This window comes from Triticum aestivum, chromosome 7A, assembly GCF_018294505.1.
Source record: "Triticum aestivum cultivar Chinese Spring chromosome 7A, IWGSC CS RefSeq v2.1, whole genome shotgun sequence".
NCBI lineage: Eukaryota > Viridiplantae > Streptophyta > Magnoliopsida > Poales > Poaceae > Triticum > Triticum aestivum.
The window spans coordinates 3284952-3409892 of record NC_057812.1 but is presented as its reverse complement, the minus strand read 5'-3'; the positions used below and the strand labels follow the sequence as shown (position 1 = coordinate 3409892).

The 124941-nt window shown below is 46.0% G+C and overlaps 2 protein-coding genes and 1 pseudogene across 2 annotated transcripts; 1 reads left to right on the top strand and 2 right to left on the bottom strand.

Moving 5' to 3' along the window:
- Positions 1 to 9517: 9517 nt before the first annotated feature.
- LOC123150805 (disease resistance protein RGA4-like) lies at positions 9518 to 11623 on the bottom strand. Its single transcript, XM_044570630.1, has 2 exons — positions 10715 to 11623; positions 9518 to 9907 (listed from the first exon to the last, which is right to left on the bottom strand). Exons 1-2 carry the CDS (start codon positions 11536 to 11538, stop codon positions 9868 to 9870), a joined length of 864 nt encoding a protein of 287 aa, XP_044426565.1. The 5' UTR covers positions 11539 to 11623; the 3' UTR covers positions 9518 to 9867.
- Positions 11624 to 14554: 2931 nt separating this feature from the next.
- On the bottom strand, positions 14555 to 47096 carry LOC123150065 (disease resistance protein RGA5-like). Its single transcript, XM_044569853.1, has 5 exons — positions 46994 to 47096; positions 46154 to 46263; positions 16654 to 16784; positions 16348 to 16571; positions 14555 to 16179 (listed from the first exon to the last, which is right to left on the bottom strand). Exons 1-5 carry the CDS (start codon positions 47094 to 47096, stop codon positions 14555 to 14557), a joined length of 2193 nt encoding a protein of 730 aa, XP_044425788.1.
- A 22943-nt stretch (positions 47097 to 70039) lies between these two features.
- LOC123154318 (disease resistance protein RGA5-like) lies at positions 70040 to 80019 on the top strand (annotated as a pseudogene).
- The last annotated feature ends 44922 nt before the right edge of the window (positions 80020 to 124941 follow it).

Below are 124941 nucleotides of genomic sequence, written 5' to 3'. Positions count from 1 at the left end.
TTTGTCCCGTGCGTGGTTGGTTACGAACTTACCATTTGTTACTTTCAAGCGTTACTTTCAGGTTTTACGTTGTTTAAAAAGATTGTTCAAATTAAAAAAATATTACAAAACACCAAATATAATATTATTGTTTTTGCCCCACCTTGCCCTAATGGAGTAGTAGGGGTGTACATGTGGTGTGAATGACTTCTGAGTTCATTTGTCCATGTGATGGGTGCCCTGACTAGGGGCGACTAGGGGCGATGGCGACGATGGCACCGGGGTCTTTGACGCCGGCCCGCGCTGACGCCCCTGGTGATCGCCGGAGAGGGGGGGGGGGAGATTCTGGGCTCTAGCGGACGAAGACAGCGGAGATGATGAGGACGACGGCGGGCGATCCGGCGGCTCGACGGACTACTCGCCTACTCCCTCCGATATAATCTGTGAGGCTTTTTCTCGTGCCTACGATGAGGATGATGTGGCCGAGATCGTGGAGACGGTCGTCCCTCCCGAGGATCCGGCGAGGAACGGCTTGCGACCCAGAGAGAACCTGGAGCTGCTCCGGCGTGTCGTCCATCGAAGGACGGCGGCGAACGCATCTCGGCCATGGAAGGGTCCAATTCCCAAGGTACGTCTACCCAAACTTACGGTTTTCGATTTGGTTGCGCCGGAGGCGTGGACGGTTGTGGTAAGACGGAAGAAAGGTGGCCGTGTGGCGGCCGGCCAGCAGCAGGTGACGCCGGCGGTTTTGATCGGGATCGTGGCGGCGAGGGCCCTGCGTTTGAACTCCCTGATTGGCGCCTGTGGGCCATCGGTGGCTACCGGGCCTCCTTCGGCTGGGTATGTGGCCCAGTGCGAAGGGGCTGCAGTTGGGCCGGGTCCAATAATTCTGGAAAAGGATGGGATCGAGGATACATCGATCGTCGACGTGAATTACGCATGCATTGATCGATCGGGTTCATCCTCCTCCTGCTCGCGTCGTAGGGTTCTGCTGCGGCGTTCTCCACATCGGCGGGCGGTTCCTGCCGATCGTGCTCGTCGCATCCCCCCGCTAGGGTCCATGGCGGGTCGGGGTGCGGCCGGGAAGAAGCCGACCGAGCCTCCTGGGGCGGGCCACGTTGGGGCTGTGTCGGGCGGTGGCCGTGGTGTGCTGCCCTCGGCCGTGCCGCCGCCGGCTGCTGCCTCTGGCCGTGGTTCCTTGCTCCCTGGAGCTGGCTGGGCTTCTACTGGTGGGGGGCTGGCCGTGGCGATACTGCACCACCGCCTGTTGCGGCTGGTGGCCGGGCCGCTCTGCCCCGGCCGGTGAATGGCTCTGGTCCTAGGGGGTGCCGCCCGTGCCGTCGGGTCGGGGCACCGGAGCTCCTGGCGGTGCGGCTGCGGCCACGATGGGCCGAGGAATTGGCGCACCGACCGGGGTGAGGCCGCCCGTGCTCCCAAAGTCGATGGCCACCGCGGGCCGTGGTGCACCTCCGCCGAGGCCTCCCGTCACCTCCGTCATGGGGCGCGGAGCTGCGCTGCCAAGGCCGCCGGTGCATAATGGCCCTAGACCGGTTGGCCATGTCGATGGGGTTTGGCCGGTGGTTCAGGCAACCCATGTCGGCGTGCAGCCTCGAGCAGCGCCACCGCCTCATTACATCGCGAGGCCGACGCATAATCGCCCGGGTCCGACGCAGATGAGACATGACAACGTGACTGCCGAGTCATCGGATCCGCCCCGAGGACAGTGGGGAGATGATGGTTATGATGTGTATGGAAAAGGCCAACACCGTGGTTCGTCATCTACGGGAGGTGGACGCGGATACGCCTGGCAAAGTGATGGTTCGGATGAGAGACCTTTCCTTGGCCCGGCGGGTAGCTTCGTCGAAGGGACTTCGGGCCCGAACAGCCGGCAGAGAGGTGGTTTCCGTGGCCATCGTGGTGGCCGTGGTGGTGGACGCGGTGGTGGTCGTGGTCGGTTTCGCAAGCCGCCCCCAACACCGGTCGTGGTTGACCAGGCCTCTTCGGATATGGCTATTGATCCTGTGCAGTCGACTGAGTTGCCTAGCCAGGCGATGGAGGTGGTGACGGCCTTGGACAATGTGGAGGTCCCTATTACTGGTGGAGATGCCGAGGTAGGGGACATGGCTGAGTCTGAGAGGGCGTCTAAATGGGCACGTAAGAAAGAAAAGATGTTGTGCTATCGATGTGGTGAGAAAGGCCACTTTATTGCAGAATGTGTGGCGGAACTATGTAGCTTGTGTGGCAAGAATGCTCATGTTATGGGGGACTGCCCGGTTATGCGTGATCAGGCTCCTGCGCTCACGATGTATGGAGTATATTGTGCCGAACTCACTTTCTTTGAGTCCCCGGCGGCGAGGGACATTACTGTTGTGGCTCAGAGTATGACTACTGGCATTGTGAAAGCCACCCGAGAGGTGGTGTCTGAGGTTCAAATTGTGCGGAGTCTTCAGGAACTGGCTCCCGGTGACTTTCAGTGGGAGCTTGTTCGGATCGAGGACAATGTCTTTAGGGTTGATTTCCCAACGGTGGACGACTTGCAGAAGCTGTTGAGTTTCGGGTTATGCAGGGTGCCTGGTATTAAGTGTATCCTGGAGTTTCACGAGTGGAAAAAGGAGGAGCCTAAGGGCAAACCGCTCACACAGGTGTGGCTGCGGTTTTCAGGGGCCCCATCTGAGGCTTTAACCGATGCTTGAGTAGTGGCGAGTTTGGGTATGCTGGTGGGTAAGACTGAGGAAGTAGACATGGCTTTTACCCGCCCACATGGGGTGGCCCGGCTCTTAGTGGGCGTTCTGGACATTGATTTTATCCCGAACGTGGTTAACTGGTTTTATCGGGGAGAGGTGTTTCCTCTTGAGATAGAGTTTGAGGATGCCGAGTTGTTTGCCGATGTGGGTTCTGGGGCTGATATGGACATGCACGAGGGGGATGGTGATGCCGGTGCTCGTGAGGACCCGACCGATGAGGCAGGACGAGAGAGGGCCAATGGGCCTAGTACGGCTGCTCAGTTGCCCGGTGATGGTCCCCGACGGTACCGATGAGTACGTTGCGTTTTGGGTCCTTCGAGCCAGCTTCGGCTCCTCCTCGGCTTTGGAGTGACAGGGTTGAGTCTGATGATTGCTTTGAGTGTATGCTCCCTCCTTTGGAGCTTGATGTTGTGGCTAGTCCTGTGATGGTTACGGAGGTGGAGCCTCAAGTGGGTTCTCTTCCTCCTACCGTGGCTTCGAGTAGGGATATAATGACAGGTTCGGAGGTGCTCTTTGGGGAGGGGAGTCTAGGGCAGGTGGCCCCGGCCTCTCCCTCTCGTGGTCTGGCGCAGGTCACACCGGTGAGGCCGGTGTTGGTCGGCAGTGGGGGAGGTAGCCTAGCCTCCTCTCCCACTGCGACGCCGGTACCGGTCGGCTTGGCGAGTGCCGGGGTAGCGAGCCCGAGGCAGGAGGCCTCGGCTCCTGCTTCTTCGGTTGGGGCGGTGGCCCTCGCGCCGGCGGCTACGCTGGGGGAAGAGCTGGGGCAGGTGGCCGTGGCTCTCTCCTCCTCTCCGGCAGTCAGGCGGACTGCTTCTCCTTCGACAATGACGGTTTCCCCTGCACTGGCCCTAGACATCCCTTCCTCGTCTGCGGTCAGGAGGACCGCACTGTCGGCGACTTCGACGCTTCGCTCTGAGCCGGTGGGTGGGGCAGGAGGAGGGAGTGGGCAGGTGGCCCCAGTTGTCCCATCTCTTGTCCTACCCGCTGGGCACTTGTCCGAGGGCATTGGGAGCCCGCGGCCTCCTCATTCTCGAGAGGAGGTTATTGCCTTTGGCAGGATCCCAGACCCGGTCTCGACGGGGAGACGGATGAGTGCTCGCGTTCTGGACCTTCCGGAGGTGGAAGATATGCACAAGCGGTGCGCTATGAGGGCGGCCAAGCTTCAGGATGCTGCGATCTCTTCTGGTATGTCCGTTAACATATCTAATTCTTTATTGCATTTTGCTCCTGAGGAGATTATTAATAATGCAAACCAATTAGGAGTTTCACTAGGCGCTCCTGATAATGAAATTTCCAATTCGGTGAATGATATGTTAGATTTAGAGGCGGAGCGGGCCTTAGAGACTATTCGTAATCTTGCTGCGGTCAAACCCATGAACGATGAGGAAATTGATGCGTTAGGGGTTAGAGTGCTAAATAATCTATGTGCGGATCTAGCACCTTCTAATCAGGAGTCTGAGGGCGATGATGCGTCCTTAGATGATGTAGCTGTCGGTTCCGTTCAGCCCGGTTATGAGGACCGGGTGACGGAGCCCACTAAGCCAAAGCGTAAGTGGAAACGAAAGATTTATCCCGATTCTGCAGTTCGTAGGAGTGCTAGGATTCGGACTGCAAAAAAATTCCATGATGAACTATGAAAGGAATCTTTTGGAATAGCAGAGGTCTAAAGGACTTGGCTAAAAGAAGGTTTCTTGCTGAAGCTTCTCTGGAACATCGGTTAGATTTCATTGCTTTATCGGAAACCGGTAGAGAGAATTTTGCGCCGCGGTTTCTTTCCTCTCTTGTGGGTGGTATTGATTTCGACTGGCATTGTCTCCCGCCACGAGGTAGATCGGGAGGTATCTTACCGGGTGTGAGATGCGATTCCCTTGAAGTCCGGAGTGTAGTAATGGGTGACTTCGCGGTAAAGTTTCGAGTTAGGTCTAAAGTTGATGGGTTCAACTGGGCTTTGGTAGCGGTCTATGGTGCCGCACAACCCGAGCTTAAACCGGAGTTTCTGGCAGATCTTGTTCGGATCTATGGGTCCGAACAGCTTCCGATTTTGGTCGGGGGTGATTTCAATATCATTAGGAGGAGAGAGGAGAAAAATAATGATAACTTTGACGGCAGGTGGTCGTTTATGTTCAATACCATTATTGAAAGCTTAGATCTAAGGGAGATAGAGCTTTCTGGTAGAAAGTTTACCTGGGCTAATGCTCTGCCAAACCCGACGTATGAAAAGCTTGATCGGGTTCTCGCCAGCATGGAGTGGGAACAGAAGTTCCCTCTTGTTACGGTGCAAGCTCTCGCGCGGGGAATCTCCGATCACACACCATTGTTCGTTGACTCAGGGGAGCCGAACCATATGGGAAACAAAAACACCTTCTCATTTGAGATGGCCTGGTTCGGACGCGAGGGGTTCTTAGACTTCATAGCCAGGGAGTGGGCCAAGGGTGTTGGAGGAAGGACGGCGGTCGAGCGCTGGCAGAATAAAATTAGGCATTTGAGAAGTTTCTTACGGGGTTGGGCTAAGCACCTCAATGGGGTGTATAAGATTGAGAAGGATAGGCTCCTCTCTCTTGTACAGGCCTTGGACGTAAAAGCCGAATCCGCGATGTTGCTGCCCGCCGAGCTCCAGGTTAAAAATGAGGCGGAGAAGAGGCTGAAAGAACTTCTCCGCGAAGAAGAATTGAAGTGGGCTTTGCGTGCCAAGGTGCGCAAAGTAGTCCAAGGGGACGCGAATACTCAATTCTTTCACCTCATTGCTAATGGTAAGCATAGAAAGAAGCGGATCTTTCAGCTAGAGCAGGATGAGGGCCCTATTTTAGGTCAGGATAATCTCAAAACCTATATTACCGAATACTATAGACAGTTATTTGGACCGCCGGAGGACAATTGTGTGTCCCTCGATGAGTCCAGGATCGAGGACGTGCCTCAATTGTCTGCTGCTGATAATGATATCCTGGTTGCCCCGTTCTCAGAAAAGGAGGTGTTCGATGCTATTGCACAAATGAAAAATAATAAGGCTCCCGGTCCGGATGGGTTCCCGGCTGAGTTCTATAAAAAATGCTGGCACATTATTAAGGGGGATTTACTACCGATGTTTCAAGATTTATTCGCTGGACAGCTTCAATTATTTCACTTGAATTTTGGAACTATCACATTGCTCCCGAAGAAAACGGATGCTGTGAGGATTGAGCAGTTCAGACCGATCTGCCTCCTCAATGTTAGTTTCAAAATCTTCACCAAGGTCGGGACTAATAGGCTCACACAGATTGCGCAGTCTGTGGTGCAGCAATCCCAAACTGCTTTCATGCCGGACAGGAACATCCTTGAAGGGGTGGTTGTTCTTCATGAAACGCTCCATGAAATCCATTCCAAAAAATTAGATGGAGTAATTTTTAAGGTGGATTTCGAAAAAGCGTACGATAAGGTTAAGTGGTCATTCCTCCAACAGGCATTGCGTATGAAAGGTTTTGATGAAGCCTGGCGCCGACAGGTCGAATCATTTACGCAAAAAGGGAGTGTGGGAATTAAAGTGAATGACGACATAGGTCATGACTTCCAGACACATAAAGGCCTAAGACAAGGAGATCCGATGTCCCCTATCCTGTTTAACATTGTAGTGGATATGTTAGCAATTTTGATAGGAAGGGCTAAGCAGAATGGTCAAGTGGGTGGGTTGGTACCTCATCTTGTTGAGGGAGGTGTTTCCATCCTTCAGTACGCCGATGATACAATCATCTTTATGGAGCATGATTTGGCCAAGGTGAGAAATATGAAGCTAGTGTTATGCTTGTTTGAACAATTGACCAGGTTAAAGATTAACTTTCATAAGAGCGAGTTGTTCTGCTTTGGTAGAGCCAAAGACGACCAGGAGTCTTATAGGCAATTGTTTGGGTGCGAGTTGGGGAGTTTACCCTTCTCTTACCTTGGTATTCCGATTCACCATCGTAGGCTAACAAACAGAGAATGGAAGTGCATCGAGGATCGATTTGAGAAAAAATTGAGCTGTTGGAAGGGTAAGCTCATGTCATACGGAGGCCGTTTGATATTGATTAATTCGGTGCTCACGAGTATGCCTATGTTTCTCTTATCTTTCTTTGAGGTCCCAGTTGGTGTTAGGAAACGACTGGACTTCTATCGGTCGTGTTTCTTTTGGCAGGGTGATGAACATAAAAGAAAATACCGGCTTGCTAAATGGGACATCATCTGTAGACCGAAAGACCAAGGGGGTCTTGGTATTGAAAATCTTGAAGTTAAAAACAGATGCCTTCTTAGTAAGTGGTTGTGGAAGCTGTCTTCCGGGACTGAGGCCATGTGGGCGCAGATCCTCCGCAACAAGTACCTCCAGACTAAAACATTGTCCCAGGTCGCAGTCAGGCCGACTGATTCGCCTTTCTGGAAAGGACTAATGAAAGTCAAACAATCTATGTTCAATAGGACGAGATTTGTTATTGGAAACGGTACAAGTACACGTTTCTGTGAGGATACTTGGCTTGGTGAATCACCTTTAGCCATTCAATATCCGTCTTTATATCGGATTGCTCAACGACGTGAGGTGTTCGTGGCAACGGTATTCCAATCTGTCCCCCTTAATATTCAGTTTCGACAGTCGCTAGCGGGCAATCGTTGGGAAGAATGGCTCCATCTAGTTAGGAGACTGATGGAGGTTCAACTTTCTCACCAACCCGATATATTGCGCTGGAAGTTGACTAGCTCTGGAGTATTTACAGTTAAATCAATGTATATTGATGTTATTAATTCGAATGCTATTCCAACTTCCAAGTATGTTTGGGCTGTCAAAGTTCCTTTAAAAATTAAAGTGTTTATGTGGTTTGTCCATAAACAAGTTATTTTAACAAAGGACAACTTGATTAAACGCAATTGGACAGGACCTACTAGGTGTAGTTTCTGTGATCGGGATGAGACGATTAAGCATTTATTCTTTGATTGCCCGTTGGCCAAAGTTCTTTGGCGGACGGTCCATATTGCTTTTAATATTACTCCACCGACTTCGGTCAATGCTTTATTTGGGACATGGCTTAATGGGGTTGAGCCTGAATTAGCAAGACATATTCGGGTTGGAGTTTGCGCTTTGTTATGGACTATCTGGAATTGCAGAAATGATTTGGTTTTTAACAGAACATCACGGATTCATTTTTTGCAGGTTATTTTCCGAGCTACGGCACTGATCCGTTTGTGGTCGCTACTCACTTCGATGGAGGCCAGGGAGCATTTGGTTACTGGATCTATCCGTTGGGAGATGGTAGCTCGGGATATCTTCAACCGGTTTGGATGGCGGTCATGTAATAGGATAGGCAATTAGTTTCCCTATCTATTTTTAGCCAGCTGGTTGTGGCATCTTTTTCGGGCTAGTTTGTGTATCTAGCCGTCTGTCGCTCTGTGTGAGCTGCATTTATCCTTTGCTTTTTGTTTCGCTGGAGACTGTGGAACCTTGTTGGCATTTTTTGTTATTTGGTTAATAAGATGGCCGTATGCATCGTTCTGATGCAGAGGCCGGGGAGATCCCCCTTTTCGAAAAAATGTGTCCATTCAAGACATACTGTGTTTCCCTTCAATGCAAAGTGGAGTAAACTAACTGTACCCCAGCTGATTGTTTGGATCAATGAGCTGACGAGGCATGAAAGATACACCGGTTGATTAGTCCATCCAATGTAACATTGTCTATCTTGAATTGGCAGTCTGACACATTGTGCATATCGATACGGTGCCAAGCTCTGCTTACCAGCTTAAACAAATACAGTGTCAGCTGCTTTGGATCGACGAGCTAAGCAGAGAAAACAGGAGCTAAGTTTAACCATTAAGTCAGAGGGTGGCTTGTGGGGCACTACAGTTTGTATTTCCGCAGAATCAATGCAATTTCTCTCTACGTAACCATGAACTACGGAGGCATCTTATGAGGTTTCATTGAGATTGAGGAAACTTGCACTGCTTTGAAGTAGGTTAAGGTTAGTGCACCTTGACGTAGGCTAACACCAACATGTTAACGAGGACCTCATAGTGCATGGTGGGGCGACCAACCTACCTTGATTCTTTTGCCAAAATATATCACGCAAGCATATGCATGCATCATTGCATCGCTACTTTCAAAACTCCAGAACAATGCGAGATTTGAACTTTCTAAAAGTTCAACACTAACATTGCGTGTTTCGAGTCAATGCAAAGTGAAATTAAACTAGTGCACCACTAGCTGCTTGGATTGATGAGCTGACAAGCTATGCATGAAAGATTCGTGAGTTGATTAGTCGAACTAATGTAACACTGTCTGCCTTGAATTGGCCAGCGCTAAACTAATACAATGCTTGAATCCACCAACTTTTTTTGGACGTTGCATGGATCGATAAGCTAAGGGGGAAACGGGAGCTAAGTTTAACAACTCCGATAGCAGGTGGCAAGGTACCAGAGCATCACAATCCAAAAAGTTGTGAAAATGTAGTTTGGTAGGTGTAGTGTGAAAGACTTATGAGTCCGCTGGTCCATTCAACCTTAATACACTGTGTTTCGACTCAATGCAAAGTTGAAGTAAACCCATGAACCACTAGCTGCCAGGATTGATGAGCCGACATGCAAGGCGTGGAAGACTCATGAGCTGATTAGTCAATATATTGTAACACTGTCGTCTGTCTACAATTGGCAGTCTGGCAAGCAGTTCGATCAGATCGATCCCGTAGCAAGCTCTGCGTGCCAGGTTAAACTACTACAATGTCAGCTGCTTGGATCGGCGAGTTAGGCGGAGAAGCAGGAGCTAAGTTTGACAATTTGCAGAGGGAGTGGCGCGGCAGCAGTCGATAAACAATATAATCTCTCTCTGTTTAACCGTGAACTGCGGAGGCATTTGTGAAGTTACATGGAGATTGAGGAAGCTTGCAGTGCTTTAATACAAGTTAGTACTACACCCCAAAGCAATACCAGCAGCGTCTTGTGAATCCGATGCTATTTTGGCCCCTCCCAAGTTCGCATCTAAACCTTGGCTAACTGGCAGCTAGAACATTTTGTATCAAACAGGACAAGGAAAAGCTCCACATCTCCGTAAACTATATTACGTAAATCTCTCGGAATCTAGCATATATATAGACTTCCCCATCGAGTGTTCCCTTTATCTCTACTCCAAGTGTTCCCCCAATGGATGAAGAAACAACCGTTACAACACATGACTAATTTGTCTGTTTGCAATGAAGAACCTATGTACCAAATTAAACATGACAAGCTAATTAGCCAAGGATTACATCAGGAGATGAATAGGGATCTGAATGAATGAATGAGAAAAAAAGAAAACAGGACAAACGTGAATCGGAGAATTTTTATAGCAAAGACAACTAAAGCAAGATAAGCATGCATAGAAGCAGCTTAACTCCAGAGATACTGTGCATTGCACTACAACAGACGCAACATGTGGAGAATAAGAATACAAGATTTATATCAGAGCCATCAATATATAAATTCCCACAAAAGATGCTTTCATTTAAATATTGGTAATTTCTTTCCAGAATAACATTTGCGAGAAAAAGAAAACAATGGGCGTGCGCGAGTTCAAGTGAAGAAGCAAGATGATAGTATGAGCAACTATGATTTTCCATGACTTTTGTACAGTGGACAATGGACTAAGTGCCACTGAATAGTCATGAAGTACCACATATAGCGGTGTGGCTTTGACAACAATTTAATGTATCTAAAGTTTTAAACCAAAGTCTGTTACTTTTTTTTCCTGAGATGTATATATTTGCTTTAATATAAATTATAAGTTATGTATGAATGATAATACTTTGAAGCAGGCTAAATGAAATAACAATTGACCGTGGGAGCAAACAATCAGTGAGACTAATTAGTAGTAACCACAACACAGTACAGAAAATCGAGCACGCAATGCCTGGGTCACCTCACTAGTTAGAATGAAGAATGTACACACTAAATTAAACATGGCAGATTAATTGGACACGAATATATTGAAGGAGGAGTTTTATAAATCCAGTGATATATAGAAGAATTACCTCTTGGTCCCAATGCACTCTTTGATGCTTGCTTGAAGCTTGGTGAGACGGCCGTCGACGCACTGGCCAAGTTGTCGGAGTATCTCCTTGAGAACATCCGTGGCTGTTCCCTCTAGTTTTGCTGGAGGGACCCAAACCCGAGCTTCATATTGGCTCTCAACTGCCTTGTACACATGATTGGCGAGGAGAGTCTTGCCCATACCGTGGAACCCAACAATGGTGATCACCTTGAGCTGCTGCTGCTGCTGGATCATATCCAAAAGCTCGCTGAGGGGACCGCCCATACCCACGGGCACAGATCCGGATGCTGCTGAATGGTCGCCATCGCCGTCGTCTTCTTTGGTCGCTGCCGTCTCTGTCTGCTCAGACAACCTCGACCGCCCTGGTGAAGAGGTGCTGCTGCTACTGTATGTGACTTTCAGCTTGGACGCATCCTCTGATATCTTCTTGAGCTCCTGGATGGCCAACGCGAACTCGTTACGAGCCTTCACCGTCTTCACCCTGTGGACAGCGTGACGGAGCCACCCGGCGCCTGTCTCCGGCATCCTCACGCGGTGCATGAAGCGGTCGATGCAGTCTTCGATGGCGTGCGCTACCTCACGTACCATCTTGATCCACTCCTTATGCACCTCTTCGCCACCGTCATGGTGAACTTTTTGCTCATCCTGGATGACGGCAGAAATCATGGCAAACTCGTTCTTGATGAACTTGATGTCACGCTCCAGATTCTTCCGAAGCTCGTGATTTTTATCTAAGAAATCAAAGAGCTTCGGCACCATCCACTCCACGAAAGAGGTGGCCGCCACCGCCGCCACAGCCTCCATCTCTCTCTCTCTCTCTCTCTCTCTCTCTCTCTCTCTCTCTGTGTGTGTGTGTGTGTGTGTGTGTGTTCTCAGTTGCAAGACCACATCATGGAGTTAGCATTAAGGAAGGAACTGAAAGCACTGTGCACTGCGTAATGCTGTTCCTTGTTCTGGATACCAGAGAAACAAGCCGTGAGGAGCCAGCCAATTAGCCAAAGCTCAGATGCAACCTTGGGAAGGGAGAAAAATATAAAGGATCAGATGCAGCTTAGGGTTCACTAACCTATTACTAAAGCATTGCAAGCATCCTCAATCTCTATGTAAGTTCACAAGATGCCTCTGCATAGTACACGGTTACTGCATCTCAACAGCTGCCTCACATGTTTATAGGTTTTTTAACTTAGCTCCCATTTCTCGACCTCATCGGTCCAAGTAGTGTATTAATTAAACCTAGCATTTTGGCAGGCTGTCGAGATGCGCACTGCGTGCCCAAATTTGAAAAAAAAAGTTACACATTAGATGCACACTAATTAACTCATTCATCGTTAGCGCCTTGTCACCACCACCGAGGAGGAGAAACAACACGGAGCGGGACGGCAAAAGAATGAGGAGAAGGAAAAATGAGGGTGTCACTGGCGAGCTCAACAGCAACCAGCCAGCCACCACCACCGAGGGTTTACTGATACTATATAGACTTAAAGAGTGATGCCAATAATTTATCAAACATTAATATACTCTTATAATAGTTAAAAGATTATATCATTGTCCTAGTTATTGACCGCCCCTTCACCCTTGAGTCAGAGGTTACCTCTCAAGTTGCCAAGAGATTGATTAATGCAACTATCATACATTTTTACCTCAGAAAAAAATACATTGTATGTATAGTAGAGAATGCATCAAGATCTTACGGTTAGATGAGCCGATTGATCCTTATTTTGAGAAAAAAAATATTTGCACAAAATTAGTGACTACGATGAGAAAAGTTGTTCAAACAACTTATGTCATTAGGAAAACCTTCACTCGCAATGCATGAGCAGTCAACTTCTGTAGCAATGCACGAATATTTAGCTAGTTTCAACTCAGAATGTGTTGGATGTTTCTTCAGGCACTTTTCTTAAAGAGTTTTGTAAAATCCAACAGGAGAGCTGTTGATATTCATTGACAGAGGATAAAACACACAGTACAGAGCAGGTTACAGGGGCTAACAATGGGAGGCCATTGAAGTACTTCTGATAACTTTCTCCTCGATGCACATGAGGTCATTTTCATGATATACTAGTGTATGGATATGGAAGCTGCTAGAAATAAAAATGTATTGATAGCTTGAAATGAGCTGACAGCGTACACAGTATATGTGAAGCAAGAAATGTTGTTGCCTTCAAGAATAACTTTGCTTTGTTTTTCAAAGTGCCATAGTGCTTATCGTCTGGATTTGTTTAAAGAAACAAGGCCTTCAGAAGAAACAGCGCCTGCACGCAAGATTGTCGTCGCTGGTGGCCATTGGTGTCTTTCGCCAAAGAAGTCGACAATGGCGGTTGGTGCCTTGGCCGGGTTAATCTTGCTCGGCACAGAGATGAGCTGTGCATTGAATATCATCAGGTTGGGGTTTGGTGTTTTTAAGTAGCTGTACCTTCCGTTGCTTCGGCAGCTGGTCTGTCTTGTGTGGAGCCTTTGGACACTGCACTGTCAATTTCTGATGCGCTGAAGGTGGATTCTAAGGTGAACGACGTGCCAGACTCCTACGGCTACGGGGGCTCGTCTTCTGATGATGGTATAGGCACAGGATGTTGCATTTTACTCCCCAATCCTTTGTTTGGTTCTATATAACGGGGGATTATACATGTAAATTTGGGATGGGGGTTTCCTCCCCAAATACCTAGAGTAGAAAGGATTGTTTCAGTCAGAGGTGAAAACACAAAGTTACAGGATGTCCGCTGATAGAAAGCACTAGATATACCCAAATTTCCTCCAATTAATTTGGTTTGCTCCTCGACATGTCTCGTGCCCTAATTTTTGGAGCAATGGATACACAATACTACCCCTTATTTGACGCTCCATCAGAAAGAATCATCAGAAGGAAACCCTAGCGAGGTACAGACTATAGATCACTTACAAACAAATCAAGCCATCATCCATCCTCCATCCTCCTCTCGCGCGTCGTTTGATGGCCTCTGCCCTCTCGAGTCCTCTACTCAGGTCGTCGCCTAAGGTCGAAGCTGAGCACCAAGGTTACTCTTGTCTACTAGTACAAAAATAATATACTCACTCTGTAACTCATAAGATTTTTTTTAGATATTGTAAGTGTCAAAAAACATCTTATGTTAAGTTACGGAATGAGTAAAATACTAGATCTATGTCTTCTTTCTCTTCTATTATAAGGGCATCTTCAACACGGACCCTCAAACCACCCGCATCCGTCCGGACGAGTTTTGCCATCCAACACGGTCCTATATTCATCTGCGGTCTGGTCCGGAGATCCTTTTTCCCCGTATACTGTGAGTAAACTGGGGTCGTCCAACCATGATCCATCCAAAACCCTCTACCGCGCTTTCTCCCTTTCCCGTGTTCATAACTACATTTATTTGCAAAAAGCAGATAAGAAACATATGTTATCAAGAATGTAACAGTTCACACAAATGATAACAAGCAGGTGATAATGCTGTTCAGCTCCTCATTCTCCCAATTAGCGGTAGAGTGAGACACTAACACAAACACTGCAACAAGTTAGTGTATTAAGTCACAACGCGGAATATGTGTATTGTAATAACGTCGAGAAAAAACTTTCTTCTCAAGATACAGTTGTGAATTACAAGAATGCCAAGGCTGACGGGTTAACGACAATACGCCTTACAAGAAAAGATATTTCCCCCACTAGGGTACTTCACAAACTGATCTATGCATGGGTCTTACCATTTCCTCTATGCAAGCGAAAGCTAGGACACCAATTTATGCTCTGCCAGATTGATTATCAATTTATTTATAGCACCTGAATACGAAGGCTTAATCACCGACCTAGACTAGTATTCCCAGAACCAGACTAGTTTTCCTCCAAAATCTCATGTGTGCTTGTTATTTCAGTCTCGGTGCTTTCATCAACATAGGAACCAGAATCCACAAATTGCACGTCAATTATAGGATTGCTTGGATGATTACTAGCTACGCCAATCCTCGAGACATACTCCAGATCAGCAGCTGCACCCCCAAATTTCGTGAAGATCTCTCTAAGGCCTGGCATATAATTGATGCTGATTAATGCTGTACCATGTCCATATGTTCTCCACTGGGGATGGTCCATTGGGGGGATGGCCTTGAAAACTAGCTTGAGCTTCCAGAGATTACGCGTTGAATCCTCCTCAAATTTTACCCAAGCTATACCCCGCATGAACGTAAACTTGAAGTACTTAAGAACTGAGAACCCAGCCTTATCAAAGATGATATTGTCATCAGGCGGTGTCTCCACATACAGCGATAGAGCAGTCAGGGCAGGCAAACCTCTGAGAATATCAACAGAATTCATCATCAGTTCCCTCACTGCAATCTTCAAAATGCATAGGTTGCCAAGTTTTCGAACCCACGAAGGTACCTGTGAGAATATGCAGCTGATGTGCGGCGAGAATTCAAATCTCTGGAGAAGGGCGGGAGGTTCCATACAAGCCCATAAAATGTTTGTTTTTGAAGCTGCGGTATTTTTAACCGATGAGGCATGAGCTACTGCTATAGTTTTCAGGTTGCCATGACCTCCGAGTAAAGAACCCAGAGCTTCCATGTTTTTCGCCACATGATGGAAAGTAGACAGTGAAGAAATGGTAAGATGAAGCTCCTGCAGGTAGTTCAGCGTGCCAAGGCTCATTAAACTGGGAGTCCCTATTCTGTCTACCCAATCCAGCAGATCTCTCTCAACAGGAAGACTCAGGTGCAAGTGAAGCAACCGTGGAAAATTCACATCCCATGGAACAGGTGCAAATCTTGCATCTGTAATATCCAGTGTTGCCAGGTATTGTAGCACATGGTTTGGCAGTTTGATGCAGACATCACACGCGATCTTCAAATATCTCAGTTGAAACATTTCTGAAATCCCACTGAGGTCTGCTATATCATCACCACGGCAGCCTTGACCAGATAGTTGAAGGTTTAGGACACGCACAAGCTTGAACTCTGTAAGACAAGGCATAGACTCAAGTAATCCAGAAAATCTAACTGACCGAACTTGTGATTTTCTGATGTTTGCTTGTGTCTTAGCATATCTCGCATCGCCAAATATGAGCGAGAGTCGACGGGCTTTATGAGAAAGTGACACATTCTTTCGACAGCTATAGTCTATTGCCACGATGAAATTCTCTTCTTCAGACTTATGTGCAATAAGATCATGTACCAAGCCATGCACTTGACAGGACAACACCTCATTGTTGTAGTTGACACATATCGGCTGGATGAAGCTTCTACCAATAAGTTGATAGAGATAGCTTTCAGCAACTTTCTCAATGTCTTGCCCTTCTGCTGTATAGATCAGACCTTCAGCCACCCATTGCTTCACCAAATCATCTTTTAAGAACGTGTAGCCCTCTGGATACATAATAAGGTAGAGCAGGCATGTCTTCAAATAACGAGGAAGATTATTGTAGCTCAGATTCAGTGCTTGTCTAGTTCTTTCAGAAGTAGGCACCGCAGAGAAACAAGAGATTAACGACTGATGGATGTATGTGAAGAGATCATTTGACATGACAGCCTGGCTTAGTAGACGACTAGCTATGCTGATTGTGGCTAGCGGCAAACCATCACAAATTTCAGCAATTTCAACACAAACTTGTTTCAATTCTTCAGGACAATCACTTTCAGAGCCAAAGAGTCTGTTAAAAAATAGCTTTTTTGAGTGATCGTCATCCAGAGGTTTCATTTCAAAGACATGCTCTGACTGATAACAACAACATGCTATTGCAACGTCTTCGATCTGTGTAGTTGTTACTATTCTGCTGCCTTGACTACCCTTGGGAAAAGCTTGATTAATTATATCCCATACTGATGTTTCCCACAAATCATCAATAATAATCAGATACCTGCAACATGCCAAAATTGAGGGGGCAAATTAATTAACTAGGGTTTTATGGCGACATTTCGTTGTAGGAAAAACAGTAGTACCTTTTGTTTCGTAGATATGTCTTGATATTGTCAATGAGGTCAGTCTCCTTAAAATCCTGTGGGGGGTCCGGAAGCTGGAGTTGCGAGAGAATGTCACAGAAAATCCTCTTAATATGGGCATCCAGGTCCCGCTATTGGTTATTGACCGGAGACGTGTCTTGGTCATGTCTACATTGTTCTCGAACCCGTAGGGTCCGCACGCTTAAGGTTTCGATGATAGTTATATTATCAGTTTATGAGTTTTGATGTACCGAAGGAGTTCGGAGTCCCGGATGAGATCGGGGACATGACGAGGAGTCTCGAAATGGTCGAGACGTAAAGATCGATATATTGGACGACTATATTCGGACATCGGAAAGGTTCCGAGTGGTTCGAGTTTTCGGAGTACCGGAGAGTTACGGGAATTCGCCGGGAGAAGTATTGGGCCTTATTGGGCCATACGGGAAAGAGAGAGGGGCTGCCTAGGGCAGGCCGCGCCCCCCCAAGGCCTAGTCCGAATTGGACTAGGGGGAGGGGCTGCGCCCCTTCGTTGTTTTCTACTCCTACTACATGGAAGGACTCCTAGTTGGACTAGGAAAGGGGGAATCCTACTCCCGGTGGGAGTAGGACTCCCCTAGGGCGCGCCATAGAGAGGGCCGGCCCTCCCCTCCTCCACTCCTTTATATACGGGGGCAGGGGGCACCCCGTAGACACACAAGTTGATCCACGTGATCGTTTTCTTAGCCGTGTGCGGTGCCCCCTTCCACCATAATCCTTGATAATATTGTAGCGGTGCTTAGGCGAAGCCCTGCGACAGTAGTACATCAAGATCGTCACCACGCCGTCGTGCTGATGGAACTCTTTCCCGACACTTTGCTGGATCGGAGTCCGGGGATCGTCATCGAGCTGAACGTGTGCTAGAACTCGGAGGTGCCGTAGTTTCGGTGCTTGATCGGTCGGGCCGTGAAGACGTACGACTACATCAACCGCGTTGTCATAACGCTTCCGCTATCGGTCTACAAGGGTACGTAGACAACACTCTCCCCTCTCGTTGCTATGCATCACCATGATATTGCATGTGCGTAGGAATTTTTTTGAAATTACTACGTTCCCCAATAGTGGCATCCGAGCCTAGGTTTTATGTGTTGATGTTATATGCACGAGTAGAACACAAGTGAGTTGTGGGCAATATAAGTCATACTGCTTACCAGCATGTCACACTTTGGTTCGGCTGTATTGTTGGACGAAGCGGCCCGGACCGACATTACGCGTACGCTTACGCGAGACCGGTTCTCCCGACGTGCTTTGCACATAGGTGGCTTGCGGGTGACAGTTTCTCCAACTTTAGTTGAACCGAGTGTGGTTACACCCGGTCCTTGCGAAGGTTAAAACAGCACCAAGTTGACAAACTATCGTTGTGGTTTTGATGCGTAGGTAAGATTGGTTCTTGCTTAAGACCGTAGCAGCCACGTAAAACTTGCAACAACAAAGTAGAGGACGTCTAACTTGTTTTTGCAGGGCATGTTGTGATGTGACATGGTCAAGACATGATGCTAAATTTTATTGTATGAGATGATCATGTTTTGTAACCGAGTTATCGGCAACTGGCAGGAGCCATATGGTTGTCGCTTTATTGTATGCAATGCAATCGCGCTGTAATGCTTTGCTTTATCACTAAGCGGTAGCGATAGTCGTGGAAGCATAAGATTGGTGAGACGACAACGATGCTACGATGGAGATCAAGGTGTCGCGCCGGTGACGATGGTGATCACGACGGTGTTTCGGAGATGGAGATCACAAGCACAAGATGATGATGGCCATATCATATCACTTATATTGATTGCATGTGATGTTTATCTTTTATGCATCTTATCTTACTTTGATTGACGGTAGCATTATAAGATGATCTCTCACTAAATTATCAAGAAGTGTTCTCCCTGAGTATGCACCGTTGCGAAAGTTCTTTGTGCTGAGACACCGCGTGATGATCGGGTGTGATAGGCTCTACGTTCAAATACAATGGGTGCAAAACAGTTGCACACGCGGAATACTCAGGTTATACTTGACGAGCCAAGTATATACAGATATGGCCTCGGAACACGGAGACCGAAAGGTCGAGCGTGAATCATATAGTAGATATGATCAACATAGTGATGTTCACCAATGAAACTACTCCATCTCACGTGATGATCGGACATGGTTTAGTTGATTTGCATCACGTAATCACTTAGATGACTAGAGAGATGTCTGTCTAAGTGGGAGTTCTTAAGTAATATGATTAATTGAACTTAAATTTATCATGAACTTAGTCCTGGTAGTATTTTGCAAATCATGTTGTAGATCAATAGCTCGCGTTGTTGCTTCCCTATGTTTATTTTGATATGTTCCTAGAGAAAATTGTGTTGAAAGATGTTAGTAGCAATGATGCGGATTGGATCCGTGATCTGAGGTTTATCCTCATTGCTGCACAGAAGAATTATGTCCTTGATGCACCGCTAGGTAACGGACCTATTGCAGGAGCAGATGCAGACGTTATGAACGTTTGGCTAGCTCAATATGATGACTACTTGATAGTTTAGTGCACCATGCTTAATGGCTTAGAATCGGGACTTCAAAGACGTTTTGAACGTCATGGAACATATGAGATGTTCCAGGAGTTGAAGTTAATATTTCAAGCAAATACCCGAGTTGAGAGATATGAAGTCTCCAACAAGTTCTATAGCTAAAAGATGGAGGAGAATCGCTCAACTAGTGAGCATGTGCTCAGATTGTCTGGGTACTACAATCACTTGAATCAAGTGGGAGTTAATCTTCCAGATAAGATAGTGATTGACAAAATTCTCTAATCACCATCACCAAGTTAATAGAACTTCGTGATGAACTATAGTATGCAAGGGATGACGAAAACGACTCCCGAGCTTTTCATGATGATGAAATCGATGAAGGTAGAAATCAAGAAAGAGCATCAAGTGTTGATGGTTGACAAGATCACTAGTTTCAAGAAAAGGGCAAAAGGAAAAAGGGGAACTTCAAGAAAAACAACAAGCAAGTTGCTGCTCAAGTGAAGAAGCCCAAGTCTGGTCCTAAGCCTGAGACTAAGTGCTTCTACTGCAAAGGGACTGGTCACTGGAAGCGGAACCACCCCAAGTGATTGGCGGATAAGAAGGATGGCAAAGTGAACATAAGTATATTTGATATACATGTTATTTATGTGTTTACTAGTGTTTATAGCAACCCCTCGGTATTTGATGCTTGTTCAGTTGCTGATTAGTAACTTGAAACGGGAGTTGCAGAATAAACAGAGACTAGTTAAAGGTGAAGTGACAATGTGTGTTGGAAGTAGTTCCAAGATCATCATCGCACACTCCTATAATTTCGGGATTAGTGTTGAACCTAAATAAGTGTTATTTGGTTTTTGCGTTGAGCATGAATATGATTTGATCATGTTTATTGCAATACGGTTATTTATTTAAGTAAAAGAATAAATTGTTGTTCTGTTTACATGAATAAAACCTTATATGGTTACACACCCAATGAAAATAGTTCATTGGATCTCGATCGTAGTGATACACATATTCATAATATTGAAACCAAAAGATGCGAAGTTAATAATGATAGTGCAACTTATTTGTGGCACTGCTGTTTAGGTCATATTGGTGTAAAGCGCATGAAGAAACTCCATGTTGATGGAATTTTGGAATCACTTGATTGTGAATCACTTGATGCTTGCGAACCATGCCTCATGGGCAAGATGATTAAGACTCCGTTCTCCGAAACAATGGAGCGAGCAACAAACTTATTGAAAATTATACATACTGATGTATGCGGTCCGATGAGTATTAAGGCTCGCGGCAAGTATCATTATTTTCAGAACTTCATAGATGATTTGAGAAGATATGGGTATATCTACTTGATGAAACATAAGTTTGAAACATTTGAAAAGTTCAAAGAATTTCAGAGTGAAGTAGAAAATCATCGTAACAAGAAAATAAAGTTTCTACGATCTGATCGTGGAAGAGAATATTTGAGTTACGAGTTTGGCCTTCAATTAAAACAATGTGGAATAGTTTCACAAACTCATGCCACCTGGAACACCACAGCATAATGGTGTGACCGAACAACATAACCGTACTTTATTGGATATAGTACAATCTATGATGTTTCTTACCGATTTACCAATATCGTTTTGGGATCATGCATTAGAGACAACTGCATTCACATTAAAAAGGGGCACCATCTAAGTCCGTTGAGACGACACAACATGAGCTATGGTTTGGCAAGAAACCAAAGTTGTCGTTTCTTAAAGTTTGGAGTTGCGATGCTTATGTGAAAAAGTTTCATCTCGATAAGATCAAACTCAAATCGGAGAAATATGTCTTTATAGGATACCCAAAGGAAACTGTTGGGTACACCTTCTATCACAGATCCGAAGGCAAGACATTCGTTGCTAAGAATGGATCCTTTCTATAGAAGGAGTTTCTCTCGAAAGAAGTGAGTGCGAGGAAAGTAGAAAACTTGATAAGATAATTGTACCTTCTCCCTTATTGGAAAGTAGTTCATCGCAGAAATCTATTCTTGTGACTACTACACCAATTAGTGAGGAAGCTAATGATGATGATCATGTAACTTCAGATCAAGTTACTACCGTATCTCGTAGGTAAACCATAGTGAGATCCGCACCAGAGTGGTACGGTAATCCTGTTCTGGAGGTCATGTTACTTGACCATGACGAACCTACGAAGTATGAGGAAGCGATGATGAGCCCAGATTCCACGAAATGGTTTGAGGCCATGAAATCTGAGATATGATCCATATATGAGAACAAAGTATGGAATTTGATGGATTTGCCCGATGATGGGCAAGCCATAGAAAATAAATGGATCTTCAAGAGGAAGACATACGCTGATAGTAGTGTTACTATCTACAAAGCTAGAATTGTCGCAAAAAGGTTTTCGACAAGTTTAAGGTGTTGACTACGATGAGAGTTTCTCACTCGTATCTATGCTTAAGTCTGTCCGAATCATGTTAGCAATTGCCGCATTTTTATGAAATCTGACAAATGGATAAACAAAACTACATTCCTTAATGGATTTAAAGAAGAGTTGTATATGATGCAACCAGAAGGTTTTGTCAATCCTAAAGGTGCTAACAAAATATGCAAGCTCCAGCGATCCATCTATGGACTGGTGCAAGCATCTCGGAGTTGGAATATACGTTTTGATAAGTTGATCAAAACATATAGTGTTATACAGACTTGCGGTGAAGCCTGTATTTACAAGAAAGTGAGTGGGAGCACTACAGCATTTCTGATAAGTATATGTGTATCACATATTGTTGATCGGAAATAATGTAGAATTATTCTGCAAAGCATAAAGGAGTGTTTGAAAGGATTTTCCAAAGAAAGACCTCGGTGAAGCTGCTTACATATTGAGCATCAAGATCTATAGAGATAGATCAAAACGCTTGATAAGTTTTTTTCAATGAGTACATACCTTGACAAGATTTTGAAGTAGTTCAAAATGGAACAGTCAAAGAAAGAGTTCTTGCCTGTTTTACAATGTGTGAAATTGAGTAAGACTCAAAGCCCGACCACGGCAGAAGATAGAAAGAGAATGAAAGTCATTCCCTATGCGTCAGCTATAGATTCTATAAAGTATGCCATGCTGTGTACCAGATCTATTGTATACCCTGCACTGTGTTAAGCGAGGGAGTACAATAGTGATCTAGGAAGTAGATCACTGAACAACGGTCAAAATTATCCTTAGTGGAATAAGGATATGTTTCTCGATTATGGAGGTGACAAAAAGGTTCGCCGTTAAGGGTTACGTTGATGCAAGTTTTGACACTGATCTGGATGACTCTAAGTCTCAATCTAGATACATATTGAAAGTGGGAGCAATTAGTTAGAGTAGCTCCGTGCAGAGCATTGTTGACATAGAAATTTGCAAAATACTTACGGATCTGAATGTGACAGACCCGTTGACTAAAATTATCCCACAAGCAAAACATGATCACACCTTAGTACTCTTTGGGTATTAATGACATAGCGATGTGAACTAGATTACTGACTCTAGTAAACCCTTTGGGTGTTGATGACATATCGATGTGAACTATGGGTGTTAATCACATGGTGATGTGAACTATTGCTGTTAAATCACATGGAGATGTGAACTAGATTATTGACTCTAGTGCAAGTGGAGACTGAAGGAAATATGCCCTAGAGGCAATAATAAAGTTATTATTTATTTCCTTATTTCATGATAAATGTTTATTATTCATGCTAGAATTGTATTAACCAGAAACATAATACATGTGTGAATACATAGACAAACAGAGTGTCACTAGTATGCCTCTACTTGACTAGCTCGTTGATTAGAGACAAACAGAGTGTCACTAGTAGGCTATTAATTACTGCTAACTAGTGACAGTTGATTAGAGACAAACAGAGTGTCACTAGTAGGCTATTAATTACTGCTAACTAGTTGTCACGGTCACAACTTAAATTATTAGAGACACTGGATCTAAGGAAAACCAAGATAGAGATTCTGCCCACGCAAGTCATGGAGCCGCCATGATTAATTCACCTGTTTGGAAAATTCAAGCTCCAACAAAATGAAGGAAGCCGGAGAATGTGTAAGCTACAGAAGTGGACAACAAAAGTGGAAGTTACACACAGGTCATGGAGCATTTGAAGCACCTGACAAAGGAGAAAATATGGTGCGATTCCACCAACAATGATAGTTGCAACTCAACTCATCTCTCAAAATCAATCAAGGAGTTAATCAATAGAAGCACCGATCCAAACAAAGCTCATTCAGTCTCACTGAACATCAATGATAAACAGTCTCAAGACTTGCTGAATTTCTTCCAAGATAAGGATTACTCCTACTACCTTATGTCACCCAAGCCACAAGCGAACAAATGCCGGCAAATGCCTCAGTTTATTACCATGTTGTGTGGTCTCACTAAATTGTGCTTGTCATTCCGTGGTGATAACCAGAGTGGTGACATCCTTGCTGCCCTTAGCAAAGTGCACGAGCTCCGAGTACCTGAAGCTGATTGCAACTCAACTGGGCAGGCTCATCATGAGACACGATAAATTTTGAAGCCTTCGACACCTGTGCGTTGTGGTGGAAGGAAGTCTTAACTGAGCTGGAAATTCATGACGGATCTGTACCGCACCTCGAGTCACTCCGGCTCCTATGCAAGGATCTAAATGACTCTAGCGGCGCGACGATCTAGTACCTGGCATGTCTTAAAGAGGTCGGCATCCATGATGGAGTGACTGACGAAACAAAGAATGAGTGAAAAGGAGCAGCAAAGTTAGCCTAGTGTGTGGTGGCTTCATGTTTGAGTGGTTGAGTGTTAGAGTAGACGTTGTTGTCTGTTTGCAGCATGCTCCGGTAGTTTCTGTTTCAAAAATCTGTGTTGGGAGGTAGATCTCCTCCTGAGACTATTCTGGCTGTAGACTGTTCTCTGTTTGGGTGTTTCGGGTCTGTAAGATACTGCTATGATGTGGTTTCTTTCTATATGAAATGGAGCCGGGGGTGATCCCCTGTTTATCGAAAAAAAAAGAAGCAGCAAAGAACAAACCCCTATCACGAAAGAAATGGTTAATGATGTTTAAACTATATAGGACGTCCAGATCGGAGATTCCGGAGATTTTATTGGATTGTGGAAGTGTGAAGGTATGCAAATTAAAGAGGTCAAATGGTTGAAAGATCTTAGTGTATAAATTGTCCAGATAAGGTTTTCGTGTCACAGTTTGTCTACGCTGAACGCTGAACGACAGTTTTTCTTACATCAGCAACCCCTATCAAAGGAGCAGCAAAGAACGATGGCAGGGAAGGAAGGAATTGAAGTACTCTTTGCTACGTAATGCTTTTTCCTGTCCTGTCACTTCAGAAATGAACTCTAGCTGGATCAGCTTGCCATATAGCCAAGGCTGAGATGCCACATTGGGAGGGGGGGAAATAGCATTGGGCCGGGCCGGCTTGTCGGGGGTTCATAGTAGTACGAAAGCACTACGAGCATAGTAGTACTATGCTTGGATGCCTCTGTAGTTCTTGTCCACTGCTGCCGCGCGTGTCCATAGGCTTTTAAGCATCAGCAAACACACTGTGGTGCCCGGCCACCTGCTGCGTGAATTGTTAAGCTTATCTCCCATATCTCCACCACCTCGATCCAGTTAGCAGCTGACAGTGTATTAGTTTAATTAACCTGGCAGTTTGGCGCACTGTTGATCTGCCCCAAAAAATGTTGTCTTCTGTTAAGCTAAATGTTCATGTATTAAGAAGAAATTAAGTTTTTGTACTTTAATCAGGATGTGTACATATTTCGAAAAGACCATATTTACAAACAAAAAAATTCAGTATACAGTAAGATTTAGTTTTTCAAATAAAAAACTTCAGGCACGACTGATTTATATTCATACACTTTGTAGAAAAATTCACGTATTTCCCCCGGAAAATGAAAAACTAAACTAGCAAATGAAAAAGGAAAAAGGGGGGAAATAAAAAAACACAAAAAATGAAAATGAAAATGGGGAAATGGGAAGTGTGGTGGCTGCAAAAATCCATGTGGTGCCGGCTACTACTGATAATACAACGTTGTCAGTGAATTATGTCGCTTTTGCTAGTGCACAACAAGAATATGGTCCGATCACCAAGATTGAAGGTTTTAAAAGGAAGGTGGGACGGGTGGCGGTTTGAGAGGACCAACAGATGGAAGAAGGCAAAAGGTAATTTACACAAGCTAATAACTATCTAATTTCTTCCAATGCTCTCTTATTGGGGGTAACTAGTAGAACTGAGGTGAATAAATCTATTCAAGTGGCAAGTGATACGGAAGCTGGTAGACCAGGTTTTTTTTTGGCTAGCACGGAGAAGTCTGACAGTGTGCTACAGAAAATTTTGGTTATAAGGCAAATCAGGAGCTGCTCTGAGATGATAACGGGGACGTAGATAGTTGTGTTAAATGTTTAGCTTCCGCAAGTAGACCTACTTAGTTATGTTTCCCCTGGTGGAAGTAGACCCAAATCTATGTTTTGCTGTGCCTAAGAAACAGTGGACCACTTATTTCTTTAGCACTCTGTTTCTGAATATTTGTGCAGTGTGACAGAACATTCAGATTGTTTTCTGTTTCTTTCATTGATTTGTGTGGTTCAATTTCTGAAGTAAACTGGAGATGTTAGAAATTTGATGGTTGCTGTAGTTGCTTTAACTTGGACCGTCAGGAACCTGTTTTGATCCGTTTCTATTAATGAATTCGATCCTCAGCTGGTGCTGGGAGTACGGCTACGGCTATGGACTCTGTCTCGTGCGGATCCAATAAGTTCCTCCTCTATGTACTTTTGCTTCAGTACGTGAGTTGTTTGCTTTCATGCATGTCAATTCGGTGGGCTTTCCGTTTTAACAATGTATATTATATGGTCCCTGTCTACTTTGATGTGTCTGAATTTCACAAAACTTTTACCATGGCCCTTCATTCAGTTACAGGATCGTCTATTTGTATGCTCTTGACAATGCTATACGACTGTCGAAATGTTATATGGTCCTGCATTTTACAGATGGTTTTCATTTTCTTTTACATGTATGCCTGAACTAAGAATTGGATGTCTGTAAGAAAAATGAAATGCAGACTGCTCTGCTCCAGCGACTCCCTCCATCTTCCTCCTCTAGGCAGGGAGTGCTATGAGTACATCACGCTCATTAGTAGAAAAGGGGGCAAAGGTTCAGGCCGGGTAAGCCCATTAGTCCCGGTTCAGTCTAGAACCGGGACCAATGGGTGCATTGGATCCGGTTCGTGAGCCCAGGGGGCCGGCCGGGCCACGTGGGCCATTGGTCCCGGTTTGTGGGACGAACCGGGACCAATGGTCCTGACTCCTGGCCCACCATCATTGGCCCCGGTTGGAGGCATGAACCGGGACCAAAGGCCCCCCTTTAGTCCCGGTTCATGCCACCAACCGGGATCAATGATGGTGCCTATATATACCCCCTCGCGCAAGAGCAGAGCACACTGCTCTGTTTTTTCTGGCCGAGGGGGAGAGGGCTTGGTGGTGCTCTAGCTCACCTCCTATGCACACAAGGTGTTTGATGGAATGCCCGAGCCACACTACTTAAGTTTTCTCCTCTCCAAGCTCGACCTCCAAACTCCATTTTCCTCAATATTTGTCTAGGTTTAGCGGTCCGTCACGCCCCGCCCCCGTCTTCACCGCCGTCGATCACCCGCGCCGATCTCATCACCGGCACCACCGTGGTGAGCCTCTTGTTCTTATCTTCTTTCTGAAAGAAAAAATATTCTTACTTGTATGTTTAGATAGATACTTGTATCATTTTCTTACTTTTAGTATTGCATCTTATATAGTGCGATGGTTTTGGTATCCGCCCCCGTCGGCCCTCGTCATGTCTATGATTTGGATGTGGTATATATTATCTTTATAACTGTTGGTTCATTTATTGTTTATGAAAATTATGCCAACCAACGTGACATAGATTTTATTTATCTAGGAGGTATGTGAATCGGAAATTTCAACCGGCCCTATTGTTGAGAGGTTAAATTTAGTTGAAGAAAAAAACAATTTCTTCAAGGAAAAAATAAAAAAAATTGAGGAGGAGAAGATGTTATTGGAGTTGCATGTTGCGGATGTCGTCGATGATCACAAGATTAAGATGGATGCAATGCGCTTGAAGATTAGAAAGATTAGAAAATATGCCGTTCATACCGAGGCTTGGTATCATTATGCCGTTGGATCAATTGTTACCTTGGTTGCGATTATGATCGCGTTTGTTTTCGCATTGAAATGTTTTACATAGTTTCAATGTATGGTTTAATTAATTAGATGCTCTGAAGAGCTATATGTTGTTAGATGAGAACTATGTATGTACTTTGGTTCTAATGTGATGATGAACTTATATTAATTTGGTCACTTAATTATCTATTCATGATGTTCTGTAATGGTTTTTGACACACTTAATTATATATAACGCACGCAGATGAACCGACGATGGATGTACGATGACAGACACACCTCCGAGTACATTAAGGGCGTGCATGAATTTCTCGAAGCGGCTGAGGCAAACAAGCAGAATGGTTTTATGTGTTGTCCATGCCCTAATTGTGGGAATACGAAGTCTTACTCTGACCGGAAAATCCTTCACACCCACCTGCTTTACAAGGGTTTCATGCCACACTATAATGTTTGGACAAGGCACGGAGAAATAGGGGTTATGATGGAAGACGGCGAAGAAGAAGAGTACGATGACAACTATGTGCCCCCTGAATACGGTGATGCTGCAATAGTGGGAGCTGGTGAAGATCAAGAGGAACCAGACAATGTGCCCAATGATGCTGCAACGAGTGAAGCTGCTGAAGATCAAGAGGAACCAAACGATGTGCCCGGTGATGATGATCTCCGCCGGGTCATTGTCGATGCAAGGATGCAATGCGAAAGTTAAAAGGAAAAGCTGAAGTTCGATCACATGTTAGAGGATCACAAAAAAGGGTTGTACCCCAATTGCGAAGATGGCAACACAAAGCTCGGTACCGTACTAGAATTGCTGCAGTGGAAGGCAGAGAATGCTGTGCCTGACAAAGGATTTGAGAAGCTACTGAAAATATTGAAGAAGAAGCTTCCAAAGGACAATGAATAGCCCGACAGTACATACGCAGCAAAGAAGGTCATATGCCCTTTAGGATTGGAGGTGCAGAAGATACATGCATGCCGTAATGACTGCATCCTCTACCGCGGTGCATACAAGGATCTGAACGCATGCCCGGTATGCGGTGCATTACGTATAAGATCAGACAAGATGACCCTGGTGATGTTGACGGCGAGCCCCCCAAGAAGAGGGTTCCAGCGAAGGTGATGTGGTATGCTCCTATAATACCACGGTTGAAACGTCTGTTCAGAAACGGAGAGCATGCCAAGTTGATGCGATGGCACGGTGAGGACCGTAAGAAAGACGGGAAGTTGAGAGCACCCGCTGACGGTCGCAGTGGAGAAAAATTGAGAGAAAGTACTGGGATGAGTTTGCAAAGGACCCAAGGAACGTATGGTTTGCTTTAAGCGCGGATGGCATTAATCCTTTCAGGGGGCAGAGCAGCAATCACAGCACCTGGCCTGTGACTCTATGTATGTATAACCTTCCTCCTTAGATGTGCATGAAGCGGAAGTTCATTATGATGCCAGTTCTCATCCAAGGCCCTAAGCAACCCGGCAACGACATTGATGTGTACCTAAGGCCATTAGTTGAAGAACTTTTACAACTGTGGAATGGAAACGGTGTACGTACGTGGGATGAGCACAAACAAGAGGAATTTAACCTAAAGGCGTTGCTGTTCGTGACCATAAACGATTGGCCCGCTCTCGGTAACCTTTCAGTACAGACACACAAGGGATACCACGCATGCACGCACTGTTTGGATGACACCAAAAGTATATACCTGGACAGATGAAGGAAGAATGTGTACGTGGGCCATCATCGATTTCTCCCGACCAACCATCAATGTCGAAAGAAAGGCAAGCATTTCAAAGGCGAGGCAGATCACCGAAAGAAGCCCGCCATGCATACCGGTGATCACGTACTTGCTATGGTCAATGATTTACACGTAATATTTGGAAAGGGTTCCGGCGGACTAGCTGTTCCGAATGACGCTGAGGGACGCGCACCCATGTGGAAGAAGAAATCTATATTCTTCGACCTACCCTACTGGAAAGAGCTAGAGGTCCGCTCTTCAATCGACGTGATGCACGTGACGAAGAACCTTTGTGTGAACCTGTTAGGCTTCTTGGGCGTGTATGGGAAGACAAAAGATACACCTGAGGCACGGGAGGACCTGCAACGTTTGTACGAAAAAGATGGCATGCCTCCGAAGCAGTATGAAGGTCCTGCCAGCTACGCTCTTACGAAAGAAGAGAAATAATTTTTTTTTGAATGCCTGCTCAGTGTGAAGGTCCCAACTGGCTTCTCGTGGAATATAAAGGGAATAATAAATATGCCAGAGAAAAAGTTCCAGAACCTAAAGTCTCATGACTTCCACGTGATTATGACGCAACTGCTTCCGGTTGCATTGAGGGGGCTTCTACCGGAAAACGTCCGATTAGCCATTGTGAAGCTATGTGCATTCCTCAATGCAATCTCTCAGAAGGTGATCGATCCAGAAATCATACCAAGGCTAAGGAGTGATGTGGCGCAATGTCTTGTCAGTTTCGAGCTGGTGTTCCCACCATCCTTCTTGAATATCATGACGCATGTCCTAGGTCATCTAGTCGACGAGATTGTCATTCTAGGGCCCGTATTTCTACACAATATGTTCCCCTTTGAGAGGTTCATGGGAGTCCTAAAGAAATATGTCCGTAACCGCGATAGGCCAGAAGGAAGCATCTCCATGGGCCATCAAATAGAGGATGTCATCGGGTTTTGTGTTGACTTCACTCCTGGCCTTAAGAAGATAGGTCTCCCTAAATCGCGGTATGAGGGGAGACTGACTGGAAAAGGCACGCTTGGAAGGGACTCAATAATATGCAGGGATGGATATTCTTGGTCTCAAGCACACTACACAGTTCTACAGAACTCTACCTTGGTGACCCCGTATGTCGATGAACACAAGAACAGTCTGTGCTCCAAACACCCGGAGCAGTGTGGCGACTGGATTACATGTGAACACATCAGGAGTTTCAGCAGTTGGTTGGAAACACGTCTCAGAGGTGACAACACTGTTTGTGATGAGCTGTACTTGTTGTCCAGGGGACCATCTTTGACTGTATTGATTTACAAAGGATACGAGATAAATGGGAATACATTTTACACGATTGACCAAGATCAAAAGAGCACCAACCAAAACAGCGGTGTCCGCTTTGATGCAACAACCGAGAGGGGAAAGGGCACATATTATGGTTACATAGTGGACATATGGGAACTTGACTATGGACATGATTTTAAGGTCCCTTTGTTTAATTGCAAATGGGTCAATCTGTCAGGAGGCGGGGTACAGGTAGACCCACAGTACGGAATGACAACAGTGGATCTGAAAAATCTTGGGTACACTGATGAACCGTTCGTCCTAGCCAATGATGTGGCACAGGTTATCTATGTGAAGGACATGTCTACCAGACCTAGAAAAAGAAAAGATAAGGAAGCGAATACATCATACGATGAGCCAAAGCGTCACATAGTTATTTCAGGAAAAAGGGACATCGTGGGAGTGGAGGGCAAGACAGACATGTCCGAAGATTATGAAAAGTTTCATGAAATTCCTCCCTTCAAAGTCAAGGCTGACCCAAGCATCTGAAGGAAATATGCCCTAGAGGCAATAATAGAGTTATTATTTATTTCCTTATTTCATGATAAATGTTTATTATTCATGCTAGAATTGTATTAACCGGAAACATAATACATGTGTGAATACATAGACAAACAGAGTGTCACTAGTATGCCTCTACTTGACTAGCTCGTTGATCAAAGATGATTAAGTTTCCTAGCCATAGACATGAGTTGTCATTTGATTAACGGGATCACATCATTAGGAGAATGATGTGATTGACATGACCCATTCCATTAGCTTAGCACCCGATCGTTTAGTATGTTGCTATTGCTTTCTTCATGACTTATACATGTTCCTATGACTATGAGATTATGCAACTCCCGTTTGCCGGAGGAACACTTTGTGTGCTACCAAACGTCACAACGTAACTGGGTGATTATAAAGGAGCTCTACAGGTGTCTCTAAAGGTACATGTTGGGTTGGCGTATTTCGAGATTAGGATTTGTCACTCCGATTGTCGGAGAGGTATCTCTGGGCCCTCTCGGTAATGCACATCACTTAAGCCTTGCAAGCATTGCAGCTAATGAGTTAGTAGCGGGATGATGTATTACGGAACGAGTAAAGAGACTTGCCGGTAACGAGATTGAACTAGGTATTAAGATACCGATGATCGAATCTCGGGCAAGTAACATACCGATGACAAAGGGAACAACGTATGTTGTTATGCGGTCTGACCGATAAAGATCTTCGTAGAATATGTAGGAGCCAATATGGGCATCCAGGTCCCGCTATTGGTTATTGACCGGAGACGTGTCTTGGTCATGTCTACATTGTTCTCGAACCCGTAGGGTCCGCACGCTTAAGGTTTCGATGACAGTTATATTATGAGTTTATGAGTTTTGATGTATCGAAGGAGTTCGGAGTCCCGTATGAGATCGGGGACATGACGAGGAGTCTCGAAATGGTCGAGACGTAAAGATCGATATATTGGACGACTATATTCGGACATCGGAAAGGTTCCGAGTGGTTCGAGTATTTTTCGGAGTACCGGAGAGTTACGGGAATTCGCCGGGAGAAGTATTGGGCCTTATTGGGCCATACGGGAAAGAGAGAGGGGCTGCCTAGGGCAGGCCGCGCGTCCCCCAAGGCCTAGTCCGAATTGGACTAGGGGGAGGGGCTGCGCCCCTTCCTTGTTTCCTACTCCTACTACATGGAAGGACTCCTAGTTGGACTAGGAAAGGGGGAATCCTACTACCGGTGGGAGTAGGACTCCCCTAGGGCGCGCCATAGAGAGGGTCGGCCCTCCCCTCCTCCACTCCTTTATATACGGGGGCAGGGGGCACCCCATAGACACACAAGTTGATCCACGTGATCGTTTTCTTAGCCGTGTGCGGTGCCCCCTTCCACCATAATCCTTGATAATATTGTAGCGGTGCTTAGGTGTAGCCCTACGACAGTAGTACATCAAGATCGTCACCACGTCGTCGTGCTGACGGAACTCTTCCCCGACACTTTGCTGGATCGGAGTCCGGGGATCGTCATCGAGCTGAACGTGTGCTAGAACTCGGAGGTGCCGTAGTTTCGGTGCTTGATCGGTCGGGCCGTGAAGACGTACGACTACATCAACCGCGTTGTCATAACGCTTCCGCTATCGGTCTACAAGGGTACATAGACAACACTCTCCCCTCTCGTTGCTATGCATCACCATGATCTTGCGTGTGCGTAGGAAATTTTTTGAAATTACTACGTTCCCCAACAGTGGCATCCGAGCCTAGGTTTTATGTGTTGATGTTATATGCACGAGTAGAACACAAGTGAGTTGTGGGCGATATAAGTCATACTGCTTACCAGCATGTCACACTTTGGTTCGGCTGTATTGTTGGACGAAGCGGCCCGGACCGACATTACGCGTACGCTTACGCGAGACCGGTTCTCCCGACGTGCTTTGCACATAGGTGGCTTGCGGGTGACAGTTTCTCCAACTTTAGTTGAACCGAGTGTGGCTACACCCGGTCCTTGCGAAGGTTAAAACAGCACCAACTTGACAAACTATCGTTGTGGTTTTGATGCGTAGGTAACATTGATTCTTGCTTAAGACCGTAGCAGCCACGTAAAACTTGCAACAACAAAGTAGAGGACGTCTAACTTGTTTTTGCAGGGCATGTTGTGATGTGATATGGTCAAGACATGATGCTAAATTTTATTGTATGAGATGATCATGTTTTGTAACCGAGTTATCGGCAACTGGCAGGAGCCATATGGTTGTCGCTTTATTATATGCAATGTAATCGCGCTGTAATGCTTACTTTATCACTAAGCGGTAGCGATAGTCATGGAAGAATAAGATTGGCGAGACGACAACGATGCTACGATGGAGATCAAGGTGTCGCACCGGTGACGATGGTGATCACGACGGTGTTTCGGAGATGGAGATCACAAGCACAAGATGATGATGGCCATATCATATCACTTATATTGATTGCATGTGATGTTTATCTTTTATGCATCTTATCTTGCTTTGATTGACGGTAGCATTATAAGATGATCTCTCACTAAATTATCAAGAAGTGTTCTCCCTGAGTATGCACCGTTGTGAAAGTTCTTCGTGCTGAGACACCACGTGGTGATCGGGTGTGATAGGCTCTACGTTCAAATACAACGGGTGCAAAACAGTTGCACACGCGGAATACTCAGGTTATACTTGACGAGCCAAGCATATACAGATATGGCCTCGGAAGACGGAGACCGAAAGGTCGAGCGTGAATCATATAGTAGATATGATCAACATAGTGATGTTCACCAATGAAACTACTCCATCTCACATGATGATCGGACATGGTTTAGTTGATTTGGATCACGTAATCACTTAGATGACTAGAGAGATGTCTGTCTAAGTGGGAGTTCTTAAGTAATATGATTAATTGAACTTAAATTTATCATGAACTTAGTCCTGGTAGTATTTTGCAAATCATGTTGTAGATCAATAGCTCACGTTGTTGCTTCACTATGTTTATTTTGATATGTTCCTAGAGAAAATTGTGTTGAAAGATGTTAGTAGCAATGATGCGGATTGGATCCGTGATCTGAGGTTTATCCTCATTGCTGCACAGAAGAATTATGTCCTTGATGCACCGCTAGGTAACGGACCTATTGATGGAGCAGATGCAGACGTTATGAACGTTTGGCTAGCTCAATATGATGACTACTTGATAGTTTAGTGTACCATGCTTAATGGCTTAGAATCGGGACTTCAAAGACGTTTTGAACGTCATGGAACATATGAGATTTTCCAGGAGTTGAAGTTAATATTTCAAGCAAATACCCGAGTTGAGAGATATGAAGTCTCCAACAAGTTCTATAGCTAAAAGATGGAGGAGAATCGCTCAACTAGTGAGCATGTGCTCAGATTGTCTGGGTACTACAATCACTTGAATCAAGTGGGAGTTAATCTTCCAGATAAGATAGTGATTGACAGAATTCTCTAGTCACCATCACCAAGTTAATAGAACTTCGTGATGAACTATAGTATGCAAGGGATGACGAAAACGACTCCCGAGCTTTTCATGATGATGAAATCGATGAAGGTAGAAATCAAGAAAGAGCATCAAGTGTTGATGGTTGACAAGATCACTAGTTTCAAGAAAAGGGCAAAAGGAAAAAGGGGAACTTCAAGAAAAACAACAAGCAAGTTGCTGCTCAAGTGAAGAAGCCCAAGTCTGGTCCTAAGCTTGAGACTAAGTGCTTCTACTGCAAAGGGACTGGTCACTGGAAGCGGAACCACCCCAAGTGATTGGCGGATAAGAAGGATGGCAAAGTGAACATAAGTATATTTGATATACATGTTATTTATGTGTACTTTACTAGTGTTTATAGCAACCCCTCGGTATTTGATGCTTGTTCAATTGCTGATTAGTAACTTGAAACGGGAGTTGCAGAATAAACAGAGACTAGTTAAAGGTGAAGTAACGATGTGTGTTGGAAGTAGTTCCAAGATCAACATCGCACACTCCTATAATTTCGGGATTAGTGTTGAACCTAAATAAGTGTTATTTGGTTTTTGCGTTGAGCATGAATATGATTTGATCATGTTTATTGCAATACGGTTATTTATTTAAGTAAAAGAATAAATTGTTGTTCTGTTTACATGAATAAAACCTTATATGGTTACACACCCGATGAAAATAGTTCATTGGATCTCGATCGTAGTGATACACATATTCATAATATTGAAACCAAAAGATGCGAAGTTAATAATGATAGTGCAACTTATTTGTGGCACTGCCGTTTAGGTCATATTGGTGTAAAGCGCATGAAGAAACTCCATGTTGATGGAATTTTGGAATCACTTGATTGTGAATCACTTGATGCTTGCGAACCATGCCTCATGGGCAAGATGATTAAGACTCCGTTCTCCGAAACAATGGAGCGAGCAACAAACTTATTGGAAATTATACATACTGATGTATGCGGTCCGATGAGTATTAAGGCTCGCGGCAAGTATCATTATTTTCAGAACTTCATAGATGATTTGAGCAGATATGGGTATATCTACTTGATGAAACATAAGTCTGAAACATTTGAAAAGTTCAAAGAATTTCAGAGTGAAGTGGAAAATCATCGTAACAAGAAAATAAAGTTTCTACGATCTGATCATGGAAGAGAATATTTGAGTTACGAGTTTGGCCTTCAATTAAAACAATGTGGAATAGTTTCACAAACTCATGCCACCTGGAACACCACAGCATAATGGTGTGACCGAACATCATAACCGTACTTTATTGGATATAGTACAATCTATGATGTTTCTTACCGATTTACCAATATCGTTTTGGGATCATGCATTAGAGACAGCAGCATTCACATTAAAAAGGGGCACCGTCTAAGTCCCTTGAGACGACACAACATGAGCTATGGTTTGGCAAGAAACCAAAGTTGTCGTTTCTTAAAGTTTGGAGTTGCGATGCTTATGTGAAAAAGTTTCATCTCGATAAGATCAAACTCAAATCGGAGAAATATGTCTTCATAGGATACCCAAAGGAGACAGTTGGGTACACCTTCTATCACAGATGCGAAGGCAAGACATTCGTTGCTAAGAATGGATCCTTTCTAGAGAAGGAGTTTCTCTCGAAAGAAGTGAGTGCGAGGAAAGTAGAAAACTTGATAAGGTAATTGTACCTTCTCCCTTATTGGAAAGTAGTTCATCACAGAAATCTGTTCTTGTGACTACTACACCAATTAGTGAGGAAGCTAATGATGATGATCATGTAACTTCAGATCAAGTTACTACCAAATCTCGTAGGTAAACCAGAGTGATATCCGCACCAGAGTGGTACGGTAATCCTGTTCTGGAGGTCATGTTACTTGACCATGACGAACCTACGAAGTATGAGGAAGCGATGATGAGCCCAGATTCCACGAAATGGTTTGAGGCCATGAAATCTGAGATATGATCCATATATGAGAACAAAGTATGGACTTTGATGGATTTGCCCGATGATCGGCAAGCCATAGAAAATAAATGGATCTTCAAGAGGAAGATATATGCTGATAGTAGTGTTACTATCTACAAAGCTAGAATTGTCGCAAAAAGGTTTTCGACAAGTTTAAGGTGTTGACTACGATGAGAGTTTCTCACTCGTATCTATGCTTAAGTCTGTCCGAATCATGTTAGCAATTGCCGCATTTTTATGAAATCTGAAAAATGGATAAACAAAACTACATTCCTTAATGGATTTAAAGAAGAGTTGTATATGATGCAACCAGAAGGTTTTGTCAATCCTAAAGGTGCTAACAAAATATGCAAGCTCCAGCGATCCATCTATGGACTGGTGCAAGCATCTCGGAGTGGGAGCACTACTATCAGACTTGCGGTGAAGCCTGTATTTACAAGAAAGTGAGTGGGAGCACTACAGCATTTCTGATAAGTATATGTGTATGACATATTGTTGATCGGAAATAATGTAGAATTATTCTGCAAAGCATAAAGGAGTGTTTGAAAGGATTTTCCAAAGAAAGACCTCGGTGAAGCTGCTTACATATTGAGCATCAAGATCTATTGAGATAGATCAAAACGCTTGATAAGTTTTTTTCAATGAGTACATACCTTGACAAGATTTTGAAGTAGTTCAAAATGGAACAGTCAAAGAAAGAGTTCTTGTCTGTTTTGCAAGGTGTGAAATTGAGTAAGACTCAAAGCCCGACCACGGCAGAAGATAGAAAGAGAATGAAAGTCATTCCCTATGCCTCAGCCATAGATTCTATAAAGTATGCCATGCTGTGTACCAGATCTATTGTATACCTTGCACTGTGTTAAGCGAGGGAGTACAACAGTGATCTAGGAAGTAGATCACTGAACAGCGGTCAAAATTATCCTTAGTGGAATAAGGATATGTTTCTCGATTATGGAGGTGACAAAAAGGTTCGCCGTTAAGGGTTACGTTGATGCAAGTTTTGACACTGATCTGGATGACTCTAAGTCTCAATCTAGATACATATTGAAAGTGGGAACAATTAGTTAGAGTAGCTCCGTGCAGAGCATTGTTGACATAGAAATTTGCAAAATACTTACGGATCTGAATGTGACAGACCCGTTGACTAAAATTATCCCACAAGCGATGATCACACCTTAGTACTCTTTGGGTATTAATCACATAGCGATGTGAACTAGATTACTGACTCTAGTAAACCCTTTGGGTGTTGATGACATATCGATGTGAACTATGGGTGTTAATCACATGGTGATGTGAACTATTGCTGTTAAATCACATGGAGATGTGAACTAAATTATTGACTCTAGTGCAAGTGGGAGACTGAAGGAAATATGCCCTAGAGGCAATAATAAAGTTATTATTTATTTCCTTATTTCATGATAAATGTTTATTATTCATGCTAGAATTGTATTAACCGGAAACATAATACATGTGTGAATACATAGACAAACAGAGTGTCACTAGTATGCCTCTACTTGACTAGCTCGTTGATCAAAGATGGTTAAGTTTCCTAGCCATAGACATAAGATGTCATTTGATTAATGGGATCACATCATTAGGAGAATGATGTTATTGACATGACCCATTCCATTATCTTAGCACCCGATCGTTTAGTATGTTGCTATTGCTTTCTTCATGACTTATACATGTTCCTATGACTATGAGATTATGCAACTCCCGTTTGCCGGAGGAACACTTTGTGTGCTACCAAACGTCACAACGTAATTGGGTCATTATAAAGGAGCTCTACAGGTGTCTCCAAAGGTACATGTTGGGTTGGCGTATTTCGAGATTAGGATTTGTCACTCCAATTGTCGGAGAGGTATCTCTGGGCCCTCTCGGTAATGCACATCACTAAAGCCTTGCAAGCATTGCAGCTAATGAGTTAGTGTCGGGATGATGTATTACGGAACGAGTAGAGAGACTTGCCGGTAACGAGATTGAACTAGGTATTAAGATACCGACGATCGAATCTCGGACAAGTAACATACCGATGACAAAGGGAACAACGTATGTTGTTATGCGCTCTGACCGATAAAGATCTTCGTATAATATGTAGGAGCCAATATGGGCATCCAGGTCCCGCTATTGGTTATTGACCAGAGACGTGTCTCGGTCATGTCTACATTGTTCTCGAACCCGTAGGGTCCGCACGCTTAAGGTTTCGATGACAGTTATATTATGAGTTTATGAGTTTTGATGTACCGAAGGAGTTCGGAGTCCCGGATGAGATCGGGGACATGACGAGGAGTCTCGAAATGGTCGAGACGTAAAGATCGATATATTGGACGACTATATTCGGACATCGGAAAGGTTCCGAGTGGTTCGAGTATTTTTCGGAGTACCGGAGAGTTACGGGAATTCGCCGGGAGAAGTATTGGGCCTTATTGGGCCATACGGGAAAGAGAGAGGGGCTGCCTAGGGCAGGCCGCGCGCCCCCCCAAGGCCTAGTCTGAATTGGACTAGGGGGAGGGGCTGCGCCCCTTCCTTGTTTCCTACTCCTACTACATGGAAGGACTCCTAGTTGGACTAGGAAAGGGGGAATCCTACTCCCAGTGGGAGTAGGACTCCCTAGGGCGCGCCATAGAGAGTCTATCCACTCCTTTATATACGGGGGCAGGGGGCACCCCATAGACACACAAGTCTATCCACGTGATCGTTTTCTTAGCCGTGTGCGGTGCCCCCTTCCACCATAATCCTCGATAATATTGTAGCGGTGCTTAGGCGAAGCCCTGCGACAGTAGTACATCAAGATCGTCACCACGCCGTCGTGCTGACGGAACTCTTCCCCGACACTTTGCTGGATCGGAGTCCGGGGATCGTCATCGAGCTGAACGTGTGCTAGAACTCGGAGGTGCCGTAGTTTCGGTGCTTGATCGGTCGGGCCGTGAAGACGTACGACTACATCAACCGCGTTGTCATAACGCTTCCACTATCGGTCTACAAGGGTACGTAGACAACACTCTCCCCCCTCGTTGCTATGCATCACCATGATATTGCGTGTGTGTAGGAAATTTTTTGAAATTACTACGTTCCCCAACAGCATCCTGATAAACGATGAAGATTATCCATGGTTACGGCGAAATAAGCAAATGACACAAGCGAAGAAAAAGTGAAGACTTTCTCCCGCAACTATTATGATGATACCATGCCAACTTTGTAACAGACGAGTATGACACCATTCTCTGTTTTGTACATGCACATGCTATGCCAACTTTTTTAGAGTTCATTTCAAATGCTTTAATGTCTTATGGTTTGGCCCTCGTAATACCATTAATCCCGGTTCGCTCCTTGTCAACAAGGTTCTCACCAAGAACACTCTCAAGAGGGCAGCCACGTGGGCCATTGGTAAAGTTAATCACAAACTTGTGATTCACACAAATTTCAAACAATTCAAATTTTAACTATTCTAATTTGAAAACTAATGGCACTAATAGAAAGTTTATAATTTTTCTAAAACTAAAAGCAAAAAGAATTAAGAAATAAAACAAAAAACAAAAGAAAATAAATAATGCAGAAAACTAAACAAAAAACTGAAAAAAATAAAAATAGCAACAATAAGTATTTTGTTGTAAGTAGAAACAAAATAAAATAAATAAAGCAACAAAGAAAACAAAAAAAAACAAAAAAATGTTTTCAAATTTGAAAACTAATGGCATTAACAAAAAGTTTATAATTTTTCTAAAACTAAAAGCATAAAGAATTAAAAAATAATGCAAAAAATAGAAGAAAATAAAATAAATAAAGCAACAAAAAACAAAAAAAGTGCCACCTACTGGGCCCCCACGGCCTGAATACGACTAGAAACCCATCCATGAGCCAGGATTCAGGCCCGCAGGAGGCCTAGTAGGCCCACAGGCATAGTAGTGACAATTAGGCCCGTAAGCCTGCAATGGAGAGAAGCTCGAGAGGGGTGCGGCAATGGGGCTTATAAACCACGGCGCACCCCTCTCAACTAGCGAGGTGGGTCTAAACTTTCGACGCGGGCGCAGCAGCACAAGGCCTTTGGTCCCGGTTGGTGGCACCAACCGGGACTAAAGGTGGGCATTGGTCTCGGTTGGTGCCACGAACCGGTACCAATGATCCCCTTTAGTCCCGGTTGGTGCCACCAACCGGGACCAAAGGCCGCCGCTTCCCGCCCTTTGGGCTGCTGAAAAGTGGCCTTTGGTCCCGGTTGGTGGCACGAACCGGGATTAATACCCACCTTTAGTCCCGGTTGCTGCCACGAACCGGGACTAAAGGCTCTGCTATATAAGTCCACACTTAGGAAATTTTCACTCTCATCTTGCAGTTGCCGCCCCCGACGACGCCGACGCCGCCAGGCTGCCCCGACACCGCCCGCCCCGGCCCGCCCCCGTCGTCGCCGTCGCCCGCATCCCTGCCCCGACGCGCGCCGCCTCGGCCCGCCCCCGTCGTCGTCGCCCAAATCCCTGCCCGACGCGCGCCGCCCCGGCCCGCCCTCGCCGTCGCCCTCGCCCCCTACCCCGAGCGCGCGCCCATTGCCCCGTCGCCATCCTCGCCGCCAACCCCGCGGTCCTCCTGGTCCGGCCGGCGCCCTCCCTAGCTAGCATTTTTTTCATATATATATGCTTTTTTTCATATATATGCTTGTTATATATATATATATATATATATATATGTATGTATATATGTTCTCTTTGTATATATATGTTCATGTATATATGCAAAAGATAGTTTTTTAGAAAAATTAGGATTTTTTTTGTTCATAGATTTTTTTGGTGATATTAATTATTGTAAATATGCAAATGTTGTATATTCATATGAACAATGAATTAGGCAATACTACTTCATGTATTTTTAAGAAGGAAGAAGAAGAAAAAGAATGAGAGGAAAAAGGAAATAAGAAGAGGAAGAAAGGAGAAGAAGAGGGGAGAGGAAGAAGAGGAGAAATAAATAAGAAGAAGAAAAAGAAGAGGAGAAGAAGAAAGAAATAGTGGAGTTCTCTTCTTCTTCTCCTCTTTTTTTTCTTCTTTTTTTTCTTCGATCTTCTCTTCTAGCTATTCCTTTCTTCTTCTCCTCTTTTTATTTCTTCTTCGTTTTCTTATGTTTTATCGGCTCTGTCGTCGTCGATATACCCCTCCCGATAACTTCAACACGTGGGGGGGGGGGGGGGGGGGGGGGGGGGGGTCGATTTAACACCTCCCCGATAACATTATTTTCTCGTGTATGTATCTCATCGTTGTCGATATTACCCCCTCCCGGTAACTTCAACACGAGTGGGGGTCGATATACCCCCTCCCGATAACTTCAACACGTGGGGGGGGGGGGGTCGATATACCCCCTCCCCGATAATATTATTTTCCCATGTATGTATGTCGTCGTTGTCGATATATAAACCCCTCTCGATAACTTCAACACGTGGGGGGTCGATATACCCGCTCCCCGATAACATTCGATATTATCCCCTCCCCGTAACTTCAACACGAGGGGGGTTCGATATACCCCCTCCCGATAACTTCAACACGTGGGGGGGGGGGGGTCGATATACCCCCTCCCCGATAATATTATTTTCCCATGTACGTATGTCGTCGTTGTCGATATAAACCCCTCCCGATAACTTCAACACAGGGGGGGTCGATATACCCGCTCCCCGATAACATTATTTTCCCGTGTATGTATCTCATCGTTGTCGATATTACCCCCTCCCGGATAACTTCGATAGTGAAAACTCTCGAGGAGTACACCCAAACTAATATATCCACGTGCTGTCATGCTTGTGTACTAATTGCCATGTTGTAATATATATTTGCAGAAAGAATGGAGCACGGACGAGACGAGGAAGCAGAAGAGACGTTGCGGGACATAATCTTAGATGGAGGTGATGTCATGTCGAGTTTTCTTAACGACAATGATGGTCTGGAAGAACAGCAGGGTGAAGAAGCAGGTCCGGAAGAACAGCAGGGTGAAGAAGCAGGTCCGGAAGAACAGGGTGACCGCTCCGGTGACCGAACAGAGTCTGGCCAGGTAAATATATTAGTTAAGCCTGTGCTGAGACTAGCTAATTGATGCATTCATTGTTTTGGTATGTACACATATTAATTAACTCTCGTCTTTCTTCTTTTTTCTAGCCCTCCGGATCGAGCAGAACTTCGGTAAAGAGATGAGGCCCGAAGAAAAAGTTGCGCGAGGATGAAAGGTTTGAGATCATAGCAATCGCGCGCGACGGCCTACCTATTGAACCCATCCGGACGAAGGATGCATTTACTACTCAGTGCGGGGTTCTTGTTAGGGACAAGATCCCGATCAGCATCCACCAATGGTTTAAGCCGGCTAAAGAAGACCCTGAGGTGTCTTATGTGAATGATATGCAGAAAGATGATCTTTGGAATGAGCTGAAGGCAAATTTCACCCTACCGCGAGAGGAGGATCCGGAGAAGCCGGTTATAGAGCCATTAATTAAGTCTTCTGCTCTTAAGAAGATGGCAGAGCTATTCAGGAGGTGGAAGAATGAGCTGAAAAGGTTTGTCGACAAAAAAGAGACACCAGAATTCAAGGGCAAATATGAGAAGATCAGAGATCAATGGCCCGCATTTGTGGCCCACAAGACATCGGATAAGAGTAAGAAGATGTCGGAGACAAACAAGAAAAATGCTACGAAGAAGAAGCTTCACCATCGCATGGGGTCAGGTGGCTACCTCAAAGGCCGGCCTAAGTGGGCAAAGGCTGAGACTGATCTGCTTGATAAAGGGATCGAACTAGAGACAATGAACTGGCCAGACCGTTGCCAGACTTGGTTCTTCGGGGCTGGCGGATCCTTGGACCCTGTAACAGGGAAGTGCATTTGGACGGACAAGCAACTTGACATGCCCTTCAAGAACCTTCGGTACTATATCGATGCAGCGCAGAAAGGGATGTTCCTTCCAGATAGAGAGAACGACGAGCTCACAAAGGCCCTCGGAAATCCTGAGCACCCTGGACGGACACGAGGCACGCCAGGCTCCATTCCGTGGAAGGCTGGGTTTCCGGACGCAGGCGGTGACAAATGCCACGAGAGGAGGAAGAAAGTGCAGCAGACCGAACTGCAGGCGCCATCTCAGCAGAGAAGCAGCGTGGCTTCCACCGAGCTGCTTCAGCCGGAGCATGTCTTGACGGCTCCTACCAGCTATCCCGTGGATGTTATCACGGAGTCTCAAAATTGCCACCTTATGGCGCAATGGATTAATATGAAGGTCAAGGCGGCTGTTGGCTCTGTTTTTCCTAATGAACCAGGCGCAACTTTTCATTGCCGGCCGATTCCAGAAGGATATGCTAAGGTGATGGTGGATGAAATAATGGAGGGATTTGAGGACCTCCCACTTGACCACCCTACCGGAGAAGGGGAGACTCGGCTGGGTTCTTCTCTGAAGACTCCATGCCTATGACGGAAGGAGCTCATCAACCTTCCAAATTGGACGCCTCCGCCTCCTCCTCCTCCTCCGGCGAGTCATGGCACTCCACCTCCTCCACCGCCTCCTCCTCCGGCGAGTGGCGATCAGGGCACTCGGCCGGCTCCGTCTCTGGCGCGTGGCGGCACTCCGCCTCCTTCTCCACCTGCACCGGCGCGCCCGAGCAGCCAGCCTCCTCCTTCTCCGCCTCGTCAGCAAGGGTAGAAGAGACCCGCCGCCGCTCCGAGAGCTGCTCCGGCGCGTCATAGTCCTTCTCCTCCGCCTCGTAAGCAAGTAAAGAAGACAGCCGCTCCGTCTGCTCGGCTGGCATCTAGTAGTACAGCCAGAGGCGGGAGGACATACAGATTCGATCCTTCTCTGAAGACTCCAGAAAAGTTACCATACGAGAGGACCCCAGAGGAGAACGCGAAGATCGCGCGAACCAAAGTGGATGACTGGTTTCAAGGGTTGAAAGCAAAGAGACATCCACCTCCGGAGGAGAAGGTAGATCCGGTGAAAGTGAAGCGCACTCTGGCTGCCCTGGCAAAACCACCCAAGTCTCCGCCGAAAGGCAACTATGAGCACATTATTGGAAAGACATGGGCCGAAGCGGAGCGGTCGGGAAGTACAATCAGTGATCAAAGGATGAAAGAACGACGAGCAGCTGGGAAACAAATTGCCCAGCTCGGAGAACAAGGGAATCAATCGTGCCCCCCGCTCAAGGTGCCTAGCGACATCGTCGATCCGAGGATGGTGCCCGGTTATAGCAATCTTGGAGATTACCTGCCCAACGATGTACATTATGATTTCATGGACGTGCAGATACACAGATATGAGTACGAGAAGCCTCTCGTCAAAGATGAAAAATCTCTATCAACGATGATGCGAAGATTGCATGATTGGTACTTGAAAATCTGCAGAGTCTGGGGGGAGGAGTAATTTGTATGTGAGAGTTAAAAAGGAGCATGACCTCGTTGGAATTGATCTATTGCCTATTCCATTTGAGGAGTTCTATCAGTTTTTCAATCAATTGGCCCTCGATAAAGCAACGGTCACCTGCTACTGTCTGTAAGTACTACTACTTCTGTCATTAAGTCTCTCTATATAGCTCAGCTCTTTCATTGCATGTATTTATAATTATCCTCACTATATTATGCAGATTGAAGATCGCCGAATTGAAGAAAAGACAAGTCGGTTATATTGGGTTCATTAACACATATCTCATAGATGCAACTGAGGTTAAATTTCGTGCCGCAGATACCGAGGCCAACTTGCTACGATCATTCAAAATAAATGAACACAAAGGTATAATACTCTTTCCTTACAACTTCAAGTGAGTGTTACTGTCTTGTGCATATTCAGTTTCCCTTATATATTAGTCCAGGTTATAGTAATGTAATTGATGAGTTATGCATGCGTGCGCAGTTACCACTATATTCTCCTAGAGATTAGGCTTGAGCAGGGAGTAGTAACTGTCTTGGACTCTAAACGAAAAGATCCCCAGGAGTATGCGGACATTACTCAAATACTCCAGAAGTAAGTTAAATCGATCATTATCCACCATATCAGCAACTTTGTTCATTTCTGATATCAAGTAATTGTTTTCTTTGTCTGGCAGGGTTTGGAGAAAATTCACCAGAAAAGCTCCGGGACTGCCGAAGGAGCTGCAATTTAGACACCCGAAAGTAAGTACTATAGTAGCATGTTCCGCGCATCTCCTAGCTATTGATTCAAGCGCTAGTTTCATCAATACCATTTGGCATGAACATAAAAATACCCACCTTCCTCCACTCCTCGCGGTAGGCCAAGCTCGGCGCCAGTAGGATTGACAGGGGTTGATGGCTCTCCTTGCCTCCACCTCTCCCCTCCTCCACCTCTCTCCCACCCACTGCACCAACCATGGAGATCTCTAGCTCCTTCACCCATGGAGGGCTTGCTACATTGGGACTTTGCTCCGGGCATTGCCCTTGCAGACCAGGTGAGAAGAAGGTTTGGATCCACAGTTCATTTCTCACCATCTAGAGATGCCAAGGAGTTCTTTTTGGTGGTCTCTTTCTCTTCGGCCTCCTTCCCCCTCTCCGTGGATTCTGTTGGAATTGCTCTGCAATGTTGTATTGGTGGTGTTTGTACGGGTTTCAATGTGGTTCAAATCAACTCTCGCTCTTTTCGGTTTTCGGTGGCAAACAACAAAGTGGGACATTTCATTTACAAGCTCAAAGACCGAATTTGGCCGGACTTTGTTTGCCATTTCCACCTGTTTAACGGGAGATTTGCTAAAGCTCCACTTCTGGCCACTAGTTGGCATGCAGACACGGAATTGACTGATATTGCTGCTCGTAATCCCTTGGCTATCAAAACTGATTTGAGGTTTTTACATCATACCAGTGGCATTCGTCCAGCGTCCTCGAGCTGCATTATGAGTAGGTTGAAACCTATCTCCTCCATGGTTTTCTCAGATAACAATGCCCATGAGGCTTCTTCCTCCACCCAGACTGGGGAATTGATCGTGCATGATTCCACCAAGAATACTCAAATTCAATTTGGATGTTTTTCTCCTATGATTAGTGACGCATGCAACCATGATCCCTCTAATTCCGCCCCTGACAGTATTGGTCGTATTGCATTGATGGAGCTTTTTTTGTCTGAGGCAAAATTAGAGGAGCAACAGCCTTACAATTACATTAATTTGGGAGGATTTAAATGTCTGTTAAATGTGCCTTATCCGCCGCTGCCACAGACTTATCTGAAATCGGCCTTCCGGTATGCTCCCCCCCACTCAGCTTGGCCGCCTATGCTTACGGCCCGGCACAAAGCTGATTTGGCCCAGGCCCATTATTCTCTGGACGAGATTATCTCATTATCTGCTCATTGGGCCACTTTATGTTCTAGATGGTTACAATGGGGACATTACAAATCTACGTGCCAAGCCCGACTAATTTGCCTTAACTGTTTGGGGCCAGATCATAAGGCAACAAATTGCCCCCTTTTTGGCAACCAACAGCCCATTCCAATTGGTGTTCGCCCAAATCTCAGTCAAAAAAAATGGCCGGATCTTCTGCTCCTTCCATCCATGATCCTAGACAGAGGAAGACCACGGCCACCGTCCGATGCACCGTCTGTGCCTTCTATGGACACATGGCCAAATCTTGTCACAAGAGACGATACGCACAAAAGTGGAAATGGATTCCCAAGACATCTGGGCTTTCCTTTCCTACCCCTCACGCTCCGTCTCCCGCTCCAGTTCCCCAAAAGATGTCGCCCAGTCCTGTCTCATCGCCATTACAGCTCTCTGAGCAAACCACACCGCCTCGAGCACTCTAGCCATGGCGAACTATCCGCTGAATCCAGTGCCGTTCCTCCCGCTGGGGTTCGCCGTCGAGCCTGGACCTACTGACCGGCTGGTGTGCAGCGGCATGGTGGTTGGCCCAATCCCGCCACTCAACCATGACTTCTTGGCCATCGCGGAGACAAGCGCCTATGTTCCTCTTCATCGCCGAGCTGCTATCCGCAACACCATTGTAGGTCTGCTCCATGAATCTCAGCTCTTAACTACTGAAGTTAGCGATCATCCATTTGGCATTGGTATTTTTGGTTTTGTGGATTCATTCATGCGGGACACTGCTGTTGCCACCCCCATCGAGTTAGAGGATGAAGATCTGCTTATTTCTTTTGTCCCCCACAATGAGGCTCTGAATAGACGCACTACTTCCTTTGGACCTGAGGTGTGGCTTATGTTCTTTGGATTTCCGTATGACTATCAGACGGATTACTACCTCACAAAAGCTCTTGGTGGCTACGGCTCTCTCGTTTCCTGGTACAACCCACGACAAGACAGACGCTATATTCTGCTGAAAGCTCATGTCATCTGCCTAAAGTTGATCCCGAAGAGCTTTGTTGTCTGGCAATTGGGCGGAGCCAGGGACTGCTGGACAGTGCAGATTACCATTCTTAGAAGCAATGACTGGAACGGCCTTTTGCCTGAGGTTTTGCCTCCTGGTGAGGAACCACCACCACCGGACGGTAACCCACACCCCCTCTTTGGCCCGAACCTTACTGCTGAATAGCTATACCAACAGCAGGTCCACAATTGGCTAGTCCAGAACGCTGCACCCCCTGCTGGTTTTCATGGCAATGCTAACAATCCTGATGGTGATGGACCTGCTCAAGCTGCTTGGGATGACTGGCCTGCCCCCCTGCTGCTCAGTTACCTGTGCTCCCTCCGTATCTGGTCAACTATCAGGCTTGGTTAGCTGCTCAAGGTTTAATGGTTCAACACGGTTTGGTTCCTGAAGACAATATTTCTGACAGCCCCACACAAGCTTGGAATGACTCTTTCTCTGCAGCGGATGACAGCAGCTCTGAAAACACTAAAGTTCTTATTGTGCCCCCTCTGCCTGTGCACAACGCTGCAGCTCTTATTGTGCCACCCCTGCCTATGCAAAAGATGGATCCCCCAATGTCTAATGAGTCTCTGACAGTCTCAGTCACTATGGATAACCAAGGCCTACAGTTTGGATTGTCGGCTGATGGCAACGAGCTTTTATCTCTGCTGATATCTGATCCCATTCCCAGGCAGCGTTTAAACACGTTTATCTTTGAGGCCCTGAGACCTCAGATCTCCACTATTGGTCCCTGGTCCAGTGGGTATGGCTTAAGGAACAACACTGCAGAACTTTCTATTTTGGTGTCCTCTGACAGCACTGAATACATTTTGCACATCAGCCAACCTCCTCTGTGGTCATTGAGGAACTACAACCTGACATTGAAACACCTGCACCTCCAACAATGGCAGTAGCTCTGTTGGACTCACTTCCAAGCTCTCCGGCCGCCCCTGGGCTCACTACTTTAGACACTGCATCTGATATGAGCCTCTTTGCTGATACTCAGACTGACCAGCCTGCTCCTACCTCAGCTGCTACAAATTCAGAAAACTTATCAGGACATGCTACTGGCCTGCCTCAAGAGGGCCTGGGTCTGGCTGTAGTTGAGACCATATCTGCCTCTGCTGGCCCTCTGGTGATTCGGGGCCGTCGTCCCAAAGATGTTGCACCTATTATAACCACTGAAGTCAGGCGTAGCACAAGGAACAACAAGTACAATGGCTTTCGTGTAAATCACAACTCTAACAGGCGCACAACTTCCTCCAAGGTGCTTCCCAGGATCACTCCCTCCATGGGTTCATCCTCCGCTGTCAATCATTCAGGTACTAATGCTACTGCAATCCCTCCGCCTACACCCATCCATGTGCTGCAGGATATTGGCATAAATCAATGTGCGGTCCCACTGGCTGAATTATCTGAAGATGCTCTTCTGGCGGCACCACCTACTTCCAGTAATCCTTCTTCAGGCGCCCCTCAACAGGAGAACGAAGGAGTTGATACTTCTCCTCCTTTAGCTTAATGCCACCCGTCCTTAAATGACTCTTTTGCGTAGCTGGTATGTTCTCTCCTGGAACATACGAGGTCTGAACTCTGAACCAAACCAGTTAGCGCTTCATAATGCCGTACTCTCTAGTGGTTGCTCTACTATTTGCTTGCAAGAGACTAAGAAGACTGATTTCGATCTTGCGTTTATTAAGTCCTATTGTCCTCGACAATTTGATCGTTTTGCTTATGTTCCATTTCGTGCTGCCTCGGGGGGTCTCATTACCATCTGGAAAAGTTCCATGTTTACTGGCACTATTGTGTTCTCAGATGTTTATGCGCTCGTAGTGTTGGAAATATGCCCTAGAGGCAATAATAAATTGATTATTATTATATTTCCTTGTTCATGATAATCGTTTATTATCCATCCTATAATTGTATTGATAGGAAACTCAGATACATGTGTGGATACATAGACAACACCATGTCCCTATTGAGCCTCTAGTTGACTAGCTCGTTGATCAATAGATGGTTACAGTTTCCTGAACATGGACATTGGATGTCATTCATAACGGGATCACATCATTAGGAGAATGATGTGATGGACGAGACCCAATCCTAAGCCTAGCACAAAGATCGTGTAGTTCGTATGCTAAAGCTTTTCTAATGTCAAGTATCATTTCCTTAGACCATGAGATTGTGCAACTCCCGGATACCGTAGGAATGCTTTGGGTGTACCAAACGTCACAACGTAACTGGGTGACTATAAAGGTGCATTACAGGTATCTCCGAAAGTGTCTGTTGGGCTGGCACGAATCGAGACTGGGATTTGTCACTCCGTGTAAGCGGAGAGTTATCTCTGGGCCCACTCGGTAGGACATCATCATATGCGCAATGTGACCAAGGAGTTGATCATGGGATGATGTGTTACAAAACGAGTAAAGAGACTTGCCGGCAACGAGATTGAACAAGGTATCAGATACCGACGATCGAATCTCGGGCAAGTACAATACCGCTAGACAAAGGGAATTGTATACAGGATTGATTAAGTCCTTGACATCGTGGTTCATCCGATGAGATCATCGTGGAACATGTGGGAGCCAACATGGGTATCCAGATCCCGCTGTTGGTTATTGACCGGAGAACGTCTCGGTCATGTCTGCATGTCTCCCGAACCTGTAGGGTCTACACACTTAAGGTTCGATGACGCTAGGGTTGTAAAGGAAGCTTGTATGTGGTTACCGAATGTTGTTCGGAGTCCCAGATGAGATCCCGGACGTCACGAGGAGTTCCGGAATAGTCCGGAGGTAAAGATTTATATATGGGAAGTCCTGTTTTGGTCACCGGAAAATTTTCGGGGTTTATTGGTAACGTACCGGGACCACCGGGAGGGTCCCGGGGGTCCACCAAGTGGGGCCACCAGCCCCACTAAGGCCCATGCGCCTAGAAGGGGAGAGGGGGAAAACCCTAAGGGCAGATGGGCCCTAAGGCCCATATACCCTGCGCCTCCCTCTCCTCCCCCTGGTGGCCGCCACCCTTAGATGGGATTGGGGCTGCTGCCCCTCTAGGGGTGGGAACCCTAGAGGGGGCGCAGCCTCCTCCCCTTCCCCTATATATATGAGGCCTAGGGCTGCCCCAAAAGATAGGTGATTCAATCTCTCGTTGGTGCAGCCCTGCGTCTCTTCTTCCTCCTCTTCTGTGGTGCTTGGCGAAGCCCTGCAGGATAGCCACGCTCCTCCACCACCACCACGCCGTTGTGCTGCTGCTGGATGGAGTCTTCCTCAACCTCTCCCTCTCTCCTTGCTGGATCAAGGCTTGGGAGACATCACCGGGCTGTACGTGTGTTGAACGCGGAGGTGCCGTGCGTTCGGCACTTGGTCATCGGTGATTTGAATCACGACGAGTACGACCCCATCAACCCCATTCACTTGAACACTTCCGCTTAGCGATCTACAAGGGTATGTACATGCACTCTCCTTCCCCTCGTTGCTAGTCTCTCCATAGATAGATCTTGGTGACACGTAGGAAAATTTTGAATTTCTGCTACGTTCCCCAACACGTAGTTCACTTCTCCAGTACACAATCAGCATAGTCGTGGACCCTAGCTAATATTTATGGCCCTTGCACGGGGGACGATCGTATCACATACACTAACTGGTTATACGAGCTGGACATCCCACATAACCAAGATTGGCTGCTTTTGGGCGATTTTAACTACATTAGAGCACCCGACAATCGTAACAAACCGGGCGGTAGTACTCAGGATATGTTCACGTTCAATGACATCATCCGACACCAAAACCTTATTGAGTTACCTGTTAAAGGACGCACATACACATGGAGCAACATGCAACATGACCCGCTCTTAGAACAACTGGACTGGTTTTTTACGTCCATCCATTGGACAAATATTTACCCTAAAACTCTAGTCAAGCCGCATGGAAAACCAGTTTCGGACCACATCCCTTGCATTGTCTCGATCAAGACCAAGATTCCCCGTTGCAAACTATTCAGATTCGAGTCCTATTGGATTCAACACCCCGGCTTCATGGATACTGTCAAAAATACTTGGGACAAACCGGTGAGATCACAAAATGCTGCTACAATTCTTTGCCGCAAGTTCAAAGCCCTCAGGCATGCTCTCAAAACTTGGAGTAAATCAATCTCCCGCCTATTGGTTGCCATCAATAACTGCAATAGAGTCCTATCTGACATGGATGAACTAGAAAATAAAAGAACCCTTTCCACTCCTGAATTCAACTTCAGACGCATTCTCAAGAAGCACCTGCTCCGGCTTCTTAAATATCAGAAACAATACTAGAAAAAAGGTGTACAATTCGTTGGGTCAAATTTGGAGATGAAAACACGAAACTTTTCCAAGCAATTGCTACTGAACGTTATCGCAAGAACAACATTGCTTGCTTTCAAGACAGTGATGGCACCCAAGTTGATGATCACCCAAGCAAAGAAGCACTTTTGTTCCAAACTTATAAAACTCGTCTTGGGACAGTATCACCCACTGAAATGAAATTTGATCTGCCTGCCCTCATTCAACATGCTAACAATTTGGATCATCTAACGACACCTTTCACACACGAGGAGATTGATGCGGTAATAAAAGAGATGCCCTCTGACCGAGCGCCTAGCCCGGATGGCTTCAGTGGGGCTTTCCTTAAAGCTTGCTGGCCCATAATTAAGCATGATTTCTATGCCCTTTGCGACCAATTCCATGCTGGCGATCTAGATCTTACAAGCATCAACGATGGGCTTATCACACTCATCCCGAAGATCAACTCACCTGAAACTGTCAAGGATTATCGCCCAATCACCCTCCTTAACTGCCGTCTCAAGCTAATCACTAAGCTATTGGCCGATCGCCTCCAAAAGGTTATACAGCAACTCATCCACCGCAACCAATATGGTTTCATCAAGGGCCGGACCATCAAAGATTGCATGGCATGGACATATCAATACATACACCAATGCCACGCATCCCGGAAGCCAATAGTTCTTCTCAAGCTTGACTTTGCCAAAGCTTTCGACACAATTGGACACAGGCCTATGATTAACATAATGAGATGCATGGGCTTTAATGATAAATGGATCAACTGGATTGAATGCATATTCTCCTCGGGCCGCTCTTCAGTTCTACTTAACGGTGTTCCTGGTCGGCATTTTCTCTCTAAGTGTGGAGTCCGCCAGGGGGATCCCCTCTCCCTGCTACTTTTCGTCCTGGCAGCTGACCTACTCCAAGCGGCAATCAACGACGCCTTCCGCCGGGGCTTGATTGAACTGCCTTTCCCTTGCACTGGTCAAAGAGATTACCCCGTTATACAATACGCTGACGACACGATCTTGGCCTTGCCAGCATGTCCTAGACAAGCCGCTCTAATCAAACAAATCCTCGCTGATTACGCTACTTCCATTGGGCTTAAGATCAATTTCCACAAGTCCACCTTGATTCCCATCAATCTTGACCCTGCAATGACAACTGAACTGGCCCACATCTTTGGATGCAATGTCGGCTCTATGCCCTTTACGTACTTGGGTCTGCCCATGGGTACCTCCAAGCCCTCTGTTGATGACTTCATGCCTCTAGTCTGCAGTACTGAACGTCGCCTCACCGCCACCATCTCCATGATGTCGTATGGAGGCAAACTATCCTGGCTGAATGCTTTGGTCACCTCTTTGCTCATATATGCCCTATGTACACTCAAAGTGCACCCAAAGATATTGGAGATGATTGACAAAATCAGACGAAGATGTCTCTGGACGAAGAAAACTGAGCAAGGAGACAAGTGCAATTCTCTGGCATCCTGGGATTTGGTGTGCAGACCTAAAAAACATGGTGGTCTCAGAGTGATCAATCTCTCCATCAAAAATGAAGCCCTGCTCCTCAAGTTCTTACACAAATTCTACAACAAACAAGACGTCCCATGGGTACAGCTTCTCTGGAGCACCTACTACACTGATAAAATCCCACATGCAGCTGACGCAGTGGGGTCCTTTTGGTGGCGCGACGTTCTCAAGCTCACTCCTAAGTATCGAGGGGTGAGTCATGTGCAGGTGGTCGATGGCACGACAGCTCTCGCCTGGAAGGATTTATGGCCAGACGAGACACTAGAGACCTCACATCCCAGAGCATTCTCTTACGTTCTGCATGAAGACGCCTCTGTGAAAAACTTTTTGGGGAGTTCATCACTGCATGAAACCTTCCACCTTCCCCTCTCACCTGAAACCTTCGAGGAAGTGTGCGACATCCAAACGATCGCCAGACTGCAGCCCTCGGCAACCACCAATGACATCTGGCACTGCATTTGGGGGAAGCCTGACTTCAGAGCTGCGAATTACTATAAATTCTGCTTTCGGGAGTTGCAAGCCCACCCCCTATTCCGATTACTCTGGAGCTCAAAATGCACCATGAAGATCAAAGTGTTTGGATGGTTGCTTCTGCATGACAGGCTAAACACTCGAAACATGCTTAAACGAAGGCACTACAACATTGGAGATGATCTCAGCTGTCTACTTTGTGGGCAAAACATCGAAGAGACGATTGATCATATGATTTTTACCTGCCACTTTAGCCAAGCCTGCTGGAACAAACTTCATATTGACTGGCCAGCTCTTCCATCGCGTCTTGATGTGGTCCTCCGTGCCCGAGACATAACTCGTAGACCTTTCTTTCTTGAGATCTTCTTCACTGCCTCCTGGAGCCTTTGGAAAGAAAGGAATAACAACCATTTCAGGGGGGTTGCACCCTCCCAAGCAAGCTGGCTAAAGAGGTTCGTGGGAGACTTTGATCTCTTGCGTCATAGGGTACGTGAGGAGCAAGCTGGAAGTATTACCACCATTTGTAACAGCCTCATTTGAGGCCACGCTGCCTAAAGCCCACACCTTTGTAACTAGTTTTTCTTAACTAGGGCTTACCCCCACCCCCCACCCAACATGTTGTGTTGGGGGGGGGGGGTGCAAATGATGTAACATATGTAAACACCCTTGTGATATATATACAAAAACAGTAGGAGCCTCTCCTACTGTCCTTCCCCTCAAAAAAATACCATTTGGCATTCTTGCTTATATGTTTGATTGACCTCTATTTCTTGTAAAGTGGTTGTGGCAGGACCAAGGGAATGATATCTGTGGATACTACGTTTGCGAGTCCATCCGCCACACGACCTATGAGCGGGGCTACTATGCCGAACAATATGAAGTGAGTAAATAACAATATTCACAATTTTATTTTATTACCATCATTTGTGTTGAGTTTCATTCATTCATATATATATGTATTGACCCCCTTCTTCAAATTAGATGTTCCGGATGCGGGATGAACTCCTAGCACCAGATCGCATGCGAGCAATTCAAGAGGAATTGGCGGCATTCTTTCTTGACCACGTGATCGCTGAAGACGGAGAATACTATGTGGACCATGCGTCCGTAATTTAGGAGATTATATTTGTAAGAGATAATTATTGTATATATGTAGCCGGTAGTGTCGGATAGATAGTTCGACCAATCTCTCGGAGAAGGAGAGGTGGTCGATATCACTTCTCTCCATATGCATATATGTTCATGACAATCTTCTGTTTCCTTCGTTTGCTTACTAGCTAGCTAGCGTGTCTAGTCCTCTCTATACGTATGTATAGTACGTAGCGTCGACCAAGCACGGACATAAGAGAGGACACTTCTCTCTATTAATTAGCTAGCTAACACAATATATGAAATACCTAAATTAACCCCCCAAAACCCCCACCCCCCCTTCAAAAAAAAACAAAAACCCCAGCCACAGAAATGCTGACGCGTGGATGCTTATTGGTCCCGGTTGGTGCCACCAACCGGGACCAAAGGCCCTCCTGCCTGGGCTCAACGCACAGGCGACGTGGAGGCCCATCTGTCCCGGTTCTGGTTAAAACCAGGACTAAAGGGTCAGGGCATTAGTAACGACCCTTTAGTCCCGGTTCAGGAACCGGGACAAAAGGCCCTTACGAACCGGGACAATAGGCCCGTTTTCTACTAGTGGCTAAATCTGTCCTTGACTCATGTCAGGCTAATTCGTTGTGCTACCGATCTCAATTGCCGCCGGCGGTGCACTGCTCTTGAACTTGATCTTGAACTTGATCTGCAACACGAGGATGTCTGGGGCGCCGGCCCTAGGCTTGTTGGTGGTGGCCTTCTTCTTCGTGGGAGTTGGTCGGCCGGCTGGCTGTGCTCGCATGGTCATGCAGTGACTGGCGGCTTGGCCGGTCAGCGGCGGCGGAACTTGGCCGGTGGCAGCGGAAATTTTCTGTATGGATCCCGGGGCGGCGGCCCTGGAGGGTGGCGGCCGGTGAAGCTAGGGCTTCCCGCGGCGGCATGGCGTGGTGCAGTCCTTGTCCAAGGCGGATCTGTGACGGCGATCTACTATGGATTGGTTTCGATCAGAGACGGTGACAAGCGCGCGGGATCCTTCTCGGCGGCTCTCGCGGCTTGGCGAGGCGGGGTTGGAGCCCTCCTCCTAGCCTCCAGTGGTTGCACACTCAGGGAGTGGCCGGTGCGCCAGGGATCCCACGGTGGCACTGTTGCTGCGGTTGGTCGCCGGATCTAGGCGGCTGGATCTGGGGCTTTGAAGGCGGTCAAGATGCTGCACAGGTTGTTGGGTGGATTTCTTGGGACGGATCCGGGTGAAAACCTGGTCTTCGGTCGATGGCCGGAGCCGGTGATGACGATGCCCTTATCATCGTTTCCTTCATGAAGGCATCATCGAGGTGAAGCTCCCAACTCCACTCAATACCTCCGGGGGAAACCCTAGATCAGCTGATCAGATGTTGGCGGCAATCATGTGTCGTAACCCCCTTGGGGGCGGCATTCTTGGAGGTGCACTCGGCTTCGCGAGACCAGCGGACGGCTTCTTTGGTGGAGTGGTGCTTCATCCATACATTGATGGCGACGGATCTTAACGACATGGCGCAGTGTAGATTCGGAGTTCAATGTGGGAGGATGGACTCGCGCAGGAGGATGACGCTGTGGCGTCGATGGCAGAGAGAGCTGGCACGGTAGATGCAACAATACACCTCTAAAGATGGACTCGTGGCAGGTGGCTGCGGCGGCTTCATACCCGGCAGGCGTCCTGATTGAGGAGTGCGCCGGACTGGTAGATGCCCCATACCTGGCAGGCGTCCTGGTTGGGACCTCAGGTCTTAGATGTTTAGGTTTGGCTGTGATGTCTGTTTGGTATTAGGCCCAAGCTATCAGTGCCCCTTCATCAATTGGATAGGTGTAGCGACAATTGTTTCTTAGACGGTGGCTTCAGTCTTATTGTTATATGCCATTGTAAGGTACTGTGAAAATAATTAATAAAGTGGCCGCATGCATCGCTCAGATGCAGAGGTCAAAATCATCCTCCTTTTTTAACAAAGGCTAAAAATTAAATGCCTGACCCATCACGCTAATGGCGGATGGTATCCGCATCAGACTACCCCGACGTCGTACGTCGCCCCTTTTTTCTTTCGAAAAGTCTAACGCCCACACGTGTGGGCGTTTGGCAACTCGCCCACACGTATGGATCCTCGCCCAACCAATTCTGCACGAATCTTTGCGCGTTCTAGCAGTTTTTGTGTGCCACGTAGGACTAAGCTGGTGTGTGGGCATTTATCCGGTCGCCCACACGTCCTTTTCTCACCACACGGAGGGCTGGTGTGTGGGCGTTTAGCAATTCTCCCACACACTAGTTTCACGCACGCAGAGGGGGCTTGTGTGTGGGCGTTTATCACTTCGCCCACACGCCCGTCTCCTAGCCCATGCCCAAAGCTGATAGTTGCCATATGTTTCTGCAGGTATATGGCAACTACCCTAGCTTTGCTTGTAAGTAGATGGCAACTCTTTTGTACCCGAGTTGCCATGTGTTTTTGCATGGTACATGGCAACTGCCGTAGCGTGCACGTAAGCAGATGGCAACTCTTTCTTTTACATGGCAACTGCCCTAGCGTGCTTGTGAGCACATGGCAACTCTCTCTTTTACCCAAACAAGTTTTTTTGCCATGCTTTCTTGTAGTGCTACATGGCAACTGCCTAGTGTTTAGTGGGTGGCAACTCCTAAAGTTTTGAAATCTTGGCAACTGCAGTAGATCAGACCATACATGGCAACTGCAGTTGAGCAACCATGGCAACTGTAGTTTTCCGACATGGCAACCAAAGTTCACCGACATGGCAACTGCGATTAAACGAACATGGACGAGGGTCTGGACAATGGCAACTGCTGGACGTGCGGTGACTGTAACGCGGGTGTGCGGGACCACGAGGTACGAGGCCTGACGTACGGGGCATGTGGGCATTATCTATTTCGCCCACACGCATGCGTGTGAGAGGGATCGGGAGGGGAAAAAAGAGGTGTGTGGGCATTACTTTTTTTGCCCACACGTGCGTGTGTGGGCAGTTCCTCTTATACACCACACAAAATTGAAGGAAATATGCCCTAGAGGCAATAATAAAGTTATTATTTATTTCCTTATATCATGATAAATGTTTATTATTCATGCTAGAATTGTATTAACCGGAAACATAATACATGTGTGAATACATAGACAAACTTAGTGTGACTAGTATGCCTCTACTTGACTAGCTCGTTAATCAAAGATGGTTATATTTCCTAACCATGAACAAGGTGTTGTTATTTGATTAACGAGGTCACATCATTAGTTGAATGATCTGATTGACATGACCCATTTCATTAGCTTAGCACCCGATCGTTTAGTATGTTGCTATTGCTTTCTTCATGACTTATACATGTTCCTATGACTATGAGATTATGCAAATCCCGTTTATCGGAGGAACACTTTGTGTGCTACCAAACGTCACAACGTAACTGGGTGATTATAAAGGAGCTCTACAGGTGTCTCCAAAGGTAGATGTTGGGTTGGCGTATTTCGAGATTAGGATTTGTCACTCCAATTGTCGGAGAGGTATCTCTGGGCCCTCTCGGTAATGCACATCACATAAGCCTTGCAAGCATTGTGACTAATGTGTTAGTTGCGAGATGATGTATTACGGAACGAGTAAAGAGACTTGCCGGTAACGAGATTGAACTAGGTATTGGATACCGACGATCGAATCTCGGGCAAGTAACATACCGATGACAAAGGGAACAACGTATGTTGTTATGCGGTCTGACCGATAAAGATCTTCATAGAATATGTAGGAGCCAATATGGGCATCCAGGTCCCGCTATTGGTTATTGACCGGAGATGTGTCTCAGTCATGTCTACATTGTTCTCGAACCGTAGGGTCCGCACGCTTAACGTTACGATGATAGTTATTATGAGTTTATGCATTTTGATGTACCGAAGTTAGTTCGGAGTCCCGGATGTGATCACGGACATGACGAGGAGTCTCGAAATGGTCGAGACGTAAAGATTGATATATTGGAAGCCTGTATTTGGATATCGGAAGTGTTCCGGGTGAAATCGGGATTTTACCGGAGTACCGGGAGGTTACCGGAACCCCCCGGGAACCATATGGCCCTTAATGGGCTTTAGTGGAAAGGAGAAAGGGGCAGCCCAAAGTGGCCGCGCGCCTCCCCCCTGCCCTAGTCCTATTAGGACTAGGAGAGGTGGTCGGCCCTCCTCTCTCTCTTTCCCCCTTGGGAGTCCTAGTCCAACTAGGATTGGGGGGGCGGGGGGGGGGGGGGGGGGGGGGGGGGGGGAGTCCTACTCCCGGTAGGAGTAGGACTCCTCCTGCGCCCTCCTCCTGGCCGGCCGCACCCTCCCCCTTGGCTCCTTTATATACGGAGGCAGGGGCACCTCTAGACACAAGTTGATCATTGAGATCGTTCCTTAGCCGTGTGCGGTGCCCCCTGCCACCATATTCCACCTCGATCATATCGTTGTAGTGCTTAGGCGAAGCCCTGCGTCGGTAGAACATCAAGATCGTCACCACGCCGTCGTGCTGACGGAACTCCTCCCCGAAGCTTTGCTGGATCGGAGCCCGGGGATCGTCATCGAGCTGTACGTGTGCTAAGAACTCGGAGGTGCCGGAGTAACGGTGCTTGGATCGGTCGGATCGGGAAGAAGACATACGACTACTTCCTCTACGTTGTGTCAACGCTTCCGTTGCGATCTACAAGGGTACGTAGATCAGACTCTCCCCCTCGTTGCTATGCATCACCATGATCTTGCATGTGCGTAGGAAATTTTTTGAAATTACTACGTTCCCCAACAAAAATGTGTGGGCAGCCCCCCTAACGCCCACACGTGTGGCACTTATCGGTGTCCATTTCGAGAACACTAACGCCCACACGTGTGGGCGTTACCCAACTCGCCCGCACGCCTGGATCATCGTTCACTGTCTTTTGCACGAATCTTGACACGAAAAGATGGATTTGGTGTGTCACGTAGGACGGGGCTGGTGTGTGGGCGTTGGAAAGTTTGCCCACACGCCCACACCATGCTGTTTGCCAGCTGCGTTGTGTGGGCGAATTGCTTTTCGCTCACACAGCCACCACCTAGGTCATGCGCGTGTGGGCGAACTGCTTTTCGCCCACACGATACTCCTACCTTGTGGATGGCAACTGCAGTTACGCGAACGTGGCAACTCGGTACACACACATGGCAACTGTGATTCTTTGCTACATGGCAACTGCAGTTACACGAACGTGGCAACTCGGTACACACACATGGCAACTGTGATTCTTTGCTACACGTCAACTGCAGTTGCGCGTACGTGGCAACCAGATAAACACACATGAACACTGTGATTAATAATACATGGCAACTATAGTTGGACCACACGTGGCAACTAGGTAAACACACATGGCAACTATTGTTTTGACCATATGTGGCAAGTAGTTAATCACACACGGCAACTATGGTTTGATTACACGCGGCAACTACCATAAATTAGACATGGCAACTATAGTTAACCAAAACAGATAGAGTTGCCATGCTTTTACAACTACACTTGCCATCCCAGATAACTAAATCTGCCAACCAGGATGGCAACTAAATCGTCGTCCCGCGGGGCACCTAACGTAGCTGCATCAGGACGTGTGGCCATTTTTGCTTCATGCCACACGCACGGGGTGGAGATGAGTATTACTTGTTGGCGTGTGGCACGAAGTAGCCGCGTCCACACATGTGGACAATTCTAATGTCCGTCCACACACAGCCCGTGTGGGCTGCCTTCTGCTCACACCACACATGGTGTGTGGGCGTATGTCGTATATGTCACACATGTGACTCGAACCCAGCCCGCACAGAACAAGGCCACATGCACCAACCGGCTCACCTAGCGATGCATTGTTTTTTATAGATAAGGAACATACCATTTTATCTGGTTTAGATACGAAACCGGCCCAGGCATTTGTATTCCTATACTGGACCATCTCTTTTGGGCCGCAAGCCATATGCATTGGCTTAAGGAGTTAGCGAAAAATATTACGCTTCACTAAAGGATGGAACTCACAACCACTCTCCGTGTCCATAACTGAACAACGAAATCTATCAAGTCTTATTTCTGCTTAGAAACTTGATCGGGACAATGAAAAGCTGATATTGCCTGGACTATAGCCATGCTGCTCAGCCGTAGTTTGATTTCAGGTTTGTTGGTCTTGTTAGATGCAGAGCCTTGGAAGATTATGGTCTTCTCTCATTCTCATTTTTGGGTGTATATTCTCTTCTAAACAATATATACATTGCATATAGGCGAGGAGAAGTAGAGAAGTAGTGTACGGCTTGGAGAAAGATGTGAGCAATCAGCAGGCATGAATTTGACCAGGTTTACGTGCTTGTCTTCAAGATAAGGTATTCTTTCTACTGGGATTTGACTTACAGTTCTAAAAGTTTGTTGAGCAAAGTATCAATGGAGTATGTAGCTGCAACCTCAAAATTTTATGTCAACTGGACTTTAGATGAAAAACGGACACCTCTGCTTCTCGAGTGGTGCCTTCTTGTTGTATGCAAAATAAAATATTGTACTTTATAAAACCGAATCGTCTGTTCAATAATGGTTGTTGACTAGCAAATTTGCTCAAAGGCTTTCCATTTTTCCATCCATTGAACCATAATTGAGAAGATTATGTGAAATTATTTGAGTTGATTCATCCTGGCTAATTTTCTTACTGTCATATGAAGTACAAAATATCAAAGTTCTACATTTTTGCCATGGAGAGACGTGATGTGAGAGAGGAAAATTAGCAATTGCCCGCGATATACTTGGCGTCATTGCTCACTTTTGCTCCGTAGCGAAGCACAAACGTATAGGTTAGGAAGAAGGAGAGATGAGGTGAGTTCCTGAAATTCACCATCCATCCAAGCATCAGAAAAGGGGAGCATTACCATTCAACGGGCTAAAGAATTAACATGTTAATCTCTTTTTAAGTGGAATTAACCCGTTAGTATTTGATGAATAACTTTGAACTAGCTACTATTTCTAAAATGTAGTATCATGTTGAAATAGAGGACGTGTATCTGGGGTTTTGAGTCATGCTTATTTAGCTTAGACGTGTGATTTTTTTTTTCTCCAGTTGCAACACACGGACATATTTGCTAGTATAATACTTACAGATCAAGCCGCCATGAGGGTCCCCACTCGAGCTCAGGGACAGGATGCCGCCGGTGCCGGCTCCGTCTCTGGGCGACCTCGGTGGCACCAGCCGCCGGAAGAAACATTGGCTCGTCGCCTCTCCGACATCTTTCTCTCACGCCTCCTCTGCTCCGGAGAGACGCCTGCGGCCACAGATCAGACGGGCACCAAACGTCGGCTGCGATTTATTAACTTTTTTTTCCGGGACTCTCTTCCCATAATTCTTTTTCACAAACGCCCCTAAAATATCTTTTTTGGAAACACGCATTCACAGCATGATGGAGCTGCGTACGTCAACCGGCTCCACGTCCGTCAAATCTGTTTTTGGTCTGACAGCTCGTAACCATTTTCACACCTTTACAACTTGTCTCGTGTTGCAAAGTAAAGATCACATCATGACTATTGTTGCAAAAAATTTGATTCCGGTGCTCCATCAGGCACACTTCCACCACTACTTTCCTAGCATCCACGACCACATGTTCGAGCTCGGGGAGTTACCGCCCCTCTCTTCTCCTATTCTATTGTCGTAGGCCTTGCCATGCTCGAAACCAAGCTCGCGCCCGAGCGCCATGGGGGTCTGATGGCATGCGCCGCTGCCAAGTTTCCAGCCGCGCCTCGTGCTCCATGCACGCCCGCAGGGCCTGATGCATGCCCATGCGATGGTTCGGTGCCCTAACGCATGCTCCTCCAGCGAGCCGTTGTACACTCCGTTGCAACGATGGTGTTGCAAACGACGACAACTGCAACAAGGGAGAAGAGAGCTCAGATGATTTTTTTTGCCACAAGGACCCTATTGCAATTGCAAGAAGGCTATTGTCGCATGAGCCACGTAGCTTTTATTCAACAAGGCTCATGTTGCAGGATGTTTCTACAACAAGAGTCACATTGAAATCATCGTGTGTGCAGATCAGACAGCTCGCTAGCCGGCCGATCTTTCATGAAGATCAGCCGGCCAACATGTAGCACACCCAATTCTTTTTTAAGAGAACTTACCTCGTGGTCGGCCCTACGCGTTGGCCAGATGATATTTTGAAAAGATCCGTCACCTCTGCAACCGTTGGATGGAGCCACGAATAGATATCCGATCTTTGCAACATGAGCCTTGTTGCGCTCGGCCTTTCGCAATAGGAGCTTTGTTGCAACTTTCTTGCACAGTTTTTTCGATCTCAACGATAGGAGCCTTCTTGATATCGACTTTTTGCAACATAAGCCTTGTTGCAAATTTCCCATACCATTTTTTCCTTTGATATCCACAGTAGGAGTTTGGTTGCGCTCAGTCTTCTACAACAAGAGCCTTGTTCCAATCTTTCGTGAACCGTTTTTTTCTTCGACCTCTGCAATAGGAGCCTTGTTGTGCTCGGCCTTCTGCAACAAGAGCCTTGTTGCATTCTTTGACATTCTCTTCTTTGTCCTCCAGGCCTTCTCCGAGGGGACCCCTATCGCTCCCATGAGAGGGGTGGAGCCACTGCGACGGACTTGGCCATCATGGCGATCGGGCACAGAACAAGTTATATTCACCGTTGTAGCGCCTCACATGGAGAGACTTGTTAGGGTTACAAGAGAAGCTTGTGGTCCAGGAGGACCGAGCAGCTAGCATAGCCGGTGGTGGGTTGCATACGATCGATGATATGCCATGTATCCTACCTAGATCAGAGGGGGAAGTCTCGGGGGAGACACATAGAGCAGCTCACGGCGACCGCAGGCCGGATGTGCACCAAACTTCGGCCGCGGTTTGTTAACTCGTTTTTTTGGGTGACTGACTCTGCTCCCGTAATTCTTTTTCAGAAACACCCAAAAATTACCTTTATTGAAAATGTGCATTCACCCCATGAAGGAGTTGTGTGTGTCGACTGCCGTCACGTCCATCAGATCTATTTTTTTGATCAAATGGCTTGTAACCATTTCCGCATCTTTAGTCGAAATCTAACGCACCGTCCCATTTCGTCCGACCGGGTACGTTTGGGCCCGCGTGGACAGAAACGTGGTCCAACGCGCTGATGCACATGGACGAGGGTCTGTTTGGACCGAACTTTGGTCCAAATTTTGGCTGGATTTGCGTCTTCGCGGACACACGGGACATCCGTGGCATCCTCCCCTGGCCTTGGATGGCATGCTACTGGGTCTTCCTTTTGATGGACTCTATGGTGGCGGTGGTGGCTTCGCCTCTTGATGGTGTAGGTGTCAAGGGGTCTAGTGGCGGGTGTCCCTGGAACGTTCTCTTTCGAAGGAAGTGGTGGCGCCCATATCTGATACGAATGGGCTAGACTTCATCACGGTGGTGACCTAGGTGCTTTGTGAGATGCGGAAGGATTCTTAGCAAAAGCACATGCGAAGGCAATGCTTGCGAGTTCCCCTTTCTTCCTGAGGACATAGTCGGAGATCCCCTCCTTTTGCGTGGGCTCCGGGTGAAAACCCTTGTTTGTCTATCAGACTCGACATCGGCGATGCTTTGAGCTGTTAGCCTTCTAGGAGTGTTCTCGCGGAGGAGCTCAGGCGCTGCAGATTGGGCCGTGGTTGTGCGTTCAGACCATCCTATGCTCTTGTTGCGCAGCGTCTTCATGTCGTTGTTGTGCCTTTGTGCATCTTTTCGTGGTGCGACTTATGTTGTTTGATTTTTCTTTGATCTACTTTGTTTGAGGGCTTTCTCATTACCTTTTATCATTTGGCAGTGAACTGTGGTTGTTGCTTTATTTGGAAAATTAGGTGAAGGCCTAGTTCGAGAGAAACATCCAACACATTTTTAGTTTCTACGGTTATTTAGTTTTAATTAGCTAAGTATTCGTGCACTTCTATAGAAGTTGAATGCACAAGCATTGCTAGAGAGGTTGTCATTAATGACATGAGTTGTTTAAATGCTTTTGTCATCATAGTCACTAATTTTATGCAAATAATTTTTTTCTCAAAGTAAGGATCGATCTAGTCATCTAACACAAGATCTTGATGCATCTCACTAGCTAGCAACTACTCCCTCGTCCGAAAAAACTTGTCCCAAACTTGTCTCTCAAATGGATGTATCTAGCACTAACTTGGTGCTAGATACAACCATTTGAGAGAGAATCTTTTTCGGACGGAGGGAGTACATACAATGGTTTTTTCCTGTGGTAAAAATCAATGTTTTAAATAGCTATGTCATCATTTAGTGGTGGCTCAGTCAGAAGCTATGAAAAGCTATAGCGGAGCTATAGCAAAGCTAATCCCCATTTAGCATTTTCCTTAAATCATGAAAAGTTGAAAAAATAAATATACAATCAGGCATCATACATGATATATCACATATAGTTGACATATACACATGTTCATGCATCAAAATACGAGCACCAATCGATTCTAATTCAATAACCAAGTTTTGCATCAATGCATCATACATATCGGAAACAAGAACAAAGTATAATACAAAAGGATGGTTTGGTATACCAGCTTAGTGGGCTAAATGGCTCCAAATTTAGTGGGGAAATAGCAGGCTATTAGCATGATTTTCAATTTAGCGCTAAAAGTGAATAGCTGCGGGAGAGCTCACAAAGGTTAAAGCGGAGCTATATATAGCCAACTATTTAAAACTTCGGTAAAAAATGTATGATACTTGTGCAAATTAATTTCATGATATCAAGGGACAACCACTAACTCAGATATTTATATATTGTTCTAATTTGGAGTACATTAACTTTTCATATTTTTCACCATGTTTTGTTGATCGCCGGTCACTTTTTTTTTACAAGGATAACCTCCGGCCTCTACATCAAAAGGATGCATACAACAATATTATTAACGAAAGTATCCACCAACAAAAGTATCCACCAAGTACGATGTTTGAAAATTAAATATAGGAGAAGATGACTATACACCTATCAGATTGTTGGACCGTCATCCAAACCGGTTGTACATATTGATAGTTTTGAGCATATGTTCCTATATTTATTTATTTTCTTTCAAGATTGTTCAAATTATAAGAACACAAAGAGAATAACATAGATGCTCACACCACATACAAAGAGAATATCAGTAACTGACGCAAGGTGTGGTGCCTGCATGCTGAGGAGGCATCCCTCTTAATCCACATTGCCATGGCATAGGTAAAACCCTAGCGGGTAGCCAGTTGCCATTGTGCTTGTTGGCCACCAACTCATTTCCATTATCCCCATACTTTGTCCCTCCCCCCCCCCCCCCCCCCCCCCCCCCCACACACACCCGGTCCCCTTGTTGCTCATGCTGTACTACCGCTCTTGATTGGAAAAATTGTGAAAATATAACTACTTCGGTAGATGTGATGTGAAAGGCTTATGAGTTCATTAGTCTATTGAACGATAGCATTCTCTGTTTCAACTCAATGCAAATGCAAAGTTTATCCTCACTGCGTGCCAGACCGCCAAGTTGAAGTGAAGTACGAATGCCCCAACAGTGCTTGGATCGATGAGGCGGATGACCCGGAGAAAAGGCGACAAAGTTCCAGACTTGATTAGTGCATCTACTGTAACATTGTTCTTTTCACGTTGGCTGGCACGCAGGGCGCATCGATGGCGTGCCACACTGCCAGATTAAACTAATACACTGCTGGGATCGATGGGGTGGAGACATAGGAGATGAGTTAGAAAACCTATGAACACGTGATGTGGCAGTCGAAAAGTAATGTATTTTGTAGGTAACCGTGAACTACAGAGAGGCATCATGTGAACTTACTTGGGGACTCAGGATGCTTGCAGTGCTTTAGTAATAGGTTAGTGAACTCTAAGCTGCATCTGATCCTTTATATTTTTCTGCCCTCCCAAGGTTGCAACTGAGCTTTGGCTAATATGAAGGATCTGACAATGATGACAATATGGTGTGAGTCTAAGACGGAGCTCTACCGTGTAACACGGAGCCTCAAGTCGATCCGGCTGCTATGTAAAAATCTAGATGGCTTTTCTGGCACATCGGCGGTCAAGTACTTTAACCATCTCGCGAGGAGATAGCTCTTGATCGTGAAGTGGGTGGTGAACACAAAGCATAAGTGGAAAGAAGCAGCAAGGAAACACCCAAGGCGTCCCAAGATTTTTCTTTGTCTAGACTCTAGAAAGCGTCAACATCCTGATAATGAAGCGTGATTTACTTATAGTGGCATTACTCTGCTTCCTCCTCACCTCTTCCTGCTGATAGTGGCATTTTCTTATTGCGCACACAGTAAAAGTTGCGAGTTTCTAATGGCTCTGTAATAACTAGCTGCTAATTGGTTGATGGCCATTCATGGACAAGTGTGTCTCATCATCATGATCAAGTTTATGGAATAAGTTTGTCGTTTTGCTATCATGTCGATTTGGTGGCTTCGGCACCGTTCACACCTAGGCTTTATTTGTAACAGATCAAGTTAATGACCTGCTGAGTCGAGCAAAAGAGTATATTTTTCAGGATGTATGGTGACTTCCCCACCGTTTGAGCCGAGCAAAAGAGTATATAGACTATGGTGACTTCCCCGCCGTTTCACACCTAACTTTTACTTTGTTGTTGGCTATGTATTCCGTCCCAGTCAACTTAATTGGTCTATTATTTGTCACAAATTTAGCACTGCAATGTAATTGTTTGCGAGAATTCTGGAATCTTGATTTAATTAATATGACTATCAATAAGTACTACCAAGCAAGTCAGCAGGTGAGCTGCTCTTTGAATTACAAGAAGAAATACCTCAAAAAAATTGATACAAAATAAAAGAGAGGAAATAGAACAAGCCTTAAACATGACTTGCCGAGAAAATTCACTAGATATAAATTACTGTGCTTTTTTCAGCTCAAGTGCAACATATTAATATCAAGCTGATACACCCGGCCCTGAGTGGATGTGCCTCCTCTCTGGCCTCGAAAGCGAGTTGAATGGCCTGCGGCATGACTCCTTAGCTAGATTATTTATAGTGATGTTATCCTAAAAATAGCATTTGTAGACACATTAATTTGTTCTTTGCCCGGGCTTTGAATAGTTTTTGGGTCCAAAGTGCACCTGGCTTCTGTAATAGCAGGGTCAAGATCTAGGCAAGACATCGAACATGCACAAATTCAAGTTATTAATAAAAACAAAATAAAAGATATGACACCTAACAAGGGATCGGCAGAATGCCGCGACAATCAATAACACCAACCATCAAAAATAGTCGCGGGCAAATTAACTCCGAGCAATCTTTTCGCCAAGGTATCGCCTCTACTGCTGTGCCACAATACGAGAGAGAGAGAGAGAGAGAGAGAGAGAGAGAGAGAGAGGCATCACATGTCCCCGTCTCCATCTACTTCCCCTCTCATCTTGGGAGAACCCTAGTAGCCACACTCTTCTTCAGAAGAGGCCGCCGGACATAGGCGACCCTGGTGGTAGCTCATCGTCCTGGTTTAAAGTGCAACATGTCAATATCAACCTGATATGGATCTACCGCCTATCTGGACCTGGAAGCGACCCCATGACCTGCGGTGCGGTGACCTAGTCAGATTTTTTTATAGTGGTTTTATCTGAAAAAATAGCATTTTAGACGGCTTAGTTTGTGCTTTCTAATACAATGTAAGATCTAGCCAAGACATCAAGCGTGCACACCTTCCAATTATTAATAAGAATAAAAGAAATATATCACACCAAACAAGCAATAAGCAGAACGCTATAAGAATCAACAACATCAACCACCGCGACAGCACATGAACTGCAAGAGAGAGGTTCTTCAAAAGCAATTCCTAAATAAAGAGAACGACAGGGCAAACCACAAATGTCACAGGATCCAAAATTGAACACCAGATCATGGATTTCACCTCTAAGATTAATTTCAAGAAAGCTTTCCGCCAAGGTATTTGCCCAATTAAATAATAAGGTATTTCCGCGAGAGAGGGAGAGAGAAGTAGCACCGTGGCCCCATTATTTCCTCATGTGCATGCCACATGATGTGGTGAGAGAGAGCATACACATGAGAGTGCTTGTGCCATTTTGTCCTATACGCTCCATATGCATGCCCCTAGTGTGCGTGCGCCTGAGCCAGGACCCTGTCGACGTTCACTCGCAAGAGTCTACTCGAAAGTAATAATCAAAGGACGTACGCATATTTTAAGGTTCAATATAATACTTGAGAACTGAGACGAAATACAGCTCTTTCAAATCAAGAGCAGATAAGAATCCAATGAGCTTGGCCAATCAGATTCCAGTGTTTGAAACTATGCAGTGTGAGCGGGAGAGGCCAAGGTAATTAACAAGACAAAGCAGTGTGAGCACCTAGGCATAGCTAGTGTCCCAGGAATTAACAAGAGGCAGGCACGACAGTAGAGGCACAGCCAGTGCGATGCATGTGATGTGACAATGTAAGGAGAGAGAGAGAGAGACAGAGGCACCACTTCTCCCCGTCCCCATTTGCTTCCGCTCTCCTCTCGCCAGAACCCTAGTAGCCACACTCTCACTCTCTTCGGTGATGAGGCCACCGGACATGTATGACCCCGGCGGCAGCTCGCACGGCAAGCAGGAGCTGCAGCCGGAGGTGGTTCTCTACACGGCGTCGGCGTCGCGCTGCAGAGGGCGCACCTCCGCCGACCGCTACGCCTTGCGCGCCCTGCTGCGCGGCTACGGCCTGGCCGTGGACGAGCGTGACGTTCCTGCGGTGGCCGCGGTGTCAGTTAAAAGTTGTTGTCAAACATTCAGTTTCGTCAGGCGTAATTGTACTGTTAAAAGTTCAGCTTCGTCAGTTGGAATTTTCTTCAGTTTGTGACTTGGTCAGTTGGTCTTAGGTTGTTAGCGCAGCCCGTCGCTTTAATCGGATCTTAGGATGGCACGATACTAAAACGATCCTAGCGATGATGCAGGGTAGCGGGCAAGGAACGATGGGATGGCAGAAACAGCAAGGCCCGCACACAGAAAATTGTGGGTGTTTTCCTTTCCTTTTATTCCGTCTAACAGATAACAGAAACCGCAAAAGAAGCGAGGTTCGATCCGTTAATTAAGGCGTCATCCCACGACTATCTCCACGTCAAAATTGGTCCACTAATCACGGCAATGCCACCACACACGAAATCGTGGGCTCATGGACGCGCTAAAATACTTGCATGTAACGGAAAATCTGCAGCAACAAACATGAGCGGCTAACAGATGCGCCCTGGCCGGCGCCACCGCGTCTCGTCGTCGCCGATCTCGACCATGCAGTTGTCTTCATCGTGTCCAGGAGCTCGCCGGAGTCGTCTGTCGCCGCTGCCGTGGTCACCACGTCGCCGCCGCCGCCGCCGCCATGGGCGGTCCTCTCGGTCCGGCCCGAGCTTTACCTCCGCCGGTCCGGTGCAGGGAAAGGGGACCGCCGCGCTGCTCGGTCCGGTCCGGTTCGGTCCGCCGCCGGCCGGTCCAAACGGCGGCTCGGTCAGGGACCGGACCGGCCCGGACCGTGTCCACCCTGACCCAAGGCCGAGCCCCGCCTTCGTCTGCCAAGCCTGTAAGAGGGTCGGCTCCGAGGCCTGCCCAAAGTGTAGCGAGGCCCGCAACAAGATGCTGGATCATGGCGTTATTGAGGAGGAGGAGAAAGAGGAGAGGGTTGTCCTTTTTTATCCAACCCAAGGTGACACTTTCTTTCTCTCCTTCCTTCCTATCCCTCTACTAGTAGTAGCTCCTACAAAAAGAAAAGAAAAACCCCGAGACTGAACTTGCTTAAACCCTGCTACTGTTATTCTCTCCATTCAGTTAGTTAGTTAGTTAGCTGAATAAACGGCCACGACATGACTTGGTTGAGCTTATTTCTCCTGTTAGTTAGTTAGTTAGCTGAATAGGCGCAGCTGACATGACTTTTTTGGAGCTGATTTCTTCTGCTAGTTCGGTAGGTGAATAGGCGCAGCCTTGATATCCTTCTTCTTCCTCTAGCTGCATCTCACAGCTCACATACCAACAGAGGGACACAAGTGAATGCCGTGCACACACACTGCTCAAATAGCACACCCACACACATGGGCCAGCCGCCGCACACTCGGCCAATAATTGCATGGCCTCTTCCTACCAATGCCACTAACAACCCATGGTCTTACCTTCTCCTCTAATCTCTCTAGGGTCCTAAAGACGCCCATGCAGGTACAACCTAAACGTGACCAACAGCCTATGAGTAGTGCAGTCTCATACTAAAACAAACAAAGACTCTAAAAACAATTGCAAGTCTAGATTAGTGCTAACATTGGTCTGGTCACAGGATGGCATGACCTGGTGATCACCGCAAGTGTGGACACCCGGCGGAGCCAGAAAAATTAGTCATTGGGTTCACTCATTGACTAGTTGTGAAAACTTGGTATGAACTAAGTCCAATTTTACGCCATATTACAACAATATTATAACAATCAGAGAAACCACGATGAATAGGAATATGATACCCCTTATCACAAGTACTTGTTACATTAAAATTGAAGTGTGTGAGACATACCGATTAGACGAAATTACAAAATCACATGGGTAATACTGAAATAACTTCTTGTCTTCAAATGCAACTTCTCTTCTTCCTAAGAACATTAAAGAAAATAACAAATTAGTTCCTCGAAAAAGTGTTTCTCTCTACTTTATGTAAAAATCAAGAAATAATAAGTTAGTTTGACAAGTTTAAAATAAAAGTATCATCACATGCGAAAGAATCATGTAAACTCACTCACATTTCGGGACATCCCTTTTTCATCCTTCATTCAAACATATCACCGTTACTAATGGTAGAAGACATGACTTTTTTGCACATAGAAAATTAGACAATTACTCATGAACTGATCACCCATTTTATTATACATCTTTTCACTGACAACATTCAAAACTGAAAGCGTCTCTTCACGGATGTTGTGGCAACTAGCAATATATACTAATACTAGCTTTAGAATTGATAGACCAAAGGAAAAGTAACATGCTTATTTGTCTGGACCATTAACTTAGCAAGATCAGCAATCTCATCCAAATTGGCAAACCTTTCATTTGCTCGCTCATTATTAATGTAAGTACCTTCAATGTTCCTTTGTGGATAAACAAATTTAGATGGTGGCCTGTAGAATCCCCTTGTTAAAATATCCACTTGCTTCTTAGGATTGTGTGTGTACTCTCAAATTCTCTTCTGATCAGTCGCATCATAAGGCAATTCATCTAAATTAATTTCTCTCTGAATGGAAGACTTCAGAAGATTACTTTGTTGCGATAATTGATATATTTTACGTCTAACGGGTGACCTCGGCAAGCCCGCATCAAAATACCGTTCCATAGCCTAGATCTGTCAAGGTCCATAGAAAGAACAATTAGAAAACTAGGGCAAAAATTACCGTACTGGACTAGATAGAACATGCACAAGAGGGGAAGATGTGTCGATGTGATCTTACTACCTCGAAATTGAACTGCAGTTATGTGCTTGCCGTTGTACATCTCCAATTGAACACTTGCCGCCGGCGTTCAGGCGAACATAAGGCAGGATGAGACGAGCAGAGAGAGGGAGGCGAGTTGGGGAAGCAAAGAGGCGGGCGGCTGCCATCATCATACAGGTCTAGAGGGCAGGGATTGATCTACATTTAAAATAAATAACAAACCAATAATTGAAAAAATGCCTAGGATACGACCCAACCAGCCACCCGCCACCCGCCTTCCACATGTACAAATCGCTTGGATAAAACATTTAGTAGTTTTGTGGTGGTGGCTTGTGTTTTAAATACTCCATCCGTTCATGAATATAAAATGTTTTTGATATTTCTAATATAGACTACGTACAGACTGAAATGAGTCACAAACACACTATATCGTGTCAATGTATATCCTATTTAGAAAAAAGTTAGAACATCTTATATTTCTGAACGGAGGGAGTAGACATGCATAGCCGCCATAAGAAGGTGGTGACATGAAAACCAAAGTAGCTCTATTGACCCAAAACAGAGACCGCACAAGGAAAAAGGAAGACCAATAGTAATAACATATTAAATGGAGGAACAACTTCTATGATTTTGAACTGCATTTAAATTTCTAGCTCTGATGTTGTAATTTGAATGAATGTAGTGTATAAACGCTTGTAATTACCCTCCCTCCAGTATACGTAAACGATTGTAACTCCCGCCATGATCGAACGCATTGTCTCCCAAACGAAGAGTGAACTTCAAATTGTGCCTATGAAGACAACAAACACCCGAGAACAAATGATCTATATCGATTATATAAGAGGGCAAAATTAGCCAGTTATAAACATTGTACATAGATTTGTCGCTTGCCGACATTGCATTAAACTAACTAAATGTATAGATTTGTTCGAAAAGAAGGATTACCACTGGCCTGTGATATGGATACACTAGTTGTTGCGGGAGGTGCCTGTTCCATACTTGTCGGTGACGGTGGATGCCTTGGTGTTGTGAAAGGAAGCCCAGGTGTCGGCCTCCCATTCTAAATGACTAGAACAAACTCTCAAGCCATCCAGACGACCAACTCGTCGGCTATGTTTGTGCATTCACCCACCTTGTTGATGGCGGCTCCGTCGCCAACCACCCTGTGTTCTCTTCCAAGACTGGGCCGGGTGGGCCTCGTGGAGGGGATTCCAGTCTTGCCTAACAGTGAGGGTGCGGGGCTGCGCGGCCGTGGCATGTATTAGGCAGTGTCGCCGGGTAGCTTCTGCATGGTTAGGCATACAATGTCATCTGCGAGTATAGTACGCAGGTTCAACTGTGTGAAATTGTGTGAACTTTGTTCGACACAGTTTCGACAATAATTTTTCTGTGCGAAATGTAAAACATATTGCGCACAATTGAGCTCATAAAACCCTGTTCAAATTATCTCACACATGGTTTATTTATCAAACGTTGTGAGGTGCTTGCCAACATCACACAGATTCATCCATCTAATCTGTCGGCAAGTGGGGGGGCTTAACAGCACAATTGTGCACTAGTGCAAGCATAGGTTAGCAAAACCATAATAACACTAGATGAGACCCGACTGGACATCACAATGACATAGCAATTTGTGCAAGCTAATTAGGTAATCCCAAATTTGTTGGCCTTATATTACAGAGTAATTGTTGTTTCCGAAAAGGGGAGTAACCCGGCCTCTGGATCAGAAGATGCACACAACCAATTTTATTAAACATGAAAACAAGTTAAAGTCATCGAGTACCAACAAAACTAAAAATAAAAATAAAACATGACCACAAGGGGTTGGATACAAGATTACATACCTCATCCACATGTTCTACGAGTGGATCGTCAGCCAAACTGGTTGAATAAACAGGATTGACTTCCGTCTTTTATGAACTTTCTCTTTACATGTGTTCTTTGTGTGTGTGTTAGTGTTGGTTATGGGTGTCCTAGCCATGCAGACAACGGGTGTGTGCTCATTGTGCTTGAATCTTCGATGCTTCATTTTGAGTCAATAAAGTTTACTCTTTAACAAAAAAACTATAAGCAACTTGTTTGTTCCGCAATTTAAATGTGTTGGTGGATATGATGAGTGAAGTGTAAAGTACAAAATCGATATAATTTGGCTTTTCTGAATGTCAGATATGTGAATAGAAACAGATGTGAGTGTGACATGTACTGGTAGTTATGTATTACATGCAACATCCATTGTGTAAATTAAATTGTTTTTTCTTGTCTGTGTTTTTTTTCCAGATGTTTCAATAGGAGGTAGAGGCAGAGAGATGGATACCAGTAGCAGTGTTTCTCTGGGTGCCATGAGACCCCTTCTTAAGAAGCTTGACATGATGCTAGGTCTTAATGGATGCAAGCTGACCAAGGGGGTCAATGATAGGTCGCAGCTCCTCAAAGATGATCTTGAAGAAATAGGCGCATACCTTGAAGATCTGTTAGAGGTGGAGGACCCTCCCCTGGCGGCCAAGTGTTGGATGAAAGAAGCACGGGAGTTATCTTATGACATCCAAGATTGCATTGACAACTTTGTGCTCCCTGAGTCTCTTGGCTACAAATCTGACCACAAGATGACTCATGTTAAGATTCCCAAGAGACTCAAGTGGCAGAAACAGATTGAATATGTAGCTCCTGATGTGTCAGGACATGTTATCTCCAAAATCATTTGTGTTGATGTCATTCGTGCTCCCAGGAAGCTCAAGTGGTACCACCAGATGGTTGAAAAGGTATCAGAATTCAGGATCTATGCCCGGGAGGCGATCCGACGGTACGAGAGGTACCAGCTCCATTGTTGTAGCACCTCGGCGGCACGTAGATTTTCAGCCATTGGGCCTATAATGCCAATGCCGCCACTACCTTGTGAGAAAACTTGTTCCGGCCTAGTAATTGATGGTCGGATGAGCAAGTTTATTAACTCTCTGGCTAACGACGCAGATCAGCAGCTGAAGGTGGTGTCTATTCATGGATTTGGATGTCTTGGTAAAACAATGCTTGCCAAAGTGTTGTACAATAAATTGGGAGGAAATTCCATTGTCGGGCTTTCGTCTGGGTGTCCAAAAAGCCTGATATGAAGAGGCTTTTCCGCGACATGCTATCACAATTCCAGCGGAAGCAGCCCCAAGCAAGCCAAGACGCTTCTGATGAACTTCGCATTACTGCTGAAAATATCAACAATTGTCTACATGGCAAAAGGTACTCTATTTTCCACATCCAAATAGCATGAGTGTATCAGGAATTGTCTACAATATCAGGAATTGTCTATACCAGGAATCTCTGTATATTATATTATTTCCCTACAGGTTGCTCTTTTCGTTTTTCACAAAAATAAGTCAGTTTCTGAAAGGATGTTTTTCAGACTAGCTTTACGGTATTCTAGAAAACCTCGATTCAGTAAGCTAGAAAAGCTTCAGTGAGCCTGTCGATTCAATGGCCATTAGTTTAACTCTTCAAGTTAACTTCTGGTTGATACATAACTTCAGGTTGTTACTGTTAGCCTGACACATAAATGTGACATGCGTGCATTCTTGACATGCAGGTATCTAGTTGTTGTTGATGATTTGTGGGATACATCAGCATGGGATGTTATTAATCAGCTTTTGCCCAAGTGTAGTCAAGGAAGCAGAATAATAACAACTACACAGATTGAAGATGTCGCATTAGCATGTTGCTGCGATGACCCAGAACAAGTTTTTGAGATGAAACCTTTGGATGATGACCACTCAAGGAAGCTATTCTTTGGCAGGATTTTTGGTACTGAAAGTGATTGTCCTGAAGAATTCAAACAAGTTTCAGGCCAAATTGTAGAAATATGTGGTGGTCTGCCGCTAGCCACCATCAGCATAGCAAGTCTGCTAGCAAACCAGCCTTCTGTATCAGTGGATTTATTGACGCACATACAAGATTCGTTAGTGTCTTGTTTGTCATCAAACTCAACTTCAGAAAGAACGAGACAAGTACTGAACCTCAGCTACAACAGCCTTCCTCATTACCTCAAGACATGCCTTCTCCAACTTGGTATGTATCCAGAGGGCTCCATAATCTTCAAACGTGACCTGGTCTTGCAATGGGTGGCTGAAGGGTTTCTTGGTAAGTGAAGGGCAAAACATGGAGGAAGTTGCAGGAATGTATTTTGATGAACTTGTTGACAGAAGATTCATCCAACCTGTGTCTATCAACTTCAACAATGAGGTGGTGTCCTGCACAGTTCATGACGTGGTACATGATCTTATTGCACACCAGTGTGCTGAAGAGAATTACGTTGTGGTAGTAGATCACAATCGAAAGAATTTGGCACTTTCTCATAAGGTCCGTCGACTATCTCTTCAACTTGGTGATGCAAAATATGCCAAGATACCACCAAACATCATAAAGTCACAAGTACAGTCACTTGGATATTTTGGAGTATCAGAGTGCATGCCTTGCATTGCAGAGTTCAAGCTGGTTCGTGTTCTGAACCTTCTTCTATCTGGCCATCATAATGGCGACCAAGACCTGTCCCTAGACCTCTCTAGAGTATCAGAACTGTTCCATCTTAGATATCTGAAGATTGTATGTGATGTCTGTGTAAAACTTCCCAACCGTATGAGAGGGCTGCAATGTTTGGAAACACTGGACGTTATGGATACACCAAGAGGCACTTATGTTCCATGGGACATTATATATCTCACACGCTTGTTGCACCTCAGTCTTCCTCCTCATACAAATCTGCTGGATTGGTCTGTCGGTGACGATCTGAGCCTTTGCAAGCCAAACCACCTGCAGGATCTTTGCATTTCTACACCACCTTCTTCAGAATACGACCATCTGTACAGAAACATGGATGCTCTAGATTATTTAATGCATGAACATGACAGCCTGAAAACAGTAAAACTGGTGGCTCACGGATCCTCGGCTAGCTATGGTGACACTTCAAAAGCAAGAGTTTTGTGGATTTTGGATAAACAACCCCACCATCTCCAGAGATTTGAGGTCTCACCGCGCAGCCCCGTCATATTTTGCAAAATGTATAAGTGGGAGGAACAACTTGGCAACCTATGCATTCTGAAGATTGCAGTGGATGGACTGTCAGTAAATGATGTTGATATTCTTGGAGGGTTGCCTGCCCTCACTGCTCTGTCGTTGTATGTGGAGAAGTCACCTAATGTTAAGATAATCTTTGGCAAGGCTGCTGGATTCACAGCTCTCAAGTACTTGAAGCTGAGGTTCATGAGTGGAATAGCTTGGCTAAAATTTGAGGCGGGCGCAATGCCTAATCTCTGGAAGCTCAGGCTCGTTTTCAATTCCATCCCCCGAATGGACCAACGACTTGAACTTTTTTCAAAATCTGATCAGTGGAAACAATATCGGCATGGTACTGCATTAATCAGCATCGAGCATATGCCACGCCTTAGAGAGGTCTCCGCAAAATTTGGGGATGCAGCTGCTGATCTGGAGTATGTCTCAAGGATCGGTGTAGTTAGTAATCATCCGGGCAATCCTATAATTGACGTGCAACTAGTGGATTCTGGTTCCCATGGTGATAAAAGGTAGTGCCAGCGGCCGAACTCTTCAATTCTTCTACGTACTGAACTTAAATTAACTGTTCATGCTCTGACGAAGCTATCCAAATGGTTGTTGTAATCTGCAGGATATCATCAAGGTCACTGGAGTCCATTTCCTGCCCGCTGCATGCTCCAGGTATACTCTTCTAACAGAGACAATTTGCCATCAGGATCAGGTGATAAATTACCTGTCAATTAATTTGTTGACTTTTGTCAGGGGCGGGAGCTGGTGGAGAGGTGTCATGGAGCAATATGATTGGTGTGATAGGTCGTGACCTCTTCATGTATTGCCTCCACCGCCTCTCCAGGTGGGAATATGGCGCCATCGCCTCCCTCAACCGTGATTTCAATTCCGTGGTTCGCAACGGCGACATCTACCGCCTGCGTCGCAAGAATGGGGTGGCGGAGCACTGGCTCTACCTCTCTTGCGGTAATTATCCTCCGGAGTGGGATGCTTATGACCCGTCCACTGGGCGCTGGATCCAAGTGCCCAAGATGCCACCGGCTGAAAGCGAATTCATCTGGGAGTCGGTCGCTGTTGGAACCGAGCTGCTGGTGTTTGTGGACGGAAGGGCTGCCTTGAGATATAGCATCCTTACCAATTCATGGACATGGCTGGCTGATGCGATGAACACCCCGCGGTACTTGTTTGGGTCAGCAAGTGCCGGTGAGAAGGCGTATGTCGCGGGAGGCAAGGATTCTTCTCGTAATAATGTATTGAGGTCTGCAGAGATGTATGACTCGGAGACACATACTTGGACACCCCTTCCCAGCATGAATAGGGCTAGGTACAAATGCTCTGGCGCGTTCATGGATGGCAAGTTCTATGTGATCGGTGGTCTTAGCAGTAGCCACGAGGTATTGACGTGCGGTGAGGAGTATGACTTGGAGCGGAGGTCATGGAGGCTCATCGACAACATGTCTCAGGGGCTCAACCTTCAAGAATGGGGTGCTCCTCTGCTCCTTGCAGTTGTGAAGAATGAGCTTTATGGCGCTGATTACAGTGAGAATAATGAATTGAAGAAGTATGATAAGCTGGACAACAAGTGGGCCACTCTTGGAAAATTACCTGTACAGTCTAAGAACAATTTGGGCTCCGACATCCGTTTCCGAGCGTGTGGTGACCGGATGATTGTTATTGGGCCTCCAAACAAGTCTATTGATGAAGAGGTGGTTGAGCTTCATTCATGGACCCCGGATGGGCAACCGCCTGTGTGGAATTTGTTTGCCACGCGCCCATACGGGGGCTTAGGTATTCTATGCGCCGTGATGGGTTGCTGAGTCCATGGAACAAATACTGAATGCAGTGCGTATTTATGAGTGAATGAAGATTTCTGCCCAGTTTCAGACATGTCTTTTCACTGTTGATGATTCTTCTTTGGCTGAAACAAAGGCATGTCGTCTTTTCTATTATCAACAAGGTGCGTACCTCATATTTATTGGTAGTCTATTTCTGTTTATCCAGTTTGCTCCACGATATGCTTTTGTTCAGTTCTGTTATATCACCTTCTGAATTGTAACGATATGCCGTTTTGCTGGTTGTGAAGTTTTGCTGTTAATGATGTGCTAAGGGATTAACCTTCATACCTCGTATAATTTAGTCTTAGTTCTGAACTTGTGATGGTCAAGTTGTGTGTTTGTTTGACACTTTCACTTACATTGTGTTTCTGTTCATATTTCAAGCAGTGGCTGCAGGAAAGTCTGCCTGGGCCTTATTCTCAAGTCTAAATGTCGTCTGTCTCAGCACTGATGCTACAAAAGGAGGAGACATGAATGAGTTTGGAGGAAGTGCCAATTTGGATTTTCGAGTTGCTACCTGTGATTTCTTGTTTTAATTTGGACTCCAGATATGTTACTATCAGTTACGGTGTCCCAACTTTATCTGTACCGTAGCATGTTCCTATCAGTTATTTTTGAACATCAAGTTCATTTCTGTTCAAGATTTTTCAAACACTGAATAAAGAAAACAATTTGGAAGGTAGCACATCTGTCATTCCGTATAGACTCGGATGAATGTGATCAAATATCTTCTCGAAACGGCTGCATGCATTTCATCTTACACGGACCTTTGCGATGCGTCACAAGACTCACAATCATGCAATGCACCTAGCAAGTCTTGACAACAAATCTGTTTTGATATTACTAACCCAACTAAATAGTTCGAATTGCCTCCCATGTTCAGATATCCTGAAGCTAACAGAGAATTGGCGATGGAGAATAGACAGTTTCGCAGACGTAGATATCGCTACTGCTTTTGAGCAGGTTCACCGGTCCCGTAAGTCTTGACAGCAACACAGATTTTCTCAGGGTTGAATGGTACAGATTTTCATTATTCATTATTTGAACATCCGCCTGAGGGCCCTTCTGAAGTCTGAATCTCGTAACACGTTTCAATCATGTCTTCTGTATCGAGGAGAAAATAACCAAAGATATGGCAAGGTCTTTCTGTAGTGTTCAAATGCACCTGTCATGATGTATTTCTTTCCTGCTGCATTTACATGCTTTGCATTTTGGTTGCCATAAGAAAGTTTGGATTAGGTAATTAGCTGTTCCCTTAGTATTGCTCGACTTCTACAAAGATCTCAGACTAGGCCTGCCACTACCTGTCACCACTTTAGTAGGCCTATCTGTTCAGACTTCATTGCCAAGCTTCAGGATAGCTGTGATAGAGTCATTATCTGTTTTGTGGTCTGTACTCGGTTTGCGGCATTTCTTGTGAGGTGTGACACTTGACACATTGTGATTGTGTATAAGATGATATTCAGCCAACTGTTTTGAAAGGGTAGGTATTCATAGTTTGATCTATACTACATTAACGTGCACTATAATAGTCTAAAATGAATGTGTTTCTTTCCGTCTGTTCATTTTTCTTCAGAGTTTGTACAACTTTCAACCGAAAAAAGAAATGAAAGCAGTGTACCGTGTATTCCCCTTGCCAAAAAAAGGAGAGATAGGATAGATAGAAGCATCTCCGTCTGTCCGCAAGAAGAGTCGACCTGACGCCTGAAACCTGCAGCTACAGACAAGTATTCAGAGTTGAGAAAACAGAGCAAAAGCAGAGGAAAGCTAGCTACAGGCAAGCACAATTGCAGCCTGTGTCTATATGTATCAGTTCTGATTGTCCCTAGGTGCGTCACGGGTCCCTGATAACTGCAGGCTGGAGCACTGGGTTTGCAATTCAGGCCCTTTTCTGAAACGACAGACAAAATTAACAGCATTATCATCAAGGGATCTCCCGCAAGTAAAGCTTCACAACTCAATTACTTGAGAAGATGGCACACAGGTAATAACAAATTCCAGCTGTCTTAGATTCTTCCAGTGCTATCTTAGACGGGCCTGATCTTAGTGATGTAGCTAGTAGAGCTGAGGTGATGTTAGGAAGTAGTAACATTCTTGAGTTAATAAAGCTATTCGAGCGGGTGATAATAGGACGCCGATGGATATAGTGTTTTTTATAGCTAGAGGGGAAGTCTGGCGGTGTGCCTCCGGGTGGAGAGTCAAAGCTGGGAAATTTTGATTCTGAGACTATTGGGGGTGAATAGGGTGGTTTTAGAAATGAGGATGAAGATAGTTGTGCTACAAGTAGCTCCGAATGTAGTTTTGTAGAGCAGTAGACGTAATTATGTTTTCCTGGTACAACTGTACGTAGAAGTATACCCAAATGTAGTTTTGTAGTGCTACTGAAACTGTCACCACTTAGTCTTTTCGCACCCTGTTTTCTGAATATGTGTGGAATGTGGTTAAGTGCACACTGAATAGGTCGGCCCTGCTTTTTTTTTAATGATGTATGTAGTTCGGTTGTGGACTTTAATGAAGATGTTACAAATTTGATGGTTGTTGGAGTAGTTGCTCTTGTTTGGACTGTAAGGATTCTGTAATACAGTACATTTTGCTATTCAATTACTAAGGCTATGGACTCTGTCTTGTAAATATGATGATGAAGTTCGTCCTCTCTGTGCTTTGGCTTCCAGTACATGAATACTGTTTAAACGTATGTAGTCTGGCATGATATATATTGGCTCCTGGTGGACTTTGAAGCCTCTGAATTTCACAAAACTTTTACCATGGTCATTCATTCAGTTACAGGATCACCTATCTGTATGTAGCTGACAATATGTTATATGTTCCTAAATACAATTTTCAGAGTTTTTTTGTTTTTGTTCTTTTGCTTCCTTTTTTGGTTTCCCAGTGAATGAAACTACAAAATGCTACCGCGCAACCAACATGCGATCAAAAGTGACTGTGTGCACAGGGAGATAGGCAAGCCTTTGTCTGCATATGCCTTATTAAAAGTTAGTAGAGCAATTGGATATCACACACACACAAAAAAAATGCAGACTCCTCTGCTCCAGCGACTTCATATTCCTCCTCCTGAGCAGAGGACCAATGAAGACGCTGCCCCCTCACACTAATGGAGGAGTCCATCCATTCTTTTTTGGAGCAAAGAGTGCTCCGAAGTGGACTAAATATTGCGAGAACCAAGACGCCCCCAACTGAATCTCGAAGGCTCAGGAACCCTAGCTTCTAACTGTTAGATGTGTATAGTCCTTTTCGGTTTATTCCCATTGTATAAGGGATCTCTTGCGCTTTACCCTACACATGCATATGTGTTGGCCTTTGGCCCTCCTGTGAATGTAGTTGCTCACTTATCCAACATGGTATTAGTTGCCAGGTTCCTCTTCCTCTCCCGCACGCTGCAGCTCCGTGCCTAGCTTCCTCGTCGCCGGCCACCTCCTTCCCCGTCGCCGGCCACCTTCTCCGCGCCCGGCAGCCCTCCTACTGCTGCTCTGCCCGAGTCGCGTGCTCAGTCTACGCCGCGCCCCAGGCCGAGCCCAGGCCGCGCCCTCCTCGCCAGGCCGCGCCCCGGCAGCGCCTCTGGATGCACGGCTCCTTCCGCACGCCCAGGCCGCGCCCCAGCCGCGACCAGGACGTTCCCCAGCCGCGACCAGGCCGCGCCCTCCCCGCCCGACCGCGCCCCAGCCACACCTCTGGCTGCCGTGGCTCCTCCCGCGCGCGCCTAGGCCGCGCCCTCTCCGCCCGAGCGCCGCGCGCCCCGGTTGCGCCCTCGTCTTGCTCCGCGTCAGCTGGCCACCGCTGCTCCATCCGCTGCCGCAGGTGCAGCCCAGGGCCGGCCCTCCTCCTGGGCTCCCCCTTCCTCCCGATTCGGGGCTGCATCGGGCTAGCGTGAGGCTCTCAGCCCCGATCCAGTTCGGGGAGAGTTGACAAAAAAAATAAAAAAAAAGAAAAACAGAGTTTTCTCATGTCTTCTTCCGGCTATGTTGTTGTTCCGCGGTGCTCAGTGATCTTCGATGGCACCAACTACACTGAGTTTGTGGGGTTCATGCGCATCCATATGCGTGACCTTCTTCTGTGGGGTGTTCTTTCTGGCGAGGTCCCCTATCCGCCATGCCCTGTTGCGTCCGTGGCCCCAATCCCACCGGTGCTGCCGGTACTTGCTGTTGAGGCTTCTCAGGCTGACCGGGATGCAGCCAAGGCCCTTGATGCTGCTGGAGTTGATGCTTATGATCAGCAGATATCTGCTTATTCCGATGCTCTTTCGGTATACCGTGATGATCTCTCTGCTTATAGTCAGTGGTGCAATGACGATGCTCGTGCTGCTGTTGTTCTCACTGCGAGTGTCCTCCCTCAGTTTGCCTCGGAATTCATGGGACTTGGCACAGTTGTAGCGATGTGGTCTTATCTTTGTCAGCGCTATCATCCCTTTAGCGATGCTCTCTACCTATCTGTGGTGCGTCAGGAGCCCGCACTCCAGCAAGGTGACTCCTCTGTTGATGAGTTCTATTCACAGTGTTCTGCCATCTGGCGCCAGCTTGACTCTCTTCGGACAGTTGTTTGTGGCACATGTCATTGCTGTCAGACTACTCGGTCTGATCTAGAGTTTCAGCGGGTCCATGATTTCTTATCTCGTCTCCGCTCTGAGTTTGAGCCTAGACATGCTCACTTGCTTGCTCGTGGTCGTGTTCCTATCTCGGAGGTGCTTGCCGAGCTTCGTGCTGAGGAGACCCACCTTCGCTCTGCTAGTTTGCTGGTGGTCCCATCTGTGTTGGCCGCTCGGGCTCCTATGTCGTCTGCTCGGCTCACCGCTCCACCGCTTCTCCCCACACCTTCAGGGGGTGGGTCGCCCTGCTTATACTGAGAGGAGCTTGTCACGCCGTGACACCTTCTGTGGCTACTGCTCCCAGCTAGGTCACCCAGAGTCTGATTGTCGTGAGAAGAAGCGAGACCAGCGGCGCTCCTCTTCCAGCGAGACTCCTGGATCTTCCTCGACCCCGTCACTCACTGATCAGGACATTCTAAGGCTCAAACGTCTCTTGGCTTCCTCAGGCTCTTCGTCGACTGGTTCAGCTGTTGTTGTGATGGCATCCACTTCTCCATCACCGCAGGCATCTACACAGTCAGGTACATCTTTGTGGGTTCTGAATTCTGGAGCCTGCTTTCATATGTCTTTTGATTCTTCCGCGTTGTCTTCTATCCAACCTCTTGATTCGCCTGTTAATGTTTCTTACTGCCGATGGCACATCTCTTCCTGTTGCTAGTCTTGGTATTCTTTCCATTTCATATTTTTCGGTTTCGAGTGTTTCACATGTTCCTCGCCTTACCATGAATCTTTTTTCCGCTGCCCAACTTACTGATTCTGGTTGTCGTGTCATTCTTGATACCGACTCGTGCTCCATTCAGGATTGTCGCACCAAGGCTTTGGTTGGTGTTGGTGAAAGTGCAACTATCCCTGGGTGGTTTTGGTAATTCCTAACAACATATAGCTCATTGAGCTAACATTATTCCAAGATTAATATTTCAGGAAAAGCTCAATGAATGGCATGGCATGGATGAGGAAAGTGGATCCTCAAAATTCTAAGGACAAAAAGTTTGGCTCAAGCTTGAAGCTCAAGACTCTACATTTTATATTTTAGTGATCCAAGATCACATTGAGTCTATAGGAAAAGCCAATACTATCAAGGAGGGATGAGGTGTTGCTTAATGGCTTGCTTGCTCAAAATGCTCATTGATATGCTCCAAAATCCTTAACTACCTTCCCACATCCACATATGACCTATACCAAAAGTCAAACTCGGCCCCACCGATTCTTTCTATCCGGCGCCACCGAGTTCCAAATGTCATAGCCACTGCCACAAACCCTAGGCAAATCGGTCTCACCGATAGGGATCTCGGTCTCACCGAGATGGGATTGTAATCTCTCTGTTTCCCTTCGTAACGTTTCGGTCTTACCGAGATGAGCGATCGGTCCCACCGAGATTGCAATGTAAACTCTCTGTTTCCCTTTTGTAACATTTCGGTCTCACCGAGATGAGCGAATCGGTCCCACCGAGTTTACCTGACCAACTCTCTGGTTAGCTTATTACCAAAATCGGCCCCACCGAGTTTGTGTAATCGGTCACACCAAGATTACGTTATGCCCTAACCCTAACCATATCGGTCCTACCGAGTTGCATCTCAGTCCCACCGAAAATCCTAACGGTCACTAGGTTTGCTGAATCGGTCCGACCGAGTTTAACCATTCGGTCCCACCAAGTTTGGCAAATTGTGTGTAACGGTTAGATTTTGTGTGGAGGCTATATATACCCCTCCACCCACTCTTCATTTGTGGAGAGAGCCATCAGAACATACCTACACTTTCAATACACATTTTCTGAGAGAGAACCACCTACACTTGTGTTGAGCTCAAGATATTCCATTCCAACCATATGAATCTTGATCTCTAGCCTTCCCCAAGTTGCTTTCCACTCAAATCTTCTTTCCACCAAATCCAAATCCTGTGAGAGAGAGTTGAGTGTTGGGGAGACTATCATTTGAAGCACAAGAGCAAGGAGTTCATCATCAACACACCATTTATTACTTCTTAGAGAGTGGTGTCTCCTAGATTGGCTAGGTGTCACTTTGGAGCCTTCGACAAGATTGTGGAGTTGAACCAAGGAGTTTGTAAGGGCAAGGAGATCGCCTACTTCGTGAAGATCTACCGCTAGTGAGGCAAGTCCTTCGTGGGGGACGGCCGTGATGGAATAGACAAGGTTGCTTCTTCGTGGACCCTTCGTGGGTGGAGCCCTCCGTGGACTCGCGCAACTGTTACCCTCCGTGGGTTGAAGTCTCCATCAACGTGGATGTACGATAGCACCACCTATCGGAACCACGACAAAAACATCCGTGTCTCCAATTGCGTTTGAATCCTCCAAACCCTTCCCTTTACATTCTTGCAAGTTGCATGCTTTACTTTCCGCTGCTCATATACTCTTTTGCATGCTTGCTTGAATTGTGTGGAGATTGCTTGACTTGTGCTAACACTAGTGCAGAACCGGGCAATAGCACCGGTTCGTAAGGCCCTTTAGTGCCGGTTCCATAACCGGCACTAAAGTGTGATCACTAAAGGCCCCCCCCCCCTTTAGTACCGGTTCAGCACGAACCGGTGCTAAAGGGAAACCACGTGGCACGAGCCAGCTCCGGGGGCCGGGAGCCCTTTAGTACCGGTTGGTAACACCAACCGGTACTAAATGTTTGTGGGTTTTTGTTTTATTTTGTATTTTTCAATTAAATTTGTGTTATCAATTTAATTTAGGATTGTTTTACGTTATAATGAGTTGTAGTCGTCGTCATCATCATCATCATCATCATCATCATCATCATCATCATCGCATATTAATAAATAAATAAACTCTAGCTAGCTAAAAATCATCGTAGTCGTCTAATTACCACTATTTAATCATCATAGTTATTACCGCTAGCTATCTAATCATCACCAACACTGGCTAGCTTAAAGAGGAAACATTCACTTTCTAACAGAAGCAAAGATATCACCGAGTTCAACATAATCATCACCAACATCGAAGTTCAGGACACGGACATGAGACACTAATTAAGAGCATGAACTAGTGCTGCTCCCTCTCAGGTAGAATAGCATAGAACATGTATAGCTCTCCTGATTCATCATACTGGAGCATGCAGATGAATCTGTCTCCTAATCTTGGGTTGCGCTTCTCCTTGCTGCCCCCTAGTACTTCTCTGCGATCGTTAACAATTTTGCTCCAATCTTTTACTATTAAGCATTCTTCGCTTTTAGAAATACTGAATGCACTCATGTGCAATGTAGGATATCTTGGCCATAAGCTAACCATTGACATGTCACCTTTAGTCCCTGTTGAAGAACATCGTATAGTAATTAATATACTAAGCAATGAAATTTTAGCTTCAAAAATAATGTATGCAAAATATGCACTAATTAAGGACAAATAGTTAAAATCTTACCATCTTTCGATTATAGATGTGACCGTAGTTCAATACGATCACCATTGGTCGCACGTTTTGAGTACTAACATTTCTAAGTTCATGAAAAAAATTGTCTTGACAGTATTAAGATCCTCAAGCCATGAAACATAATGACTTATCTCCTCGCAGTTTAGTTGAGCCCCGGGGCAGTAGTAGGTCCTGTCTACCAAGCGTCGGACATGTTTGCTTGAACCGAAATAAGCTGACAATACAAATTAGTTGTCAACTATTTTTGAATAAACTATATCAAAGACATAAACATATGCATGCATGGTTGAGAAAAACTCACATAATGGTAGAACTGGAGGTGTTTGCACATCGACCCAGATGTCTATATTACCTTCAATATCATCTTCTGGACGAATATCAAAGGTGACAACCATACCAGGCTCAAATGCATAAGCCTTGCATAGTGCTTGCCAAGTTTTGCATTCAAAATGGGTGTATGTGTCTCCATTATATAATTTGACGTTGAAAGTATACCCATGCTCCGTCTTCAAGTAAACTCTCTTTACCTCCATATCATCTATAGCACTAAAACCTATCTTATCTAAGACAAAAATTCTTGCATGGCAGGGGATGCGCTAGTAGAATAGTGAAAATTTAAATTTATAAGTTGAAGCAAATGAAGCATAAGTTTTGCATTCAAATAATAATTGCCAAAGTGACTTACTGTATCAACTTTGAATGTCTCATCCAGCTTGATGCTGAAGCGCCTACCATCAACAAGGAAATTTCTGTCGCACAGGCCGCGCTGGTCTTCACAGTGTCCGCACATAATGAAATCTTTTTCGTCGTCAGATGACATTTCCTATGTTCATATAGGTGAAACATTAAACACCTATTACTATCTAACATTAATTAATATCTAGCCAAATATATATTCATCTAACATTTGACATTAATATATCTAACTATATTCATCTCTAACAATTGACATTATTATATATTTAACTTTTCTATCTAATTCATCTAACATTCGACATTAATCAAACATTTATATAAACTCAAAATATATAAAAAATTAAATAAACAGAAAAACTCATTAACAAATAATATTTTAATTAGATCATCAAATCTCAAATACCTAAATTTTCTTACTAAAAATAAACTAGTTATATTAATTATTGAACTAGTTCAAATCTCATATACCTAAATAAACTAGTTATATTAATTATTGAACTAGTTCAAATCTCATATACCTAAATAAACTAATTCGACAATTTTCTTAATAAAAATAAACTAGTTATATTAATTATTGAACTAGTTCAAATCTCATATACCTAAATAAACTAGTTCGATAATTTCTTACTAAAAATAAACTAGTTATATTAATTATTCAACTAGTTCAAATCTCTAGTTCGACAATTTTCTATCTAGCTAATTCATGTAACATTCGACATTAATAAAACATTCGATCATCTAATTAACTTTTCTAAAAAAACAGAAAATAAGTAAAAAAATGTGTGTGTGTGTGTATGTGTGTGTATGTATATATGTGTGTGTGTATGTGTGTGGCCCCGTACGTACGAGCGGGGGCGCCGGCGTACGGGGCGGGGGCGGCGGCGTACGTACGGGTGGGGGCGCCGCCATACGGGCCGGGTGCGACGACGACGGACGGCGGCGCGGCGGGTATACGCGAGAGCGAGAGACGTACGGGACCGCGGCGGGACGACGACGGACGGCGGCGCGCGGCGCTCGGGGTGGCGGCGCGAGACGGCGACGACGACGGGCGGTGGCGGGGACAGCGACGACGACGACGGACGACGGGTGACGGGCGACGAGGACGGGTTCGAGCGGCGCGCGAGAGGTTGGAGACGAAAGAAGTGGGGAGATCTAACTGAATTTTCGTAAGTGTTGTATATGTAGGAGATGCCTTTAGTACCGGTTGGAGCCACCAACCGGTACTAAAGGCCAACTTTGGGTAGGCCAAGAGGCAGGAAGAGCAGGCCTTTAGTACCGGTTGGTGGTTCCAACCGGTACCAAAGGGTGGTCTTTAGTACCGGTTGGAGCCACCAACCGGTACTAAAGGCCTCGCGCTGCCACCCCAAAGTTTAGTCCCACCTCGCCGGGCAAAGGGCAGCCGCACTGGTTTATAAACCCAGCCGCGGCTACCTCTTCGAACTCCTCTATATAGCAGGCTTCTGGGCCTAATTAATTAGGGCGCGCTGCCCTGTGAGTCTGCTGGCCCTTCTGGGCCTGCATTTGCACACCCTAGGTCTGGCAGGCCCACTGGGCAGCGCGCCAACAAATTTTTTATATAGTTTTTTCTTTTCTGCATTATTTATTTTCTTCTATTTATTTTTGAGTAGTTTTTTTATATAGTTTTTTCTTTTCTGCATTATTTATTTTCTTCTATTTATTTTTGAGTATTTTTTTGTATAGTTTTTTTTATTTTCTGCATTATTTCTTTTCTTCTATTTATTTGTTGGCGCGCTGCTATGCGGGTGACCCTCTCTACTCTTTCGCGCATGCTATGCAGGTGATATGATGATACCATGCCAAGTTTCAACATTTTCAGGATTCATTTTGTAGTGATTTTCAATTTCACGGTCATTTTGCTCTCTAAAAAATTAGGTAAATGACCGAAAAACAACAAATGATGTCAGAACATGTTGGAAATTGATGACGTCGCTTTGAATGCTGCATACTGAACACAAAAGAAGTCCGGAGTTCAAATAAGTTATTAAAAATAAAAAAAGAGGTGCAATGTTGGTTAATTTGCTTCAAGCCATTCGGAATAGTGTAGTTAGTACATGCATTAAATGACCGAAAAACAATAAATGATGTCAGAACATGTTGGAAATTGATGACGTCGCTTTGAATGCTGCATACTGAACACAAAAGAAGTCTGGAGTTCAAATAAGTTATTAAAAATAAAAAAGAGGTGCAATGCTGGTTAATTTGCTTCAAGCCATTCGGAATAGTGTAGACTGCACTGCACATAGCTCAGTGCAATCTATGCTATTCCGCAAGGCTTGAAGCTAATCAACATGTAGGTGAGCATTGCAACTCTTCGTCATTGTCTGTGCACTCACGGCTTATAAACCGCTCATACTGCCTCTCTCTTGGCGAGGTGGGACTAAAAATCAGCTTACAAAGAAACTCTAGTACCGGTTCATGGCATGAACCGGTACTAAAGGTCTTCGTGGGGGCCCCAGACCGACCATAGCCTGACACAGCCTCATTAGTACCGGTTCGTGGCATGAACCGGTACTAAAGGTTACCCACGAACCGGTACTAATGATGCCCGCCCGCCTAGCCGTTGGAACCGGCACTAATGGTCACATTAGTGCCGGCTCAAATTCAAACCGGCACTAATATGCTTCACATTTGACCCTTTTTCTACTAGTGTAAGATAGCTAAAATCTGCCAAGAACTAAAATTGGGAAAAGGCTAGATTTTTATTTGGTCAAGTAGTCTAATCACCCCCCCTCTAGACATACTTTCGATCCTACAAGTGGTATCAGAGCTTTGGTCTCCATTTGCTTTGATTTCCATAGCTTTTGGTGGTCATAGCCTTGGTTTCACAACCTAGGAGAGTATGGCGTCTAGCGAGGGAAATTATCACCGTAGAGGTCCTTACTTTGATGATACTAATTTTGCTAGCTGGAAGCATAACATGAAAATGCATATTCTTGAACATAACCCCGCCGTTTGGGCTATTGTGTGTATTGGCTTGCAAGGTGAATTCTTTGACGGGAAAGAACCGAACCGTGAAGCCACCGCGGAAGAGTTGAAAATGCTGCAATACAACGCTCAAGCTTGTGATATCCTCTTCAATGGATTGTGCCCCGAAGAATTCAACAAAATCAGCCGTGTTGAGAATGCAAAGGAAATTTGGGATACTTTGATTGATATGCACGAAGGTACCGACTCCGTCAAGGAATCCAAATTGGATGTGCTTCAAAGTCAACTTGACAAGTTCAAAATGAAGGATGGTGAAGGTGTCGCTGAAATGTACTCTAGGCTTGCTCTTATCACAAATGAGATTGTCGGCTTAGGGAGTGAAGAGATGAACGATAGATTCATCATCAAGAAGATCCTAAGAGCCTTGGATGGAAAATATGATACCGTGTGCACATTGATCCAAATGATGCCAAATTACAAAGATCTCAAGCCAACGGAAGTCATCGGAAGAATTGTTGCTCATGAGATGTCACTCAAGGATAAAGAGGAACTTCACAACAAATTAAGTGGTGCTTATAAAGCCTAATGTGAAGCCCCCACATCATCGAGTGAGAAACAAACCTTCAATGAAGAATTGAGCTTAATGGTGAAGAACTTCAACAAGTTCTACAAGAGTAGAAGCAAAGAGAGAAGCTCCAAGTCAAGGTCCTACAATGACAAAAGATCTTCTAGTCGAGAGCGAAACTGCTACAATTGTGGAAGGCCCGGACACATTCCAATGAGTGTACGACCCCCTACAAGAGAAGAGAAGATTCTCCCAAGAGAAGAAGTAGAAGAGAAGAATCACCATCTAGAGAAAGGAGTAGAGATGATCGTTATGAACGAAGACTGTCGGTGTCAAAACCGGCGGATCTCGGGTAGGGGGTCCCGAACTGTGCATCTAGGCCGGATGGTAACAGGAGACAAGGAACACGATGTTTTTACCCAGGTTCGGGCCCTCTCGATGGAGGTAATACCCTACTCCTGCTTGATTAATATTGATGATATGGGTAGTACAAGAGTAGATCTACCACGAGATCAAGGAGGCTAAACCCTAGAAGCTAGCCTATGGTATGATTGTTGTGTATGGAGTTGATGGCCTACGGACTACAACCCTCCGGTTTATATAGACACCGGATAGGGTTAGGGTTACACAGAGTCAGTTACAATGGTAGGAGATCTTGAATATCTGCATCGCCAAGCTTGCCTTCCACGCCAAGGAAAGTCCCATCCGGACACGGGACAAAGTCTTCAATCTTGTATCTTCATAGTCCAGGAGTCCGGCTGAAGGTATAGTCCGGCTACCCGAACAACCCCTAATCCAGGACTCCCTCAGTAGCCCCCGAACCAGGCTTCAATGACGACGAGTCCGGCGCGCAGATTGTTCGGCATTGCAAGGTGGGTTCTTCTCCAAATCATGTGTACCTGTAGGAATAATGTCCGATTTTTGTAATGTAGTGCTCCTCGGCTTCCACGCCCAATAATGGCCGTCTTCCATGTGTCAAACGAATGCGAAAAGCCGGGGCGTTTTTACATCCACACCCCTAGCCGTACAAACGAGCCGCCTATTTAACGGGATGGGGATTCATATCCAAACCACATCTTCTCCTCTCCGCGAGTTATCATCAGAGCGCTTCCAGCAAAGGTCCATTCCAACATGGCCAGCCGTCGCAGCTCCTCCCCTCGCCCCTCCGGTCCTAAACCCGGGGACTGGGAGAGTTGCACCATCCCGCATAGCGAGTTAGTGTCGCTTCAGGCCAAGGGATTTCTCCCTCAGGCATACATGGTCCCGGTCCGAGCCGGTCTCGCCACCTACAATGGTGGAAAACAAGCGGAGTGCACCCCCAATCCTTCTAAAGGAGAGCGGGTGTGCCTCGTCCCCTATCTAATAAGGGGACTGGGATTTCCAATTCATCCATTTCTCCGCGGGCTTCTGGAGTTCTATGGCCTCCAGCTACACAATCTCATGCCCGCCTCCGTATTACATATTGCGGGTTTCGTCGCCCTTTGCGAGCTATTTTTAGGCGTTGAGCCTCATTTCACGTTGTGGAAGAGGTTATTCTGCCTGGTGCCCCGTTCCCAAGAGGGGTCTATATATCAAGTGGGCGGAGCCGAAGTATGGCGCATCGCCGGGACCGGATACCTATCCGGAACCCCAAAGAAGGCGTCCGAGGACTGGCCTTCGGAATGGTTTTCCATAGATGACGTCCCGCTACAGGACCCTATCCGGGTCGGTCTCCCTGAGTTCAACAGTGCTCCATTGAAGAAACGCTTGAGCTGGCGTCCGTGGAGCTCTCAGAGAGAAAGCGACAGAGACGTCCTTTACCTGATGGGCCGGATAAGATTGTTGGCTCATTCCGGACTAACCATGATTAGAGTCATGGCCGCATGCATTATGCGGGGGGTGCAGCCGCTTCAATATAGAGGCCACCCCATGTGGGATTTCAACGGGGAGGATGACGCCACCAGTTACGGTTGTAAGGGGCCGGCCTCAGCCGCCGCCCTAGTAAAGATCTTATCCTCTTTATACAAGGGAGAAAAGGAGGAATTCCTCCGCGTCAACCCGCGGTCCGGATTTACTATGTACGATCCTCCAAGTTGGGTAAGTGAACAATTGCGCTTGCCCGTTTGTTTTATACTCCCACGGTTAGATATGTAGTCTAACGACTTCAATGCAGGAACTGCGACAGGAGGTAAAGGATATAAATAGCTGCCCTCCACAGCCCGAGGACCCAGAACGGTCCCTCGATCCAGACTCCGAAGAGGATCCGGACATATCGGTGGAGCTTATCGACGGGGTGTTCCATCAGCTAAGCAAGGGCAATACCTTGGTAGCCATTACGGCTGATTACCCCGGGTTAATCCCGGCCTCCCAGGTGACAGAAACTGGAGTCTCATTCCCTTGAGAGAGATTCCATTCTCACGTATTCCGGTGTTTCTGACGACAACCGTGTTTTGCAGGGGAGATTTCTGAGGCGGGAGGCCGAACCTGCGGCGGCTAGCCAACGAGGGGCCGCAGGGCCCCGCGGGGCAAAAAGGAATGTAGTCCGGACTGAGATGCCGGCGCAACCCTCTCTTTGCCTGGTGTTATTCTGTCAGGGCATATTAACGTTTGTGTTATCTTCAGAACGAAGAGACCTCGCCGGACTACATCCGGAGAGGTTGCCAATCGCGCCTCCACCAGCCAGGCTCCAACGTCTGGCCAGGAAGCGGAGGCGAGCACAAGGCGCGCACCGGACGCTCCTCCAACAGAGGATGCGGACAGGCTGTCTGCCACAAATTCTGAAGTGGAGAGTGCCATGAACCACAGGAGTCGCCGGACAGTTCTACGTGACGCTTGTTTCTCCCAAGAGGCTTTAGATGCCTTTAATTCGGGAGATGCGTACCTCCGTGCCGCTCAAAATGGTTTAGCCAGAGCCACGGAGCAGTATGTAAAAGACATACGGGTAAGAAAATTTTGGTCAAATATATATATACCAGTAGCCCCCGAGACTTGAAACAGTTAGAGTAACTGATTTAAGGATCATTTAATATGCAGGTTCTTACAGAGAAGAATACTGTACTGTCCTAGGAGCTGGAAAAGTGCAAGGCCCAACTAGAGGCCGCACTAGCCGCAGCAGGGGAGCCCAAAGAAACCCCCTCAGGTAAGATACACTTCGAAAGATTAGTATTGTGCGGTGTGGGTGCAAATCTGACAAATCATATTGCAGATGGCGCCGGACTCGATCCGGAAAAGCAACAACTCTTACGCCGGCTAAAGGCCGGTGAGAGTACGTTGACAAAGGTGAGGCGAGAGAAGAATGATCTTCAGGATGCCAACACCAAGCTGGACGTCGAACTTAAAGATGTTCGTGGCCAGCTGTCGGACTCCACGAAGGAGAATCAGCGGCTTCGACGCGGCATATTTAGTAAGTGCTTGAACGAACTTTGAAAAAAGAGTTCGGCGAGGAAGTCGACTAACAGAGTAATGTCTGTAGGTATGCTCACAGGTCGTCCTGCAGAGGAGATGCCTGGTTCTATGGGTGACCTTCTTCCCGAACTCTCGCAACTGCACGAGCGAATTCGGCAGGCGATGCGAGGCGTTGCCCAAGCCTTATGGCCTGCCCACTCCGTGCCCGAGGGCCTTGGAGAGCTTGCGGAGAAGCTGAAGGGAGCTCGGCGGCGCTTCCGGTTGTGGAAGATATCGGCCTGCCGACAAGGTGCTAGGGAGTCCTGGTCCATGGTGAAGACCCGTTTTAGGAAGTCTGACCCAAACCACATGGCCGAGGTCGGACCAGTGGGGCCTGACGGGAAGGAGATCCCTGTAAGCTTAGTATACGGCCAAGTAGAGTTGGCTGCGAAGTATTCCCAGCAGGACTGTAAATTAGACAGCCTGTTAGATGGTATAGAAGAGGAATACAATCAGTCAGAATGACTATGTAATTTTGAATTGACATGTGTAATTGTTGGATTTCGTAGTAATTTCAAAAAATTTCCTACGCACACGCAAGATCATGCTGATGCATAGCAACGAGGGGGAGAGTATGATCTATGTACCCTTGTAGATCGCAACGGAAGCGTTGACACAACGTAGAGGAAGTAGTCGTACGTCTTCTTCCCGATCCGACCGATCCAAGCACCGTTACTCCAGCACCTCCGAGTTCTTAGTACACGTACAGCTCGATGACGATCCCCGGGCTCTGATCCAGCAAAGCTTCGGGGAGGAGTTCCATCAGCACGACGGCGTGGTGACGATCTTGATGTTCTACCAACGCAGGGCTTCGCCTAAGCACTACAACGATATGATCGAGGTGGAATATGGTGGCAGGGGGCACCGCACACGGCTAAGGAACGATCTCAATGATCAACTTGTGTGTCCTAGGGTGCCCCCTGCCCCCGTATATAAAGGAGCAAGGGGGAGGCCGGCCGGCCCTATGTGGCACGCCAAGGGGAGGGGGAGTCCTCCTCCTAGTGGGAGTAGGACTCCCCTTTCCTAATCCAATTAGGAAACCTAAGGGGGAAGGAAAGAGAGGGAGAGGGAGAGGGAAAGAGGGGCCGCGCCCCCCCTCCCTAGTCCAATTCGGACTCCCCTTGGGGGGGCGCCGCCTCCTAGGCTGCAGCCCTCTCTCTCCCCTAAGGCCCAATAAGGCCCATTACTTCCCCGGGGGGTTCCGGTAACCCCTCCGGCACTCCAGTTTTCTCCGAAATCACCCGGAACACTTCCCGTGTCCGAATATAGCCGTCCAATATATCAATCTTTATGTCTCTCCATTTCGAGACTCCTCGTCATGTCCGTGATCACATCCGGGACTCCGAACTAACTTCGGTACGTCAAAATGCATAAACTCATAATAACTGTCATCGTAACGTTAAGTGTGCGGAACCTACGGATCGAGAACAATGTAGACATGACTGAGACAGATCTCCGGTCAATAACCAATAGCGGGACCTGGATGCCCATATTGATTCCTACATATTCTACGAAGATCTTTATCGGTCAGAGCGCATAACAACATACGTTGTTCCCTTTGTCATCGGTATGTTACTTGCCCGAGATTCGATCGTCGGTATCCAATACCTAGTTCAATCTCGTTACCGGCAAGTCTCTTTACTCATTCTGTAATACATCATCCCACGACTAACTCATTAGTTGCAATGCTTGCAAGGCTTATGTGATGTGCATTACCGAGAGGGCCCAGAGATACCTCTCCGACAATCGGAGTGACAAATCCTAATCTCGAAATACGCCAACCCAACATCTACCTTTGGAGACACCTGTAGAGCTCCTTTATAATCACCCAGTTATGTTGTGACGTTTGGTAGCACACAAAGTGTTCCTCCGGTAAACGGGAGTTGCATAATCTCATAGTCATAGGAACATGTATAAGTCATGAAGAAAGCAATAGCAACATACTAAACGATCGGGTGCTAAGCTAATGGAACGGGTCATGTCAATCAGATCACTCAACTAATGATGTGACCTCGTTAATCAAATAACAACACTTTGTTTATGGTTAGGAAACATAACCATCTTTGATTAATGAGCTAGTCAAGTAGAGGCATACTAGTGACACTAAGTTTGTCTATGTATTCACACATGTATTATGTTTCCGGTTAATACAATTCGAGCATGAATAATAAACATTTATCATGATATAAGGAAATAATTAATAACTATATTATTGCCTCTAGGGCATATTTCCTTCAGTCTCCCACTTGCACTAGAGTCAATAATCTAGATTACACAGTAATGATTCTAACACCCATGGAGCCTTGGTGCTGATCATGTTTTGCTCGTGGAAGAGGCTTAGTCAACGGGTCTGCAACATTCAGATCCGTATGTATCTTGCAAATCTCTATGTCTCCCACCTGGACTAGATCCCGGATGGAATTGAAGCGTCTCTTGATGTGCTTGGTCCTCTTGTGAAATCTGGATTCCTTTGCCAAGGCAATTGCACCAGTATTGTCACAAAAGATTTTCATTGGACCCGATGCACTAGGTATAACACCTAGATCGGATATGAACTCCTTCATCTAGACTCCTTCGTTCGCTGCTTCCGAAGCAACTATGTACTCCGCTTCACATGTAGATCCCGCTACGACGCTTTGTTTAGAACTGCACCAACTGACAGCTCCACCGTTTAATATAAACACGTATCCGGTTTGCGATTTAGAATCGTTCGGATCAGTGTCAAAGCTTGCATCAACGTAACCTCTTACGGTGAGCTCTTTGTCACCTCCATATACGAGAAACATATCCTTAGTCCTTTTCAGGTATTTCAGGATGTTCTTGACCGCTGTCCAGTGATCCACTCCTGGATTACTTTGGTACCTCCCTGCTAAACTTATAGCAAGGCACACATCAGGTCTGGTACACAGCATTGCATACATGATAGAGCCTATGGCTAAAGCATAGGGAACATCTTTCATTTTCTCTCTATCTTCTGCAGTGGTCGGGCATTGAGTCTGACTCAACTTCACACCTTGTAACACAGGCAAGAACCCTTTCTTTGCTTGATCCATTTTGAACTTCTTCAAAATCTTGTCAAGGTATGTGCTTTGTGAAAGTCCAATTAAGCGTCTTGATCTATCTCTATAGATCTTTATGCCTAATATGTAAGCAGCTTCACCGAGGTCTTTCATTGAAAAACTCTTATTCAAGTATCCCTTTATGCTATCCAGAAATTCTATGTCATTTCCAATCAGTAATATGTCATCCACATATAATATCAGAAATGCTACAGAGCTCCCACTCACTTTCTTGTAAATACAGGCTTCTCCGAAAGTCTGTATAAAACCAAATGCTTTAATCACACTATCAAAGCGTTTATTCCAACTCCGAGAGGCTTGCACCAGTCCATAAATGGATCGCTGGAGCTTGCACACTTTGTTAGCTCCCTTTGGATCGACAAAACCTTCCGGTTGCATCATATACAACTCTTCTTCCAGAAATCCATTCAGGAATGCAGTTTTGACATCCATTTGCCAAATTTCATAATCATAAAATGCGGCAATTGCTAACATGATTCGGACAGACTTAAGCATCGCTACGGGTGAGAAGGTCTCATCGTAGTCAACCCCCTGAACTTGTCGAAAACCTTTTGCGACAAGTCGAGCTTTGTAGACAGTAACATTACCGTCAGCGTCAGTCTTCTTCTTGAAGATCCATTTATTCTCAATTGCTTGCTGATCATTGGGAAAGTCAACCAAAGTCCATACTTTGTTCTCATACATGGATCCCATCTCAGATTTCATGGCTTCAAGCCACTTTGCGGAATCTGGGCTCACCATCGCTTCTTCATAGTTCGTAGGTTCATCATGATCTAGTAGCATGATCTCCAGAACTGGATTACCGTACCACTCTGGTGCGGATCTCACTTTGGTTGATCTATGAGGTTCAGTAGTATCTTGTCCTGAAGTTTCATGATCATCATCATTAGCTTCCTCACTAATTGGTATAGATGTCGCAGAAACAGTTTTCTGTGATGTACTATTTTCCAATAAGGGAGCAGGCACAGTTACCTCGTCAAGTTCTACTTTCCTCCCACTCACTTCTTTCGAGAGAAACTCCTTCTCTAGAAAGGATCCATTCTTAGCAACAAATATCTTGCCTTCGGATCTGTGATAGAAGGTGTACCCAACAGTCTCCTTTGGGTATCCTATGAAGACACATTTCTCCGATTTGGGTTCGAGCTTATCAGGTTGAAGCTTTTTCACATAAGCATCGCAGCCCCAAACTTTAAGAAACGACAACTTTGGTTTCTTGCCAAACCACAGTTCATAAGGCGTCGTCTCAACGGATTTTGATGGTGCCCTATTTAACGTGAATGCGGCCGTCTCTAAAGCATAACCCCAAAACGATAGCGGTAAATCAGTAAGAGACATCATAGATCGCACCATATCTAGTAAAGTACGATTACAACGTTCGGACACACCATTACGCTGTGGTGTTCCGGGTGGCGTGAGTTGCGAAACTATTCCACAATTTTTCAAATGTACACCAAACTCGTAACTCAAATATTCTCCTCCACGATCAGATCGTAGAAACTTTATTTTCTTGTTACGATGATTTTCAACTTCACTCTGAAATTCTTTGAACTTTTCAAATGTTTCAGACTTATGTTTCATTAAGTAGATATACCCATATCTGCTTAAGTCATCTGTGAAGGTGAGAAAATAACGATATCCGCCACGAGCCTCAATATTCATTGGTCCACATACATCGGTATGTATGATTTCCAACAAATCTATTGCTCTCTCCATAGTATCGGAGAATGGCGTTTTAGTCATCATGCCCATGAGGCACGGTTCGCAAGTACCAAGTGATTCATAATCAAGTGGTTCCAAAAGTCCATTAGTATGGAGTTTCTTCATGCGCTTTATACCGATATGACCTAAACGGCAGTGCCACAAATAAGTTGCACTATCATTATCAACTCTGCATCTTTTGGCTTCAACATTATGAATATGTGTGTTACTACTATCGAGATTCATCAAAAATAGACCACTTCTCAAAGGTGCATGACCATAAAAGATATTACTCATATAAATAGAACAACCATTATTCTCTGATTTAAATGAATAACCGTCTCGCATCAAACAAGATCCAGATATAATGTTCATGCTCAACGTTGGCACCAAATAACAATTATTTAGTTCTAATATTAATCCCGAAGGTAGATGTAGAGGTAGCGTGCCGACCGCGATCACATCGACTTTGGAACCGTTTCCCACGCGCATCGTCACCTCGTCCTTTGCTAGTGTTCGCTTAATCCGTAGTCCCTGTTTCGAGTTGCAAATATTAGCAACAGAACCAGTATCAAATACCCAGGTGCTACTGCGAGCTCTAGTAAGGTACACATCAATAACATGTATATCACATATACCTTTGTTCACCTTGCCATCCTTCTTATCCGCCAAATACTTGAGGCAGTTCCGCTTCCAGTGACCAGTCTGCTTGCAGTAGAAGCACTCAGTTTCAGGCTTGGGTCCAGACTTGGGTTTCTTCTCCTGAGCAGCAACTTGCTTGCCATTCTTCTTGAAGTTCCCCTTCTTCTTCCCTTTGCCCTTTTTCTTGAAACTAGTGGTCTTGTTAACCATCAACACTTGATGCTCCTTCTTGATTTCTAGCTCCGCAGCTTTCAGCATTGCGAGGAGCTCGGGAATAGTCTTGTTCATCCCTTGCATATTATAGTTCATCAAGAAGCTCTGGTAGCTTGGTGGCAGTGATTGGAGAATTCTGTCAATGACGCAATCATCTGGAAGATTAACTCCCATCTGAATCAAGTGATTATTATACCCAGACATTTTGAGTATATGCTCACTGACAGAACTGTTCTCCTCCATCTTGCAGCTATAGAACTTTATTGGAGACTTCATATCTCTCAATCCGGGCATTTGCTTGAAATATTAACTTCAACTCCTGGAACATCTCATATGCTCCATGACGTTCAAAACGTCATTGAAGTCCCGATTCTAAGCCGTAAAGCATGGCACACTGAACTATCGAGTAGTCATTAGCTTTGCTCTACCAGACGTTCATAACATCTGGTGTTGCTCCAGCAGCAGGCCTGGCACCCAGCGGTGCTTCCAGGACGTAATTCTTCTGAGCAGCAATGAGGATAATCCTCAAGTTACGGACCCAGTCCATGTAATTGCTACCATCATCTTTCAACTTTGCTTTCTCAAGGAACGCATTAAAATTCAACGGAATAACAGCACGAGCCATCTATCTACAATCAACATAAACAAGCAAGATACTATCAGGTACTAAGTTCATGATAAGTTTAAGTTCAATTAATCAAATTACTTAAGAACTCCCACTTAGATAGACATCCCTCTAATCCTCTAAGTGATCACGTGATCCAAATCAACTAAACCATAACCGATCATCACGTGAGATGGAGTAGTTTTCAATGGTGAACATCGTTATGTTGATCATATCTACTATATGATTCACGCTCAACCTTTCGGTCTCCGTGTTCCGAGGCCATATCTGCATATGCTAGGCTCGTCAAGTTTAACCTGAGTATTCTGCGTGTGCAAAACTGGCTTGCACCCGTTGTAGATGGACGTAGAGCTTATCACACCCGATCATCACGTGGTGTCTAGGCATGACGAACTTTGGCAACGGTGCATACTCAGGGAGAACACTTCTTGATAATTTAGTGAGAGATCATCTTATAATGCTACCGTCAATCAAAGCAAGATAAGATGCATAAAAAGATAAACATCACATGCAATCAATATAAGTGATATGATATGGCCATCATCATCTTGTGCTTGTGATCTCCATCTCCGAAGCACCGTCATGATCACCATCGTCACCGGCGCGACACCTTGATCTCCATCGTAGCATTGTTGTCGTCTCGCCAATCTCATGCTTCCATGACTATTGCTACCGCTTAGTGATAAAGTAAAGCATTACATCGCGATTGCATTGCATACAATAAAGCGACAACCATATGGCTCCTGCCAGTTGCTGATAACTCGGTTACAAAACATGATCATCTCATACAACAAAATTTAGCATCATGTCTTGGCCATATCACATCACAACATGCCCTGCAAAAACAAGTTATACGTCCTCTACTTTGTTGTTGCAAGTTTTATGTGGCTGCTACGGGCTTAAGCAAGAACCAATCTCACCTACGCATCAAAACCACAACGATAGTTTGTCAAATAGACTCCGTTTTAACCTACGCAAGGACCGGGCGTAGCCATACTCGGTTCAACTAAAGTTGGAGAAACTGACACCCGCCAGCCACCTGTGTGCATAGCACGATGGTAGAACTAGTCTCGCGTAAGCGTACGCGTAATGTCGGTCCGGGCCGCTTCATCCAACAATACCGCCGAACCAAAGTATGACATGCTGGTAGGCAGTATGACTTATATCGCCCACAACTCACTTGTGTTCTACTCGTGCATATAACATCAAACCATAAAACCTAGGCTCGGATGCCACTGTTGGGTTTCGTAGTAATTTCAAAAAATTTCCTACGCACACGCAAGATCATGGTGATGCATAGCAACGAGGGGGAGAGTATGATCTACGTACCCTTGTAGATCGCAACGGAAGCGTTGACACAACGTAGACGAAGTAGTCGTACGTCTTCTTCCCGATCCGACCGATCCAAGCACCGTTACTCCGGCACCTCCGAGTTCTTAGCACACGTACAGCTCGATGACGATCCCCGGGCTCCGATCCAGCAAAGCTTCGGGGAGGAGTTCCGTCAGCACGACGGCGTGGTGACGATCTTGATGTTCTACCGACGCAGGGCTTCGCCTAAGCACTACAACGATATGATCGAGGTGGAATATGGTGGCAGGGGGCACCGCACACGGCTAAGGAACGATCTCAATGATCAACTTGTGTGTCCTAGGGTGCCCCCCTGCCCCCGTATATAAAGGAGAAAGGGGGAGGCCGGCCGTCCCTATGTGGCGCGCCAAGGGGAGGGGGAGTCCTCCTCCTAGTGGGAGTAGGACTCCCCTTTCCTAATCAAATTATGAAACCTAAGGGGGAAGGAAAGAGAGGGAGAGGGAGAGGGAAAGAGGGGCCGCGCCCCCCTCCCTAGTCCAATTCAGACTCCCCTTGGGGGGGGCGCCGCCTCCTAGGCTGCAGCCCTCTCTCTCCCCTAAGGCCCAATAAGGCCCATTACTTCCGCGGGGGGTTCCGGTAACCCCTCCGGCACTCCGGTTTTCTCCGAAATCACCCGGAACACTTCCGGTGTCCGAATATAGCCGTCCAATATATCAATCTTTATGTCTCGACCATATCGAGACTCCTCGTCATGTCCGTGATCACATCCGGGACTCTGAACTAACTTCGGTACATCAAAATGCATTAATTCATAATAACTATCATCGTAACGTTAAGCGTGCGGACCCTACGGTTCGAGAACAATGTAGACATGACTGAGACAGATCTCTGGTCAATAACCAATAGCGGGACCTGGATGCCCATATTGGTTCCTACATATTCTACGAAGATCTTTATCGGTCAGACCGCATAACAACATACGTTGTTCCCTTTGTCATCGGTATGTTACTTGCCCGAGATTCGATCGTCGGTATCCAATACCTAGTTCAATCTCGTTACCGGCAAGTCTGTTTACTCGTTCTGTAATACATCATCCCGCAACTAACTCATTAGTTGCAATGCTTGCAAGGCTTATGTGATGTGCATTACCGAGAGGGCCCGGAGATACCTCTCCGACTATCGGAGTGACAAATCCTAATCTCGAAATACGCCAACCCAACATCTACCTTTGGAGACACCTGTAGAGCTCCTTTATAATCACCCAGTTACGTTGTGACGTTTGGTAGCACTCAAAGTGTTCCTCCGGTAAACGGGAGTTGCATAATCTCATAGTCATAGGAACATGTATAAGTCATGAAGAAAGCAATAGCAACATACTAAACGATCGGGTGCTAAGCTAATGGAATGGGTCATGTCAATCAGATCATTCAACTAATGATGTGACCTCGTTAATCAAATAACAACACTTTGTTTATGGTTAGGAAACATAACCATCTTTGATTAACGAGCTAGTCAAGTAGAGGCATACTAGTGACACTAAGTTTGTCTATGTATTCACACATGTATTATGTTTCCGATTAATACAATTCTAGCATGAATAATAAACATTTATCATGATATAAGGAAATAATTAATAACTTTATTATTGCCTCTAGGGCATATTTCCTTCAATAATGCCTTCTAGCCGGATTGTAGATCGTTTGTCGTTGCCAACCTTTTCGCTTCAACCTGGGGACCTGACGGTCCGGAGTGTGTCCGAATACCATAGCGGTTATATAAGAACCGGGGTATGCGTGGAGACCAGGCGTAGGGGTCATTAGTGCTTTATCAGACAAGTTCCCAACTAGTTATGTTATATTACATGGTTAGTAAGAAACATCTTCCAGAGAGAATAGTTCTGTTAGGGGTTCCTTTCGCTGGGAGGCATGCCCTAAAGTGCATGTCCGGACTGCGTGAAAATACGCAGAAAAAAGCATCTGGGGGCGCATAAAACGAGTAAAAAGATCATCTTTTATTTCACCGACCGAATATTCCCTTAAGAACGCTAGCTTTCGGCTTCACCCAGTCTGAGGTACACATCCGGCTGACCCGGCAGTAACAATCGCAGAGGTGCTCCCTTTACCGCCTAGCCGAACAATCGGGAACGTAGGGGTAAGCACAGGAGCCAGGCAACCCAGCTTGGCCAAAACTTAAGTCATATCGATGCATATAATGGTGAAGAAAAAGGTACATGCGGAAGTTTGACGCATGTGTTGGGCGTGAAGCCCGTATAAATAAGCTTCTGTTAAAGAAGCCCCCAGGTTTAACGAGCGCGAGTGGCGCGTCGCTTGATGAGCCTTTAAGGGCTATAAAAGAAAAGAGGGGAAGGAGAGAAATGTAAGACAGAAAAATGAAAAAAATGGACAGAGGAAGGAGACGAACACAGAGTCCGGCGCTAGGCATAGAATCTTCGGAGACGGGTGGCGTTCCACGGGTTCGGCTTGAGTCGGTTATCCGACGCATCTCGCAGGCGGTACACCCCACCAGTCAGGACTTGGTCGATTATAAATGGACCTTCCCACTTGGGCTTGAGTTTGTCCTTTTTCCGGTAGGCGTAGAACTAGTTCGCCAACATTATAATTTTTGGCCCGTACTTCTCTGCTTTGATATCTTCGAGCCTGTTGTTGATAAAATGCGGAACGGGCTTTTGCCATGTCACGCTCCTCCTCCAAGGCGTCCAAGTTGTCCTGCCGAGCGAGCTCGGCTTCTCTTTCTTCATACATGCGCACTCTAGGTGAGTCAAGAATTATGTCGCAGGACAGAACTGCCTCTGCGCCGTACACCATAAAAAATGGTGTGTATCCGGTGGTGCGATTTGGCGTGGTCCGCAGCCCCCAGAGCACGGAGTCGAGTTCCTCTACCCAGTGCGTGTTAGATTCCTTGAGGGACCGCACTAGTCTGGGTTTAATGCCGCTCATGATAAGACCATTTGCACGTTCGACCTGGCCGTTGGTTTGTGGGTGATAGACGGAAGCATAATCGAGCTTGATGCCCATGTTTTTGCACCAGAGTTTTACCTCGTCGGCTGTAAAGTTTGTACCGTTATCGGTTATGATGCTGTGGGGGACGCCATAACGGTGTACAACCCCGGATATGAAGTCTATCACAGGTCCGGATTCGGCCGTTTTAACAGGCTTGGCTTCTATCCATTTGGTGAACTTATCCACCATGACCAGTAAGTATTTTTTTCTTATGGGTCCCACCTTTAAGGGGTCCGACCATGTCAAGCCCCCAGACCGCAAAAGGGCAGGTGATGGGTATAGTTTGGAGTGCGGTGGGTGGCATATGGCTTTGGTTGGCAAAAAGTTGTCAACCAACGCATCATTGGACTAGGTCCTGAGCGTCTGCCCGGGCCGTCGGCCAATAAAAGCCTGTACGGAAAGCCTTGCTAACAATGGACCGAGCAGCGGCGTGGTGACCACCGAGTCCGGCATGAATTTCAGCCAGAAGGTTCTGCCCTTCCTCTTCGGAGATGCACCTTTGAAGGACTCCGGTAGTGCTTTTCTTATAAAGCTCTCCCTCATGGACTCTATAGGCTTTAGATCACCGCACTATGCAGCGGGCCTCGTTTTGGTCCTCCGGGAGTTCCTACCTAGTAAGGTAGGCTAGGAATGGTTCTGTCCACGGGGCGATAACCGCCATTATTACGTGGGCTGAAGGTGTAATTTCATTGGCAGAGCCTCCAATTATGTCAGATTGTTCGGCGTCGAGTGGTGTGACTGGGTCCGGGCTGTTATTTGCGGGTTCCCCCTCCCATGCTACGGATGGCTTGAACAATCTTTCCAAAAAGATGTTGGGGGGACTGCATCGCGTTTTTCTCCAATGCGTGCCAGGACGTCCGCTGCTTGATTGTTTTCTCGGGCTATGTGGTGAAACTCCAGCCCTTCGAACCGAGCTGACATTTTTAGGACGGCGTTGCGGTAAGCTGCCATTTTTGGGTCCTTGCCGTCGAAGTCTCCATTTATTTAGGATATCGTGAGGTTTGAATCCCCGCGTACCTCTAGGCGCTGGATACCCATGGATACTTCTATCCGGAGACCATGTAGGAGGGCCTCATATTCGGCTGCATTGTTAGAATCCGTGTACATGATCTGGAGCACATATTGGACTGTGTCTCCTGTGGGGGACGTCAGGACGACGCCAGCCCCCAGTCTGGCTAACATTTTGGAGCCGTCGAAATGCATAATCCAGTTTGAATATGTGCCGTACTCTTTAGGGAGCTCGGCCTTCGTCCATTCTGCGACGAAGTCGGCCAAAACTTGTGATTTAATAGCTCGCCGTGGCTTATAGGTTATATCGAACGGGAGAAGCTCGATGGCCCATTTTGCAATCTGGCCCGTTGCATCGCGGTTGTTGATAATATCGTTGAGTGGTACTTCCGAGGCTACTGTTATGGAACACTCTTGAAAGTAGTGTCGTAGCTTCCGGGATGCCATGAATACCGCGTATGCAATCTTTTGATAATGCGGGTACCGTGATTTGCATGGAGTGAGGATAGTGGACACGTAGTAGACCGGCCTTTGAAGGGGGAATTTGTGTCCGTCCGTTTCCCGCTCGACAACGAGCACTGCGCTGACAACTTGATGTGTTGCTGCAATGTACAATAACATTGGTTCGCCGGTGTTCGGCGCGACCAGGACTGGGTTTGTTGCCAATATGGCTTTTATTTCATCAAGTCCGGCCGTGGCGGCATCCGTCCACTCGAAGGTTCGGTGCGCCGAAGGAGGCGATAGAGGGGTAGTGCCTTTTCTCCCAAGCGGGAGATGAAGCGGCTTAAAGCCGCCACGCATCCGGTTAATTTTTGTATTTGTTTGAGGTCCTTTGGGATATCCAATTGTGACAAAGCTCGGATCTTGGCTCGGATCTTGACCGGATACAATGAAGCCCAAGAGCTTTTCGGCTGGAACACCGAAGACGCATTTTTCTGGGTTGAGCTTGATGTCATATTTTCGGAGGTTATCGAATGTAAGCCTCAAGTTGTCTACTAGAGATTCGACATGTCTTGATTTGACGACCACATCATCCACATACGCCTCAACTATTTTGACGATCTGGTTTGCCAGACATGTCTGGATCATGCGCTGATATGTTGCGCCGGCGTTTTTCAGCCCGAGGGGCATTGTGTTGAAGCAGAATGGGCCGTATGGTTTGATGAATGCTGTTGCGGCTTGGTCTGATTCTGCCATCTTGATTTGATGGTAACCGGAGTAGGCGTCGAGGAAACACAACGAATCATGTCCTGCGGTGGCATCGATGGTTTGATCGATACGGGGGAGGGGGAAGGGATCCTTTGGGCAAGCCTTGTTAAGGTCTTTGAAATCGACACACAGGCACCAGGATTTGTCCTTCTTTGGTACCATCACCAGGTTTGCTAGCCAGTCCGGATGTTTTATGTCTCTAATGAATCCGGCCTCCAATAGCTTGGCTAGCTCCTCTCCCATAGCCTATCTCTTGGGTTCAGCAAAACGCCGAAGGGCTTGTTTGACAGGTTTGAATCCTTTTAGGATATTTAAGATGTGTTCGGCTAGCCTGCGTGGGATCCCTGGCATGTCTGAAGGGTGCCAGGCAAAAATGTCCCAGTTCTCTCGTAGGAACTCTCGCAGTGCGGCGTCTACATCAGGGTTCAGTCGTGCCCCGATGGAAGCTGTTTTATTGGGGTCCGTTGGATGGACCTGGAATTTGACTATTTCGTCGGCTGGCTTGAAGGATGTGGATTTGGATCTCTTGTCAAGTATCACATCATCCTTGTTAACTTTGGAGCGCAGCGCAGTCAGTTCCTCGGCCGTTAAGGCTTCGGATAGTGCCTCAAGGGCTAATGCGGCCGTCTTGTTTTCGGCACGGAGTGCTATGTCCGGATCACTAACTACAGTGATAATTTCGTTCGGCCCGGGCATCTTAAGCTTCATGTACCCGTAATGGGGTATTGCTTGGAAGATTGTGAATGCTACCCGCCCTAGTAAAGCGTGATATCCGCTTTTGAATGGGGCCACCTGAAACGTGACTACTTCGGGCCTGTAATTATCCGGCGTCCCGAACACCACATCTAGTGTGATTTTTCTTGTGCAGCGCGCTTCCCGACTAGGAATTATTTCTCTAAAGGTTGTGCTGCTTCGCTCGATGCGGTTCTAGTCTATTTCTATTTGTTGAAGGGTTTCCTCATAAATGAGGTTCAGTCCGCTACCTCCATCCATGAGCACCTTGGTGAGGCGAAAGTTGTCCACTATGGGACTGAGGACCAATGCGGCTGGTGCTCGGGCTCTTCGGAATTTAGGTTCATCACTTGCGTTGAAGGTGATAGCAGTGTCGCGCCATGGGTTTATTATTGCTACTTGATAGACTTCGGCGAGGCTGCGGAGTGTTCTTTTTCGCATATTGTTTGATGCGAAAGTCTTGAAGACTGTGAGAACGGTACTGGTGTCCTCGGGCTGGCTTTCTGCGGCCTCCAAAATTAAGAGGTCCTCGCCAAATTTGGCCACCTGCCGGAGTATCCAACATGCTCTAAGGCTGTGAGTTGGTGTGGCGTCCTCTGTATTATGAATTCTACAGGGTCCATCAAGCCACCTTTCCAGTACGGTTCCATGCCCTATAGAGGCTTTTGGGTTTTTGGTGTTTATCTCGGGTGTCCAATGATGATGCACCCTCTTAGTTCGGACGGGATTACAATTCAAGGCCGGATTATCCCAAAATTTTATTTCGGTTTTCCAGGCACTTTCCATCGCACAGTATTTTTGTACTATGGACGCCAAGTCAGCGAAGCGTGTAATATCACGATGACTTATGGCGTTAAGGATTCCCTCGTCCGTGCAATTACTGCAGAAAATTGAGATTGCGTCTCCCTCGCGGCAATCCTTTATCCTGTTCATAACCAGGAGGAATCTGGCCCAGTAATGATGTACTGTTTCCTCAGGCTTCTGCCTGATTTGGGAGAGATCGCTTATGTTCAGGTGGGCGGGTGTCGTTGAATCTAAAACCTCACCCAATCCAAGATTCGGAGGCCGAAGAGTTTCCGAACTCTGAAGTTCGGATTCTTGGATGTTGTCCAATGAATCTAGCCCGTTGCCTGATCCTAAGCTCAGGTCTTGAGTTACATCCTCCCCTCCGCGGGTATCCGGCTTGGAGGGGTCGGGTATTCGGACATAGCTAGTCCTTAAAATAGATGAAGGGTTGCCGCACTGCGCCTCTACCACGGCAACGTGGTGGGTGACTTGGGGAGAGTTAATTTCTCTTAGATCGGGTTTAATCCCAACCTGGTCGTAATCCGTAGCGACCCCCAGGGCGGCGATGCGATACAAGAGATCATTTACGGAAGAGAGCTCCATTGGATCTAGCTGCTCGACGAGCTCCGATCTGACGTGTAGGTTGCTTTTGATGACCCGAGAGGTCACCGTCGGCACAACAGCCGAACAGGCGGTCATGAGGAAACCACCTAGCCGGAGAGTTGGCCGACAGCCAAGGCTCCCTTAGCAATGGCGCCGTCTTTAAAGACGGGAGGAGGCATCCTTCCTAATTGTGACGGCACGGAGGAACTCTCAATGAAAGCACCAATGTCGGTGTCAAAACCGGCGGATCTCGTGTAGGGGGTCCCGAACTGTGCGTCTAGGCCGGATGGTAACAGGAGACAAGGAACACGATGTTTTTACCCAGGTTCGGGCCCTCTCGGTGGAGGTAATACCCTACTCCTGCTTGATTAATATTGATGATATGGGTAGTACAAGAGTAGATCTACTACGAGATCAAGGAGGTTAAACCCTAGAAGCTAGCCTATGGTATGATTGTTGTGTATGGAGTTGATGGCCTACGGACTACAACCCTCCGGTTTATATAGACACCGGATAGGGTTAGGGTTACACAGAGTCGGTTACAATGGTAGGAGATCTTGAATATCTGCATCGCCAAGCTTTCCTTCCACGCCAAGGAAAGTCCCATCCGGACACGGGACGAAGTCTTCAATCTTGTATCTTCATAGTCCAGGAGTCCGGCTGATGGTATAGTCCGGCTACCCGAACACCCCCTAATCCAGGACTCCCTCAAAGACCCTCACGGAGAAGCAAGGATTCGGAAAGAAAGGACAAGTCATCAAGGAGCTACACAAAACAAAGACATCAAGATCATGTTGGTGAATGGGTATCCGGCTCCGACTCCGACAACCACTCCGAGAGAAGCTATCACTCCGACTCCGAATATACTCAAGATGAAGGTGTTGTCGGTCTAGCACTTGTGACAACCAACTCCTACGACATATTTGACTCACCAAATGAAGGAGTTGGAAAATGCTTCATGGCTAAAGGCCCAAAGGTATCACACCCCGAGTATGTTGATTTCAATAGTGATGAAGATGACTTGTTAGGTGATGATGATTTACTTGTTGACAACTCTAGTGATGAATACTATGATGAAACGTCAATTAATCATGCTAATCAAGATAAAACGAATGACAATGATAAGGAGAAGATTGAGTCTCTAACTAAATAACTAAACACTCTTAAGTTAGCTCATGAAACTATCTTAGGAGATCATCGAGAACTTTTAAGGACTCATGAGAAATTACGCTTTGAAAAGCTCAACCTTGAGCAAGGGCATGAGTTCTTAAAAGCAATCAATGATGATCTTTGTAAGAAAAGTTCTTCTTACATTGCCAAGCGTTTACTCTTATCCACTTAAATGCCTCAAGTCAAGTCTAGTAACAAGAACAAGAAAGATTTTTCCTCTAGTAGTAACAATAATCATGCTAAATCCAATATTGTTGCTTCTAGTAGTTCTCTTGATTCCACTAATGATTCTCTTAGCCAAGTTACACTTGAGCAAGAAAATAGCTTATTGAAGGGAATTATAGAGAAAGGTGTTTACAAGAGCCTTGCCGGAAGTATGCCATTCGAGGAAATTGTACGCAAGCAAGGAAGGCATCGGAAGAATCAAGGTGTTGGTTTTGAACGAAAGTTCAATGCCAATGGAGTTGAGTGGGAAGAAGATCAATACCCCAAGATGAAGTTTGTTCCTCAACAAGATAAGTATGATCCTACTTCTTTCAAAGGGACACAAGCTCAAGATGATCTTCCACCACAAGACCACAAGCAAAAAGGCAAGGACAAGCTTCAAGAGGAAATTGATGCATTTGAAGAAGCACCTAAGGCCTTGGTCAAGTGGGTTCCCAAGACTACTTCAAGTTCCACTTCATCAAGTACAACTACAACATCGAGGATTCCCATCAAGATGGTGTGGATCCCGAAGAAGAAGAACTAGAGTGTTCTTGAGGGTGACTCTGCCAACATACTTCACTCTTATCATCTTGCCAAGAACATGTGCAATCAACTTCCACATCTTGCACTAGTTCAAGGAGTCACAAACCCTCTTGTTGGTAAGACAAGGGACAAGGTAACCTAAAAGCTTTCATAGACATCATCGTGTGTGTGCATCACTCTATGTCTATGGATATTCTTGTTTGTTCCTTGTGGGACTAACCCGTGTAGGCATTGAAAGTGCAACTCACTCCAATGGATAGCTCCAAATTATCTACATCAACATTGAGCATCCATATCTTCAACATCTACATGAAGTCATCATCGACAAAACCCAAGGTTAGTTCATCCCTCTTAGGGGGGATCTCACATCTAGGGGGAGCTTTACTCTAAGAATTGAGATAAAGCAACTCTAATGGTGTGAACACAACAATGCTTTATGTAAAAGTGGTAACCCCACTTGTGCTTAAACGATGAGTATGACCTATGATCAAATGTTCTCATTTGACTCCTAAGTCAATATACTCATATATAGATGACCTAGTCATCGCAAATTGTTTGATAGATGCTAGAATTGGTTGTGCATGCTTTGCCACATATTTCAATTGCCATTTTATTGTGTGAGCATGTTGATTGCATATTTTACTCATTCGAGGACATCCACTTGTTGTTTTGATTGATTGGTTTTCTTTTCTTTTGCCAAGTGGATGGACAAGAATGCCTAAGAACCCTCTCTAGCTATCTATGCTTTTCTCGTCTCAAACTCTATTCATGCTACATCACAAAATTTGATCAAGTCAGATTCGAACCACTCTGTGTGGGGAGCACTCGGAGTCCCCGATTCGTCATAGACTTAAACTTCCAAAACTTCTTTGTGCGTTTCGGTCTGACCGATTCATCCATTTCGGTCATACCGAGATCACTAAGTCGATCTAGGTTTTCAATCTCGGTGCAACCGATTTGAACCTTTCAGTCACACCAAGTTTCAGTAACTGCTTGCAGTTATGAATCTCGGTGCCACCAAGTTGTTCCACTCGGTCACACCGACAGGGTCGGGCTATATATATCCACGGGCAAAAATTTTGGAAATTTCTCCGAAGTCTTTTCGCCCGCTCTTCCTCCACGGTCTCCGGATCGTCCTCCTCGTCGCCAGTTGCCTCCTGCCGCTGGTCTCCGCCGTCGTCAACGGAAATCATTCCCGCCGTTGCCGCCGTACCAAGTTCATCGCCGAACTAGGGTATGAACTTGATCACTGTGCTATCCTCAATCCGATTCCTAGCACATTGTGTTTGCCATGAATCTTGCCACAATTGAAACGATCTTATCCAGTCAAAACACTCCGTAGATTAGAGTTGAATTGAAAATTTAGGGTTAGGTTTCCGCCGAAACCATCTCAGACCATCCAAGTTGTGGAACTCGGTACCACCGATTCGGCTCAGGCCATTGCACATGAGATTCTCGGTCTGACCGAGAATTGAAAATCGGTGTGACCGAGTTCAAGACTTTGTGAAACCCTAGCAGTCTCGGTGCCACCGAACTGTGACTCGGTCTGACCGAGTTCACTAGTTTTGGGTCCAACAGCTGCTTCGGTATCACCGAGTTTACAAATTGGTTGATCCGAAATGCTTTCTGAGGAAAACTAAAACTAAGTTTTTGATTCATTCTTTAGCAAAAACCTCTGTATTTTGTGATGCTTATCCACTCTACCTCATCTATAATCTATTCACAGGGTCAGCTGTCAGTGTTTGCATCATGTCTGATCAGAGTGACAGTCAGAACAAGTTAGAGGAGCAGGTTCACATGAGTGAGGGCACTAGTCCCTCAAGCAGCTCAGATGATGGAAGCAGGAGCACTCCCAGCAACTTGCCCAAAGCTGCCACCAGAACAAGGAAGAAGAAAACTTCAGAGTCTGAGGATGAAGACTATGTGGCCATTGAGGATGATGCCACATCAAAGAAGAAAGTGCTGAAAAAGGAATATGGCTCAGCTGCAGCCACAACGCCAGGTATGCAGAAGAAGGCACCTGCAAGGAGAGTTCCCACTTCCAAACCTAGGAAGGTTGCCACTGGAGAAACCATAAAGTTTACCATTGAGTCGGAAGAGGAAGCTGTTGGCCAAGATAAAAAGAAAAAGAGAGTCAGAACCACTACTACCAGAGTTCTTGGCAAACCCTCTATGAGGAGAGATTCTGAAGAAGAAGAAGAAGAAGAAGAAGAAGAAGAAGAGGTTGCTACACCAGCACCTAAGGCCCAGAAGCTTATGGGTGATGCTATCAGGACAGGGGCTGCATCATCAAAGCCCAAAGAAGCACCCAAAGCTGCCTCCAAGCCCAAGACTGCACCAAAGAGGAATACTAGAAACATATCTGCTGCTGAGAAGAACAAGGCCCCAATGCCTGAGACTGTTGCTGAAGAAGAAGGAGATGAAGATCATGTTCTGAGAAAATTGAGCCAAAAATTCCAGACCACAATGATGCTCATCCTGTGGCTGAGAACATGAAGATCAGGAGAGACTCAGGACTGAGGAAATGGAGAGAGACAGACCCATATGCTACAAGAAGAAGAACTGTTGTGGATTACAGGTTCCACACCAAGGAACAGCAAGATTTGTATGAGACAGTGCTGCTTGACAAGAAACCTATAGTGTGTGACATGAGGTGGGTCGACTGGACCTACATGAAGGAGAATGAGGAACACTATCCTGGTGTGTATGACAGTTTCAAGGCTTGTGGAGTAGATGAGTTTGTGGCTCAAAAGCTCACTAAGTGGAATGATGAACTTATCATGCAATTCTACTCCACAGCTCACTTCTACCCAGATGGAAGAATTGTCTGGATGTCTGAAGGCACTAGATACCAGTCTACAGTTGCAGAATGGGCTTAGTTGATCAATGCCCCAGAAGAGCAAGAAGATGACTTGGATGTCTATGCCAAGAAGAAGAAGGATCACAACTCCATGGCCAGCATGTACAAGGAAATTCCAGATGCAGACCTTGAGACTCACCAGTTTGGGTCAGTGAAACATCTGTTGTCAGGACTGCCTACTATCAATTGGATACTAAGGCATACACTTCTGCCCAAGTCTAGAGATCACAGGATGATCAGAGGCCACTCCATAAATTTTCTACATATATTTGATGTGCCCCAGAAGTTCAAGGTTATGAGTATCATTGTTGAAACTATCAAGAGGACTGCTGCAGACCAGAAGAGAAGCTGTGGGTAGGCCCCACAAATCCAGGAGTTGATTAACTCAAAGATGGGTACTGGCACATACTTGTTGGACAAGGAACACTTGGCCATCTATCCATATTTTGAGGACAACCAGATGGAGATGAACCATCCTCAGTACAAGCACAAGCCAAGAGAGAGAAGGCAAAGACAGAAAAAGCAGCAAAGATGCCAACCCAGGAGGAGGCATCTCAGTATCTTCTAAAAAGCAAGCAAGATCAGCTTGGCTACTTGATTGCATCCACTCTAAGGATTGAGAAACGACTGGCCACCCTGACTCGAAACCAGGAGAGCTTGGATAGAATCATGGAGCAGAAGTTGTATGACATGGATGTGAACGTAACTGAGATCCAGTCTGTTGTGGAGCAACTTCAGGATGACATGCAGGAGAGGAAGGGCAAGACAACAACTGAGGCATTTTCCAGAGTGCCTAGAGCTCAGAGGTCAACTGCAGTACCAGTACCAGACACTAGAGCCACCTCTTCTGCACCAGCTACAGCCTCAGTACCACCAGCTCCAGCACCTACCCCAGCAGCTCCATCTACTTCGACTGAAGCCTTCGTTCTTGGAGTTATCCGGACACCACCACCTGAAGACCAAGCTTGAGAGACGTTTTAGTGGTATGCATTTTCTATGAACTTTTTGGTAACTTGTTGCCAAAGGGGGAGAAAAATGTATAGATCATAGGCTTCGAGAGAGAGTGTTGCTTTTTATTCTCTCTTGCTTTGGTGGTTGAACTTTTTTTGCTTGATTGAGATACTTTATTTGCTTGTTTGTGATACTTCACTACTAGGAAAAGGCCTACTAATGGCGCACCGGTTTTGCCTACTAATGGCGCACCACCGGTGCGCCATTAGTATCACGCCACTAGTATTTTTTACTAATGGTGCACCACAGGTGCGCCATTAGTATACCAGATACTAATGGCGCACCATGTGGTGCGCCATTAGTATACCATTCGGTGCTCCACTGGTATTCCCTCCAGGTGCGCCACTAATAACCTTATAGGTGCGCCACTAGTAATAAAGGAAGGTGCGCCACTAATAAGGGCTTAAATGCGCCACTAGTAATGTATTTGGAAAACAAAAAAAAATCTAAATTTACAGAAAACAACCTATAAGGAAAAATAATTTTAAAACAAAAAATGAAATAGAATCATAATTTTTATTATAGTAAGAATATTACAATGTCTTTACAAGTTTCCAATAAAAGAAAATCCTAAAACTAATCTTCTAGTAATCTTTTCTTCTTTTTCTTCACTTTATTCCTGCAAAATGTAACAAAATAAATAGAAACACAAACAAACTATCTATAACATGTCAATACTGTCATTTTTTATGCAGAACTAGATATGAGCCTATATTTCCAGAATTACATGGTGTGAATATTGTATGAGTAAGATTATAATGGAAATGAATTGCATAGGACATATGAGGTTCAACACTAATCATCGACAACAAAATCATGCAAGAAATGATTGATCAGTAAATGGACAACCTTCTTAGAGATTGTCATGCGATGTCCAATGAATCAACAGGAAATAAGTAACATGCCTTCCAAGACATAATTCAATATTACACATAAATGTATATCCCAAACATAAGAACGCGCTAATATGTAATCATCATTTAGAGATACCAAACTGGAAGACCATTCATTTGATCGCAAAATGACCTACTTAACTAGTCCTTGACCATCCATCATGCGCAAGATCAAAGATAAAGATGGGCCTTCCAACAGCGCCCAGCCCTTGGAACAGTCCATTGCATTACGTGGAACATGCTCAGATTAAGCACTATATCATCACAACTTAACAAAAGTAAATCTGAGACCCATCAAAACTAAAGATTCATCCTACTTGAGGATCGTCACTAATCATGGACACCAAAATCTTCCATTTGCAAGAAATGCTTCATGAGTAAATGCATAACCTGTTGGCATATAAAGCTTACACATTTTCTGCATCCAGTAGCAATTAGGTAACGAAAACAGTGAGGGGATTAGATGGGGTACAAATTGAAATAACACTTTCTAGCAGCAAAACAACCATAGCTAGTAAGTGACCAACACTGTCCACACACGCATCATACAAGACCAAGACCTCATCGTCGATGTCGTCCATGGATGACTCCTCCATCCAAATCAAACAAACAAATGAGAAGGGGCTGAGATACAGAGCTAGCAACCAATTTCTACAGAGAAGTTCTAAAATTTTCTGGGTTCATATATTGTTATAGCAGTGCAGCGACAACTAGTTGTTTAGATGCATATAAATCATCTCCTCGCTTGAAGTAGAAAGAAAGCAGAGTAAAGGGCCCTGAAGATGTTGACTACTCACTTAATTAGAAGGTAGTGAGAGAATCCCTTGCCCAGTTGGGACGAGTTTCAGACCAGCGGTGGAACTTGTTCTTGCCTATTGAGGATCCTCAATGGACAAGAGAATGAAGGCATCATCAGCTGACACACAAAAAAGGGCTCTCTGAAAACTAAAACGACCATGGGGGTGTTGCTGCTTACCCGAGCTAGGAGCCGTCTTGTCGGAGGGGAGTTTGCCCTCGTACACGGCATGGTCGTTGGCCCAGCTCGGCTGCACCACACCGGAGCAAGCGACCAAGGCACTGGTCTTGCGCCGAGTTGCGTTGACAACGGAAGAAAGTCCGGTCTTACACACAAGTAAAGACTGAATGTTCAGTGGCATGTACGTACATTATAATGACAGTCCATACAGAATAAAAATGACACCACTTGTGGCATCAGATAAATTGAACCAAGCGGGCCAATGGATAAATTTGACGGACAAATTAACCCAAAAGCATGGCATATGAACAAATAAACATGTTCCTACATCTGTTGATTGATTCAGATACTCAGAACAAAAGGATGCAGCATATGAACAAACAGTAGCCACAGCACAGCTCCAACGCGGCTCAGATTTCAAAGATGAAGCTGGATAAAATTAGTTGTTGTGATGTGCCTGTAAGCATGCTGCCTAAGCAACGGCGATGCATAGTGGTACAGCAGGGAGATCAGTAGCATCGACACACTTGGCCCTACTTGGATCACGCGCCCCAGAGATAATTCCACCAAATTGGTCAGGTTCGAGCAGAGCACGAAGCTGGATCCCGCCTGCCTACCCACACACGCAGAAGTTACCAGATGCGTCTAGTTCAAACCACGGGGGAGAGGGCACTGACCATCGATCTTGATGCGGCCGGCGCTGGTGTATCCCTCAACGGATCTGCACCCACAAGGCGAGGCGAGAGAGGGGGTCAGATACAGCCTCCCGATCGGTTGGATCGGGGAGGGAAAACGAGCCGGGACGAGGGGCACTTACCCAGGCTGATCCACCGCCGCGGGGCCGAGGCACGCCGCGAGGACGACGGCGAGGACGAGGAGGGCGCAGAGGGGGCTCATCGTCGCCGCGGCGGAGGTCGTCGTCGTCATCGTCGCGCGAGCACGAGAGCTTTCTTTTCTCTCCTCTCCTCCATCTGCTCTCGGTCGTGGGCTTCAAGGAAGGAGAGGCCGTGACTGAAGGAGCCGCCCTCTTCGCTTTGCCTTTGCCCTGGATCTGGTGTGAGGGAGGGGGAGGAAGAGGCGGGCGGCCGGGGCTTCTCGATCTAGATCGATGTCGAGGGAGGTGGGTGGGTGTGTCAGGAGGAAGGGGAGGGGAGAGAACGTGACTAGAGGGAGGGGATAAGGGGTGATAGCAATGGCGCACTGGTAGGGGTGCGACATACGTATAGATAGCAATGGCGCATCTCTTACTGGTGCGCCATTACTAGTTAAAACTAGTAATGGCGCACTTTCACTTGGTGCGCCACTGCTAAGTCTGGGGAGGGGTGTGGGGCCAGGACAAAACTAGTAATGGCGCACCACACACCAGGTGCGCCATTAGTAATATGGCCACTAATGGCGCACCCATATCTGGTGCGCCATTGCTATATAGCAGTGGCGCACCACATACATGGTGCGCCATTAGTATCCATTTCATCTATAGCCCTTTTCCTAGTAGTGCTTGGATGATCATGTGTGTTTGATCATATGCTACATTAATGCTTGTTGGATGATACTATCATTTTATCCCTATTTGATCATTCACTTTGCTTGGTGATGAGTGCATGTATTTAATTCTTATCATTTTGAGCGCTCCACCAAGATGTATGTGACATGGAAGAGTAACCAATGATCCTAACTCATTGTGCATTTGCAGTCCAAAGCAAATCTTAAGATATGCACAAATTTAGGGGGAGCTCTTGCTTTTTCACATACTTCTCAAAGCGACAATATCTTTTTCTCTTATTATCATTTGTCGAAGCTTTGATCTATATGTTGTCATCAATTACCAAAAAGGGGGAGATTGAAAGTGCAACTATCCCTGGGTGGTTTTGGTAATTCCTAACAACATATAGCTCATTGAGCTAACATTATTCCAAGATTAATATTTCAGGAAAAGCTCAATGAATGGCATGGCATGGATGAGGAAAGTGGATCCCTCAAAATTCTAAGGACAAAAAGTTTGGCTCAAGCTTGAAGCTCAAGACTCTACATTTTATATTTTAGTGACCCAAGATCACATTGAGTCTATAGGAAAAGCCAATACTATCAAGGAGGGATGAGGTGTTGCTTAATGGCTTGCTTGCTCAAAATGCTTAGTGATATGCTCCAAAATCCTCAACTACCTTCCCACATCCACATATGACCTATACTAAAAGTCAAACTCGGCCCCACCGATTCTTTCTATCCGACGCCACCGAGTTTCAAATGTCATAGCCACTGCCACAAACCCTAGGCAAATCGGTCTCACCGATAGGGATCTCGGTCTCACCGAGATGGGATTGTAATCTCTCTGTTTCCCTTCGTAACGTTTCGGTCTTACCGAGATGAGCGATCGGTCCCACCGAGATTGCAATGTAAACTCTCTGTTTCCCTTTTGTAACATTTCGGTCTCACCGAGATGAGCGAATCGGTCCCACCAAGTTTACCTGGCCAACTCTCTGGTTAGCTTATTACCAAAATCGGTCCCACCGAGTTTGTGTAATCGGTCACACCGAGATTACGTTATGCCCTAACCCTAACCATATCGGTCCTACCGAGCATCTCAGTCCCACCGAAAATCCTCACGGTCACTAGGTTTTCTGAATCGGTCCGACCGAGTTTAACCATTCGGTCCCACCGAGTTTGGCAAATTGTGTGTAACGGTTAGATTTTGTGTGGAGGCTATATATACCCCTCCACCCACTCTTCATTCGTGGAGAGAGCCATCAGAACATACCTACACTTCCAATACATATTTTCTGAGAGAGAACCACCTACACTTGTGTTGAGCTCAAGATATTCCATTCCAACCATATGAATCTTCATCTCTAGCCTTCCCCAAGTTGCTTTCCACTCAAATCTTCTTTCCACCAAATCCAAATCCTGTGAGAGAGAGTTGAGTGTTGGGGAGACTATCATTTGAAGCACAAGAGCAAGGAGTTCATCATCAACACACCATTTGTTACTTCTTGGAGAGTGGTGTCTCCTAGATTGGCTAGGTGTCACTTGGGAGCCTCCGACAAGATTGTGGAGTTGAACCAAGGAGTTTGTAAGGGCAAGGAGATCGCCTACTTCGTGAAGATCTACCGCTAGTAAAGCAAGTCCTTCGTGGGCAACGACCGTGAGGGAATAGACAAGGTTGCTTCTTCGTGGACCCTTCGTGGGTGGAGCCCTCCGTGGAGTCGCGCAACCATTACCCTCCGTGGGTTGAAGTCTCCATCAACGTGGATGTACGATAGCACCACCTATCGGAACCACGACAAAAACATCCGTGTCTCCAATTGCGTTTGAATCCTCCAAACCCTTCCCTTTACATTCTTGCAAGTTGCATGCTTTAATTTCCGCTGCTCATATACTCTTTTGCATGCTTGCTTGAATTGTGTGGAGATTGCTTGACTTGTGCTAAGATAGCTAAAATCTGCCAAGAACTAAAATTGGGAAAAGGCTAGATTTTTATTTGGTCAAGTAGTCTAATCACCCCCCCTCTAGACATACTTTTGATCCTACAGTTGGCCCCCGGCGCCGTGAGTCAGAGGGCCTTTGGGAGGTTGACTGGCTTTGTGTTCCTTCCGCTGCCACCACTTCTGCCAGCTCTCATGCTCTTGCTGCCTCTTCGTCTGCGTCCTTCCAGCAGTGGCATCATCGCCTTGATCACATTTGTGGTTCTCGCTTGTCTTCTTTAGTTCGTCAGGGTCTATTTTGGTCTGTATCTAGAGATGTCTCCTTACATTGTAATGGTTGCAGACTTGGCAAATAGACTCAGTTACTTTATCCTACTAGTGAGTCTGTATCTCACCGTCCTTTTGACTTAGTTCATTCTGATGTCTGGGGTCCTGCTCCCTTTGATTCGAAAGGCGGTCATCGCTACTATATTTTGTTTATTGATGATTTCTCTCGCTACACTTGGCTCTACTTCATGAAATCTCGTAGTGAGGTTCTCCCTATATACAAACGATTTGCTGCCGTGGTTCACACCCAGTTTGCCACGCCCATTCGTACTTTTCGTGGTGACTCCGTTGGAGAGTATATCTCTCAGCTGTTGTGTGGTTTTCTCGTGGAACAAGGTACTCTTGCCCAGTTCTCATGTCCTGGTGCTCATGCTCAGAATGGCGTTGCCGAGCGCAAGCATCGTCATTTGCTTGAGACGGCTCGTGCGCTAATGATTGCTGCTTCCCTTCCACCCCATTTTTGGGCTGAGGCTGTTTCTGCATCCACCTATCTCATCAACATTCAGCCATCAACTGCTCTGCAAGGTGGTATTCCTATGGAGTGTCTCACTGGTCGCCCTCCTGACTACTCAGCTCTTCGTATGTTTGGATGCGTGTGCTATGTTCTTCTTGCCCCCCGAGAACGCACCAAACTGACTGCTCAGTCGGTTGAGTGTGTTTTCCTTGGCTACAGTGATGAGCACAAGGGCTATCGATGTTGGGATCCTGTGGGTCGTCGCTTGCGCATCTCGCGTGATGTGACTTTGACAAGTCTCGTTCTTACTACCCATGTTCTTCTTCCTCGAGTTTCTCTATGGACGACCTTTCTTTCCTTCTCCTTCCCGATACACCCTGCTATGTGCCTCATGTGTCACCTCTTCCTCCGGCACCTCTCATTCCTTCTCATTCACCACCAACCCCATCTTCTCCATCCTCCTCCTCCTCCACCTCTCCACCATCCTCTCCAGTCCGTCGCCCACTCTCACCGTTTCCTCTCCACTATACTCGTCGATCTCGTACTGAGGATATCTCCTCTGACGAGCCTTCCACCACTGGTGCACCTCCTCTCACGCCTCCCCCGGTTCACAACCTCCGTGCTTGGCCTCGCCCCCCGCCTGATCGCTACTCCCTTGATTGGTACGGTCTCTCTGTTATTGCTGAGCCCACTTCCTATCGGACTGCCATGACTCAGCCTGAAAGGCAGCTTGCGATGGCCGAAGAGCTTGCTGCTCTTGAGTGCTCTGGCACATGGGATCTGGTTCCCCTTCCTTCCGGTGTCCGTCTCATCACCTGCAAGTGGGTCTACAAGATTAAGACTCGCTCCGATGGTTCTCTTGAGCGCTACAAAGCTCGTCTTGTGGCCCGTGGATTTCAGCAGGAGCAGGGGCGCGATTATGATGAGACATTCGCTCCTGTGGCCCACATGACCACTGTCCGCACTCTTCTTGCTGTGGCTTCTGTTCGTCAGTGGTCTATCTTTCAACTTGATGTTCAGAACGCTTTTCTCGATGGCGAGTTGCGTGAGGAGGTTTATATGCAGCCACCACCGGGGTACTATGCTCCTGATGGTATGGTCTGTAGACTTCGCCGCTCCCTATATGATCTCAAACAGGCTCCTCGCGCCTGGTTTGAGCGCTTCGCCTCTGTGGTGACTGCCGCTAGTTTCGTGCCCAGTGATCATGATCCCGCGTTGTTTGTTCACACGTCTCCTCGTGGTCGGACTCTTCTCCTTCTCTATGTTGATGACATGATCATCACTGGTGACGACTCTGATTACATTGCCTTTGTTAAGGCTCGCCTTCGCGACCAGTTTCTCATGACTGATCTTGGTCCACTTTGCTATTTTCTTGGGATTGAGATCTCCTCGACCTCTGATGGCTTCTACATCTCCCAAGAAAAATATATTCAGGATCTTCTTGCTCGCGCTGCTCTCGGTGATGAGCGCACAGTTGTGACTCCCATGGAGCTCAACATTCAGCTTCTTGCCTCTGATGGTGACCCTCTCCCTAATCCCACTCCCTATCGTCACCTTGTTGGCAGTCTTGTCTATCTTGCTGTTACGCGTCCTGACATCTCCTATCCTGTCCACATTCTGAGTCAGTTCATTTCAGCCCCCACCTCTATCCACTATAATCATCTCCTCCGTGTTCTACGATATCTTCGTGGCACGATCTCTCAGCGCCTTTTTTTTCTCCCGCTCCAGCTCTCTTGAGCTCCAGGCCTACTTTGATGCTACCTGTGCTAGTGATCCCTTTGATCGACGCTCGCTGTCTGCTTATTGTGTCTTTCTTGGTGGCTCTCTTATTGCCTGGAAGACAAAGAAACAGACTGCAGTTTCTCGCTCGAGTACAGAGGCTGTGTTGTGAGCCATGGCTATGCTGACGACTGAGGTGATCTGGTTACGGTGGCTACTTGAGGATTTTGGTGTGTCTTCTACTACCTCGACTCCCTTATTGTCAGACAGTACTTGTGCTATCAGTATTGCGCGTGAACCGGTGAAGCATGAGCTCACCAAGAACATCGGTGTGGATGCCCACACTTTGTGCTGCTGCTGTGCAGGATCCGACTCTTGCTCTTCACTATGTGCCCTCTGAGTTACAGTTGGCGGACTTCTTCACGAAGGCTCAGACTCGAGCATAGCATAGTTTTCTTCTCTCCAAACTAAGTGTTGTCGATCCATCATGAGTTTGAGGTGGGGGGGGGGGGGGGGGGGGAGGTGTTAGATGTGTATAGCCTTTTTCGGTTTATCCCCATTGTATAAGGGGTCTCTTGCACTTTACCCTACACATGTATATGTATTGGCCTTTGGCCCTCCTGTGAATGTACTTGCTCACTTATCCAACACTAGCTACAGATCGAAAACTTACAGAACAAGCTGCGATGACTCTCATGAGCCAAATGATTTTGTTAGTGAAAATTGCCTGAGCAGTAACATGGCAAGTTTTTAAAAATGAGATGGAAGGAGTGGCAGTTTAAGAGGAGCAACGCGTCAACTGTCTAAGAAACTTCTGATGCTCTTAGTGACGTAGCTACTAGAACCGAGGTGAAGTTAGGAAGTAGGAGTAATATTCTTGAGGTAAATAAATATATTCAAGGGATAAGAGATACCAAAGCTGAATATTCATGGCGTATGGTTAAGTGCACACTGAATATTGAGATCGGTCCAATTTCTTTCAGTGATGCATGTAGTTGAGCTGTAAAGTTTAGCTTCTTTAAATAGATCAACGTTTTGTAGTGCTACAGAAACTGTGGACCACTTATTCCTTTTGCACCCTATTTCCAAATTTTCATAGAGTGTGACTAAGTGCACACTGAGCCTTCAGTGTTTTTTTTTCATGTTGCTTCTAATGGTTTGTTTGGTTCAATTACTGAAGATTACTGTAGATGTTGGAAATTTGATGGTTGTTGGACTAGTTGCTTTATTTTGGACTATTAGAAACCTGTAATATACATTATGTTATCAGTTTCTAACGGTGCAGTGGATTGGATTGGATACTCAGGTGCTGCTGCGGGATGTAGCAGACACAGGCTACTAGAGCTATGGACTCTGTCTCCTGAAGTTGTTCAAGTGCTTCCAGCATGTTCCTCCTCTCGGTACTTTTGTGGCTTATAATAACACATGAGTTTATTCTCATGCATGTCAATTTGCTGGGCTTTCTGCCGTAACAAAGTTCACC

What these genes read in the sequence shown, in the direction of transcription:
- LOC123150065 (XM_044569853.1), bottom strand. Translation starts at nt 47,096, where the DNA reads ATGGCTAGAGTGCTCGAGGCGGTGTGGTTTGCTCAGAGAGCTGTAATG. An exon ending in ACTGGAGCGGGAGACGGAGC is followed by an intron (nt 46,264 to 46,993) that starts GTGAGGGGTAGG and finishes TCAATTCCCCAG; the next exon opens with TCTGGGTGGAGGAAGAAGCC. An exon ending in CAGACTCTTTGGCTCTGAAA is followed by an intron (nt 16,180 to 16,347) that starts GTGATTGTCCTG and finishes GTTTCTCTGCGG; the next exon opens with TGCCTACTTCTGAAAGAACT.
- LOC123150805 (XM_044570630.1), bottom strand. Translation starts at nt 11,538, where the DNA reads ATGGAGGCTGTGGCGGCGGTGGCGGCCACCTCTTTCGTGGAGTGGATG. An exon ending in GAGTGCATTGGGACCAAGAG is followed by an intron (nt 9,908 to 10,714) that starts GTAATTCTTCTA and finishes TTTGGTACATAG; the next exon opens with GTTCTTCATTGCAAACAGAC.